The 144,179-nt window shown below is 46.1% G+C and overlaps 1 protein-coding gene across 1 annotated transcript; it reads right to left on the bottom strand.

The window, feature by feature from the left end:
* Window positions 1-480: 480 nt before the first annotated feature.
* On the bottom strand, window positions 481-86,614 carry Slco2a1 (solute carrier organic anion transporter family member 2A1). Its single transcript, XM_013159630.3, has 14 exons — window positions 86,371-86,614; window positions 38,707-38,844; window positions 36,893-37,055; window positions 19,667-19,894; window positions 17,976-18,074; window positions 15,392-15,528; window positions 13,709-13,787; window positions 13,071-13,235; window positions 11,887-12,076; window positions 10,898-11,063; window positions 8,530-8,693; window positions 5,528-5,592; window positions 3,069-3,192; window positions 481-2,260 (listed from the first exon to the last, which is right to left on the bottom strand). Exons 1-14 carry the CDS (start codon window positions 86,464-86,466, stop codon window positions 2,140-2,142), a joined length of 1,935 nt encoding a protein of 644 aa, XP_013015084.2. The 5' UTR covers window positions 86,467-86,614; the 3' UTR covers window positions 481-2,139.
* Window positions 86,615-144,179: the final 57,565 nt, after the last annotated feature.

Consider the following 144,179-nt stretch of genomic DNA (forward strand, 5'->3'; position numbering starts at 1 on the left):
GACTGGGCCTTAATGTACAAAATTTACACTGTAGCAACATCCTCTATGAGTATCTTACACTCAAGGATGTTCTTTTTTACTAGAAGAGAGATGAGAGTGACACCATTATATATTCCTTGCTGAGATTAGGGAAAAGATTTGCCAATGGGGTAGTAAGACGTCATTTGTGATTATGATATTAATTCAGCTTTGTGCCATGGACACAGTTCAAGTCTACTTCTGATATACACTTGGGGTAGTAATAAGGCCTCCCGAGAGCTTTATAATTGTCTTTAACAGTTACCTGAAGAATTTTACTGGAGGAATAAGTTCCTAGTGCATGCTCAGTACCAGGTAGACAAGTTGAGAGCCACATACCTTAAATCCCTTTGGTGACCTAAGCCCTCTGAGGACTGTGGCATGGGTACTTTCTCTGTCTAGAAGGTTCTGTCTATTCTTTGGTAGATATATATGACAGCATAAAGTCATGACCAAGTCATATCAGTAGCAAAATTATAATATATTAGTAGCAATATAATAGAATAAAATTTTGAGAGGGAAACCAAGCTTCCAGAACCTGAAGGTTGGCATTCAGTGTTCATGAGCTCAGTGGAATTCAGTGTCTTCAGGATTTGTTAAATTGAAGTAAGAAAGACCAGGGTTAGTTACAGGGAATTGTTTTCCATACAGGTCCATTGCAAATGCTGAGAATGGCCCCTGAGGTTGCACGGAGCACCTTCCCAGCTGAACTGTGAGGAAACCGGCTGGTGGCTTCGAGAGGAAGACTGGAGAGGGGCTTCCACAGATGTAGAGTCGCACAGCAGTTTGGCCACAGACATAACTTTTGGGCTTGTTCCCTCATGAGGTGGTTTCCATTGTGCTTGGGGAGGAGGGCTTTCAAGAAGGGTGGCACTCAAAGAGCACGCACTTCAGTGACCAAGTCCAGATGCCCCAGTGGACACAGTGAGCCAGGTGTCTGCTTCACAGAGGAGTCCATACATGGGGCCATACATGCTCAGGTCAGGGTCCTTTTTGCCAGGCTTTGGATGCTTGTGCTTGACAAGTATGTATTGTCACCACCCCTCACTGTCCATACTGGCCATCACACACAGTCTGGGAGGCCCTCATGTCAGTGGAGAGGTGAGATAAGATATGAGGGTAGCTCTCTGGAGAACCACATACTGGCATGGCTGAGCTCAAAGGGGGTCTCCAATAAGCAGAATAATTGCTGGTGAATAGTGTCCTTTGTTGGGATCTATCTCTGAATCTTTATCCCATAGCAGCAGTGTCTCCTAGCACTGGCTCACCAAGAGCATCCACCTCTTTGGAGGCAATGAAAAGACGCCAAGAAATTGTTGATTACCATAGTCTGCCTGAACCTAGGAAAGTCAGCCTTGTTGGCCTCTGTGCAGTGTGCTGCAGCTTGCATCCAGGTGGTCACAGCTGACATCTGTCTGCTTCATTGTGCGTTCTGCTGGCATCTCAGACCGCCTCTCTTCAGTCCTCTGCATGCAGGCTGAAGTCCATGTGAAGCCACCTTCTCTGGTCACAGGGAAATGTAGAGAGGGTTTTCCCGTGGCTCTGAGATGAAGGGGGGTCTCATTCCCACCATCAAGGTGAGTCACAGGGCTCTGGGACATTTCACAGCTCCTCCTGGGTCTTCACTATATGTGGCTTTCTCAACGTGACGTGTAGCCCCAGGAAAAGGAAGATAAATACATGCAGGTCTAAGGACAGAAAGGTTTTGGGTTCACAGGGTTAGCAGGGTTTTTCAGTTGTTGCTGTGGTGCCAGAGTCTGGGTAACAGAAAAGGAGCTGTACTTCTGACTCTGAAGCTTCCAAGTGGGTTCTAGGGGGCAGGAAAGGAGCATCTCAGGACCAAGCGGAGCCTGCCCCACCTGGATTCCACGCTGTGTGAGCTGAGACGCAACAAGAGCTATGACTGGCTTCTTCCTCCCGGAGCCCAGCTCTAGGTATTAGTGGCTCAGCCACTGTCTTCCTCCTCTTACTCTGTTCTCTGCAGGGTATGGGCAGATAGGAAAGCCTGGCTGCCTGGCAAGGAATGCACATCCATTTTTCTTTCTTATTTTAAAAATAAAAGGAAGCAACGTGTTAACATGAGTGGATACGGGCAGGTGTGGAGGAGGAGTAAGGAGAGGGTCAGATGAGGTCTATTGCCTTCTCCTGCACATTGTACTCTCTGTTCTTCTTCACTTTCCAGCTGATGAAGAAAAGCAGCAGTATGCCCAGTGCCTTGTAGGCCATCTGCAGGCCCAGGTACCTGTCGGTTAGATGAGACAGGAGTGGTGAGCGACAGGGTCTCTGTAGCCTTCTTCCCAGGTCCAGGCCACCAAGCAAGAGGATCATCCTTCCCACAGTGGCTCAGGGAATGTGTTTGTCACCACTGGAGTAAGAATCTGTCCCTACCCAGGCAGGGCTCGCTTTCCTCGCTCTTCTGACTTGGCAGAATCCTCACTACCAGTACAGTGCACAAGGAACAAACATGGGACTCCGTGTTCCTCAGCCCCCCACTGATGCAGCCTAAGTGTCAGAGGTGACGCAGCCACCCAGCCAGCCCTAAAGGCAGAGGGAGGAGGGAGGAGCGTCTTCTTGTTACCCTACTGCTTGCTCTGGCTCCGGGCCTGCTGCACCAGCCTCTCAAACCCACCTTCCTTGCAGTTTCCGGTTTGTGTGATGATGGAAGCAGGTAAGGTGGCAGGAGTGGTGGGGGGGGTAGAATTCCACAGGCTGTGGCTGACCGTGGCTACCCCTGCAGGAGCCATGGTGGGGCCCCTCTTTCTGAGTAGTAGGCGGCTGGGGGTCCCCCCACATCTACAGCTGGTGACCCTCAGACTGCAGCAGCTACTCCTTCCCCTTACACTGCTTCTTTCAGCGGCTGCTCCACTCCAGTGGCTGTGGCCAGTATGTGAGGAACCATCTAAGTACCTGGGTGATTCCCTGTGGGTCCTGAATGCCTGCCATGGTGTCCCTGCTCCTTCTATGGAGATGGTCCTCCGGTCCTCCCCTCTCAGCAGCCCCCATGGGCATATGGCCATTATCTGCTTGGGCTCTAGGGATGGGGTCCTTACCTGTCCCGGAGAGCATCATTGTCATAATAGAGACAAGCTCCTCGCCTCCCTGAGCACTTCGAGCTCCACCAGATGCAGGAGTAGTCGATAGCGAGGCCATAGAGGGCTGGAGATGGCAGCCAGGCTGTGGCAGCAGGGAAGAGAGTTCTGAGAGCCTCATTCCTAGGGGACTGCAGGCAGAGGCCCCCCACAGCACCCCTGCCCTGTTCCCACACAGGAGGATGGCTCTGCCCTTCCCTCGGAATCACGCTGGCTTAAGGAAGCAGAATAGCTGCCAGCGAAGCTTAAATTTCTCTTTTACCAGAAGGCTTAGGAGATAAAAGGGACCTGGGGCATCTTTCAGGGAAGGATGAGTCACAGGGTCACCTTGATGCCAACTCAGACACACAGCATTTCTCACACTGAAGCTGGCTCCAGCAGAGACATCACCCCCTGTCCTTCAGGGCTCTGAGATGTAGATTCTTTACCATAACCAGGAGAAGCTGAACTCAGCCACCAGGCTCAAGGCTGTACTCTAAACCCTGGCTTATGCAATTTCAAATCACTTGTTCATTCACCAGCTCACACTGACCTGCTGGGACACCTCACACCCTGGCTATCAGAGCCTCTGCCTTAGGGCCCACTGAATGTCCCAGCTGCTAAATGGTCTGAACTGGCCCAGCAGGCTCTGTGCCTTATGGGGTTTAACATTCTGGGAGCCTCTACTCTGTGTCACTAGCAGTCACGAGGGTGTTCTAGGGAGTCACTGGGCCGAGGTGGGGCTGGTCCAGGACTTCCCCTGACCATGGGCCTTCTCGTTCTGAAGCCATAGTTCTGAGAACAGCTTTCCCACACTGTTTAGGGCCCTGTAAGCTGCTGCTTCTGGAGGAATGAAAGATGCAGTCCATTGTACCCCTGGCTGGCAGCTTCTAGAAGTGGCCTCTCTACTTATTTCCATCTGCAAGTGAACAAGGAATAGGAGCTGACCTAAAGGACAGACCTCCATCTCTAAGTAGAAATAAACTCCGGGAAAAAATCCAGCCAGATCTCAGTGGCAATTGTAAATGTGCTGGCATTACAAAGAGGAAGTCCTCTCATGGACCTCTGTTTCTGCAGTGATGAATGGACTCTCTCCAAAGCCTGTGTTTCCTAACAACGACCCCACATTGAGCTATCTGGGCTCAATGAGAAAACAAAAGTTTCTGGAGCTTTGAGCAGTGGAAGAAAGTGGTCACTCTCAGGGCCACTGAAAGAAGCAGGTTTTGCAGCTGGTGGCTGGACTGGGAGAAATGCAAGGTCCTCTTCCCAGCTGAGGCTTCAGAGCAGATTATAAATGAGGGATGGGTGATGTTATAAATGAAAGCACAGAGCAGCTGTTAATGACACCAGAGCCTCTGGCAGGAGGATGGGGCAGAAACTTTTGCTTTCATCCTCTGTGTTTATAATACAGGCCAGAAGGGCAAGGTCCAAAGAGGCTCAAAGGGAGTCAACAGGAGAAGAGGAGCAAGTGGCCTGAAGCCAGGAAATCCCATGGAAAAAGTTCATTTCTCATCAGTCCATGGGGTCAGATTGGGCCCTGCAGAAGCTTCTATTCAGCCAGCCCCAGAAGGGGCAAGGCCAACTCGCTCTGGAAGGATGGAAGCCACTTCAGGGTGAGCTGTGGTCTGGCCTGCTGGGTATAGGATGCAGAGGTTTCAGTTTGGAAATGTGTGTTGCTAGCCACCCAAGTTCCTGTTGTTGGAATCTCCATATTTCCCATTGCAGTTCACACTTACTAGGTCCTTAATAAATACACTCTGTGGTGGATTCAGTCCCTTCTGTCATTGCAAAGGTCTCCACACTGGAGCCTTGTGTCAAATTTAGAGCATGGATGTGTCAGGAAGACACAGCTCTGTGAAAGCAGTCAGGGAAAGGGCCTGCAGTGTGTCCCCCACTCTTAGCCCATGTTCCAGCTCCCTTGGGCAGCTCTCCCTTCTAGAGGCCACTGCTGGTCACGTGTGCAAAGCTTGATTCTGCCAGTGGGCTCTGGACCGTTTGAGGACAGACAGGGTTTGCAAGCAGAGGACACTATACAGAAGAAACGTTTGCTAAACAGCGGTTGGAGGAGTGAATTTTGTAAAACGGGAAGGAGGCCAGGATTAGGCTCAGCTGCTGTTCTGTCTGGGGCAGGAATGCAAGGTTTGTTCCTACGGCGAATTCTTAAGAAAGATTTTAAAATACCTGCTTTAAAACTCTGTATTAGGTATTCTTGGCTGTGTCTACTTTCCATTTTTATTACATAATTTAGTTTGGAATTGATGCCATAGATGGAATCTTTCCTAACCTTAAGCAATCAGGGAAACGGTCCATGTAGGGTTTGGCATCTGCTGTTGATTATGCATAGTAGAGATGACATGGGGCTTCCCCAACCCTCTCCTGCTCCCCACATGCCTACCGCCTGGGCCACTTCTGGGGACAGGGGCTCTGGGCCACTCACTTACCCAGCAAGCGCATGATCAAGAACTGGACCCCAATGGCAAATGACTTTTCCTCCTGGTTGACAACACTGAAGAGGAAAACAGGAAATCAGCAGTGGAATGATTCAGGGTGCAGGAGGCAGGCAGCCTCAGCGCAGGTCAGAGCCTGCCCTCATGTGGTGCGGTGAGCCACTGGACTGACTGGACTCCCCTGGCCCAAACACTTCTGTTAGGTTAGTGGTTTCCAAAGTATGATTTGTGGATCAGCAGCATCACCTAAGCTCTTGTTAGGAATGCAGATTCTCAGGCCCTGCATCTATTGCATAGACGTGTCAAGAAGAAGCAGAAACTCTGGGGGTGAGGCTGAGCAATCCCAAGCCCTCCAGAAGATTCCAATGCAAAGCTAAGTTTGAGGATTTTCAGGGTTGTCCAGAGTTCATTGGGAAAGAAAGGACAGAAGAGGCAGAGAGCAGAAAGGAGGTTCATAGAGGAGTATTTTCGGTAGCAGGTCTGAACAACTCCTTCAGAGCAGCTTGTACCAGGGAACAGTAGTCCCGGTATAATCAGGGCCCTGGGCTGTCAGCTTCTGTGCATGACTACAAGGGTTCTTTGCTCTGGGCCAGCTCTGTGGCTGTGTAGCCTGCAGCTGCACAAGGCTCCACCCGCAGAAGGGCACCTGTTTGACTTCAGGCTTTACCCTAGCTGTCTTAAAGTTCTTACTCATTTTTGAGCCCACAACTTTACATTTTTTATTTGTATGAGGTCTTGAAAATTAGGTGGCTGGGGGCTGGGGATTTAACTAAGTGGCATAAGGGCCTGCCTTGCAAGCAGGCAGTTGTGAGTTCGATCCCCAGTACCGATAAAAAAGAAAAAGACAAAAAAAAAAAAAAAAAAAAAAAAAAAGAAAGAAAGAAAGAAAGAAAAAGAAAATTAGGTGGCTGTCGCTGCCTCAACCTTTTTCTCTCTCCAGCGAGAGGAGAGGTATGCTTGGCTGAGGAAGGAGTTTGCAGAGAGGGCTGACGGCCCTGCCATCCCAGCTGGTGAGCCGAGCAGTGGACAACCCCTTGCATGAGGTGAAGAGCCCTGAGCTGGACCACAGAAGCACCCACTGAGTGACTTGGCTCTGGACTTTGCTCTGAGCACACATGCTGCTGGGTGGGTGCTTGCTGGGAAAAAGCATTTGGGGCTCAGGGGACAGGGAGGACAGCAGTTCCCTAGAGCTCTGTACACAGTTTGTTTCACTCTCACTACCAAAGTTCTGCAAGCTTGTTGGAAGGGGGATTTCATGGCCCAACAAAGGGATAATCACTGGTGTGTGGGCAGGGGAGGGAAGGAGACCCCAGCTGGGACTCCTGTGGAAAGGGCCTGACACAATTTATGCTCTCTTTTTGCTTGCAAGGCCCCCCACCCCCCATGGCCCATCCATAATAGGTGTCCCCTTTGTCTTGGTCTTTAACCAGAGAAGATTCAGTCAGATTCTCAGTGAGCGAAACTGAGGCACCCCAGTCTGGCTTTTCATGGAGGTCTGGGCCCCTTCTGGTGTCTGCTGCATTTGACCCTGACTTGCTCTCAGGTTTCCAACCATTCTGTCTCTTTCCACATCTTCGGCTTTGCTGCTAGCAAAGAAATAATACTGGAGATGAAGTTATCTTGAAGTCTCATCTTCACAGTAAATAGCGTTCATTCTGTCATCTTTTCCAGAGCGATTTATCTGTAAGCCTTTTTGAAATCCTGGAGCCTTCTCTCTAGTTTTATCCCAGCCCCTGACAGACTTAGAAAGGAGAAATTTTCTTGAAAAGCCCACCCCATGGTTCAAATGGTGCCCTGTTCCTCCTGACTTTCCCTCCTACCATTCGATAGAGATTGTCCTCACTGGGAGCTGCATAGCAACTTCCCTATGAGATTTTTTTACCCTGTCTCCTCTCCTTTCATGGCCTCATACAGATTGCCTCAGGGTCAGAGGATCTGCTATAGTCCTTCTGACCCTGGGGTGCAAAAGGGAGCCTCCCCATGAGATCTTGACCCGTGGCTGCTTCTGCTTCTCCCTTGTCTCTCTGCCTTCTGGAGAAAACAGGTCCTGGGCACCTAGCTAGCTGTTAACTATTATGATGATTTGTTTAACAGTGGTATTTAACCAATATGTAGCACACCAATTTATAAAGCAATCAATCGCATCATCCTGACACTAATTCTTTGAGGTCAGTATTGTCTGCACTTCACAAGTGAGGATCCTGAGGCTCAGTGAGCCAGCATGTGGTGGAGCAGGGACTTTGCCCCTGGCACCAGGGTTCTGAGGCTTGTGTTCCTGCCTGCTCTGCAGGTGAGTGAGGATAAGAGGAAGTGTGGTGAGCAGCAGGAGGGTGATGTAGGTGAACCTGGGTGCAACGCTGTTTTCTCCTTTGCAGAGGAAAATAAAGGGAGGAACAGTCCCTGTAAAAGCCTCAGAAGCACCAGCTGTACTGGGATACCTCTCTGCTCCCCCTCCCACCCTGGCCAGCCTGTCCCTGCTGACCTGAGGACTTGATGTGGCTCCTAGCTTACTGGGATTGTCTGTTTTGGGGCCTTTCCTGTAGCTCTCACGCTGTCTCTGGAACTTGCTTTAGTTTCCTGTCTTGACTTTGTGACTCCAACTGAATTCTCTTCCTTCCTTTTGGTTCTTCCTGGATTTAAAACTAGGTGAATGTGCTAGCATTTCCACAGTGGGGAGCCAGACAGCCTGGCCTAAATATGTGGCTCAGCCTGGCACTAGCTCTAGCTTTCTGGGCTGATGTAGAAGAGAGGTGTTAACAGGCCTGTGTCACACTGGTACTGTGGGACTTAACCAGGATGCAGTGTGCTCAGAGCAGAGCTTGGCCTGATTGCCATAGTATTTGCCCATATTACCAAGAGAGCCTTACATAGTGCTGTTTACAGGACTCTAAGGGTCAGGGCAGGGAGGTGAGATGAGATGGGAACAGGAGGGTCTAAGGACGAAGGGAGATGTGGGGAAATGTGAGCCATGGCCGGGGCCCAGGAGCACCACTCACCGCAGAACCATCATGTAGAGGGGGTTGTGGGAGATGCAGGCTATCAGGGCTGCGAAGGAGATGAGGAAGATGGTCGGGAGCAGGAAGTGGGCACAGGGGATGGGGCACGATCCTGTCTTCGCTGAAGCAGATCTGCCGGGCACACAGCTGCAGTTCAAATATATCTTCAAGAGGAAAGGGGGGGGGAGGAGACATTTGTCTTGATTTACCTCCAAACACTTCTATACCAATATCTATACCACCTCTTGCCTGAGTCACTCTGGGTTAAACCTTTGCCCTACAGGTCCCCAGGAGGTGAGCCTGGATTTGGAATTAGAAAGAGAAAGTGAGCATTTGAAGGTACTCCGGGGTCCCACCTCCCTGAGTGTTTGTGCAGCAGAAATTGTCTTCACCAGAACCAGTGACCAGCATGGTCTGAGCTCCAGCAGCGTGGGTTGGGCTCCTAGATTTGCACCGACATCTGATGCCAAGATCCTACCACCGGGCTAGACCTCCTCAGCTTGCCACCAGTGGATGGGAGGGAGCTCTGCTGTGGCCTGGCCATTCCCCACGCCCAGTTGTGATGGCTGTGAGTGGTGTTGTTTGTGCTGCCTATGCACTGGTGGTTGGGGAAGGTGTAAATAGGGGCACCGACAGAGTCACCTGAGCTCTGGGGCTTTTACACTTTTGAAAGAGTTTCCTATTTGAAAGGAACTCCTGTCTAGAAAGGGCCTCCAGGAGTGTGCCAGTCTAGACAGCTCAGTAATGTTATACATGTCACTTTGATGGCCAGCCTTCCTTCCTGTGGTGTCTGATGGCCCAGCCTGTGACTATGTAAGTACCATAGTTCTCATGCCAGTATTGGAGCTAAGGAGCTGTGGCCCTTCCTCCTGACAGTCAGTAGGAACTCTGCACCCTCTTTGCCTAGGCTCCTAGGAAGCACAGAAGTATATTATGTACCACATTGCTGTTATCTTCCTCAGTCTAGGTTTTTAATGTATAGATTTTCCTCCCCTTATATCATGCTCATGGATTTTTAATCTTGGATCACTGGTGTTGTTATTGGAAACTTGTCAAGATTCTTTTTGGGAGAGGATGAATCAGAGGTGAGTAAATAAAGATAAGAAAACCACAGAAGCCACCACAGACTCCTCCAACTTTAAGGCCACAAAAGCGGCACATTGCCCAAGCTCCTCTTCCTGTCCCTGCCTGAGAGCGCCACACTCCTCTGCACACAGAGGTTTTGCCCTGCCCACACAGCAGGGTGGTAGGTAAGTGGGCTGGTCGGGCCATGCCCTCTGCAGGGCCACAGGTAACAGGTACGGGTTCTTGTCCTTAGGGAAACCTTTGGTAGCTCTTGCACTGCCGCTGCTCTTAGGAGAAAGGACACCTGACTGCTAGGCATGGCCCCAGCCTGTTCCTGGCCCAGCAGGGCCCACCTGCCTGTGTCTGTCCCCCTACAGGAAGCCCAGTGCAGCCCTGCTCACACTGCACCCATTGTCTGCGATGATTTGCCTGGGTTTGCTTCTGCTGCTTGTCAGCTCTCATGCCACCTCCTCAGGAAGGCTCCCAGGCACTCCCTATTCCCATGAAGTTTCTCCTTGGCGTGGGTTGCTCTCTAACATTACCCTTGGCAAGCTCTGTGAAAGCAGGGACCCTGTCTGAGAGATCTGCCACCACATGCTCTATGCCTATGGCTGTGCCCAGAGCTCAATATTTGTTGATTAACTAAACAAATGACAAATTGCTTTACTGCTGACTGATCCTAGGAGACCTGGAGTCCCAGTGTTGAGAGAAGGAGGGACAGGACCTCCCCAGGTGAGCACATGAATGTGGCTGCCCAGATGGAAGGCTGGCAGCCAGGAGAGCCATGGCCTTGTGCCCAGATGCCCCACATGAGGCTGACTTCTGGCTTCTAGTCTTATATCTGCACGACTTTAGGCCAGTTATAGGGCACACCTGGGAATAGAGGGTTGATGCAAATGACCTTCTGGTCCATGTCACAAAGGCCGTCTGCTCTCAGTTTACCTAGGCAAATCAGTGAGGTTTTGAGGAAGGCCAGAATGTAAGCCAAGCAGGGCCCGTCAGGACCTTTCAAAATGTGGCTCATAGGCCTGTGTGGTTGGGGAGCGAGTGCTGTGGCTTGTTTCTGCTGTGAGCATTGTCAGGTCTGGAGTACAAGCTTGTTGGACATGGACCAATCTTTAACTGACTTTGGGCTGGAGGCATCCGGACATGACCCTAAGGCAGGGGAGGTGTAGCGAGGGTGGATGGGGCCCAGAGGATGCCGATAATGAGTCTTGGAGCCAAGGAGCAGTCTGCGAGGACACACAGTGAGCTCTAAGACCGCCGGGGCTCCTCCTGATGCCAGGCCCCCAGCTGCCCTCACCAGTTGCTTGGAGCCAGTAGAGCTCATGTTGATGCCACTGCAGCCAGCGTGACAAGGAGAAAGGTACTCGACTCCATTGTCTCCGCAGACAGGGTGGAAGATGGAATCCGGGCAGGAGCAGTCCCTGCGGCAGGCAGGAGGCTGTGGACGTATAGAACTTGATGTGCTGCCAGCAAAACAGGAAACAAGGAATCAAACAAAGCGAGACCAAAGAAATAATTCTACACTCCAGCCCAGCATGAGTTCCTGGCCTGGCTAATAGGCCTGTGTGTCTCTGTTTGTCTTGGGCCAGTGCCACCTTGGGATCAGAATTATGTGTGTAGGAGCCAACAATGACTCTGCCACTGTTTGGGGTTATGGCGCCTTTCCATTTCTTCTGACATTTGCAGTTTAAACCCACTAATTACTCAGTTGGAAAGGCATGGTCAGCAAACCCTCTGCCATAGTAGGAATCAAAGTAACCAACCAAGCAAGGCTTTGCTGAGAGAAATGACAGATGTGACAGGAGAGTCGCAGGCAGTATTTGCCTTTCTTCTTCTTCCAGCTGGGCTCAGGCTGCAGGTAGGAGCTGGGGTGGGGGCTGTCATTGGCTGCTTGTCTTCTGGGCTCTGAGGACACTGTCCAGGTCAAGTTTCTTCTCATCTTTCTTCAACAGCTCAGTGAGATTCTGTAATTCTGCCTGGCTCAGAGCTGATGCTAAACATAGCATATTTCCTGGTTTCTGGGGCTCAGGTTCACCCTGAAACCAAGCTAATTGGATTTGGGCCCTTCTTAAGAAAACAAAACCTTAACTCTGATAAACTAGTGGTCTGCTAGGACGCTTTGATCACCTCATGATAGAGCACATTATTTAATATCTGATTTTCGACATTGCTGCATATGTGATCAGGTCAAAAGTAAACAGGGAAAAGAAGAATGGGAGGGTACAAAGGATGGCATATGGCAGCGAATCTAGGCTCTGTAGCAAGGGTACTCCTTATTCCTATTACCTGCGAGGGTAGACCTCAGCCACAACAGGAGTGGAGCAGCCCATGAAGAACAGAGGAACACAGAGGATCATAGAGATGGTGATGATGGTGGCAGCCACTCGGGGCATGGTTTGCAGAGGGAAAACAAAACGCTTCATAAGGATTCCTCCAAACAGCATCCCTAGGGCTGCAGCTGGGAGGTTTACAGCACCTAGAGATGGAGAGAAGAAGCTGGTGTGAGTGCACAGCCTGGTTGCACTAAATTGGAAAACCAAGAAAGAAGCATGAAGGAACACTAGAAATGTTAAATTATAATTGCTGGCATCAATCGAGCATTTACTGTTGCCAGGCACATCTCGAAAGTTATCCTTACTAGAGCATTTCCCTGCCTATACAAAGGCATAAATAGTCAGAGCTCTTGCCACCCAAGAAACATAGGTTGAATGTGGATTTATTAAGCACCTTTTACTCTCTGGCCCTCACTGTATCCTGATTGTGACCACATGGGCTTAGTAGGGCAAGGGACATGACTCCTGATCTGCTGGTCAGAGACTGAAAGCCAAAGGGGGAAGTCACAGCCAAGGACCACAAAAGAAGTCAGGGGAACAGGAAAGTCATCTTCAAATCTCATGTATTGACCACCTTGACAAATCCATAAGGTCAAATTCACCCAGTAATTCACTTGGACATCTGGTGAGACCATATCCTCAATTGTAAAAAAGTGCTGATGCTGGGCTCTGCCTCCATTTTGGTTCCACTGTCCTAGGTAGGGCTGAACACCAGAGGAACCTTGTGTCCATTTGGGTTGAGGGCCACTCTTATCAGAGCAAATGTGTTCAAGTTATTGAAGGAGAAGGGAAGAAACCCAGGGAGCTTTTGTTTTCTGCTCCTAGTTCCATTCCCCTCTCTCCTCTTTTGACCCCAATGATGTCAGCTGGGTCAGACATGCAGCTCCTTGGCTGGGAGGAAGGCAGCCTCCAGCCTCCACCCACTCTTGAGTGGAATAATAAGAGCCCCCAAAATCTGCCAAGAACATTCTAAATTGCCAACCAGGAAAAATATCCTTAAAATTCTTTCTCCTGAGCATGTCCTCTGTCTCCTGTCTGTGTCCTGTTCAGCCTTTGGGTGTCTCTGGGCAGACAGCAAAGTACCCAGGCCCTCCCTCAGGTGGCGCCACCCAGCTCCCGGTGCATTTCTGGACCTACCAATGAGAAAGTTGGCATAGGCTGCAGAGGTGCCATACTGCTTCTCTAGGAACTTGTTGAGGAATGTGGAGAGGCCGGCGATGACAGAGGAGAAGGTGCACTGGGCCAGGACCACCAGCATGAAGAGCGGGTTCAAAAGCAGCCTCAGGAAGATGCGGGGGAACCCTATGAGCAGACTATCATCAGTGGCCAGACCAGGGCCATCCTGGCTACTTCTAGACTGGACACTGCCCTGCCTCCTCCCTCTTTGGATGACTCTCTTCTATTCCTTGGGGCAGAACTAGAGGCACTAAGATGTGCAGTGGCCAGCCCTGGAGCACACAGCCACTGGGACTCCTGCTCAGTGTGCTCGTGGGCTATGGTGAGGAAGTACTTAGGAGAACCCTAGTGGCAGGCAGATAGAAATAGAACTAATACTGTTTCCCCCACGAGGAAGGGAGGAAGTGGGGGCCAGACCATGGGGTGGGAGTAAAGACTGCATGCCTGAATTTGGCTTTGCTGGTAGCTGTAAAGAAGTACCCTGCAGAACCCTCCTGAGTGCAAGTAACCTTGGAGTTGTGCCTACAATTATGGACCACCTTCAATGACTGCTCCTGTCAGCCATCCCCTCCCACCAGGCTACGGGGTCAGTCAATTACTTTTAATGAAATCCAACAGGGAACCTCTTGACCTGAGCTCCTCCATCTTTCTTGCTCCGTCCTCTGTGGCAGGAGAACCCTGAAGGCAGAAGAAGGAGTGTTAATAGCCCTTCCCTGGACCCATGACTCTCTGGTCTCAGGGCTCAGGGCTGGCAGGAGTGTACAGGAGTGCTTCCAGAGAATACACTCTTGAGCAAATACCACCTGTATTTCCGTGAGCCTGGAGCCTTGGCTGCAGACCAGAATGCATGTGGGCCAATGCTTTCTGCAGTACCTAAAGGCATATTATTTTATATCTAACTTTCACATGACTGATGCCAACCAAAGGTGTTTTCCTGGATCCCACTCCTGGTTTGTATGTCATGGTTACACTTCTCTCTGGTCCTCAGGTTCCAGGGACTTTTGGCTTGTGGGTCACTCAGATTTGCAATACAGTTTTTAGCTCTTTCTGTCTTCTCTCTGGGGTCCCTGATTTCTTCTGGACCCAGAGGTAAGACCTGCTCAAAACTCTGTTCTAGCCATTCCCTGTACATTTCCTCATGAACCTGCCTCCTTCTGACAGCAAGAGCCTCAGACCCAGGTTCCAGCTCTGTAGCACCACACAGATGCCAGGCCCTTGAGTTTTGCCACTATTAGGCTCAATGCCAGGAATAGGTGCTCCAAGCATTGAGTTCTTACTCCATGCTGAGCAGTGGGAACACTCCACGTGTGTTGTCTCGCATCCCACACTTTCTTCTAAGATAGCTACTCTAATGGCCTTAGTTTTCAAAGAAAAGGAAGCTCTGGAACAAAGCCCCTTGCCTAAGATCACTCAGCTGGTTTATAACTAACACAGGTGCATTCAAACCCAGGTTATGTGACACCACCCAAACCACCAGGACTGTCTGCCAATCTCTGAAATTCTCTCCTAACACAAGCCAAGTTCTTTTACCCCATCCCTCTGCCCACAGCTCGGCCTCATTTCATCCACCTCACTGCCCAACACTGAGCTCTATTATGGACTCAAACCTGGACAAATATGCTCTCCTTCTGCAATCTGGTCCCTGCTGGGTCCTTCACAGCAGCCCCGAGGAACATCTGGTCTTGCCCCTGTCCCAGCTCTCTGATGGCCATCCCTTGTCCTCAACTGTGTGCTTTGTCTCTCACCTGAACTTCTTCAGATCTTCCTCACCCCTAACCTCAACCCAGCTTCCTTGTTGCTACCAGGTGACCCAGTCGCTACAGTGCCCAGGACCTCTTGGGATACTCCCTGTGTAGAGTACATGCTGTAGATCGTTCAGAGGGTCAACCAGTCTTCTCTTCCCTGTTTTCCATTGTCATCCTGCCTGATTTCTTTCCCCAGATAGCACTAGAAGGTGCTTGGATTATCACCTTCCTCAAGATATTCTCCACTTCCCTTCCATCTACTCTCACACTGCAGTGCTCAGGGCCCCAATTCTTAGACCTACCTACTCAGCTTTTATGTACTGTTAAGTCTTTAGCCCAATTTAGTTCAACTCAGTGTTTCCCAAACTGTTTCCTGGAAGCCTCCCAGCCTCATGAGAAGTCCTCTAGCATGACCCAGAATTTGCTTCAGCATCACCCAGAATTTGCTTAATCTGCTGTTGCTTTTCAATTCTGTGTATTTTCTACACCTGCCTATCTCTCTTAAACAGGTAGACTCATGGGCTTTCAGAAACTTACATCTGTTCCTCTGGGCATCGTTTGAGGAAAGAAGAAAAAGGGGAAAGAGGTGAGAACCAAACAGGCTGAAGAAATGAGCAGGCCCAGCCACCAGGCTCCAATCCACCGAGGGTCACTTGGACTCAAGTTAACTTTAGCTGAAGAGAAACAAAAGAATACAAGTGTTCATTGAGTGAATGCATGGTCTCTGGAAAGAGAAGCTCTATTCAGAGAATGTTCTATTGACTTCTCCCTGCAATGAAGACATGCAAACCATGAGCTAGAACTTTGGTCAGGAAAACATTCCCTCTGCAGGCATTCTGATTTTCCCATAGAACTGAGGGAAAATGTACATAGAGTTGAGCATTAGCAAATCTCCAAACCCCACACACTTTACATCTGTTATCTCACTGGACTCACTAAGGAGGTCTCGAGGCAGGGGCTACATCTCTTTACCTCTAGCCAGTTAGGAAGTTAAGGTCAGAGTTTAAGTTCTTTAAGTTTAAGGCTAATAAGTGCCATTTCATCAGTCAATTTCAATTCTATATCTTCTGGGTGCCCAAACCTATACTTCTAACCATTGAACTCTACTACATCTCAGCTTTATTGATCATTCCTAAGAAAGAGTTCTAAGTAAGCAGTCACCAACAGTAGGGCTGCCTGACCATCCATGGAGAGCCCTTCTCCTGGCCACTGTCCCCATACATCTGGAAGTCTTCTGTTGCATGTGTCTGTGCAGACAAATTGTAGAGAACAGAAGATGGCAGAACAGTTCATAGCTACACTGTGACAGGGACCCCTGGCCACTAGAAGGTCAGCTACTGGTTTCTTTGGGCAACCAAAAATCAGGGATCAATTTAGGAACTGCCAACAAGAGGCCAAGGATGGCTGGTCCTGAAGCATAAAACTCTCGCTGGCTTGCTACTTCCACTTGAAGCACAGGCAATTGACACTGAGCTGTGACACCCCCTAGGACAGGACTCAACTTTGACAGCAGGTCAGGTTTAGTGTCTGCCTGTGTTCCAGGCACTGGTGGGGCTGCTCTTCCTGAGGGTCTGACTCTGTCCTGCCTCCCAGTGCATGCCCAGGCTAATGGCAACTTCAGACAGCATCCACACTCCCCATGCTTCCCACCCTCTTGGCTATGTTTAAGTGGCTTCAACCCTCCCATCACTTCCAGTAGAGATCCCACCCATCTGTCACGGCTCCACACATCACAGTTCCAGGAAGTCCTCCCTGACTGCCTACTGCAGGAGTGCTCTCTCCTGCTCTTAAACTTCCAAAGTGGCCAGGCATGGTGGCACATGCTTGTAATCCCAGCATTCTGAGAGGCTGAGGCAGAAAAATAATAAGTTTGAGCCTAGTGTGGACAATTTAATGACTTAGAGAGACTCTGTCTGAAAATAAAAAAATAAAGGTCTGGTATGGCCGGGGATAAGTTCAGCAGCATAAGCGCTTGCCTGGCAAGTGTGAGGTCGTGAGTTTGATCCCCGGCACACACACAAAAAAGTCTGTTGATGTAATTCAGCGCTAAGGTTCTAGGTTCAAGCCCCACCATAACAAACAACACAACACAAAACAAAACAACAAAGAACATTCAACCCATCCAACCACAGAAAAACTTCCAAAGCACTTTGCCATTCCCTCTGCCACAAGGTCAGCCTTTTTTGTCTTGTGGGAGGCTGGGGGAATACAAGACATGCCCACAGATGCAGGAAACCTTTGCCGATCTGGGTGTAATAGCACACACCTGTAATATCAGCTACATGGGCAACTGAGGCAGGAGGATTGCAAGTTCAAAGCCAGTTGAGACAACTTGTGTCTTTAAAAAAAAAAAAAAAGGACAAGGCCTTGAAATGTAGCTTAGCATTCTGGTTCTTAAAAGGTTAACTCCGACTTGTGCCTGGTTTATGGACTATAGTTTCTCATGCTAAGATTCTCAGTGATTTAGTCATTATCATTTTGGAAGAATATGAGCTCACATCTGTTAACCTCTTAGCATATCAAGCTTACTCTAATCTTTACAACTGCTGGATTTTTACTAGCATTTGCAGATGAGGAAACTGCACTTCATAAAAATCAAGTACTCAGACCGCTTAGCTAGTGAAAAGTGGAAATGATAAGGCACAATTCCAGGACCCACGCGGGGTAAAGGTACCATGTCACGCTCTTCTGGGTGAGTCACAGCCCGCAGTTATATCTTATGCAGTGTTTCTTTTTCTTTGAGAGTTCTTATTAATTCTTTTTAAACAATCAGCAGTACCTTAAAGAACCAGAGAGCTACTTTTAATGCTGCCATCAAAACAGACAACTGCAGAGACCATTCTCGAAGGCTGCCCTAGGTCTTAAGGTTCCTGCTGCAGACTTAAGGGTAAGAAGTATGTTTGCTCCAGCAGCTCATGCCCACCAGGACCCAGCATGAGCTCTGGTGAGGGGAGGCACAGACTGCCTGCTTCTTGCTGTCTGAAGGACTGCAGGAGGGAAGGAAGAAGGGAAGGAGGGAGGGAGGAAAGGAAGCAATGAGCTTCTGAAAGTGGAACTTCATTCTCTGCCCCAATTAGCTGGGAGGTGGGCGGGGATATTTCATGGAATTGCACACACTCACCTGTGTCAATCCTGCCATAGTCCACAAAGATCTGCAGCATGACAGAGCCCAGCAGGTACCCAAAAGCTGGTCCAAACACAGCAATCGCAAATAGGATGGCTGGAAATTGAAGCAAGGGAAAGGATGCTGAGGGGGATTGAGAAGACTGGGCAGCCTCATGCATCTGAGTTGGGGGGGATTCCTGGCATATCGCCTACCCATTCTCTGGTTCTAACAAGCCCATACCTATGGCTCTGACAAGCCCATTTCTTCTCCCACGGAGAATGTCATAATGACTCAAAATGCCAAGATTTATAGCATCAAGCCTTCTTTTCCTCTAGCCACCCACTGGATAGGAAGGAAACAGCCCCCATGGCATGCTGAAAATGCCAGGTCAGGGATGTGTTGATGAGTGACGTTTCCCGCTGGCACAGTGCTGGTAGCCTTGGCAGGAGTTTCTGGGGTCAGAGAGCCTGTGGCTATGCTCTTCCTGATGTGGAGCTTGGGCCTGAGGATGCTCCATGTGGCTGGTTCTAAAGGAAGAGTGGATTTGGGCATACAGGTGGCCATATGCTGTTTGCTGTGCATGTGCTTGTCTGAGGCTAACATGCCCTGAGGTAGACAACTGGGGTGAAATGTATGTACCCCAGCTCTGTCTACAGGACTGGACAGCACTAGGGGGTGGCTATCATATTCTCTGCAAAATAAGGCCTAACCCTAAAATAAGCCCTAGCATGCTTTTTTAGGATGCCTATGATATAGACTCCCCCCCCAAAATAAACCCTAGTAAAGAGCATCAGTTAGGTGGATACATTTAGTATATCCACTGCAATATATAATAAAGGCATTGAATTATAAAATAATATAAATAAATATGATAATATAAGTTATAATTAAGTACTTATAAAGTTGTACTTGTAACTTGTAAGTTACAATTAAGTACTGGTAAAGACCCAAGTGGGTGCCTTTGGACAAGAGGTAACACCTTTTCTGAGACTGCCACATGACCAATCTGAGTACAGACACATGCACAAATAACATGCACAGTTGATAAAGAACAGATGTGGTTGTATCTTATATGAATTTTCATAGCTCAGTACCCTGTGTTGAATCAACACACAGAACTGCTAGCAGGCTACTTGGACCAGAAGTGTGCATTTAAGGAGCTCTCTACTGCTGGACATGAGAGATTGGGTCAATATTTCTTATGGGAAATAGAGACTCAAGAAATTCAGACAAGAATTCAGGTTTTGGAGAGTTACGATGATGCTCCAGAAAAAGATGCCATGACTATATTTGAATAGATGCAGTTTTTTTGTACATGAAGAAATGTAGATTGTTATACATGGAAAAATAAGACATGCCATAAAAATCATCCCCACTGCATCTTTTGGAGTAAAAATTAGTATGAGACTCGCTCTTATTTTGAGGGAAATACGGTATTGGTTTAGCACCTACAGTGACCCCTGCTTGGGGTCTAGTGGGTACAGATCTTAGCTCATGTAAGCTCACAGAGGTCTTAGCTCCATCCACAGGCACCATGCAGCTGGGAGTAAGAGTCAGCGTTGGCACCAGGTCTGCCTGACCCCAGAGCTCTGTACTCATTTGCTGTTTTGTGGGCAGAGTTTCAGATGGACTATTAAGCCCCCAGGGCCTCAGCAAGTGCTGTGTCCTGGCCCCTCCCCACAGTCCACATCAAGCCTATGACTCACAGATGTACAGGGGCGAGTTGTTGGGCTCTGCAAAGTCGTCCACGTAGGAGATCCCAAATGGCTGAATGGGCACGGTACCGATGCCAGCCAGAAGCTGGGCGATCACCATCAGGCCCCACATGCTGCTGGTCTCCTTCTGCACGTCTTGCACAGTGTTTGGGCACTTACCAGGGGATAGGTTATGCCCACGCCTCTGGCAAAGTTCTGCCTGGACGCGGCTGAGGTTCCCTGCAACGAGAGTGCCTAGTGGTTACTACCAGCCCAGCCTCCTGGTTCTACTGGCTGACCTCCAATCCCCACTTTCCTTTTAGACTTCCAGGAAATGGTCCCTCAGCAACACTCTCCCTGCTTAGCTGGCAGGAAGGACTCAGAGACCAAGGTGAGAGGGAGCAGATTGTGGGTGGCCACAGGAGCAGCACTTCCCAAGTGGGAGAGGTATCATCTTCTCACGGTGTTCAGCCTTTCTCCTCCACAGGTACTCGTGGAGAGCTGATCATGAGGGATACATATCTCCATGGGAGGAAAGAACCACCCAAAAGATAAAATAAACAGGAAGTGAAAAAGCTGGTTTTATCCCTAGGTAGTTGTGTAATGTTGAGCAAATTTCTAATTCTCTCTGAGCCTCAGTTTCCCTTTAAACAGAGACTGTAAGGTAGTGGATACAGGGAGTCCATAGGAGCCACTGAGAGTTGCAAGACTGTTGTTTCAGAAAGGCCTGGCAGGTAAAACTGGATATTTTCCATAAGCCAGCAGGCCTGGTGGCTGTACCCGTCTCTGGAAGAAGGGCTGGCATGGCTCAGTAATGCTGTGAGGCACCCTTCTCAGGACAGCACTTTAGTCTGGAAGAACACAATGATAAAACATTGCTGAGAGACACAGGAGTGGTCTGATTACCCTCCACCCCACTCAGGAATCCTTCTAGTGACACTAACCCTGTCCCACACCCAGATATGGTATGGTGCTTGCAGACTCATGTAGATCCCCAGGGGGAGATCCTGGTGGCCAGGGCATGAAACACCAACAGATGTTGGAAGGGCTGGGCTGGAAACTGAGATCTTGGTTCTAGTCTTGGATATGTTACTCTCCTTGCCAGGGTGCTTGACTTTCAAAGACCATTGATTTTTAGCAAGGGACCACACAGCAGAGGATAGGAGGCCATGGTGGGCCAGGTAGGCAGGCTAGGCTCGCTACTCATCACTGCCTTCATGACAGCAAGTCCTGAGACTGAAACATGAGCAAGTACCATGGTCCCTGTGGCCTTCTTCAAGACCAAAATGTGCTGCAAGTTTGGACTGAGGGTGCAGTGGCTGCCTGGCCCAGGAAAGGGTCAGGTATGTACACAAACCTTTTTGACCCAGCAAACTATCACTCAAACAAACCAGCCTGCCCCCTCCTCTGTTTGCCCTCCTGGGCCAACTTTGACCAAGTGGATGCATTTCTAAGGAGTCAACATCTATGTAGAGGGCTGCTGCCAAGTTTTCAAATAGGTATTTCTTTCCAAAGATTCAAAACATTTTCAGGTACATTTTATATGAAGAAATGAGTGAAGTCAGAGTTCCCCGAAACCTGTCACTTGTAAGTGTGCTTGGCTAAGCCATCCTCCTTCACGTAACAGTGGCTCTCTGTGGAACATTGTTTCAGAAGCAGTAGGGTGGCAGAGTCAGGTCCATGTCATATTCAAGAATGGTTTAAAGTCACTTGAAGGCAAAGGATGGTACAAGAAATAAGTGCAAATAATCGGATCCTGCTCCTAGTGTGGCCACTGAAGGACCTGCATAGACCCAAGCAGTACCTTCTCAAAAACAGTGTAGGTGGTGCTCGCTTTTCAGAAGAACCCTCAGCACAAGGCCTGAAGGGATGTCAGGACCACATCACTCTGTCTTTGCTCACTGTTACTTATTACTCCGTAGTGACCAAAGGGCCCGTGCTTAGGTGGGAGATGTGGAGGGGCTAGAAAGCCATAGGCAATGTCTTCAGCCTACTGTGATCTGCAGATCATGGGAAGGGCAGCTGTGATACTGCTTGATCAAACCAAAACCACTCTGTGATACTACTTTACACCCAACAGTTTGGTTATTTTCAGAAAACAACAAATGTGAGCAGGTCATAGAGAAATTAAAAATAGAATGACCATGTGGCCTGGCAGTTCCACTTCTGGATATATACCTAAAAGAACTGGAAGCAGAGACCTCAACCAGTATTTGTACTTCCATGTTTACAACCTTATTTATAATAACCAAAAGGGAGAAACAACCCACTATTCATTGAGGGATGAATGAATAGACAAAATATGGCAGATACAATGGAACATTATTCAGCCTGAAAAGGAAGAGAGTTCTGACATGTGTCGTAATATGCATGAGCCTTGGGAGATTGTGCTAAGTGAAATAAGCCAGATGCAAAAAGACACACGCTACGTGACTCCATGGATAGATGGGATCAAATTCATAGAGTGAGGAATGGTGATTGTCTGGGTATGGTGATGAGAGAATGGGGTAGAGTTTGCACAGTTTGCAGAACAGTGAAAATATATTTAATGCCACTGAATGATACACTTAAAATGGCTAAATGGGAATTTTTATGTTATGTACATTCCACCACAGTTGAAAAAAATTGCTTGACAGATGCTGGGACAGGGTGCTAGAGAGTGAAGGGAATTGGTATAAGAGGAATTGGAGAGAGAGGCTGCCTCATCTGAGACCCCATAGGCTGAGACGGAAGATAAAGATGCAGTGGGGCTGCGGGGTAGGGGTGCTCAGGAACAGCAGCGGGGCCGCTCCGAGATGGGAAGCCACACTGCCAGGAGAAGAGAGAAGCGCTGGGAAGAGCACTGACCTGTATTCTAATAAAACCCCAGAAAAGGCAGATCTTGAGGTGGGCAGTGCAGTGAAGACCCTGGGAGATTAAGGCTGCACTTCAAGGCCCAAGTTGGGGAAAGTTACTGTCAGAGATGTAGGTGGTGGGAGAAGTGAGGTGGCCAGAGAAGCAGTTAATTTTGCGTAAACTCGAGTTCTTGGTCCCATGAAGTTGAGGTGTGAGGACTGCGTGGTGGGGCTGTGTAAAAGTGGGTATGTAAGATGCACAAGGCCAGGCTACTGCAGGAGGAGCTCCCCCGGAGAGACAGAGGGCCAGAGAACACGGGATTCTTTAAGGATGCTAGTTTTTGATTTGCTGATTCTTGTCATTTTGCTCAGTTCAGTTTTTAGAACCTTGTTGTTGACTTGGCTAGCAAGAGCATTTTTGTGGGCTATTTAATGGTCAGCAAAGATCATAAAAACGTTGACTGCCTCATTAAGTCTTCACATGGCACATTGCATAGTCCACCAGTGCCACGAAAATCCTCATGGAGTTTCACCTAACGCAGTATCCAGAAAGCAGAGTTCTCTGGGGATCACTTAACTGTTATTAACTTTTAAAATGTCAGATTAAACATCAGAAACTGCTTTTATTAAAAAATGTGTATTTTTACAAAATCATCAATTGGCCATAATTATATCCAAGTCTACTGAGCGCCTCTTGGCCAATTCTTTATTCCATGTGGATTCACTATCTCCTCATGACTCTCTTATCCTTCAGCTAAGCTGATTGGGATCTAAACTTGTCCCACATCAAGCTCTCACACTTGTAAAATGGAAGAGCCATTAAATGAGCAAAGCTTCTTCCCCTGTGGGCACCCACAGCAGCGGCTGGCAAGCCAGAGGCTAGATGCTTCAGGGCTGGAGTCTGAACCTGTTGCCTGATCTTATGTGGGAACATGTGTTTACATCAGAATCAGAGTTAGATGTGATGTGAGATCAGAAGAGCTCAAGCCTGGGATGGGCTGCATCGAGTGTTCTCTGCTGAGAACAGGGCCTTCTAGAAGTTGGATGTTGTGTACTTATAAAAAATAAGAGGACACATGTAGGTGAATGTGAGGGGCAGGAAAAAGGGAGCAAAGAGGTTTTGCAGAAAGACTGTACTATAGGCAGACTTTCCTTCAGGCAGTCTGTGTTAGTGTATGTTGGTCTGTTTCTCATCTTCCCCAAGGCAGACTTCTGGAAGACTCCAGTTCATCGGAACACATTCTTTCTCCCAAAGGACACCAGAGGCCTGGCTCTTCCAGTTTTCACAGGACTGTAAAATGCTAACTGAAAACAGGCAGGGCCCTCACCCCTCCTCCTGCTACCCCAGCCCCACCCCAGCAGCATGTGGGGTTGAGTCAACTTTTTGACTCATCTAAAATTTACATATGCAGAATTGTCCTCCTAATATCTGGATCTCTCAGCAGGTTGGAAATACAGGAGATTCTGTGTGGAAGGTCTCTCTCCCTACAGTGGGGCCCACAAAGATGAGGCAGGTCAGGGGAAGACAGGTCTGGCCACTCTGTTGCTCCAGGCTCCTGACCACCTCTCCTGTGGCCAGATTGAGAGTGTTGCAAGGTGGTCATGGGCATAGTAGGGTACCTCTGCGCAAAAGTCTGTAGCTGGGGTGGAGAGGACCGTAGAGGGATCAACGTAAGAAGGCTCTGGCAAATAGTGCTTCCTTGATTAGTCATTCTTTCTCTCTGTAGAGCAAAAAGAGAATTCTGCCAGGAAACAGGAGAGTAGCAGAGTCCTGTTTCAAATAATGGTCCTTGAGAGCCACCATTCCTCCTACCCAGGAAGAGGCATGATTGGTAACTGGGAGGTTGTGGGAGAGCAGAGTAAAATGAGGAGGAAGTTAGCAATTTTAAACCCCAGAAACAATTCCATATGACAATGGAAACTTGCAGGGGTGCTTCCGTGCTTCCAGAAGGACAGCCAAGAAGCCAAGCACTCAGGGTATCTGCACAGCTCTTGGAACTCCCAGTGCTCCATTCTGAAGGACCTATTTCCTCATCCTCCTAAATCCAGCTCTTCAATAATTCTTCCCAAAACTCTGGCAACACCCACTGGCAGGCTGTTTGGAAGTCACTCACCATGTGAGATCTAAAGTTGTTTGTAAACTGGGCTGTTGCAGATTAGAAGCAATTGAGTTCACAGTGGAGTTAATCACAGTCTTGTTAATCCACAGTGTCCGTGGGATATGTGTTCTATTCTAACGAAAGTAAGCCTCCATTTATAAAATGATTTCTGTAAGCAAACACATTTTGAATTTCGTCTTGGGAAACCAAGAAAACACAGTCTTCTGCTCCAGCAGAAAAAATAGGATCAGGATTGTCAGCCTGGAGGAAGACATTGCAGGGCTATAGCATAAACTTATTTTGAAACCAGACAGGACAAACCAAGTTTCAAATTTTGGTTCTACTGCTTGCTACTCGGTAGGACTCTCTGAACTTCAGCACCTTCAACTTCACAATAGATATAATACCTTTTAAAATATTCCTGTGATAATTAAAAATAATAAGTAAAGTAAAATAATAACTATGATTGACAACTAATTATTTCAACATATCTAGGAGAAAGAATGTTCCCAATATAAAGAAATGATAAATGTCTGAGATGATAGATACACCAGTTAAGCTGATTGAATACATGTGTTGAGATGTCATATTGAGGTAGCAGAGAAGAAATAGAGATAGATAAAAGACAAGAAAAATTTAATTTTAAAATTATTTTCTTAAAGAACCTGAATTTTGGGGCTGGGGATTTAGCTCAGCGGCCTAAGCGCCTGCCTTGCAAGCAGGCAGTCGTGAGTTCGATCCCTGGTACCGATAAAAAGGAAAAAGACCAAAAAAAAAAAAAAAAAAAAGAACCTGAATTTTTAACACACAAAGTTACTCAAGGTTATAATTCCTATTTTTCCCATTCAAGGAAACTTCAAAATTTCCTGAATCTTAAAAGATTCAATAAATCTTTAAGTTCAGCCCCTGCCTTTCACTTGTAAATTGAGCCTGTATGTTTTTTTCCTCCTTTCTATAGATTCATAAATCTTACAAACCTCCATCCTCAAGGAACCAGCATCATTAGCTGGGTACCTTATTGCTAAACTTCAAACACGGGTAAATGATTTGCATTCTAATCTACCCCACCTAATAACCTGACAGAAACCAGGAATGCACATCCTTGATCATTACGTTGAGGACAGTCCCCAGAACACACAGATGTCAAAACCTGGATTGTAATGTACTTCATTCTCTCTGAATCTGTACATCTTTAACTCTACCTAATAATTCTATCTATGCCTCTCACTGATGTATACTGAAATGTTTTCTATAATGTAAGTCAGCGAACCCTACTGCCTACTCGGAGGGGCCAAGTTGAGGTCTCCATTTCATTTCTTGGGGGAATCTGCCCAGGCCCTATCTGTTAACAAATTGTATTCCATAAGTATATACAGCTGTTATGTGTCAAATAAAAATAAAAATATATTTTATAAAAATAATGACCGAGGTTATATAGCCTGGCATATAGTAATCCTACAGCAATACTACTTTCCATCCAAAGAGATGAGTAGCTTTGAGAAACCCAACTGGGTGACTGAAATGACAGAATCCTGGGACAGGCAATGCTGCTCAGGCTTTTAAAACCTGGGGCCCAAGTCCAAAATGAGAAACCAGTAAGATCAGTGCAGGTCTCTATGAGTTGATTGATTACAATAAAGGAAACAGGATAAGTAGATATGCTTAGAGGGTGTCCACCTACACAGGGAAAGAGTGGGCTTAGCAGGTGAAAGGAGGGAACGGCTCTGCCTCCAGCCTAGGTGTCCAGGACCAGTTGTGTGGTTGAGAATGGCCCTCCCTACACTGACCTCTTTGAAATGAGAAGGGTCCCCAGCAATTGCCTACTACACGGAGGAGGCTGGGGGTTGGGTGAGCTGGGGATGGGAGAGCAGGCCTATTGTGCATGGTCCACCAAGGCCAGGTGACCTTGTCCTGCTGGGCAGGGTCTCCCTCCTGTCCCTCTTCATCCATCTTTGCCAGTGCACATGAACCCACACCCTGGGCAGCACCTATTTTGGCTCCCATCCACAGGGTTACTTTAGTCACAGGAAAGAAGATGGACATACTTGAGCAGTCAGAATAGCACTCAGGGTCATTTAATTTTAATATTCAAAGAGATGCGCACTTAACCAGCACCTCTTTTCCCCGCTGTGCACCAGGCAGAACTTATTGTTCACAGATTTATTCAGTAGGTTGAGGAGGAGGACTTGCAGAAAAAACAAAGTGGTGAGCTGAGCCAACAAGACTTCATCAACAGCCATTCATACCAAACCCCCTCATTTCCTTTGCCAGTGGGGCTTCCAAAGCAGCAGGAAGCTGTAGTATGGTGTTACTTGACTAGAGGAAGCATGTTGACAAAGCCTGTCATCCTGCTAGACACAGTGGGGACATCTGACAGGAGAATCCTCAGGGAGAGGGATGGCTCCAGAATGTGCCACTCTGTGCCCTGTTGTCAAGGAGCGAGAGGATAGCAACCACTTACAATTTATGAGCACCAGGATGTGTGCTGCTAAAAGGAGTGGCTGGTGGGGCATTTCAAAGTGTGGAAGCTCAAATTACACCAAAAGATATGCAAGAAAGGACTTCAGCCATGGAGAAGCAGTCTTATGGAAGTAAAATACAAAAGCTTTACTTTAACCTCAAAGAATTCAGCTGGTCAGCAAATGGAACAATGAGACTTGGCTTGACAGAGTTTGTGGGGAAAAGACCCTGGTGTTTGATGACACATCCACAACTTTAGCCTCAGATCAGGAGGGGAGATTCTTCTTTCTTCTTTCTAGACATCAGCCTGAGGATCTGACCTCCTGGAAGGGACTTATATCAGGAGAGTGAGACAAAGGACTGGGCCTAAGGAAGCAAAGCTTTTGGGCTGTGTTCCTTCAGTTGTGAACCAATGGGCTTGGTCTGGGTGATTCTGGGAGGCAGACCTAGGACCCACAGAGATACTGTTGGGAGACAGATTTCAGGAGAGCCAAGGAAAAGAGTCACATGGGAGAGAATAAGGGCTGCTCCCACGATCCATGATTATCCACATGAGGCAGTTTGGGGGGTCCCTTTCCCTTGGGATTTGGTTCTGGGTACCTGAAGGCTGCAGTGAACCTGGCAGAAATCTTGAGAACTATCTAGCCTAGAGGTTGGCAAACTACTGACTAAGGACTACCTTTAGTCCCCAGTCTGTTTGTGCCAATACATTATATGGAAGCCCAGTTGAACCCATTTGCTGCTTTATCATGGGGTGGGGAGCACTTTCACGCCACCGTAGCGTTGCTGAATAGTTTCACAGAGACCTTATGCTGAGCAAGCTTGAAATATTTACTACCTGATGCTTTAAGGAAAATGCTGGCTCCTAGTCTAATCTGGTGGTTTTCAAACACTTCAGACACCAAATCTTTCTGCAAACGAAGCTTCTGGAGACACAATATGCATGGAAAAAAAAAAAGCAGAGTTCTCCTCTGGGATATGTAGCTGTGGAGTTCTGCCCTGCTCTGGTTGGACTCTCCTCTCTGGGTTGGTTCTGTTGTGCTGAATTCTTTTCACTGTTTTCCTCCTGTGGATGTCTGTACCTCCTATCCTGAGTTGGGCAGTCCAAGTTCTGAATCCTGAAAGTTCTCTGGTTCCTGAGTGAAAGAAGCCAACCCTGGTGGCTTCCCACCTCACAGAGGCCTCGCTACTAGCTGTGCTTAGTGGTCTCCATGTCAAGTCCCTGGGTCACAGGCATATGTGCACCCAGCCAGCAGCCTCAACTACACCAGGTGCAGCAAGAGGAGCAGAAAGTTCCTTCCTGTCCCCTGTGAGTTCCTTAGGGAGTTCAAGGCCTCCTGCAGATAGAACCATTGTTTTCTTCAAACTTCACTGCTCAGCAGCGCAAGGGCTGGTTCCCAGGATGCCCAAAGTCACCAGGCTATTAAACAGCCTTCCCTTTTCACCCTGAATGCTAACTCTTAAAGACACCTTCTACCTAGCATAACATTCTCTCATGGCTGCCCCAGAGAAGCCAATCTTTCTGGACAGCAGGACATAACTTGCTTCCAAGACCTTTGACTGGAAGCAAGAATCAACCTTGATCAACCTTGTCTTGTTCCTGAGCAAGGAAAATGACTGACTGCGCCTGAGTGCCCAAAGGGAGGAAGCCACACTGGGTCTCTACCAGGCCTGTGTTGGAGATCGTGTTTTCTTTCAGGCCCGCCGAGCAGAGTGGTGACTTGCCCACAAAACAGATGTTATAAGAGCCCCATGGAGAGTTAGCTAAGCTTTAGGTCAAGTGCTCAGGCTTTCTCAGAGGCTACTGCCTCCCAGGACCTTGTGCCTCCCTGGCCCACCCTGTATTTTCTATCATTCCTCCACGTTCATTTTTCTTTTCCTACACTGTGCACATGAAAAAAATGTTCCACATCAAAATCTCATTAGGTTTTGTTCCGCTCCTCTGTTCAGGACTATTTTTCTTTCAGTTGAATTAATAACACCCATGCGTTTTATGATTTCCCCCTCCTGTTTGTTTTCTTTTCCTTTCAGGTTAAATAGATCCAACTGGCCAGGTTGTGCAAATCTGCTACCCTGACTGCCCACCTACTTGCTCCAGGCACACACGCACTTCTCCTCTCCCTCACAAGTGCCTCCTCAGTTTCCCCCACCTCCTCTTACCCCCTGACGTACAGCCCACTCCTTCGTGTATACCCTGCTTCTACTTCCTTACCTTCTCCCACCTCCTTCCTCCACACTCTCCTCCCACACACTTCCCCATGCCCACTCTGCCTCTTCTCCACAACCACTTCACACGTCCACTCTCCAGGTGTGGAAAGAGCCCATGCATACACACACCTGCCCATCTCAGACATGTCCACCATAGCCCTGCCTGGGGGTGCCCTGTGCTTTTTTCCGGGGCTTCCTGCCACATTCATGGCACACCACAGGACACGCTGGGCTCATGCTCATGGGCAATCCACTCAAGGGAATGGATTCAGCTCTGCAGGTCAGGAGCTGTGTATTCTTCACTGAGGAAGGGCAGTGTGGAGTCTCAGGACACCAAAAACTCCACACCCTGAGCTTTCCCATGGCTCTCTTTCCCGATAGCACCCTTGGGATGACTTAACACTGGGAAGGGGCTGGCAGCTTTGTGAATAAAGGACTAGCAAGTGATTCTTCCTTTTCTTTTCTTGACTGATCCAAAAATACAATCTCTCCCTTCCTGCATACCCTCCAGGAAGCTTCCTGCTTGCATTGTCTGTGAGGCCTGATTTCCCTCTGGACTTGGCCATAGGATCTTTCAGGTTACACCTAGTCCTCCCAGACCCTGGCTTCCAAAGACCCTTCTCTAATCTCCTTGGAGTATGGTTACATGTTGGCCAGTTTCCCATCTGTGAAAACCTCTCCATGCCTTCTAGAAATGGACTTAAAGGCTTTGGCTCGGTAGCTAATCTTTTCTTTAAAAGGTGCCAGGGCACATTTACAGACCCCACTGACATTTAGAATATCCAAACATCCATAAATGTCTGTGTGGCCTTTTTAAAATTAGCAATTAGTTGTTAAAGGTCTCTGTGATTCCCACAATGTTCAGTCCTTCTTCATTTCTCCCCCTCTAACACTCACAGTAACTCTTCATTTCCCATGTTCATTTCTGGAGCAGCTGTGTTCAAAGGCAGAGGAAATCAGCAGTCAACGTATGCTAATAGGGCCGGGGTCCATTCTTTATGAACAACAGATTTCAGATACCACAGCAAAGGCAGGCAAACAGAAATCTGCCAAACAGCTAATATAAGCCAGGCACTTCACCTGTATTATTTTATTTTTTCTCTTAGAACACAGTGAAGGTATTATGGGTCCCATTTTTATAGCTAAGGAGACAAAGGTTCAGATTGGTGAAGCAGCTTGCCTAAGAAACTTGGCAAGGGAATGGCTGAGAAGAGATGTGAATGCCAAAGTCCATGCTCTACCTACCATGCCAAGATCATCAGTCTGCACGGATGTTAGGGCCTGGGAAATGAGCAAGGAGTAGCCTACGCTTCCACCTAGAGAAACTCATGGCCTCATATGTGAGGGCTCCAGCAGAGACCATGCTGAGGAATGGGGCCTGTTCCCATTCCCAGGCCAAAGTAGAGCACCCAGGGTGAGGACCACGAAGAAGCCAATTTCAGACACCCATAGGTCATTTATTCCATGGTGAAGAGCTGTCAGACTTAGCTTTTCATAGGAAGTAGGGTGCCTCCTCATTCGAGGTTCTGAGGCATCCACAGAGATAGTGGCACTACTTTAGATTACTACATTATTTAGCCACTGGGCTGAAATTTGAGGACACGCATCCTCACAGCCTTCGCAGCCCTATGAGGAAGGGTCTGTGTTCCAGTGACAGAGAGGAATTGAGTTCCCAGTAGTGAGGAGGTGGCCCATGGCCAATTCATTAGGAAATCTCAAAAGCCCACTTCAGCTGGGTGTGGAGATGAAAGCCTGTAATCCCAGCTACTTGCCGAGGTGGGAGGATTGCAATTTACAGCCAACCTGGTCAACACAACAAAATACAGACTAACAACAGCAACAACCAAAATGAGCCGTCAAACAAACAAACAAACAAAAATAATCAAAGCCAAACTTCAGTCCAAGGAGCACCTGTCTCCAGAAGATGTTCCATAGTCACATCACCACTCAGGATATTGCAATTAATAAAATGTATTTGTCCCTGATGATTTTGCATAATTCAAAACAAGATCCCTCAGGATAAATGAGTCATTTGTGGAAAAATGGATGTACTTTGAGACCAGAATGTTAAGTAAATCAAAAATAGAAACTTAAATATTGCATCGTTTCTCTTATATGAAAAACCCAAGACACAAATAAATAGCAAAATAAAAGATATTCAGAAATAGGGAGATTTTTTTTGCAAATGGGAAGGGACTAATGGAGGAGGAGGAATGCAGGAAAGAGGATGAACAAAAATTATGATCCATGATCCATTATGGACATGTACCCCGAGGAATGTAATCACTGATCATTGTATACCACAAACATGTACTAATAAGAAAATACCCACGGGGTACATTGGAAGTAGAGTCATATGTGAGACTTTTCCCATGAAGCGAGACTTGAGGGGTATTTTTGTTTGTGCATATTCGCACACACTCCCACGTTGCACTGGCACCCAGCACACAGCCCCAGCTGCACCCCACGGATGTGGCTTCTGAGCCAAAGACCTCCTCATCCCACCTCCTGGCACCAGCGAGATGCCCCGAAGGTAGTCCGGCCCTGAGCATTTCCAGCTGTTGCTCTGATCCCAGCCAGAGTGAATGAGACTGCTATGCCCTATTGTTGCAATTAGAATGTGCACAAACTAAATGAGTGACCATGACCAAACAGCCCACTCTTCTGGTCGATAGATGCCGCTGAGGATCAGGAGGTAGGCTGGAGTCCTCTGTCAGACGACTTTAGCTAACAGCACTGAGGTTGAGACTGGACGGGGCAGAGTGTTGTCCTCCGATGTTGAGGGATTGTGGAGAGCTAAACTCAGTCTGACTGACCATTGCTAATAAGGAACAGAGTGAAGCCCATCTCTAACCACCCTCCCATGGCTGCTGTGTGCAAAGCAAATGCCACTGGGACACAGGCCCAGGCCATGGCGAGCCAACCCGCCAGACTGAACAGCCATGGTGTGTGGCGCCGGGCAAGGTGCCCTGCTCTGGGCCTGGCCTCAGTGCCCCAGGCTCCCTTGATGATTTCATTAGCTCAATCTCCATGTGTCAGGAAAGGTCACCTCCTGCCTGTCTTCCAGAACTGGTCTCAAACTCATGGTCAGGAACAAGAGGGAGAAGATATAGGGCAGGAACCTGGGGCTCAGGTCTGGCTTCATCCTCTGCTTATTTGAGGCAGACCTCAGCCATGAAACAGATCAAACAGATCCAAGACCACAGAGCACTTAGGGGAAATCACTAGTGCACTGGTGATTAACAGCAAGTTGGAAGAAAGGCTTCCAGGACCAGAACCTAGCAGACATTCTGCCACTGTGTATCACTGTCTGTCTGGATTCCATTTTCACTCTAGCCACCTCTCTCTCTCCAGTACAGGTCTCACAACCTATAAAGGAGCCCCCTCTGTCATTCCAAGTCATGTTTTGAACTTGTTCTATGTACTTTTTTTTTTTTTTTTTAAAACCTGGTATTCTAGAAAACTGGCATCAATTATTCCCTCAGCACATCCCTGGATAGTTCATTCATTGTTTGTTCTTTTAGGGGACTAAAGATGAGCCTTTGAAGAATGAGTCTTTCACAACTGTTCATCATAAAACCACCACCACTTCCTACATCCCTTAAAAACAAGTGCAAGGCTCTCCCAAGCCACCAAATTAACATAAAGTCAAATGCCAAAGTGGTGGGTGATGTTCCCAGGATGCCGAGTAAACACAAATGCAGAATTACTTTGCAGAGCTATTTCCCAACCCTGACCATGCACGATTTCTACAGAGGAGATTGTAGCACAAATGGCTTCATGGTCAAACATTGGAGAACATACCAAGAGATGATTCACTTAATAAGAGCAAACAGAAATGAGGATTAGCACTCCCCAAGTTTGAGCTAATAGAACCACTTGAAAGAGACTGAAAAATAAATATATTTAAAATAATAGAAAACATTAAAGAGAAACAGAAATCATAAGAAAACACCAAGGAATCAGGAAATTAGAGCAGAAAGATTTGAAATGCATGCATGAGACCTTCTTGAAACCAGCAAACTATATAAAACCATCAAAATGTACAACGTAAGGGATGGGTTTGATGTTTACTGACAAAGATGCACTTTAAGGAAATCACCAGGATGCAGTACAGATGAACAAGGCACTAACAGTTATGCAAGAGAGATTAAGAGACAAAGAGCTGGAAATGAAAATGACATGGATGTATAGACACACGTTTATGTACACATGCATGTGCAAAATGGGTTCCAAGAGAAAAGATGGAAAAAATAGGGCCATACCATCTCAAGAGCATTTCTGGCTGAAAATTTTTCAGAATTAAGGAGAAATCTTAATTTTTAAATCTAATCTTAAACACACGCACACAACACAAAGCAAAGCCCACAATTAGCTTTCAAACATATAAGTAAAATTAACTCATTCTCAGAAAACTTATGATAGACATGCAGAACAATCAGGAAAAAAAGAAAAATTTAAGTATAACTAGATAGAAAGAAAAATGGTACATTTAAAAAGACATGAAAATTAAACTAATCAGTAAGTCCAGGCACCAACTAGAAGGGCTGGAGGACGGAGGTGTGTTAACTTCAAAGCACTGAGAAGAAACAACTTTAAACTAACTTAATGTAGCTAATATATTTTGTGATTAAACTATAATTCAAGGTTATAGGCAAAACTGAGGCATTTTCCAAGAGTTTTCTCACCTGGAGGTAAAACTAAGACTCTACACTAAGTAACTAAGGGTCTACACTCAGTGACACTAAGGGTTATGGCAGGAAAAAAGACATGGAATCAGCAAGGTGGGTGAGATGCAAAAAGCAACCATGAATAAAGAAACCAGCAAGCTTGTGGATGCACGGAAACAAGCACTGACTTATCTAGAAGTAGCAAAATAATAAACTTTACAATGACCCCTGTGGTGATGTTTTTTAAAAGATGGGTAGGACTAGAATAGTGACCAATGAAAATGGAAGATGGGAGAGGGAAGTGTACACTGAAACTCTAGGATGCTTATTTTATTCTCTAGATATTATTCATCTTTGAAGTTTGTTAAATCATAGGTCAACACTGAATGGAAGTGTAATGGGAGGCATACTGTGTGTTCTGTGGCTAGCTACTCAGCGAAGTAACTGTCCTCAGATACACCCATACATTGAATGCAATCCCAATTGCAGTTGCAGAAGGGTTTTTCTTGTAAATACAGACAAGCTGATTTTAAACCTTAAGTGGACAGGAAAGTAAGTTAGAATAGATAAAGCAACTATGAAAAACAATAGAATTGGAAGAGTCATAGTACTTTTAAGATTTACTATAAAGCATCAGCAAGCAAGACCTTGTGATACTGGCAAAGGAACAACAGATCAGTGGATCAGAAAAGAAAGTCCAGAAACTGACCCACACGAACACACCTTTGGTCAATCTGTTTCTCAGCTGCAGAAGAAACCCCGGGCCTCACCAATGCTAGTCAATCCCTCTGCCACTAAGCTACATCCTTCACCCCAATTGATTATTTTATATAAAGGTAGGAACTAATTATATAGATAAAAGATAAATCTTTTTGATGAATGATGTTGAAATAATTTAACATCTATACAAAAAGGAAAAAACAACCTTGTAAAAACACTCAAAATAATCATATATTTAAATGTAAATGTAAAACTTTAACACCTTAAAACTAGACAGAGGGAAATCTTCCAGTTCTAGGGTTAGGCAAGGTGGTACTAAAGTCATGACTCATAAAGGTTTTTTAAAAATGATGAATTAGACGTTGTTAAAATTGAACATTTTTGCTCTGCAAATGGCATTGTCAGAAGAATACACTGGGTAAGTTAAAGACTGGGAAAATATTTTCAAATTTCATATCCAATAAAGAATTTGTATTCAGAATGCAGAAACAACTCAAATTCAACAATGAAAAGAAAAACAACTCAATTTAAAAAATGGGTAGAAGACTTGAACACACGATTTACACCAAAGGACATTTGGATGACAAATGAGCACATGAAGAAATGCTTCCCATTGAATCTTCTACTCCTACAAAAACTTGAACACAAATATTTATAGCAGCTCTACTAGTAATGGCTACGAAGTGGATACAACCCAAGTATCTCTCAATAGATGAGTTCACAAATGATCTGGGACATAAGCATGCAATGGAATCCTACTTGGACTTAAAAAGGGGTACCGTACTACCTGATACACACCACTTGGATGGATTGAAAAGGTTTATACCAATCTCAGAAGGCTGTATGCTGTGTGTCCCCATTTACGTGATAGTCTCAAAATCACAAAACTACAGTGGTAGAGGCAGAGCATGGTTACAGAGCTGGGGAAGAGTATGAATAGGAAGGAAGAGCAGGATTGAATTTTGGAGTTGACGGAAGTGTGCTCTGTACCGATTGTGGTGGTGATTACATAAATCTGTAAATGCATTAAAATGTATAGAACTATATAGTATCTAGCCAAATTTAATCATATGATACCTTTGTAGAAATATTTAAAATGCAATGTAACTAATAGTGTGTAACTTTCAAACCAGGAGAAAGAATAAAACCGACAGCAAAGAAATAGGATACTAGAGGGAGGAAGTCCAAATGAGCAACACGTTAAGGATACCACTACAGGCCAGGGGCAACCTCTGAGGGAGAAGTGAGGGGCTTGGAGGGAGGCAATGTCTTACTTCTTTCTAAGAAGATACATCTACTTCCAAATATCCATCAGTAGATGAATAGGTAAGCAACATGTGATATATGCATAAATAGTACATTGTTCATCCATAAAGGAATAAATCCTGATCAAGCTATGGTGTGTATAAATCTTGAGAACATAATGCTACATGAAGGAAGCCACACACATAAAAGGACAATATTATATGATTTCGGTTATGTACCAGGCACTTTTTAGATGCATTGGCAAAGTACCTCACATACACAATTTAAAGAAGACAAAGTTTATGTTGACTCTTGGTTTCTTGAGGATAAGAATGGTTGGCTGGCTCCAAGACAGAAATGATCTGGAGGAAGGGCATGACAGATGAAAGATGTTTGCCTCATAGTGGCTGAAGGCAGAGATGGCAGCAGAGTCAGAGCTCTCTGCTTAACCAACTGTTCCTGGGGAAAGGAACTAGACATCTTTGAAAGCCAACTCCTTATCCTACATCTTTCTTCTGCCCTTCCCTGGGTTTAAAGGGGAGCAAGTGAGTAGACTGTGTGTAGACATTGTAGTTGGATAAAGGATAAATATCCGACTGTCCTGAAGCCCTATGAAGTATCTAGAAATTTCACGCTCTCATCATGATCCAAGTTGGGATCCTTTTTCCTCCAAAGAGAGAGGACTCTTTGTGGGCACTGCCCATGAGTGTCCCCAGGTAGGTGGAATTTGGGTCACTGCTGCCAGAAAGTACAGGGAATCGCAGGAGGAGATGAGCCACCAGCTGCAGCCCAGGGATTGAATATAATAGCTCTATGTATTCCAGTATGTTCTGAGCTTCTGATGTGCTCTGAGGAGAAGCCAAACAAAGTCAACAAGTCTTTCTGTTTGGAGAGGGCAGTACTGCCCAGAGTGTGTGCACCATCCCATGAATGTCACTATCAAATTTGTGAGATGCCCACCATCCCCAGTCTCCCCTGAGGCCAAGGCTGGAGGCCACTCACCATTGCTGGCAGAGGTGTACTGGTAGGGCTCTGAGAGGAAGTGCGGCAGGGTGAGGACGAAGGCGCCTGCAGCCAGTAGGAGCCCCCCGATGCCGATGAGCCTTGGTCGGTGCACCCGGCTGCCAAAGTAGCTAACAAAGATGATGAGGATGGCATTGCTGATCTGCAGAGAGACAGAGTGAGCAGAGGGGTGGAGTGAGACCTGCAGAGGAGACCTGGACAGAACTGGCTGGTCTGCTCAGGAAGACCGAAGTGGGAAGATGCTGCCTGGTTGTTAGTGGCTCCCAGCAGTGCTCCCCTACCCTTGTACTAGAACCTCGTCATCAGCCATAATCCCCAGCCTCAGCTTTCCTTCTGTCATCAGAAACCTGCCCCACCTTCCAGCCCAGCCCAAGGGAAGTAAGTAGCTATCTGCAGACATAAAGGACTTATCTGTGGGCCCAGGAGGCTTTCTGACAGTGACCTCTTTTTCAGATTGACCGTTCTGTTCTCTGCTCAAACTCACTGCAGGTTCCATGTCCCCATGGCCTTACTGTCCTCTGCATTCTACTTACACTTTCAGGGCATGCACACACATGCACACACACACAGTCAAACACAGATACACATAAATCCTTAAACATTCATATATATACACAGACACACACAAATACAAAGGTAGGCAGGTACACACATGGTCACACATAAACCCTACGACACCCACAGATGTGGGGTTATGCACACATACAACTATGACACATACAAATACACAGACAAACGTAAATACTCAGACACACATATAGATATACATAGACACATATGTAGCCACAGATAAGCACACATAGGCACATAAGTAGCACACACATAGGCATACTGAAATACAAAGATACAGACAAACACATAACATGAGAGACACACAAATTTACGTTAAGGCAGAAAAACAAACATACAGGCAGAGACACAAAAATCCACGGGTAGGTATACGTACATATACCCAGAGACATATATTCACACACAAATATATACATAGACACATAGTTATACATAAAAACCCAGACACCCGTATTCACACACACACACACACACACACACACACACACACACACAACTGTTGGGTCAGTGAAATGAATTCTCTGATGTATTTGCCTCAAATAGTGTCCACAGGCATGATCTTGAAAAGGTTAGATTCTTGAAAATTTATCTGAGCTTGGGAAAGAGATTTAATGGTTGTTTTCATTTTGATTGAACCATAGCCTTGAGGAAGTATCATGCCTCTTATTTGCCTAATCAACTTTCTATCTTAAATAGACCCACAATATGTCCCAGCTGGTGACTCCTTGCCCCTGGAAAACATTCAATTATTGCTAGACTCATGGTTTTGTTCTAAGCATGGGACACTATGGATGAAAATCTAACTGTGGGAAGTCACGGCTTTGGCTATTATCTGGGCTGAGCTGGAAGAGTGGATACCTTCCATGCCAGCTCTGATTTTCATTAGTAGAGAGCCCTGGAGCACTGAGATGGGAAAGATTAGGAGGCCATGCCTGGACTCGGGAGGAGAGAGAACTCCTGGGAGGTGATATTTGGTTAGCAATGCATGGGATAGCACCGTGATGACACAAAAGTCAGAGATTTATTTCCTTGCTCTCTGTCGTGAATGAGGATATGTGCCATGTACTATCAAACCCAAAGGCTAATATTAAGAGTGCACTGTGTTTCTTGATGTAGACAGCAATCTGCCCTCCAGGTGCATGTCCGGCTTGTACCCGGTTCCCTTCTGTACTGTGGTCAGGATCCTACATAAATGGAGACAGTGGCCCAGGACAACCTCTTACCTCGTTCAAGCTGGAAATGAGGCCTGAGGAAGAACTGGAGAGCCCAAAGCGCTTCTCAATGGTGGTGAGGCTGCTCTTGAAGTAGGCGCTGTACAGGAGCTGGGAGAGTTGCAGGAGGCCATGGCAGAGCACAAATACCTGAGGAAACACAGAATGTGTCGTGAGGCTTTTGCACAGTGTGCCCTGGCCCCACCAAGCCTTCCATTCTGGGACTTCATCTTCTCATCTGTCACATAGGAACATTTACCTTATAAGGTAGTCAGAGGGTGAAATGCTATCACTGCTACACCACTGCTTACCCTGCTGGAGATGGGAATATTAGCCACTCCTACCTTTATTGCATCTCATCAGAGTTATTGTAAATAGCTCAGTAAAACTACGGGGAAAGACATTCCCAGGGCAAAGGCCCGACATCAGCCAAGCATCTACGGCATGTTCCAGATTGGACTGCTCTCTGGTAGCATCACAATGCCCTTTGGGCTTCTGGTCGCCTTCTTCCCGTGCTCTTAGCAGGTTGTAGGCTACTTCTCATTCAATTTGAACTACTTCCAGAAGCATGAACAAGTCCTAAGTCACATTGCTCCACTTCTTCTGACCTTCAAGACTCTATTCTTTCATCTCCAACAAGGCACTGTGATGTTGTCCCCAGACAACTTGGTTTGAGTAAGTTTCTCCATTCACACCCTCACCAAGCTTGTTACCACCTGTTATCAGGGATATCTGGCCTCTCACCAGGGGATCTGCGATTTGACTTATTCACCTCTGGAGGCGTGGTCCAGGCCTTGGGGAGGGGACTCACTATGTACCACCTTGCCCATGTGACCAGCTCTGTGAGTTCTGAGTCAATGTGAGTTCCATGATTGACAGCACAGACATGTGTCCAGCACAGACATATGTCCAGCAGAGGAGGGGCAGGACTTGATGGCATCTTTGGTGAGCACTAGGCTGAGCTCTGTACCCTCCCAGATTCTGAACTGTTGGAAAGCCCTGAACAGGTGCTGAGCCAGAAGCCCCACATTCTCAAGCAGTCCCTAGAAGGTGCCCTTCTGGGTCACTTTTCCTGCATGGAAAGGTGGGGTGGCATTACATTTCATAGTCTGCCAAAGTTCTTCCCTTAATTGAAAGTCTGCATCTCAGAAGAGCAGCTGGAGCTCTGCTTTCATTTCCATTTCCTTCTGAAGCTGAGCCTACCTCTCTGTACAGGTCCCTGCTGCAGGCTGTGCAGTTTCCCATCTGTGAAGGCACAGCCAGACATAGTGAGGCCAGCCTGGGACTTTTGACAAAGCCCATAATTCACTGCCTGACCATGCACACCTACTCACAGCCTCTAAATCTGAAAAGGTCATTGCTATCAGGAAACTAGGTGCCTCTCCAGACCTCTACCTCTGGCCCCTGCAGCCACCTTACCCCTCAGCAGTGGCAGGAGGAAGCCCACCTCTCTGGAGGCAGAGGTAGCATCACTATAATTCACCTCATACTTTACATTTGCCTTTATTTTATAAGAAAGGTGTTGTTGAAAATCACCTTGTCTCATTTTTTTCTCCACAAAAAGTAAAATTGAAGTCCAGAACAGGGGAATCCGAGTGCCTAGCATCTTAATAGGCGTTTCTGGAATTTAAGTATCAGTCATTTGAGATGCACAGAATCAGTTCTCCTCTCCTGGGTTCTTGGTTTCCCCAGTGGTGAGGTCTAAATCAGTGGATCTTAACTCAGTTTTGAGTCAAAATTGCCTGACTGGAGGACACAGAGGTATCTTTGAAATAGAGTCTAGGCCCAATCCAAGAGCCACTGAATCAAAACTGATGAGAGCAAATTCCTTTAGGAAAATTCCCCCAGCAGGGTCTGGTGGGCAAAGCAGGTTACAACCACTGAACTAGAGGACATGTTCTGGCCTTGAGCATCTATGCACAGGGGGTAATCCATGGAGCATTAGAAGGGAAAAGCAAACCAAATATAGCCTTCTTCTAATTTATAGGAGCTGTCATTATAGGCAGAAGGGAGGAAGAGAGCCTTGGAACAGGCTTTGGGGAAAGGAACATGTGATAGCGATGGGAAGCTGCAGGTTAAGGTGATGGGCAAGGTGCTGGTGAGGTGATGGTGAAGAAAATGATGATCCTGTGGTGCTGGGGAAGATGATGGCAGTGATGGTGAGGGTAGTGAAGGTGATGGTGAGGTGAAGGTAAAAGTGTTGGTGACGGTGATGGAGATCGTGAAGGCGATGGTGGTGATGATGACAGTGGTGATGGTGATGGTGATGGTGTTTGTCAATATCTTATTACTTTTCCTGGACACAGGACACTGAAAACACTCAAGCTCAGATTATTTTCTGAGTTAGGTCGGACTTGGGAAAGAGGCAATTTGATCTCAAACATCTTGGTGATTTTCTTTCTCTGACTGACCCTGAAAGGCTAATCCCTCCAAAACTCTTATTGATTTCTTCTCTGGCCGTGCTTATGAGTAATTCCATTTGCCCATAGGATAATGGTAGCCAAATCTCAGTTTCTCTTCCAGAGCATTTCCCAGAGCTCCATGCTCAGGACAGCCCCACCGTCTGCTGGCCATGTCCACCTGAGCATCGTCAGACCCCTGTGACTACTCACTTCTTAAATGGGGCTCACTATCTTCGCTCATAGACCCCCTTCTCTTCTTGTTTCATTCCTTATCACCTTCAATCATTCTAGATTCCCTCTCCACAACCCCATCATTACTGTACTGCCAGATCCTGTAACTTATTTCTGGTTTCTTTCATATTCAACCCCCATTTTCATCTCCAAGTTCATAGCTTGACTTGGCTCTTACCATTTCTCCCTTGGATTACTGCGACTATCTCTCATAGGTCCCTCGTCTGCCTGCTCCAAATAGTCCATCAAACCACCCCAGAGATTTTTCAAAGGGTTACATGAACAGATCATACCCAAATCAATGTCTCTTACCAGCTCCCAATTCCTAACGACAACATCCAACATTGTTGGTGTGACATCCTTGATGCTACAGAGCTACACCCTACCTGCCTGCCCCTTGACTCCATACCCTGGTGAGACAAGTCACCTCTAACAAAGATGGTCATACCAGTATCTCCCATCCACATGCCCTTCATGCTGTGTGATGGCCACACTCTCTCAGGAGGCAGCGTATATGTTCTCACCCTTAATTACTTGCTCTAATGAGAAGAATCAAGCAGAAATGCCATGGGATTTCTGAGTCTTGCTTCTCATCATGGGTAGAGAATCTGCCTGGCTCATTCTCCCTTAGAATCCTTGGAACACAAATGTCACATCACAAGACAATTGCACATGATGATGTGCAATTGACCAGTTCAGATAGAGTTTCAGCCCTCAGCCAGCAACATCTGTCAGATATGTTATTGAATGAGTCTTCAGATGATTCCTGTACCAGCATTTGATGCCAAGTAGAGCAAAAAGTATCTTTGCTCACAATCTAGACAGAATTGTCCTTCCTTTTGTTGCCTATATTATTGCTTTGCTGCTCGAAGCCCCTTTGCCTAGCATGAGGCTCAGCTGTGTGTCTAGTTCAGGGCTGCTTCTAAAAATCTCAGTCACTTGTTACTGACTTATGCACAGGGACATCTCAAAGGCCTGGCCCTGCTGGGGGCCCAAGTAACATTCGGCAGAGGAGTGAGGGTTGTCATAAGGAGGCCTGGCCAGGGCAGTAGGCATATGGGGAGGGAAAAGATCAGGGGCTCCTAAAGAAGTTGCACTGTCATTGATTCCAGATGGAGAAAGCCTGGGAGCCAAGAAAGGGATAAATTTATGCTGGAGACAAGGCCCAGAGAAAGTATCCATCAAGAGGAAGAACAGTGAGTTCAGTCTGAGATCACTTGAGTTTCTGATTAAGCACAGAAAAAGACGAATCTTTCTCCATCCACATTGGTAAGAAATTAACATGAATGATTAATCATTACTGTCTTTCTCAGTTGTCTCATGAAAGGAAGAGGGGAATTGTGGGAGAGAAAACTCTATCTCAAATCTTTTCCTGAAAGATTTGCCTTTACTATTTCTAGTAAGTACAGAAATTTCCCTTGAGCTCCTAGGTAGAAGACTCCAGCAAGACTGAACTGGCAGCTTTGCACACCTTTGGCCCTTTGCAGAGCCAAACTCACCACCAGTTGTTGACCACTGTGGCCACATGGGATGTAGGTACTTTATGGATGTCCTGGCAGAAATGCTGGTATAGATCTGTGCTTCCAAGTGCCACTGAATACAGCAGATACTGTGGCATCAGGGAGCAAAGGGCAGGAGGAAAATTTCAAGAAAAGAGAAAGCAGTAGATGGGTGGTTCAACAGAGCTTTCTGGCCAGGGCCCCTCAACATCATATCTGGCCATGCACATGGTTTTATGTGAGTGCAACTCAAATATCCATTCTATGTCCTGCAGGAGATGGAGCAAGGGACCTTGGACTCAATGCAAAAAAATAGAAACCCAACCCTGGAGGAGGACATAGGTTTAAGAGTACAAGGAATGCAGGGCAGGGTGGTGCACCCCTGTAATTCCAGCACTAGGAGCCTGAGGGAGGGGGACTGCTGTCAGTTTGAGGTCAGCCTCAGCCACATAACCTGGGCTATAGAGAGAGACCCTGTCTCAAAAAACAAAACAAAACAAAAATAAAAAAGGGTGCAAGGGGATGAATTGGTTTGGTAAAAGCAAGAAAAGTGCTAGGTGGGCTGCAATGCCCACACTCCATCGTAATGGTACTGGTGTTCTGGGTTATGATGGTTTATGTTTTGGAGTCAAAGAGGCCTAGGTTCAGATTCTGGTCCTGTAAAGAATGGCAGGACATTTAGCCACTAACTTGAGCACTCTGAGCAGCAGTTTTCCCAACAGTAAAAAGGAATTCCTAACATCTGCGTTGCAATGACTGTGCCAGAAAATGTAGTTACAGCACCTGGCACCCTGCCTGGCCCACATGGAAAGAGAGTTAGTAAATTAAATGACACTAACTCCCAAGGAATTGAAATTCTCTGTTAGCATTCCATTCTCCGAAGTATGAGACATCTAGTTTCCTATAGTGTTTCACAGAATTGCTTGAGAGGTTCTAAGGGAAAGGCATTTCATGGAGATGAAGTTTGAAAAATGTTGCATAACAGAGCTGCGAATTGTAGTATAAATATTTGCAATTCATCACCATGTCAAAGGCCCTGAGGAGTCATTCAGTAAAGACCTGCTTTGTTTGACCCAACTTTACCCATCCTACTTTTAACCATGTACCCTTACCACCACCACCACCACCACTATCTGACATTCCCAGCCCTTCTGCCTCAGCTTCTGGAGTAGCTGGGATTATAGACGTGTGCCACTGTACCCAGCCCCACACAACCAATTCTGTCTCCTTACTCTCTTTTGCTTGGGATTTATTGCTTGCCATGATGACATTATGCATTTGACCTACTGCCATCAGAATGTAGACTTCATGGAGGAAAGATGAAAAGTGCTTTTTAAGGCAACAAATCCCTAGTGTTTGAAATGATTCCTGGTTCATGATTAGGGGGAGGTCAATCCTCGCCATATGGGCAGGGTGTGTAAAAGTCCTCTGGCTGATAATCTGCAGCCATTCAAGCATCCAAAGAGACACCCTGAGACAGATTGGTCACTCTGATCTGTCCTCCATTGATCATAAACTTTCACTTCAATGCTCCTTCTTCTGTAAGCCACGTAGTTTACAAGGCACAGAACGGTATTTGTCAGTGTAGCTGTCTCACTTACTTGGCTCAACTCTAAATTGCTTTTGGATGTTTCCAAGCCCAAATTAAAAAGTTAAAGATTTGCAGTTATGTACACAAGGACTTTCTGGTGTGACAGAAATACTGTATATTTTAATGGGGTAGTATTTATACAGGTATAATTTCCAATTGTCAGAACTCACGAAGGTGCTAAAATCCGTACATTTTATTACGTGCAAGCTTACTCAATGAAGTCAGCTAAAGAAAAGTTTCTTTGAAAAAAAGATGTATAAACATGATGGCATTCAAAATAATGTTCTGAAGCTTTGAAAGAATTCTTTTTTGTTATGAGCATTGGCAATGTCATTGGAATGAGTTTGTTTATACAAAGAGCTTAGTTTAAAAGATTAAAACTCTGTGCAGATATATAGATTTGTGTCCATATGTGCTAATCTAAATGCTAGGTTTACTCGAGGTGCGTACGTGTGTTAAAACTAGCTCGTCAGTTGAGGCACACTTGTAAAAGGAAGCTGATGGATAAACTCCATGCAGGGGAAGGACATTTTTTCAGGGCGGGGTAGGCAGGAGGCTCTCAGATGTCCAAACATGAAAGCTATACTTATAGCCCCATTCTGTCTCCAATGCTAACAAACACAAAGAGAGAGGTCTGCCAGGAAGGAAGCTGAAAAACTGTGGAGTTGCCATGAAGATCTTCCTTCTAATGCAGAGCAAACTTTTACTACCATTGCCAAAGAGCTAGGAGAGGCTGCATAGATGACAAGATGCCATGTGAAGGGTCAGAGTAGGGTCCCAGGTGCATGCCAAACTCCAATGAGATCAAGTAACCATCAAGGTCTACCCAGAGGGCAAGGAAGGAAGCCCTTACAGTTCAAGGTGAATGGGAAAGAGTCAAAGTACAGCCTAGGCATGGTTTCTTGTTATCTACATGATCGAGACACTCTTTTCCAAATTAAACACCGGAATGATGCTCTAACCAGAGGCACACATGCTCATGTCATGGGTATGGGGACATTGGGTAGAAGTTGTGAAATACAACCTTCGCCTGCTCCCTGTAGGGTTATTACATGATTATTGACTGAATCTGTTGTCAATCAACCCTAATTTCACCCATACAAACCCCAAAGAAGGCAAAACTCTAGACAACTCACCTGCTTCCTTATGACCCCTAGTATGAGACTTCACTAAGGTAATTCAGGCACCCAAGAAAGACCTTCAGGAGCAGGGGACTGAGCTGAGACACACAGCTGCTGACCTCCCACTGGAAACAGGTGCTTCTGCCCCTAGATAGTAGCTGTCCACTTTACCAAGCAGGACTTACAGAGCAGTGTAAAGAATGACTCTTCTGAAGGATGAAGATAGGGAGGAAAGAAGGAAGGAAGCAAAGAAGAGGAATGAACAGCAAAGGGAAGCCTTTCTCTTATTCCTGCAAGGATACAGGCATTGCTCAGGACTATGCCAGGGCCCACTCTGCAGGCCCCTGAATGAGGGCTGCTGCTTGCTTTCACTCTTTATATCTCTGGAAGTCCACATCCAGCCTTGGAGACCATCTTGCTTTTCCTCTTTCTATGTTACAGCTCGTGTACCCCAGACAGGGACATCCTCCTTTCTCAGGGAGAAGGAAGGCCACAACCACCCTCACAACACAGCTGGGTCTGAGCAACACTTCTATCAGTTTTTCTGTGGGTTGTAGCCACACACCTTAAAAGAATATGGTTTGTTTTGTTTTTTCCCATAATTTCTTGAGTTGTCAGATTAGAGTATTTCCTATTATAGGAGTCAGCTTAGTGAGACTTGCCTCTCCATTTCTTCTGACTTCCCCCAACTTTAATTAACTAATTAATTAATTAAGGTTTTTGAGACAAGGTCTCACTACATAGATCAAGCTGGCCATAAATTTACACTGATCCTTCTGCCTCAGATTTCCAAGTGCTGGGATTTATAGGCATGCACTACCACACCAGGTTTGTCCCAACTTAAAATAGTTCTGTCAGTATTTATCATCATCATCATCATCATCAGACTGTAATAGGAATTTCAGGACTCCTTTTGCTAAAATCACTAATTTTACCTGGGCCTGGACCTACCTCCTTTGCTATCTTAAACTTTGGGTCAGATTCCTACCAATCATATAAGGAGCATTCTTCTAAAACAGGAAATACAAAGTTGAAAGAGCCTATATTTATTTAATCTCTCTTGTATCCTTTCACAGACTGGTGACACAAAGATAAGAATAACTAGGATATTGTTACCTTTCCAGGAACAGTGGGTCTTGTAAGCAGATTACCCCATAATGAGCAATCTTCTCAAAACAGAAAAGGAATTGCCCACTTAAGCAACAATGTTTTTCCAGATTTTCCTGGCACCAGCAGGATCTCACGGAACCAAACCTGAGATAATGATCAACTAGACCACAGTTCGGGCAAGACCGTTTGACCATGAATCCTGTTGCTCTCCATTTTTGTCCTTGCTTTATATAATCCTGAAGCTCTTGTTAGTACCCTGTTGTTCGCTCCGTTTATTCTTCCAATAACATAAGGGATGATAAAAAATATGGCGAATGTTTAAATTCCACTAAAAGATTTATTACACTTAGGGTTAGCATTAGGTTAAATATTCATTACACTAAAAACATCTTGACATTAAACCCAATACTAATACTCCCTCTTGCTTCAAACACACTTATCCTATCTATCTTGCCACTTTCGGAAGCAGTTCTGGAGGTCCTCTTTCTTGAGTGTCTTTACAAGTTATGATTAAAAATTCAGAAAGCATGGTTATCATAAAGAAAACCCAAAGATAACAAATTCTGACAAAGCTGTGACAGGAAAGGACTCTCCTACATTGTTGGTGGTAATGTAAACTAGTAAAACCATTACAGAAATCAGTAGGGATGTTGGAATTTAGGGTGCTGGGAAAGAAAGCAACCCACTCACCTTTCTGGTAAGCAGCCATGAGCCTACGGGCACTCGGGCTGATAAACATCCATCCCTCTACGCCATTAGCAAATGGGAGCCAGAGGTCTGAGCATCTCTTGGGAGGTTGACCATACGCACTATAGCAAATAGGGGGGATTTCCTTCTACCATCTCTTTGAAGGCAAATATTGTTATCACTGTTTTGCTTTGTTCTGATTAATTGTATTGCTCTATTCAATATACTGTTTTGATGGGTTTTATAATGTTCAGGTTTTGGTTTGATTTTGCTATACCTGAATGAAAGGACTATTGTGAAGACAATGAGATATACTATGGTACCTATTACTGCTATCCTGGTATCCTGCTCTGAAGTTCTGTACCAATTCCACTGCATTGTCTCAATTGGCTGTGTTCTGTCTTGTTCTATTCTATATTTACTACCTTTAAAACAATAATAAAAAAAAGAAATCAGTAGGAAAATTTCTCAAAGAACTAAAATTAGAAATTCCATGTAACCCAGTCATCCTCCTTTTAGGTGTCTTCCCAAAAGAGCTCAAGATATCACACCAAAGACATGCATACCCATATTTATAGTAGCATAGTTCATAATAGCTAAATCTTGGAAGCAGCCTGTATACCAGTCAACAGATGACTAGATAAAGAAAATGTGGTATCTATATTTACTGGAACACTACTCAGCTAAAAGAAGGACAAACTTGAGACATCTGTAGGAACATTTAGGCATCTGAAAAATTTAATGCTCAGTGAAATTGACTGGACATGCTGGCTTAAATATAGTATGGTATCTCTCATTTGAGAAAGGCAAAGTACAGAGATCAAAAGAGGATGAGTAAAAAGAGATAAGGGGAAGGATCTCTTGCAAATGGGAAGGGCCCCAAGACACCAAGAATGAGGAGGAGAATGAGGAGGAAGAGAAGGAAAAATAAACACCATAAAGATAGGCCATGTAGGGGACTCTAATAACCTCAATGAGTGTAAACATTATATGCCATAAACATGAGCTAAGGTGAATAATACCAATAAGAATAAAAATGAGTAAAGGAGAATTAGAGGAGGAGGAGGAGGGGAGGGAGAGGAGGGACAGGAAAGGGGATTTTTAAAAAGGAAGCCAGTTGTATTAGTGCATGCACTGACCCTCTAAGATGATTATAAAATGCATGACCTGTAAACATGCACTAATAAAAAAATTTCAGTGAATTCTGCTGCTGAATCCCATCCAATAAAAAAGGCTTACAACAAAACATTAGTGTGTCCTCGTCTACCTTAGTCACTGAATCTGGCACCACACAGTTTCTGCCTCTTTTCTAAGGAAATGACCACGGAAGATAAATGTTTTGAATGGACTCAGGGCATTGAGGCTAAAAGATACTCCTGAAAGAGGACTTTTAGACTGCTTCAGAAAGTGGCAGGCATGATGGTCTGAGTGTGTTCAAAGCACAGGCAGTAATCTTGAGGGGATTCCTAGTGATGTGTCATTTACTGTGATAATTTTTAAATTTAACACATGCAATATTTTTGAATCATATCTTATAAATTGCTTTCTTGCTTCCCTACCACTCATCTCACTCTGGTTGGACTCTCGAGATGGTTGGTGCCTGAATCTGGTCTGCTGGGAATCCCAGGGCTGGGCCTCTGGCCTAGGACTCCGGTAGCAACACCTCGTTTCTGTGACTCAGTCTCCTGAAGTGGCTTCCATGTCTCCAGCCAGAGAAATGTGCCCGGAGTGCATGGTCAGCTGTATACCCCTCCTCTCATGGTTCCATTCCCAGAACATTTTCAGTCCTGGCTGGCTACTCATCAATCGGTGAAACCTGGGAGAGGAGACACAGGCTTAAGGGAACAAAGAGGTGAATTCAGAAAGGTGACTCCTGGCTGACTCTCAGTGTCTCTAAGAGATTCAGGAACCTGGAGGAGGAGGAAGGGCTGAGCAGGCTCCTCTGAATCCCATGCAAGAATCCCTCAGAGAGTTGGAGGACAGAAAGCATCTCCATGTCCTTGAAAAAGATGGAAGAAGCAAAGCACAGACTCAGGTTTGTCCTGGAATAGAAGGTCACCCTCAGCAAATCAGTCTGCTCAACTTCTTTACCCTCTGCAGGGCGTGGCTCAGGATCCAAAGCAGGGCCCAACACCCCACAGGGAATTGTCTCTTTCAAGAAGTGATTCAGGAAATTAAATGTGTTCCCATGCAGGAAGAGTGCCTGCACAAGATAAAGCCCAGAGAGTCAAAATAGTCTAGGGTCCAAGTTGATAGTATGCACAGTGACAAAAAGAATAAAAAGATTAAAGAATATTTAGTATTATTAGTATTCATATGAACTGGCTAAGGTCTTTGATAAAACAGAGTCCTGTGCAACCCTGGAAGTATAAAAGTTAAAAAAAAAAAAGGCAAAGAAACACCTAGATTTCTATCACCACCTCTTTATTTCTCCAGGGAGAAGTAGCCAGTTGGAGAAATTGGATTTGGGACCTGGCAGGTGAGGAGGGCAGCAGGTGCTGAAGAGCCAGCCCCCCAACTCTCTCTCTGCCCAGTACTGCTTCACCCCTTCTCTTTCCAGTGTCTCCTGTCAGCCTCTACCATTCGCAGAGGGAATTTGCTGTCTGGCAGGGCTCCCCTGTGGGACTGAGGAAATACCAGGCTGTAAGAACAGCTTCCAGGGCTGGGGATGTGGCTCAGTGGTACAGCTCTTGCTTTGCATGCCCAAGGCCTGCAAATCCCTAGCACATCCAAAAAGAAAGAAAGAAAGAAAGAAAGAAAGAAAGAAAGAAAGAAAGAAAGAAAGAAAGAAAGAAAGAAAGAAAGAGAAATGTGATATAATTAGAGGCTGGGGATTTAGCTCTGTGGCATAAGTACCTGCCTTGCAAGCGCACAGTTGTGAGTTCAATCCCCGGCACCAAAAAAAAAAAAAAAAGAAAAGAAAAGAAAACAGCTTCCAGGAGGACAGTGTCTGGCCTCAGTGGAAGCCACTGAGGACCAGAGCAGACACAGGATGCCACATCCTTTGAAAGGACTTTCTCTGCCTTTCACATTGCTGGGGGACCCTGGCTAAGGAATCGCTCCGAGCCATGTCCCAACTAAACAGAGATTTTTTTTTTCAATTTTGCTTTTTAAGCTTAGTATACTCAACTTAGGCAAAAATCTCACTTGAGGGCCACCATAAATGACATAATTAGAATAGACACTAAAAATCTTGGTCTTTATACATTGTGTTTTTTGCTGTGAGTTTGTATTTCTCTATTTTGTCACATTATGAGCTAAAAAAATTTTTTAACAAGACGCGGTTCTGGGAGTCCTCAAAAGAATGAAGATCAGGGGCTGGGGTTTTAGCTCAGCGGCATAAGTGCCTGCCTGCCAAGCATACAGTTGTGAGTTCAATCCCTGATACCAAAAAAAAAAAAAAAAAAAAAAAAAGAAAAAAAAGAACAATGAAGATCAGGATAATTCAAAACCAAAACATGCATATTTCCTTTGCTACATCCTTGTTTGAAAGCTCAGGCATCAAAAGAAAACTAGACAAACTTCTAGTTCCTTATAGTATTAGAAATCTGAAAGTGCCTTTTATTGTGGTTGTTTTGTGTTGGGTGACTTTTTTCTGGTGGTTCCCCAAGTGAAGCTGAGTGGTGAAGCCAGACAGCGAGACGAGGGTGGTGAGGTTGGGACAGGGTGCCGTGGAAAAGCAAGGGGAGACACCAATGGCCTGAGTCTGGGTGTGCGCTCTGGGAGACACGGGTTAAAAAGAAGAAGAAGAAAGAAAGAAAGGAAAGAAGGAGAGAGTAAAGAAAAAGGAAGGACGGAAGGAAGGAAGGAAGGAAGGAAGAAAGAAAGAAAAGAAAAAAGGAAAAGAAAGGAAAGGAAACAAAGAAGGAAAGAGTTCTGGAAAGGAGGAAGCACAAGCACACTAGGTTAGTTAGAAGTGTGATGCTCAAGGAGTCTCAGAGGAATAAACACTTTGAGACAAAATTTTCATTGGCATTTATTTATGTACATAAATAATATGTCAAAGTTCTCAAAAATTTCAATTTTTTAAAGCCAGAAATATGGAGAATTCATGGAGAACACATGCCATCTTATCTTTTGGGGAAGTTATCGTGAGAGCAGTTTGTTAGGCTGCAATGAGAAACCAGTGGGGAGTTTGATTCCAGTCCATTTACGGCAGGAAAAAGACATCCAGGCCACACGAGCATGGAAACGTTGCCATTTTATATCCTTCCTATTCTTTGTCCTAACAACACGATGAGATGTCAGTGTTTTTTTTTCAAATCCTGGAAGAGTTTGAAGATGAAGCCCTTCCCTTCCTGCCTTCAAGGAAAGGGAAACCAGTTTCCCAGAGAAAGTGAAGGTTGGGGACAATCTTAGAAGAGCTTAGGACCTTCAGATATGACCCCAAGGAAGCTAGAGAAGGCAGAGGCCCCATAAGAAGAAGCTGGCAGATGATCACCAGGAGGCTCTAGGGCTGCATTTATTCTCTTTACATCACCTTGCAGGTTATTGTTTATTTTGTCTCCTTGTCAGGCTCAGTCACTCCGTATCTTCTACATCTGGCCGACTACCAGTAACTAATAAACAATCCATAAACATTTGCCGTTAATCCGCACGCCAGCCCTGAGAGTTAAAGGCGAGCCCTTGTGCTTATGGATAAAATAAGTGAGGCTGAAGACAACTTCTATAATTGTTTCCCACTGCAGTTGGTAAGTGGTAGCCTCAAACAGGTATCAAGTCACACTATCACTCTGTGCCACTATCCTGTCCAATTTTCTTTGGTATCAGGGGAAGGAGGTGCCCCTGAAATTTTCACCAAGGTTGTAAGTTTCTGTCACATCTATTTGACTATCCAACAATTACTGTACCCAAGTCCTCCAAGCTTCGCCATGTGCCATTTGTGGCAGTGCACATCTGTAATCTGGGCACTCAGAGGCAGAGGCAAGAGGACTGCCACAAGTTCAAGGTCAGCCTGGGCTATAGAGTGAGTTCAAGACCAGTACGAACTGCATAGCAATCCCCGTCTCAGAGGGGAGAAAGAAATGTTTGCCCTTCATGATGTAACTTGCCATCCTACTGTTCTCTGTCTGTCTGTCTGCCTCTCTCTGACTGCATATTCCATCTTCAGAATCCTTCTGGGAGCCTCTTCTATTTCCACACTGGATGCTGATGGTATCCAAGCTCCATCCTCAGTCCCTTTGCTGGTCCCCCCTCACACACTTGTCCTTGGTGTCCTGCTCGTCAGCTCACAGGGAATCTGCATGCTGAAGACTTTCCTCCTCGAACTGTCAGCCTGTCAAACTGCATTCCTCATGTTCCCACTCACGCTCCTACCACCCCCTCAAATGCATGCCCAGACCATCACTCTTCCCCGACTCATCTCCTCTCTATTCCAGTTCTTGTCCTGGTGCTGCAACTCCAAACCAAGTCTTGGACCTGCAGTGTTTGCCACCTTTTCTCCTGTTGGGTCACCAGAAGCTCTTATCTGGCCCGATGTCACCCCATCCCACCCATTTCCTGTGTCCCTTCTCTTCTCCTCCTATCCACCCTTTAAGTATCAGTTAGAGAAATCTCTTAGGATACCTTTTATTGCAATATGGTACTCACACGGAAAATGCATAAATTGTAAGAGTACAGCTTGAAAATTTTCTCAAACTGAGAACCTGAGGAACTGGTGCCCAGATCAAAAAACAGACCATTATCAGCATCCCAGAACTTCCCAGGGTTCCCTCAGGCACCACTTACCCTGCCTCCAGGCTAACACTGCTCCTAACTGCAAAAAATACAGATGGGTCTGTCCTTACGCTTTGTAGAGAAGAAATCATAGTGTTTTTCAGCATGATCTTCTGAAAACAGAGATTAGAGCTTGACATGACTGTGAGACACCATTCAATGGATTTCTACCATCTCAGATTAAACTCCAAACAAAATGTCCAGCCCATAGCACCTCCTTTCACCCTCCATTCACCTTCCATCTTCCCTGAGCCCTCCACAATGGCCACCTCTCAGGTCCCAGCCTCGGTGCTTAGCAATAAGCAGGAAAAATGTGCAGCTGAGGGGAAAATTCAGGTTGCAGCTACAACCACTACGTGCAAATGTTTTGGGCCTGGTAGCAACCCTGGCACGGCAGGCAGTACGCACCTATCACCAGCAAGGCAGAGGAGGGACGTGACCACAGAAGCAGAGCGCTCCCAAGGGAGAAGTAAGCTTCTCCATGAATAATGAGGAAGAGAAGGAAGAAAGGTCAGTGCAGGACCTGCTAATGACCCAGACACCCAAAGCCAAAAGTCAGTGAGTTTAAAGTTATCAAAAGGGCTGTAAATTGACTGTAGAAAAGGGTATTTTCCTTTCATTATATGCATTTATCTCTTCCCAAAACAGTCCTGGGGGGATGGGAATTAGCAAACATCTGTAGATTTTTTTCACTTTTTAAAGATTAATCACGACCAGCCCCATCTTTTAGCTCCCAATAAAATTGTCTCCATTTGGAGACCTGAAGGTTTGGACCCAGTTTTGACTCATGACTCTGCAGGGTTTGTTTTGGCAGATGAAAACTGGAGACTCAGACTGGAGGGGAGAGCATCAGGGTGCACACCAGGGCCCCCTGGTGAGGAGCCCAAGGAAGCTTCATCAGGAATGAATCACGACCCTGACAGGATGGGAAGGAGCCTCTCCCAGGGAAACCACGGTCCTGGGGCATCTGTGTCCTCCCACCGCTGGCCGAGTCTCCACTGCCACAATAGCTCTGGGAAGCCTTTATGATAAATCATAGCACATCCTGCCCACTCAGAGGCCCAGTGGAGGTCTGAAAACTAAGTTTCAAGACTCACAAGAAACCTGAAGCAGAGGCTGAAGAGCAGGCTGGCGACCAGGAGAGGAGAAGGCAGAAGAGGATGAACACAAGCCACAGGCACAGCTGTCCTTCCCCAGTGCCAGCCCTGGTCCCTGCTCATTGCACACATGCAATGCACTGGCCAGCCCACCCACTCCATATTCGCAGGCAGGGGCTTCCCTGCAGCAAGCTTTTGCTGGCAGAGAAAGGCATTCCCACACGGGGACATTCCCACATCCCAACCGGGTATCCCTTTCTCTGTCTGCTGGGGGACCAGGACTCATTCCTACAGGCGGTCTTCAGAGGTGCTTCACTAAACACTAGGGCTTAGTGCTGTGTTCAACCTTTAATGGCTGAAACGGCACCTCCTGGTAATGGTACACAGTTTGCCATTCCCTGGGTCTGCCAGCTTTGGTATTTTATCCAGGGCTGTGGAGAAAGGGAGAGGAAAAGCGCATTGTTGCTAATTCCGCCTGAAACCAGAAGGAGCATGTGAGATCATGGGACGAGGAAATATTTATTGGCTATCATTCTGGGCCAAGGACATTCCAAAGGAGACCAAGTGCCAGACCCCTCTGGGGACAGCTTGCTAGCAAGATGAGGTGCAAATGCGCAGTAGCAGCAGCTACTTGGGAGGCAACATGGCAGACACCAGAGAAGCGACACAAGTGCGACAGTCCAGCGAGGGTGAGTAGGGAGTCTGTGGAGGAAGGAGCTGGACCCGGGAGTTTGTGGATGAGCAGAATGTCAGAAAGAGGAGAGGAGAAGCAGAGTCATCCTCAGGCCTGGGAGACGAGATGAGGGGTAGGACAACACAGGGTGACCAGGAGTTAGAAAAAGTTCTGAGAAAGCTCTGGGTAGGGGAGCAGAGGAAACCAAGGCTTAAAAGAGGGTTGGCGGCCCAGAGGAGCCTCAGCAGTCTGTCTCCAGCTGGCTGTCCCTGGAGGCTTCTGAGCAGGGATGGCACGGGCAAGGCCTGTTAGAAAGGTTATAGAAGGTAGAGAGCAGATAGGAAAGAGCAGGGAGGTCATGGATCAGACAGAAAAGCCCTGTCTGAGGCCTTGCAGAGACCAGAGAGCTCCTCAAGAAATGAGCTCAGGCAAGACAGCAACCTTGGGGCTGAGGTGTGGGGTGGTGAGGGGCATCTGAAGACCAAGAGTGGGGAGATTGATGTCAGAGCAGCAAGGGGCTCAAAAAAAAAAAAAAAAAAATGGTGGGAGGGAGAGTGATGGGGCAGATAGAACCCACTGGGTGGTGGAGACAGCCAGGGAGGCACTAGGGTGTGGCAGCAGGGAGGTCAGCAGGGACACAGTCCCGGCAGTCTACTCCACAGAGAGAGCAGGTCACTGTGGGGCGCATTCAAGGAGGCAGGAACAGAGCAGGGTAGGCAGCGAGAGCCGAGAGCCCAGAGCCTAGGGAAAAGGGCCAGTGGGAGTCCTGCCAGGAGGAAGCAGCAGGACACTTCCTGCCCACAGAGAGCAACAAGACTAGTTCTCCCCGCAGGTGATGAGGTAAGCCGCATACCTGGGGGTAAGGTGTGCAGGGCACTGACTGGCAGTGGTATCAGGAATGGAGCCCTGGGTTTCAGTCAAGCCAGCAGGTGGGAAAGAGAGCCTGGAAAATTCCTTCAGGACTATATGGAATCCAAGGGCCAACCCCAAATTAAAATGGAAACCCTATAGCTACATCTGGGGTCTTAAATTCTTTTTTAGAGCTTTATACAAGGTGGGATCTTCCTGAGCACCTGCAGTACAGGAAAAGTCTGCATCTCTGTTATCTTTTGCTCCTTGTCCTATGGCCACAGCCTTGTTAAGACTCCATATATCTGGGGCTGGGGATTTAGCTCAGTGGCATAAGCACCTGCCTTGCAAGCACATGGTCGTGAGTTTGATCCCCAGTACTGATAAAAAAAAAAAAAGACTCCATACATCTGCAAGCTCTCATTAAATAAGATGGAGGGCTTACCTGGAGGGGAGCCCCAGAGATGCCTCCTGAAAGGACTTCACCTGCTAAATTGGCCAAAAAATCAGGACAAAGGCCCTGTCACTTGACAGATGCTCTTGGCACACCTGAATGCTGAGTTTTGAGAGATCAAGAATCTGGAGCCTTCAGGAGCCAATTGATTCCTAACAACATAAATGTGGTCCAAACGGAGTTTGGCCCTTGGATGGGCAGCAGGCTGACCATGTGGGGCTCACCCTGCCTGTTCTCTAGCAGTGGCAACAATATTGCTGAGGGTTACAACAAGAAAGCAAGTGGTCAGGTAATTTGTTTGGTCCTCCAATGGCCTGGGCAACTACTGGCCCCAAGAAGCCTCCATTTCTGCCCCCCTCTTGCTATCACTTGTTTCTGGACTTTTCCGGATGGGGGATGCTTCTTCTGTGGCTTCACCTCTCTCACTTTCCCAGGTGTCTCCCAACATGTTTCCTCCTCCCTCTCTACTCCACCTACCTCTCTCCTCAGGTCAGAAAGGAGGGGAAGAGAGATCCATCTGAAAGGTCTGGACACAAGAAGCGGAATAAACTGAATGAGACATGTGGTGGATTAACTAATGGTCACAGCTAATGGATTAACTAATTGTAACACAGCTGAACTGGCTCAGTGTGGTGCTAGGTGTAGAAATCCATGTGAGGCTTGTTGCCAACAGCATAAAAAGAACTGGAGGGGAAGATGGTAATGCTTTTGATTCTCCTGGAGAAGCTTGTCGTGCTGGTTCTCCTGATATGAACTCAGCTGTTTGTTGGGAGCCGCAGCCCCGAGCCCGGTCGCCTCACTTGGCGGACGTGAGGCCTGTAGTAAAGAGTGAAGCCTGAGGTAGATTACCCCTCCCATCGAATATGTTAGTTTCCTGCTTACCGCGTAAACAACCCGCTCAACAATATAGTCTGCCTGGCAACTGATGATGTTAGCCAATCAGCTTGCCTTGCTTACTTTAACATGATTGGACACTGTACCCGTATATATATACTGGTGCCACCCCTGGGAGGAAGTAGAAGCCAGGTAGAAGCCCGGAAGTAGAAGCCCAGAAGGAGCCGCAGAGAGCGGACCGATAGAGGCTTCGGGGCAGACTGAAGCACAAGAGGAGCCGCGGAGAGCGGACCAAAGGAGGCTTCAGCTGGGAGAACCCAGGGCAGGCTGTACGGAGAAGAAGAATAAAAAGAAAAGGTTGTCCACTCCCAGACTTTGTCGTGTGTCCTCCTGCCGGCCGGGAGCGGACATCGACATTTGGAGGCCCGCCCGGGGACTGATCACCCCCGCGACGTGGAAGTGGACAACGCTCCAGTACAGAGCTGCGAGACAGGTGAGTTGGGGATAAGCCTGGGCTCTGGGTGGCGCGCACCTACAGGGCTTTTAGACTCCCCTCAGGCTCACGCGTAAGTGGCGGATTCCTTGGGCCTCACGCGGTGAGTAACATATTAAAAAATGGGAAACATGCTAGGTAGCGGCACTAAGAGCGAGGGTGGTTGTGGAGAAAGCTCTCAAGAGCTTACAAAAGTATGCAGGGTATCTGAGCAGGCCCAGTCAGGGAGCTCCCGAGAGGGGTCCGTCAAGGGGAACAAGGATGCTAAGGAGGAGGACGGGGCTCTAGCCTCGGAGTCGTCTGACTCCAAGGACGAGGGAAAGTTGAATGGCAGGGAGGCCAAAGAGACCAGCTGTCAGGAGCCTAAGTCGCTCAATAAGGAGTCGCAGGGTTCTTTTCCAGCGTTGCCCCGCGAATTGCGCTCTGCTCAACCTGGTCTGCGGAGGAGTAGAGAGCTCCTGAGCGCTCCCCGGCGCGAGAGGGAGGCGAAGCCTTCCGCCCCACCTTGGGGGCCGTTTCCGGAGGCGATCCCTCGCCACGAGGCGGCCGCCTGGGAGCCCCCCCCCCTTTCGCCAGAACAGGAAGTGATGCACGGGCCCCCATTTTCCGCCCAATCACGGCCGCCGTCTTATGCTCCGCCGCCGGCGGGTCGGTATTTTCACAGGCGGCTTTGGCAGGGGGGACGCTTGTCTCATGAGGTACATCCACCTGGGATAGATAGTGGCCCCTACGGGATATTTCCTGTACAAGTAGCTATGGGCCAGGGACGCAATGTATGGGAGCCTTTTGAGATAAAGCAGATTAGAGAACTTAAAAATGCAGTTACAACCTTTGGGCCGACTGCGCCTTACACCATTGCCATGCTGGAGAATCTGTCTTCTGGGCCCCTCACCCCCGCGGACTGGATTCAGCTGGCAAAGGCCTGTCTGCCCTCGGGCAGTTACCTGGATTGGCGAGCCTGGTATGCAGAGTTCTCTGCCGAGCAGGCTGAGAAAAACGCCAATCGAGGAAACCGGGGGTGGAACAAGGAAATGCTTATGGGAGAAGGTCGGCACGCTGATGACCAGACCCAGTTCCCCGGCGCTGTCTATGAGCAAATCAATGCCATAGGACTCCGCGCCTGGAAGCAAGTAAGTGGTGCTGGAACAGCCTCCTTGTGTCTTTCAAAAATAATTCAGGGTACCACAGAGCCATTTGTTGACTTTGTGGCCCGAATGCAAGATGCTGCCGATAAGATATTTTCTGATCCGGGAGTGGCTCAACCGCTGGTAAGACAGCTGATTTTTGAGCAATGTACAAAGGAGTGCAAGGCAGCGATAGCTCCTCATAAGAACAAGGACCTCAATGCCTGGATTAGGATATGCAGAGAGATAGGGGGGCCGCTCTCCAACTCGGGAGTGGCTGCTCTCCTGGCCGCGGCTGTACAGCAGAGGGGACCTCGCGGGTTAGAAGGGGAATGTAAGGCTAAAGGGTGTTTTGCCTGCGGGGAGCCAGGACACATTAAACGTCATTGCCCAAACAATGCAGATGCTAGGCCTCGCCCTAGGAATGAAGAACCATATGTTTGTGGGCGATGCAAAAAGGGATCACACAAAGCTGAGGAGTATAGGTCGGTCTTTGATGCTCAGGGCAACCGTATTTGTGGACGAGATGCTAGAGAGCCAAAAAACGGCCAGAGGGGGCCCCCTTCACAGGCGGGCCCCCGCCCCAGAGACAGGACAGCTCAGGGTGGCAGCCTTCAACAAGGGCCACCCCTGGGTCAGCAGGTGTGGACCTCAGTGTCGCCTCCAGACTTATACAGAAGGTCACCATTAGGACGGATGGCGTTAGGACCCTAAATGACATGCAAAGGCTATTGGGAGACATTAATTGGATTAGGCCATATTTACATATACCAAATTCAGATCTCAAACCCCTGTTCGACCTTCTAAAGGGAGACCCAGATATAGCCTCCCACAGGAGGCTCACTCCTGAGGCAAGAGCTGCCTTACAGAGAGTGGAGGAAGCCTTAGGTGGGGCTACCTTACACAGAATTGAACCGGGGCGACCCTTTGATGTCTGTTTGCTACAGACTAGTCTACAGCCTACAGCGGTGATTTGGCAGAAAGGACCACTACTGTGGATACACCCTAAGGTCTCACCTGCAAAAGTCATAGAGCATTACCCGGAGGCAGTCGCTTCATTGGCCCTTGAAGCGCATGATAGAGCTGTCCAACATTTTGGCTCAGGACCACAAGCCATCCGAGTACCCTATACCGCCAGCCAGATCAAGACCCTGGCTGCCTGCATAGATACTTGGGCCATTCTGAGATGTGTTTTCCATGGGGATATAAACAATCAATACCCTAAAGACCCTATCTTGTCATTTGTCACTCAGCACCCTATAATTTTTCCAAAGGTTACTGCCTCTGAGCCATTAGTCCCAGCAACTACAATATACACAGATGGCTCTAAGACGGGGATAGGCGCCTATGTGATCCTAGGCAAGCCCCCGGTTACCATACAATTTGAACCAGATCAGCCTCAGGTGGTGGAACTGCAGATCGTTAAAATGATTCTTGAACGGTTCTCAGAGGCCATTAACATTGTCTCCGATTCTAGGTATGTGGTCAATGCTATGCAAGTGCTTGAGACTGCCGGTTTAATTAGATCCACTTCCACAGTGGCTGGACTGTTCCTGTCTATCCAGACATTGCTTCAGAACAGACACCATAAGGTCTTCACCACCCACATAAGAGCACATACATCCCTGCCAGGGCCTATGGCACAGGGGAATGCGGCTGCTGACACTGCCACTCGCCCGTTATGGATTTTTACCTTACTAACACCAATCGAGCGAGCCCGTGCCTTCCATGATAAATTTCATGTTAATGCCAGGACACTAGCAAACCATTTCCATGTTTCTAGAGCAGATGCACGAGATATCGTGCGACTATGTGACTCCTGTGCCACATACAAACCTGCCATACCGATGGGAGTAAACCCTCGAGGTTTGATCCCTGGTGATGTTTGGCAGATGGACATCACACATATACAGGAGTTTGGGACTCTTAAATATGTTCATGTTTCCACAGACACCTGTTCTCGCGTCATATTTGCAACAGCAGAAACAGGTGAAAAAGTGTCTAATGTGATCAATCATTGCCTGGCGGCTTGGGCCGCATGGGGCAAACCAAAGATATTAAAAACTGATAATGGACCAGCCTATATAGGCAAAGCTTTCAATGAGTTCTGCAAAATGATGGAGGTTCAATTAAAACATGGTATCCCATACAATCCCCAAGGTCAAGGAATCATTGAGAGGGCTCATAGAAGCCTCAAAGAAATTTTACAAAAACAAAAAGGGGGAGTAGGCCAAGGCCTGGCCCCAAAGGCACGATTATCCATGGCACTATTCACACACAATTTTTTAAATTTAAATAATGATAATCGCTCCCCAGCTGTGGAGCACTGCAACCCTTCCCCCAACCATAAAGGGTGGGTGAAGTGGAAAGATGTCCTGACAGGACAATGGATGGGCCCGGATCCGGTAATCAGCTGGAACCGAGGCGCGGTTTGTGTTTTCCCACAGGAACCGGGACGAGAACCACTGTGGATACCGGAGAGACTGACACGGGCAACAAAGCCCTCGACTGAAGATCAGACCTGCCCTACTGGAGATCCATCACAGACCAACCAACAAGATGAATAGAAATAGCGGTAGCCCGAAATGGACAAGAAGATCCTCAGGCATATGCATGGCTCGCTCGCCTAGCCTACGACCGAGTCTAGGGACGGTGAGCTTCCCACACTCCTCCTCTAAAAAATTATGATATAGCAGGGTAGATGAGTCAATGACGGGTAAGAGCGTGCCTCCCCAGCACGACTCGACCTAAGCCAGGCCCTACCCCATCCTGCACGTAAGCCACTGGACTGTTAGATGCTGCCCAGGTCTAAATTTCTCTCCGAGGGGATTTCTTTACGGAGAGGAAATGAGTGCAAGCTTGTGTGCATCCAGGTTCCGTCCAGTTTGTGCCTGGCCCTAGAAAAAGGACGAGGGCCTCAGGGCCTTGGCAGACCATGGGACGGCCGACCAGGGTCTAAGCCAAGGACCTACGGTGGGCCTACGCATAGGGCATAAGCCTCTGCACCCAGTCCAGGAAGGGCTACGATGCGCACATTCATAAAAAATAAAAAAGGGGGAGATGTTGGGAGCCGCAGCCCCGAGCCCGGTCGCCTCACTTGGCGGACGTGAGGCCTGTAGTAAAGAGTGAAGCCTGAGGTAGATTACCCCTCCCATCGAATATGTTAGTTTCCTGCTTACCGCGTAAACAACCCGCTCAACAATATAGTCTGCCTGGCAACTGATGATGTTAGCCAATCAGCTTGCCTTGCTTACTTTAACATGATTGGACACTGTACCCGTATATATATACTGGTGCCACCCCTGGGAGGAAGTAGAAGCCAGGTAGAAGCCCGGAAGTAGAAGCCCAGAAGGAGCCGCAGAGAGCGGACCGATAGAGGCTTCGGGGCAGACTGAAGCACAAGAGGAGCCGCGGAGAGCGGACCAAAGGAGGCTTCAGCTGGGAGAACCCAGGGCAGGCTGTACGGAGAAGAAGAATAAAAAGAAAAGGTTGTCCACTCCCAGACTTTGTCGTGTGTCCTCCTGCCGGCCGGGAGCGGACATCGACATTTGGAGGCCCGCCCGGGGACTGATCACCCCCGCGACGTGGAAGTGGACAACGCTCCAGTACAGAGCTGCGAGACAGGTGAGTTGGGGATAAGCCTGGGCTCTGGGTGGCGCGCACCTACAGGGCTTTTAGACTCCCCTCAGGCTCACGCGTAAGTGGCGGATTCCTTGGGCCTCACGCGGTGAGTAACATATTAAAAAATGGGAAACATGCTAGGTAGCGGCACTAAGAGCGAGGGTGGTTGTGGAGAAAGCTCTCAAGAGCTTACAAAAGTATGCAGGGTATCTGAGCAGGCCCAGTCAGGGAGCTCCCGAGAGGGGTCCGTCAAGGGGAACAAGGATGCTAAGGAGGAGGACGGGGCTCTAGCCTCGGAGTCGTCTGACTCCAAGGACGAGGGAAAGTTGAATGGCAGGGAGGCCAAAGAGACCAGCTGTCAGGAGCCTAAGTCGCTCAATAAGGAGTCGCAGGGTTCTTTTCCAGCGTTGCCCCGCGAATTGCGCTCTGCTCAACCTGGTCTGCGGAGGAGTAGAGAGCTCCTGAGCGCTCCCCGGCGCGAGAGGGAGGCGAAGCCTTCCGCCCCACCTTGGGGGCCGTTTCCGGAGGCGATCCCTCGCCACGAGGCGGCCGCCTGGGAGCCCCCCCCCCTTTCGCCAGAACAGGAAGTGATGCACGGGCCCCCATTTTCCGCCCAATCACGGCCGCCGTCTTATGCTCCGCCGCCGGCGGGTCGGTATTTTCACAGGCGGCTTTGGCAGGGGGGACGCTTGTCTCATGAGGTACATCCACCTGGGATAGATAGTGGCCCCTACGGGATATTTCCTGTACAAGTAGCTATGGGCCAGGGACGCAATGTATGGGAGCCTTTTGAGATAAAGCAGATTAGAGAACTTAAAAATGCAGTTACAACCTTTGGGCCGACTGCGCCTTACACCATTGCCATGCTGGAGAATCTGTCTTCTGGGCCCCTCACCCCCGCGGACTGGATTCAGCTGGCAAAGGCCTGTCTGCCCTCGGGCAGTTACCTGGATTGGCGAGCCTGGTATGCAGAGTTCTCTGCCGAGCAGGCTGAGAAAAACGCCAATCGAGGAAACCGGGGGTGGAACAAGGAAATGCTTATGGGAGAAGGTCGGCACGCTGATGACCAGACCCAGTTCCCCGGCGCTGTCTATGAGCAAATCAATGCCATAGGACTCCGCGCCTGGAAGCAAGTAAGTGGTGCTGGAACAGCCTCCTTGTGTCTTTCAAAAATAATTCAGGGTACCACAGAGCCATTTGTTGACTTTGTGGCCCGAATGCAAGATGCTGCCGATAAGATATTTTCTGATCCGGGAGTGGCTCAACCGCTGGTAAGACAGCTGATTTTTGAGCAATGTACAAAGGAGTGCAAGGCAGCGATAGCTCCTCATAAGAACAAGGACCTCAATGCCTGGATTAGGATATGCAGAGAGATAGGGGGGCCGCTCTCCAACTCGGGAGTGGCTGCTCTCCTGGCCGCGGCTGTACAGCAGAGGGGACCTCGCGGGTTAGAAGGGGAATGTAAGGCTAAAGGGTGTTTTGCCTGCGGGGAGCCAGGACACATTAAACGTCATTGCCCAAACAATGCAGATGCTAGGCCTCGCCCTAGGAATGAAGAACCATATGTTTGTGGGCGATGCAAAAAGGGATCACACAAAGCTGAGGAGTATAGGTCGGTCTTTGATGCTCAGGGCAACCGTATTTGTGGACGAGATGCTAGAGAGCCAAAAAACGGCCAGAGGGGGCCCCCTTCACAGGCGGGCCCCCGCCCCAGAGACAGGACAGCTCAGGGTGGCAGCCTTCAACAAGGGCCACCCCTGGGTCAGCAGGTGTGGACCTCAGTGTCGCCTCCAGACTTATACAGAAGGTCACCATTAGGACGGATGGCGTTAGGACCCTAAATGACATGCAAAGGCTATTGGGAGACATTAATTGGATTAGGCCATATTTACATATACCAAATTCAGATCTCAAACCCCTGTTCGACCTTCTAAAGGGAGACCCAGATATAGCCTCCCACAGGAGGCTCACTCCTGAGGCAAGAGCTGCCTTACAGAGAGTGGAGGAAGCCTTAGGTGGGGCTACCTTACACAGAATTGAACCGGGGCGACCCTTTGATGTCTGTTTGCTACAGACTAGTCTACAGCCTACAGCGGTGATTTGGCAGAAAGGACCACTACTGTGGATACACCCTAAGGTCTCACCTGCAAAAGTCATAGAGCATTACCCGGAGGCAGTCGCTTCATTGGCCCTTGAAGCGCATGATAGAGCTGTCCAACATTTTGGCTCAGGACCACAAGCCATCCGAGTACCCTATACCGCCAGCCAGATCAAGACCCTGGCTGCCTGCATAGATACTTGGGCCATTCTGAGATGTGTTTTCCATGGGGATATAAACAATCAATACCCTAAAGACCCTATCTTGTCATTTGTCACTCAGCACCCTATAATTTTTCCAAAGGTTACTGCCTCTGAGCCATTAGTCCCAGCAACTACAATATACACAGATGGCTCTAAGACGGGGATAGGCGCCTATGTGATCCTAGGCAAGCCCCCGGTTACCATACAATTTGAACCAGATCAGCCTCAGGTGGTGGAACTGCAGATCGTTAAAATGATTCTTGAACGGTTCTCAGAGGCCATTAACATTGTCTCCGATTCTAGGTATGTGGTCAATGCTATGCAAGTGCTTGAGACTGCCGGTTTAATTAGATCCACTTCCACAGTGGCTGGACTGTTCCTGTCTATCCAGACATTGCTTCAGAACAGACACCATAAGGTCTTCACCACCCACATAAGAGCACATACATCCCTGCCAGGGCCTATGGCACAGGGGAATGCGGCTGCTGACACTGCCACTCGCCCGTTATGGATTTTTACCTTACTAACACCAATCGAGCGAGCCCGTGCCTTCCATGATAAATTTCATGTTAATGCCAGGACACTAGCAAACCATTTCCATGTTTCTAGAGCAGATGCACGAGATATCGTGCGACTATGTGACTCCTGTGCCACATACAAACCTGCCATACCGATGGGAGTAAACCCTCGAGGTTTGATCCCTGGTGATGTTTGGCAGATGGACATCACACATATACAGGAGTTTGGGACTCTTAAATATGTTCATGTTTCCACAGACACCTGTTCTCGCGTCATATTTGCAACAGCAGAAACAGGTGAAAAAGTGTCTAATGTGATCAATCATTGCCTGGCGGCTTGGGCCGCATGGGGCAAACCAAAGATATTAAAAACTGATAATGGACCAGCCTATATAGGCAAAGCTTTCAATGAGTTCTGCAAAATGATGGAGGTTCAATTAAAACATGGTATCCCATACAATCCCCAAGGTCAAGGAATCATTGAGAGGGCTCATAGAAGCCTCAAAGAAATTTTACAAAAACAAAAAGGGGGAGTAGGCCAAGGCCTGGCCCCAAAGGCACGATTATCCATGGCACTATTCACACACAATTTTTTAAATTTAAATAATGATAATCGCTCCCCAGCTGTGGAGCACTGCAACCCTTCCCCCAACCATAAAGGGTGGGTGAAGTGGAAAGATGTCCTGACAGGACAATGGATGGGCCCGGATCCGGTAATCAGCTGGAACCGAGGCGCGGTTTGTGTTTTCCCACAGGAACCGGGACGAGAACCACTGTGGATACCGGAGAGACTGACACGGGCAACAAAGCCCTCGACTGAAGATCAGACCTGCCCTACTGGAGATCCATCACAGACCAACCAACAAGATGAATAGAAATAGCGGTAGCCCGAAATGGACAAGAAGATCCTCAGGCATATGCATGGCTCGCTCGCCTAGCCTACGACCGAGTCTAGGGACGGTGAGCTTCCCACACTCCTCCTCTAAAAAATTATGATATAGCAGGGTAGATGAGTCAATGACGGGTAAGAGCGTGCCTCCCCAGCACGACTCGACCTAAGCCAGGCCCTACCCCATCCTGCACGTAAGCCACTGGACTGTTAGATGCTGCCCAGGTCTAAATTTCTCTCCGAGGGGATTTCTTTACGGAGAGGAAATGAGTGCAAGCTTGTGTGCATCCAGGTTCCGTCCAGTTTGTGCCTGGCCCTAGAAAAAGGACGAGGGCCTCAGGGCCTTGGCAGACCATGGGACGGCCGACCAGGGTCTAAGCCAAGGACCTACGGTGGGCCTACGCATAGGGCATAAGCCTCTGCACCCAGTCCAGGAAGGGCTACGATGCGCACATTCATAAAAAATAAAAAAGGGGGAGATGTTGGGAGCCGCAGCCCCGAGCCCGGTCGCCTCACTTGGCGGACGTGAGGCCTGTAGTAAAGAGTGAAGCCTGAGGTAGATTACCCCTCCCATCGAATATGTTAGTTTCCTGCTTACCGCGTAAACAACCCGCTCAACAATATAGTCTGCCTGGCAACTGATGATGTTAGCCAATCAGCTTGCCTTGCTTACTTTAACATGATTGGACACTGTACCCGTATATATATACTGGTGCCACCCCTGGGAGGAAGTAGAAGCCAGGTAGAAGCCCGGAAGTAGAAGCCCAGAAGGAGCCGCAGAGAGCGGACCGATAGAGGCTTCGGGGCAGACTGAAGCACAAGAGGAGCCGCGGAGAGCGGACCAAAGGAGGCTTCAGCTGGGAGAACCCAGGGCAGGCTGTACGGAGAAGAAGAATAAAAAGAAAAGGTTGTCCACTCCCAGACTTTGTCGTGTGTCCTTCCGCCGGCCAGAAGCGACCGCGACAGCTGTTGTCATCACTGGAGGAGGTCTTTGCTGTTTCTGAGGATGGCTGTGGTATTTTTGGGGGGAACTCTAGTCCTTACTTTGAGCATCATTTCCTGGCTCCAGTGCAGATTCCACAGCCTTCTGGCACAGGTCCTTCATCCTGCTGGCACAGACTTTTTAGCTTCCACTACTGACCTTTAGGCCTTCCCAGTGCAGATCCTTGATACAGACTTGCAAGAGACACTGTTATGGGCTCTAGACCTCCAGGTGGACTCATGGAGGACATTGCCATGGGATCTAGGCCCTTAGCTGGATTCTTTGGGTCTCTAGTGTATGAACAGATCTCTTAGTATTATAGAATAATCCTAGCAATTACATGCCCTATATTAAATTTACTTCCTTTCAAGCCCTCACTATAAGAAGACACGAGAGAGCGAGGGACTGTAAGGCCACAGAAAATCACCCAAATCCTTCCTCAGGAAAAGCTTCCTCAGGCCCTAGACTAATGTGAGAGAGGAAAGGAAACTGCTCCTTAAAGAGGTCAAGGCAGGAGGCTATTAAAAGCATGCTTTCAGCTTTCCCACATTTAGGCGATTACCTCCAGAAAATGTCTTTCTGGTGCCCACACCCTGTGGGACTTCCTACCAGCCCCCTCCACCATGACTCCAAACAGCAACAAAGGAGGGGACCACACTGCTCCCCACTGTTGCAGGCTGTGGTTATCCAGGGTATCAAGGTCTTCCCTGAGCCATGCAATGTCCAGCCTAAGCCTAGGAAGTAAGGTGAAGGGAGGGTACAAGGGCAAAGCAAGCCAGCTTCTCAAATGCTCTGCGTATCTTCAGATTTAAAACTTGAAACTACAAGTAGGCGCTCCAACACTCCTGACCCAGGCTCGCAGAACTTTGGCCCTTTTCAAACTATCTGGGGGCAAAAAGAGGTTGTTCTGGAACTCAGCCTAGCCCTGCCAACCTATGTGCCCTGAGCACCCTGGAGATTCTCTGAATTCCAGTTGTGCCACTCCTTCTTGCCCAGAAAGGGCACCTCCTTCAGAGCCTTCTTGCTCTGCTGTCTCCTGGCTCAGGGAGGCCTGGGGCCTATGGTTTGCAGTTCTTGTATTTTGTCTGGGCCACAGCAGGAAGCTCTACATAGCCTTCACTGACCAGGCTAGGAGGCGCCCCCAAAGTTCCCTCTGTTGTTTATGGCTTCTACATTAGAAGGTCATGTTCCCTGGAAATCATTTGAGTTGAATACCAATTACTTCCTGCCAATCACTTTAGTAAGTACCTTGCCTACAAGCACAGTACATACAGCTACCTCAGTGATCTCTGCATAGTAATCGGTGCCCTAAGAGGTGCCTGCTGTAGAAAAGATGTCCTTCAGCTCTTGGGTTAGTCATATTTGCCCAGAGGGTTTTCTGAGTCCTTCTCAAGACTTTCATTCAGTCAGCCTGGGACTGGGTTGAAGAATTTCCCTTCTTGAGAAGTTCTCATGTAAGCCTGGTAACACTGGTTTAGGGACAAGACTTTGAGAAACACTGCTTTAGGGTCAAGCAGGTCTTTCAGTGCTCTAGCCTAAATCCTTCCTTCCTTCCTGAAAAATCTTTTCTGGAGAAAAAGTTCAGACTCATACAAATTGATTCTGTGAAGAGTAGCTGATTCTGTGAAACTTTTCTGTGGGGTGAAATCGAGCCAACCTCTTGATTGCTCTATACTTCCATTGGCTGTCTGTCCATCCAGGCATGGCTAGTCCTCACAGGTGAAGGGCCCCCTACTTTGTTCTGTAGTGGGGACTGCCCCATAGCTGGTCCACTTTGCCTCACTCAGAGCTCTTAAAGGCAAGTGCAGGGGAATGTGGTTTCATCATCTACACCTGGTTGATTTTGGCTGGGATTTCTACCTTCAAGTTTCAAAACTCTAAAATGAAATCATCAATAAGCATCTCTAGATGGAGAAAGATTAGCTAAGCAAATACTTGACGCCTACAAAGCCACAGCTCTAGGTGCTGCAGACATGAGCTCATCACCTCTCCAACACCACTGGCCCATTCATGCCTGCAACCAGGAATCTGGGACTTCAGCAGTGGGCCACAGGAAGCATGCCAGCAAGCAACATAAGGCAGGGGCACCTGGACATGGTGACGTGCATACCCAGTCTGAGGGGCTGTGGCAAGGTTAATGTAGAAGTGGAAAGGAGTGAACAGAATGTCCCAGACAGGACCACCTTGTAGAAACTCACCCCAAACATGCCGTCTTCCCATCAGCAATTTCAAGTTTGCTCTCTACAGTCCAGTGGTGCTCACCACTCCTGGAGCCCTCTGCTCACTGCTGCCACAGTCTGTCCAGAATGTTATTGCCCTGTGGATTCTGTGACATTGCTTTTATTGTGTCAATTTGTCTGGACTGCAGTCTCCACTTACTCAACCAAACATGAATCTAGCTGTTTTGGTGAAGGGAGTCTGCAGCAATACAACTAAGATGCAGAATCCCTTGACTTTGAATGGGAGGTTATCCTAGATAATCTGAGTAGGCTTGATTCAGTCACTTGGAACCCCTTAAGATCTGAAGACTGAGAGGGAGGGAGAAAGGGAGATGCAGAGAGAGAAGAAAGGAAAAAGTCCCTCTGTGGACAGCAGCTGGGACCATGTCTATAGCTTGCTTTTTCCTTTACTGACTGCCTGCCCTACAAATTTTGAAATTTGCCAGCCCCCAGGCTTGCGTAAGCCAAATCTATGGAATAAATCTCTCAGTACATATATTTATGTGTATGTTTGTGTGTATATCTTCCACTGGCTTTCGTTTGAATACACCCAGTGTTGGGTAAAAGAATGGGCTCCCAAATGTCCTTAGAACCTTACCTGGCAACAGAGAAATTTGCTGGTGAAACTAGGATTTAAACTGCAAAACTGCCCAGGATCAGCTAAGTCAGGGGTCCTGGCCTCATCCTTTAAGGAGTGGGTTACAAAGCAGGAAGGGAGAAGCAGGTAGTGAAGCTTCATCGCCATTTATAGCTGCTTCCATTGTTCAGATCACCACCTGCATGTCACCCTCTGACCTGATGCTGACATCTCGGCATCTCTTAGGAGGATGAACCCTACCATGAGTGCCCATGCAAGGGGTACAGGTTGTGCACACCTTACAAGAATTTAATCCCAAACCATCCCATCCTTGCCCCCACCATTCATGGAAAAATTGTTTTCCACAAAATTGGTCCCTGATGCCAAGAAGTTTGGGGACCATTGACTCAGGTGAGAACAATGTAATAACATGGGTCCTTATCAGAGGGAAGCAAAAATCATTGCTTAAAAAGGTGGGAAGATGTTAAACTGCCATCTTTGAGGAAGGAGGATGGGGCCACTAGTTAGGGAAAAAGCAAGGCAACAAATTCTCCACTAAAGCCTGCAGAAAGAGGATGGGCTTCCTGACCCTCTGCAAGGTCAAGGACTTCTGACCTCCAGAACTATAGAATTCCTGCTGTTCTAGGACAATACATTTGGGATCATTTGTTAGAGCTATAATAAAAAATTAACACAAACCTTGGCTCATAATGATCTCTTCCCTTCACCTCCCTGCCCTTGTTCAGGCCACCTCTTTTATCCTGCAGCAGGATAAGTAAAATTCAGGGGACATCATGGACGTGGATTGGGCACTTGCATGGGTCCAACAGATCAAACCACCACAGAGCGCAATCTCACTGCCTGGGCATGGTTTCCGCATCTTGATAACTAAGCTGTAACCAACTGTCTGGTTGATTGACTAAACTATAGACAATTAAGTTGTTTTCTGTGTCTCACTTCCATGTTTCTTTAAATGCTAACTGATCACATTGTTGGCTAAAGTTCTTAGAACCTGCTCTGGTTTTGGGAGCTGCCTGACTTACCAATCATTTTTATTTTGCTCTTCTTCATTCAGATAAACTCTACTTGGCATAACTGGCCTAAGGAATTTTTCTCTTTTAATGGGGGTCATGCCTGCCCTTTTGTATCTCCCTGTCTGCTCTTTTCCTCTCCAGAAGTCCTGATTGTCTTGTCTCTTCAGCCCTGATCCCAGGACAGCCTTGGTTTGGGAGAAAGTCCTCTGTTGAGTCACATTGTTCAAGGAGAAGCCACCAGGTAAGAGTATCCTGCTTTCCTGAGGCGCGCATGAACCCGCAGAGCCGATGACAGTCCTGCCTGAAATTCTTGCAAACTGGCACTGAAAGTGGAAGTGGAAGGCCTCCGCTTGCTGACCATGAATCAACCCTGAAGAAGACAGCAGTTTACATCAGAAGATAATGACAGTCACATTCAGAGACAAGTACAGAGAGTAGACAGAGCCCAGCCGGCACTCTGTCCACCTGCCCAACCGCTTCACACATTCTCTTGTTAGGTTTCTTTTGATTACCAGAGGTTCCTTGGGTGTTCTCCTGTTAGTCCCTGGCCTGGTGTCTCACCATCTAGCACCCTTTTCACTTTAAACACTCTGATCTATTATTCAGTAGATAAGTCATCTTTCTTTAGCAATACTCTTCTATTTTCCTCTGTCCCCTGACTAACTTTCTATGTCACATTGTTTTAGATGTCTCCGTCTCTTTCAAAGACCGTGTAACTAGATTTTTTGTGTCTATTTGACAAATCCAATTTAAGATTCACTAGCTTCGAAGTGGTGAGCGTAGTTCATTTGCATGTGCTGAAATTTCTTATAAAGCTAGATTTATAGCTACTCATTTTATTGTGCTTCTGTTTGCCACTAAAGACTGTTTTTTTCTTTCTTTGTGTGGGTCTCAGCTTTCAGCATTCTGTTGTTCTACGGATCCTTTTTACTATAGTTGTTTCTTTAGTCTTTTACTCACTTCTGCTGTGGAAGATATGCCTTGAGTGTCTTTTAAAAATTGTAGTAAAAGGCACATAAAATAAAATTTACCACCATTTAAAAATGCACAATTCTGTGGCATAAACACCTTCACGTGTTGGGCTATCATCCCCCAGTTCATCTCTAAAAAGCTTCATCTTGTAAGATGGAAACTCTGTAGCTATTGAACAGTAACTCCCATCATCTCTGGTTTCCACAGCCTCTGTCTTCATGAGTTTGACTTTAAAATATCTCCTAGAAGTGGAATCATACAGTATTTATCTTTCTGCAGCTGACTTATTTCACTGAGCATAATGTCTTCCAGATACTTTTATTTTATGTTATTTTATTTTATTTTATTGCAGTCCTGGGAATTGAACCCACGGCCTTTACACCAAGCTCACCTTCAGTGCTTTTCCCTTAGAGATGGGAACCTCACCAAGTCACTGAGTTGCTCAGGATGGGCTTGATATGCTTTTCTTGTCTCAGACTCTTAGAGCACTGGGATCACAAATGTGTACCACTTTCCTCTTTCTAGCTAAACATGCATCGATCTTACAGCATGTGTTAGCTTTAAGGCAAAATCCATTGTAAGTATAGTAGTTTGTTTTTGTTACTTCATCCATTGGTGGACAACTGTGTTGCTTCTACTCTATACATGAACGTGTAAGGATCTTTTTAGAGCTTGGTTTTGATTCTTTTGTATATATACCCAGAGGTAGAAATGCTGGGTCATGTGGTCATCCTGATTTTTTTTTTGTGGGACTTCCATACAGGTTTCCATAGAGGTACACTATTTCATACTTCTCTACCCACAGTGCAATTTCTTCACATCATTGAAAACATTCATTCTTGATTTTTTGGTCTTATTTTTTATAGTAGACATCCTAATAGGTAGGAAGGGAGATCTCATCATGGTTTTGCTTTTGCATGTCACTAATGATTAATTATGCTGATTATCTTGTGTGCATGCTGGATACTTGTTTATTGTTTAATAAGTACACAGATCCTTTGCCAATTTTCCAATTGGGTTTTTGTTGTTGAATCGTAGGGGCTCTTTACATATTAGCCCCTACAGATATATGACTTGCAAATATTATCTGCCGTTCTATGGATTTCTTTTTTCATTCTGCCAATTGTGTCATTTATTGCACAAAAGTGTTTAATTTTTCTATAATATGCCTATTTTGTCTCTTGGGGTCTGTGATTTTAGTATCCTATCCAAGAAATCTCTGTCAAATTTAATGTTTTGAAACTTTACCTCCTGTTTTCTTCTACAAGTGTTACAGTTTTAGGTCTTGTGTTAAGGTCTTAGATTAATCTTTAGTTGGTATTTTTTTCCAGTTTTGAGGATTTATCCCAGGAAATTATCCTTTACTCTATCCCTAGCTCTTTTCTTTTCTTTTTTAACATTTTAAAATTGCTAAGGATGGCCTTGAACTTTTAATCCTTCTGCCTCAGTCTCCCGAGTAGCTGGGATGACTGGCATGTCCTGGCAAGTAAATTTTTATACATGACAAAAGGTGTATCTACCATACAGAGAGCGTAATTCTCTCTCTGTCTCTATATGGAAGAATTTGCTCACCCAGAGTCCGAGAGAGACAAAGCTCTCTGCTATTCCTGAGGTGGGAGGCATTTCCCCGAGGACACAGCTTTATTAATGGGTCTTGGTTTTAACTTCCCATATTATCTTTCATACCGGGTATGAAGGTTAATCTTGATCATCAACTTGAAGCACACTCATGGGTGTGCCTGGGTGGGTCCTGCAGGCATGCTTTGGGGACTATATCTGGTTCCTTCCTCTCTGGCTTTTCCTTTGGCTTGCTTCCTGGCTGCTGTGAGTTGAGGAGCTTTGCTCTGCCATGCCCTCTGCCATGATATTTCTGTCTGGGAGCCAGCTGACCATAGATCTCTGAAATCACAGCCAAATTAAACAGTTCTTCCTTTAAATTGCCTGTGTCAAGTATTTTTTCCAGCAACAGAAAGCTGATGATCATTACACAGGGTGACTACCAAAACCCAATCCTCATTCGGAGTATCCTGGGGTTTCTTTACTGATCTAACTGCGCCGTACAGTGTCCCCTTATGCCTGCTGCGGTATCAGCTGGTGCTGTCATTCTACTATTGCTTTAATTTTTTCACGTAAGAACTTCTTTCTCTTAAGATTTTGCTTGCTTTCTTGGAAACTCAGCTATGTATTTAAATGCAAAGCATTTTTAGTGCTGTTCTATTTTATGCAGCAGCTTTAGGAATTTTTAGTAGGATGGATCCCTATAAGGTAGACCTGTCACACTCATGGAAACCATAACTCACTATAGCTCTTTGTAGTTCATCTTCTCCCATCCAGTCACAGTAGCCTTTGGAAGCTAAGGATCTTTTCTGATTCATAGTTGTGTTCTCCATTCAGAAGTTCTACATAAGAACCATGGAGGTGACTTGTTAAAATTGCAAGTCTAAGGGCTGAAAATCTGGTTCGATGCTAAGTGCCTGCTTGGCAAGTGTGAGGTCATGAGTTTGATTCCTGGTACAAAAGAAAAATAAATTGCAACCCTATGATCCAGATGTATTAAGCAGAACCCAGACCTCTCTCTACTGTGTTCTCCCTAATAAGACTTAATTCCTTCTCTGCGTTTATTACATGTTCATAACTTTACATTTATTTGGGTACCTATCCACTATCTATCTCACTTTTGAGGATAGAGGCCACTTTATCGGATCTCTGATGGTTGATAGTAGATGATCAATAACAATAAGTGAATGCTTAAGTAAGTCTCAAGCAGACATCCCAACACCTTTTTAGGCTTTAGGGGTCAGAAATTACTGCTGTTTAGAATATCAGCAAAATGCTGATATTGCACATGGTGGGTGGTCTATCCAAGGCTCACCAAATAACTTGGAGAAAGTACACCCAGGGATGGTCTCCACATCCTCCCAGGTGTAAAGCCCCAGGAACAGAACCAGACTCTCATTCAGACTTCAGCAAATCCTGTTTCAGCAACTATCCTCACCACCTCACCTTAGGGCCCACTCTTCCTATAGGGCAAGGAGCCGATCTGATAGACTACTTTCTCTAAGAAGTTAGGCCAATCCTTAGGGCTAGATTCCTAAGCTCTGAGCCAGCCCCTGGGAGTGGGCACCAGAGGAGCAGAGAGGGTTTCCTGGACAGAAGTGCCTCTCAGTCTTCCCAGAAAAGAAAATGTTCCACATTCCTGCCTCTCTTCAAGACTTCAAGTATTGTTGTCTGACTTTGCCTCCATCCCCTGGGAGCTGTGAGGCTCAAACACAATAATGGATGTGAATGTGCGGTGAGAACAATGACAGCGCTGCAGGACATGCTGCTTCCAGACCATCCCATCCTCCTGGCTGCTGTCCCACCGGGTCTTTGCTCCCTTCTCAGAGACCTGGAGAACAGCGATTTGGGCCTACATTGCACTGCCTACAGTGCATATCCCAGGCAAAAGAGGCTGGTGTCACCACAGACGTTAGTGCTTTTTAATTGACAATTTTTTCTAAGTCTAAATACAGACCATATTTATTGTTGAAAAATGGAGAATACAGAAATCCACAAAGTGAAAAACAGAGTGGCATACAGGCTTCCCACATGGGTCAGACTACTGCTGCATAGGTGTGACCCATTCCAGTTTTCGTCTTTGTGTGACTTTAAAAATTTTGAATCACCTCTACATACGATCATCCATCCTACTTCCTTTTACTTAACATGAAGGAATGGACTCTTCCCCAAAGTTTGGGCTATTCTCAGTAGAACTTTAAAACTATTTTATAGGTGAACATCTCTATGGCTTATTGACTTTCCAATCAGTTATTATACAGATAAGTCCTTTCCTCATCATAAGTTTCCAAGCAGATTAGTGGCAGGATAAAATGTCATAAAGATGATTAAGTTTCCATCTTCACTGAAAAGTCAAGTGTTTCTAAGCCACATGGTTTTTTCCCCGTCCACACCAGGTCTAAACGCTCATGTACTATGACAGCTGGGGTGTGGATCTGGGCTCATAACTCTGGGTAAGAGAATGTGCAGCAAGAGAGGAAACTGAGGAATGAAGACTTCCATTGCCAAAGCTGGCTTGGGAAACACACCGTAAAGAGAAGTGGGTGACTTTGCTGTGTCCAAGCAGAAGCGATGATTTAGCAAAATTTGGGCTTGTGTGAGGGAAAATTGAGACCGCATCTCCCAGGGAGCCTCCACTGCAGCTCTAACCTTGGAATGTGAGGGGGTTCTCAAAGACCACCTCTCAACTACTTGGGCTATAAAATGTAGACAGTACGTACCTTGCAGCAGGTGAGGAGGGTTCAGCTAGATTGCGTTTCTAAAGGACCTGCCCGTGCTCACACTATCTCTTGATTAATATCTTCACATATAGTAGGAACTCGCAAGCAGAAAGCCTTAAATGAATGGCACTGATACCCATACACCACCTGTGTTTTATCATATGTATGGTCCTAATAGAATATTTCCATCTATGTGAGGATATCTCAGAAAAAAATTGCTTCTAGGAATATGTTGATACTGATACTAGGAATTCTAAATATTTGTGATTTAAAGGCAAAAGAAAGAGTCATCATTAATATCCATCCCCAGCCCTTGTAAATTTTATGTTTTCACATTAAACTTTCACATGGGTTCAGTGGGCCCATCAATTCCCTGGACACTGAGAACTGAAGAAAGCGGCTCCAGCAAGGGAGGGAAGATTTCAGCTGGATGAGAAGACTGCTTCCTGAGAGGAGAGGCAATCTGAAAACCTTGTGGCTCACTCTCCAAGTCCATACCCACAGACAAGACTGGTCCTTCTCTCGCTTGGCCCTGCTAATTTGGGAAAGGTGAAGTATGTGGGCAGTTGTACAGGACCACAAGACACATTCACAGAAGCACACCTTGGGAGGGGTCCCTCCTGAGTCCTAGGACAATTATGATAGTCAATGAAGGGTCCCAGTCAACTCTTTCTGAATATTCTCCAGAGAGCTACTGTATAGCTAGAGACTGGAGGATGGGCTCAATGACCTGTCCAGGTCTCTTCTGGCCTTGAAATAGATACTCCACAAAAGTTCTCAAAGTTGGGAAGAAGTGAGAGCTGGAGTATGAGAATAGAAGGGGGCAAAGGTGAACAGGAAGAGGGTGAGAGATGAGGTGTGAGCAGGTCTTACAGCTCACAAGGGTGTCACAGATTTTTAGGGTCTGCTGGAGTGAAGGTTCTCATCATGGGAAGCTCTCCCTGTTGGTTCCTGGTCCATGTTCTGCCAAGAACACTGCAGCTCCTACATGAGTAAGAACCAAGCATAACAAGGTTTGAAAAAACACATCGTTCCATTTTCTGGGTCTTCCTTGTGACCTCTGGGAGCTTGATAATGATAAGATTTTGATGCAATAGAGAGACAGGGAAGAAAGAAGCCTTTATTTCGGGCATGGAAGAGCTGGCGAAGAGACGTAAGCACGCTCTGAGGGAACAAAGGGAAGAACGGGATCTTATCAGGTTACAGCTACAAGGGATTTGGGGCTGGATAAGGGTGTTGTGGGTTGTGTGTGTGTTGGATTGGAGGCCTTTTGGTGCGTGCAGAACCAAGGACAGGAGATTTACAGCTGGGCTGCGAGAGAAGAAGGAAGTCAGGTAAGTTGTTGTTTCTGGCTATTGCCATGATGGCTTGGCAAATTTTACAAGGGCAGGAAGAACCCATCAGATAAATAAGGAGGACATCAGAGGATGCTTACATCTTTCGGAAGACAAATTTTCTAGCCACAATCAATTCTGAAATTCAGTAATCCAGAAACCAGGAAGCACCTCTTTACCTTGTTTTCATCATTTGTATAGATTCTATACAATAAGAAGTTTCAAAATGCCCCAAAAGCCATGATCAAGAGAAGGACTTCTACATATGCAAACAAGAGGAATAGCTGGGCCTTACCACTCTGCAAGAGGCCAGCTCTGGCCTGCTGGTTCCCTGCACTGTGCTCTGTGGAAGTCTCCCATTCCTTCCTCCCATTGTGCTTGGATTTGGTTCTATTCCTGGACACATCTCTCCATCAGAGGATGCAAGTTTGTTCTTATAAAATATCACAGCAAAGGAGGCAATAAGGTGATGAACTCATTCTAATTTTCCCAGAGCACTTTAGTTTTAAAGTTGAAAGTCCTGTAACCTTGGAACCTTTTTAATCCTTGGAAAACAGAGACAACTATTCAGCCCAGGAGGCAGGAAACATAAGCAATTATGTTTTGAAAGCTTGGGCACCAGGCACAAACAGCAACATCTAGTGAAAGAGTAGCTGTGGTCACACAATGTGAGCTCACTGGGTGAGTGCAGCCTGGGTTTCCATATCTCCAGGCAGCAACCATCTGCCTCCCCTGGACTCCACTGAGAAGCAGGGGTCAAGCCAGCGACTTACAGTCTAAGAAAATGACTGGGGTAAGCCTACCCTGGGACCAGTTTAACTCATCCTGGAAGATAAAGAGGAAGCTCCATTCTCCCCACAAATGCCCCTTCCTTCAGGTCCTCAGAGGCCCCCTTGTACTCTAGCTGACTCCTCTCCTGGGGTGTCCCACAGTACTTAGCCCAAGAGTCTCCTGACATCCACACCCCACACACCTGTCCCACTGAGATTCTAGGTACCCTTCCCTCTGTGCCTGACCAGCTGACTGGGTGAACTAACCAGAAAAACTAGTTCTCACTTGGGACCTGCTTCTCTTGTCTCCTAAATTTGCTATGCTCCACTGGGAATCCATGTTTGGGAGACATGAGTTAGACAGGGAACAACTTCCTGGAGCATCCAGGTTACCTCAGGGTTTGTGAGGAAAGGCAACCTATTTTGGAAATAAGATTGTGGAAAAATATAAAATATTTGGTTTTCAGACAAAATATAGACATAAATCAGAGAGATGCAATACTTGAGGCAGCCAGGTAACATCTCCAAATATCTCCCCTGTCCCCTTGTCCGACTCCAATGTGGGAACCTTTCCTGCTGGCATTCTGGGCCTCATGGCAGGGCACTGACAAACACTGGCTCAGTGTAGCCCTTCTGAAAACACTTGCAAACCTGTGGCCCAAGACGGCCCCCACCCTTGAGCAAATTTAATCCATCCCAAACAGTGAGACACACACCCAGGAAATCAAGGTCCTCTAACTGAGTGAACTGGGGATTGATCAAAGACAACAGGGCAGCATCTCCCAGGGCTGAGGGGCAAGGAAGTCTTCAGAACATTAATGGGTACTGTTGATGCTTGGGTCAACCACAAGAAACTTGGCATCAGAACTAGGTTGTGCCAGATGCACACTGAATCTCTAAGGAGGGGGTAGTTTTTTTTCACATTTCCAAAGGTGCAGTTTGGTGGTGACCAGACTGAGTGTCCCAAAGGTTACTAGTCCCAAAGTTGCTGCTCCTGGCTGTGCTTCAGGTTGCACCCCAGCCTCCCTCTTTGTCCTCTTAGAGTCTTTCCATCTAGCAGGGTAAAGAGATAGAAAGACAGGCTTGGGAAGAGACTGTTTTCTGGACAGTACCATCCCATCCTTTAGCACCGTGATGTAGATCCTGACTTCTGCCTTGGTTTCACTTCCCACACCCGAGCATATTTAATGCGTCCCAAACAGTGAGACACACCCAGGGAATCAAGATCCTCTAAAGTTAGTGAGCTGGGGATTGATCAAAGACGACTCAGCTGCTTCTACGAGGTTTCATAACAGGTCTCCCGGCAAAGCTGAGACCCAACTGGCTCTGCTCCGAGTCTCATTTCAATCAGCAACTCAACAGCAGGAGATGAGAATCTAAGAAGCAGAAAGGAACACCGAGATTACTGAGCTCTGGCACAGATGGTCATGGACGAGAGAACCCAGGACTGAGAAGCAGTCTGAGGTCATGGCAAGAGGGGAGATGGGGAGGGAGACAACTTCACCAGGAATTCATGCTTTGCCAGTTACGAGAATGAGCCTCAGTTTCCTCCTATGAAACAGAGATGCTGATGTCTCTTTTGCTGGACAGTTGCAAAGATCAGAAAAAAATTTAGAATCCTAGATGTAAAAAGATCAAAGTTCAAAGAAAAAGGCATAGCAGACAGCCAAGACCAGGAAAAAAGTTGGAGCACATACATATATAAGATTCCTTCCCTTTACCTAAAGTGAGCTTTAAACCAGTCCTTGAATCTCAAAAAGCAAAGGAGAAGGGCAAATGAGTGAGTTGTAAAATTTCCTATTTGTGAGACAAACATGCAGCACTGCAGGATAAGACCAAGCTTCTTGAATTCAGCACTCATTCCACAGTCACCATGGTACCAGCAGAGAGCTTTACACACAGGTCAGTAAAAGAAGAATGGGAAACCAACAGCAGACCTCGCACGAGCACAGCTAGCTGACTTTTGACAAAAGTACAAAAGGCGACTCAATGCAGGAAGGTTCATCTTTTCAGCAAAGGGTGTGGGAATAATTGGACAATGACGGGCAAAGAAAGAACTTTGGCCTCAAACTCACACCAATACAAAAGTTGACTCCAAATAGAGCATAGATTTAAATGTAGAATCAAAACATTTTTTTCATGACCTGAGCAAAATAAATGATAGACAATAGGAAGCAGGAAGATAGACGTTTCTCAAATTGGAAAGAAATCAAAAGAAGGAGGTAGGGAGGGAGAGGGAGAGAGAGAAGGGAGGGAAAAGGAATGGAAAAAGGAATGAAGATATCCTATGTATATGTGCCAACTCCACACAAGGAATGTAAACATTATGTAGTGCAAACATGTATTAATAAAAGAAAAGAAGAAGACTGTTAGAAGGTTGTAGGGAAAAGCATTCAGGGACTAAGGTTTGGTGAAGAGTTCTTAGGATACCACAAACAGGATCTGGGAAATTAAAAGACTGGTAAAATGGAATCCATTAATTAAAATTTTTCTCTGTAAAATTCTTTCAGAGGTTAAAAATAAGCCCAGAATCTGAAGAAAATATTTGCAAATCATGTATCCAACAAAAACACTTATATCTAACATATGTAAAGAAATTTCAAAACTCAAAGGTAAAAAAACATCCTACTAGGGCTAGGGATTTAGCTCAGCGGCACAGCACCTGCCTGGCAAGTGTGAGGTCATGAGTTCGATTCCTGGTACCAATAAATAAATAAATAATTAAAATCCGATTATAAAAGGGACAAAATCTATGGAAATTTCAAGGAAGAAGAGATACACATGGCTAATAAACAAATGAGAAGATGTTCCATATCACAAACCTTTAGAGAAATGTAAGACAGGAGTATGAGAAAGCATTATGACATATCTGCTAGAAGAACTCCAAAAAAAGCAGCAAAAAGACCGAATGCTGACAAGCTTGCTGAGCTTCCCATCTCACACAGTACTGGAGCAAATGTCAAGTAGCATGGCTGAGCTCGAAAACAGTTTGGCAGTTTCCTAACAAACAAACGAACAAAACAAAAACAACATAAACACAAACAACATATCATACAGCCCAGCCAACACATACACACACAACAAAATCTTGCTCATAACTGTAAAAAGCAGACTTATTTTTAATAGTTCCAAACTAGAAACAACCCAAGCATCCTTCCAGAAGTGAACATTTCAACAAACAATGGCTTATCCACACCACAGAGTACGACTCTGTAATGTGCAAGAGCAAACTCCTGATACAGGCAGCAACTTGGGTAGACCTCAAGGACATTGGGTTGAACAAGAAAGCCAGTGTCAAGGGGATCCCATACTGCATATTGTTGAAGTGACAAAATGACAGAGATGGAACCAGTGGTTTCCAGAGGATAGGGATGGTAGTATAGATCCAGTGAGCACGGGGGAAATCTTGGCAGGGGTGAGCGCTTCTGTATCTTCAGGTGGTGGAGTGGTATAAATAAGTCTATGCCATGATTAAGTGGCACAGAAATGTACACACACTTGATAGCAATGTCAATTTCCTGCTTTCGATTATGCAGTACAATTACTGCAGTTAAGCAATGTGGAACCATATGGGAGAAACTGGGTGAAGTATACACAGGGCCTCTAAATAATGTGTTTCTTTTTTTCAGTTTTTAAATATGATCTATTAGCACACGTGGGTAGTACGTGGTGTTTGCATTCCTTGTGGGAAGTTGGTAACATGTATGTAACACACCTTATTTCCTTTCTTCATCCCTTTCTCTCCCCTCCCACCCTTCCACCCATTCCTTGGTCTCCTTCCTTTTTTGCACATGTTTGCAGTACATAAGGTTTACATTTCTTCTAAATAATTTTTTTTGTTATGAATCTATAACCGTTTCAAAGTAAAACTTTTTTAATGAAAAAATAAGTCAAGCCTCGTCTAGCTGACTTTCTCCCAGGATCCGTCATGAGGGAGCTGCCCAGTGTGATCACGACTAGCCTCGGTGTGGATGCTGGGGACACAGACAAGGATGAACTCACCCGGCTCTTTCTCCAGGCCATTCCTCAGCAGAAGCTGAGGGTGGAGTGGCCAATTGCACACCAGTGACCTTCGCAACCTAAGAACAAAGGTCAAACAGAGAACCCAGACCTGCACAGGGTTCATTACAGACTCCACTCAGCCCATTTCCATCTTTCCTTGCTCTCAGGCTGTGGGATGTAACCGAAGCCCTGTGCCACTCCGTGCCTCTATAGACCAGAAGAGGTATTCAGATGAGGGCTGGGAGGCAGGGCGGGTATAAACCTTGAGATAGCATAAAGCCAAGCACAAAGGAAGAATGGATGAGGAGGAGCTGGGGCCAGGAGACCCAGTATTTTCCTGTGCGTGCTCCATGACTCCTGGACAGCGGAGCAAAAGAAGTAAGCGAGCTCCCATCCTAATACCCCATTCTGGAGTTTCCTGTAGAAAAAAAGTAGCACTGTCACCAACAAAGGAGAACGACGAGGAAGAGATGAGATGAGCTATCTACATTGTGAAACTTGTTCTTCCCTTTGTCCTGCGTCAGTATTACTAGGACAGAAAGTAACAGCTAAGAGAGTATTATCCAGGAGGAGAAAGGCCGAGCAACATGAGACAATGCCTCACCCTCCCCACAAATTCTCATCATTTTTCCTATCCCCTCCCAGCAAGCAGGGCAAGGCAGGACTCTCAGGAGGCAGAAGCCTGAGAAGCAAAGCATGGAGTCTCAAATGCTAGAGAAATACCGTCCCTGGGGGGAAGTGGGCACATCTTAACTCATAGAGTCAGGAAAGGAATTCTTTGGCCCAGGATTCTAGTGAGCATTAATCAAGCGGTTGATATACAGTATTTTATTCTGGAAATCAAGAAGTTAAGCCCAAAATGCCTCCCCATGATTGGGGATCAAAAGCCTCAGAAGTTATAGACGTAGGCCAGGACAAAACATACCCTCCATTTTTTGGTCTTCCCAGGTCAGAGGTCAGAGGTCACCAGGGCTACTCAGGCCAAACTGTATGGTTTGCTTTTTCTTTCTTTCCCCTGTTTCTGGCCCACTCTCCATCCCCACTGGTGAAAATACATATACGATTTCACTACACTGGAGCTTTACGTGTATAATTTCCTGAAACTCCTGCTGCTATAAGATAACCTCAGTTTGGTCCAAAAGAAAGTTTCATTTTAGGGAAAAACAGACCTCATCAAGGCTGCCAGGATAAGTTAGCTGCAGAGGCTCCCTCCTACCAGTATCCCCATAAGCTGAATGCGCCTGTTTTCAATTTAGAGTTCTGGGTGCTGAGCTACTCCCTTTGACAGTGATTGTGTGAGCAGCTCCTGTACTTCCTAAAATTTCTGCAAGCATAGGCCATGGAAATTGCCTCTCCAAAAAATTCACCCTGAGAAGTTGAAAGTGTAGCTCACAAATAGAGAGCTTGCCTTGCCTGTATGAAGTCCTGGGTTCAATCCTGCCATTATTAAAAAAAATCACCCCAAGAATATACAGACTCTTTAGATAAGAGTTCTAGGGAGTGAAAGGTCATAAGGCTATTAGCAATTGGAAGCATCCAAACTGCAGCTGCTGCAACTCAGATAGGTGTCCTCAGGGCCTGGAGGTAGTCCTGCCCATTAGAAACAAGCACATCCATGGTATCGCCACCTGCTAAACCAGAGGTGAGCAGCATGGTGCTGATGTGAGGGCCTGGTCACACAGACAGGCACACAGATCATGCCTGATCCCTTTATATGTCACCCTTGCTAGGCTGTAGGTAAACATATAGGGACCAGCCTTACAAAGCTTTGTGCCCCCTTGTCATTAATAAAGACACTAATATCCACCTGACAGAGCTGCAAAGAGAACAAAATATGTACACTGTATTTCCATAACTTCTGGTACATTCAGATAACTCATTATTATTACTATTATTATTATTATTGGCATTATCAGTATTATTAGCCATAGTTTTTCTTAACTAATAACTATGCATCATATAATTAGTGAAATAATAGTTCCTAAAGGATATTGGAATATACAGTCCTATTCGTGGAAGCAAGAAGTGGCCTTGAATTGGTACCAAATGTGAGCAGCTCAAGTGCATTTAGCAAGCTCTTTGCTTACACTGCATCCCACATAATCATTACTGAGGTGTACAAGTAGGAATTGTTCACATTCCTCACTTTTTCAGATCAAGACCTGAGGCTTAGGAAAGGTGAATGATGTCTCCTTGTGTTACCCAGTGAGCAAGTATCTGGGATGGAACAGAGGTCTTTATCTCCTTCCCCTAAACCATATGGAATGTCCACAAAGTCAACTGGTTAATCTGTCCCAGAAATAAGGAACCTAGAAAAATGGCAAATCCACAGGCTGGGTGTCTCCTGTTCCAAGCCACGTCGTCACAAGACACATGCGGCCCATACCTGGCTCGGAAGGTGCAGAACCACCCGGCCTCTCACTGGGAGCAGGAACTCTCCCAGACAGTCATTACTGCACCCAGGAGGGAAAGTCTTGACTGAGTTTAGTTAACAGGAATCCAGATTCTAGATTTGTCTGAAGATAGCCAAACATGCCCAGCTTTTAGGATCATAAGTGAAGCAAGCTGAGGTCTTCAACTGTTGACTCTTCTTGGAACTGTTGTGGATCAACAGAGGTAATGATTAAGAGAACCTGGTTTTAGAGTGTCCACAAAAGCTCTTTAACTGATATGAGTGTTGAACTTTCTGAGGAGGCCAACTGGCCAGGGCCCAGGCCTCAGGCACAAACCATTGGCATGTAGGAAGTTATCTTATTTTTATAGCTCTTCAAAGAAACTGCTGCCATAAACTCATCTATCGCAGGGGCTCACGAGGCAGGTCTAAATGGCTCATTCTTGGTCCCTCCTTATCCTCAGTGTTAGGAATCTGCTCTGGGACAACTGCTCCTCCTGCCATTCTTGGAGAAATGGGCAGGAGATCCTGCCCCCCACCCTGTCATTCCTTTCAGACCACCCAACCTCTGCCCCCACCCTTTCCTTTCACTTCCTAGTTTTAAAATGTCAAAATTGCCACAATGCTTGGCTGAAACATCTCCAAACTGGTGATGTTCCACCCTTCTAACTGGAACCAAAATGACATGCACTGCTCCATCATCCAGGCCTGGCCAAAGGTGAGGAGATCTGAGTATTATTTCAAATGATCTCAGAGTTTCTATCTTATTTGTATTCCACTGTGAAAAATCAATCCAGCCTCTCTTTATCGCGGTGTAAGGAAAGAGCAGAAGCAGGAATGGGTAGCCCCAGTTCCTCTGATAGCAATGGACATTTAAGCCTAGATGGGATCCACTCAGACCTCAGGTCTCTTGCAAGGAGACACAGGCAAGCAGCCCACGGAGACCCCTTCCTCCCCAGGATGCTTTAGGCTCCCAAGCTGCACTCCTGAAGGATTTACTCAGTTTCACCTGATTGTAACAATTGGGAATCAGGGAATCGAGGTCTGCACCCTAACCAACAGCCTGACCCCAAGGCACCCTAATACACGGGAGCTGTAGGCTCTCATTTCTTCTTAGGAGGTGCCTGGTTGAAGACCTCTGGAGCACTGATTATGGATTCAACCATTCCAGGTAGGTCCTCCAGGACAAGTGAGAGAGGAAAAGCCTTTCAACCTCAGGGGAAGAAGCTCTTTTTCTTTTTAATAGCTGTCCACACCTGTTTTTCTCCTTACTGGCTCCCCTTAACTTGCCAGGCCAGAGGCACCTGCTTGGACAATTCTGAGTGAACCATGTGGGTCGCTGACTCCTTGGAGCCACCTGCAGACCAGGAGAGCTGGTCAGTGAAGGCCTGCCTGGGACACCTTTGAGGAGGAAGTCTGTTTTGCTGGGGATTCTCGATTTTACCAGGTAGCAGATCTAGAACAACATCAATGCCTCATGAAGGACAGACTTCATTTCTACCACCCCCTCCTGCAGGAAGCACAAGGCACCATCCCGCGGTGCCCGCAGCCAGTTCTCACCAGCAGCCCATTTAGACACTTCCAAGCCCATCCCACGAACGGAGTAACAGTCCGCAGCAGACAGACCAAGGATTCCTCCAACCAAAGACCAGGATAGTTCCTCAGCTGCCGCCTCACCTCTGCTCGGCACAGGGACTTTTGTGGTCCTGTTCCTTACCCCATGAGAGCGCGGAAGCACACACGCAAGTGCACACACAACCCGCTTGCCCCATCGGGCCCCGGGGATCGACCCGGACCCCGGCGCCCAAGGCGCAGGAGGAAGCCGAGCTCACCCAGTGCCTCCTGGGCTTCCGCCACGCGGACGCCTCGGGTGCGCTCTGCCTCGATGGCACCGCGCACTCTGCTCACCTTAATGTTGCCGAAGACCGCGCGGGAACAGCGGCCGGCTCGGCCCGCAGAGGCGCTGCTGCTCTGGCGCGCGCTGAGCTTGGGCAGGAGCCCCATGGTGGCGGGCGGCGGGCGGCGGGCGGCGCTGCGCGGGGCGACGTCCCCTCGCTCCCCGGTGGTGGCTGCAGGCCCGAGGCGCCCGGGTCGGCGCGGCCGGGAGGTGGCTTCTAGGAGGCACGCGATGCGGAGACTGAGCGAGACCGTGCGCGCCCACAAGTTTTTATAAGTGGCCGCCGCCGATGATGAAACGCGTTCTCCCTCCTCCCTCGCTTCCTCGGTGTCGGGACGCTGCGAGCCCCCGCCCCCTCCGCTCCCCGACAGGTGTCCCGGGGCGCCTGCGGAGTCCGCGCCGCCGGAGCCGGCACACACTGCGCGCTCCCGGGCGCGACCTCGGTTCGGGACCGGCCCAGGAAGAGGTCCCGCCTGCTGGGAGGGGTGGGGTGGGGTGGGGTGGAGTGAGGGAGGCGGACCCCAGGAGGGGAGATGGTGGCTGGAAGGGGCAGTGGGCTGCAGGCGAAGGTGAGCGCGGGGAGACTCGCGGGCGGGTGACCAGACGGGACCCGGGACCGGAGGGCTGGGAAGGGCTGGACGAGCGCCGAGGGACGCTGCGGACAGCGGGAGCCAGCGGGTGGCAGGGATTCAGGGTTCTCCAGCGGAGGTGAGCCCCGGCACCCCGCCCGACGCACTCGGAGAGATTTACACAGCCGGTCTCTGCTTGTTTGCACTCGCCGCGGCAAACCTGGGCCCTCAGTTCCGGTGATGGCTCCGAGACTCTCTGAGGCTCTGTTTGTGCTGAAGACTGATTTATATTTAAACTGCTCTTTGCGCTGGAGAGGGGGCGGGTAACAAGGTGGAGAGGTGGGGGCCGCCCCGGGCTGGGCCCAACTCTCTGGACCTGGGCCAAGGTAAACTGCATGGGCTGTCAAGTGTCAGCGAGGCTGAGACTGGCCTGGAGTACGGTGGGGGACAGTAGGGTGGGGCACTGGACAAATGGGATGCACCTCTTTCCCAAGCTGACCTCTTTCCCAAGCTGGAAAGAACAGTGAATTTGTTTTTCCCTAAGATATTTTTTTCCCCAACCAGGACTGCAAGCTCTGAGAAGAGAAAGAAGGTGCAGTTTTCCCAGAGAAGGCAAGAGGTGCTCTGCCAAAAGCAGCTGCTGTGAGGGATCCAGTGAGGAGGCGTCCTTCCAGCTTCCTAACTCCAGTCATCCCCTGCACAGCGGATCCCTCCAAGGCCACCGGAGCCAGCAGAGAAAAAGACGCCCCACAATATCCAGGAAGTTTCAATTTAGACAAAGACCACGGGATGATAAACCACGTAGGCTTCTTATTTCTAGCCAGGGCTTGATGCCTTTCTTGGCCTGACCTGGCCTACTTATGTCCAGGGGCTTCTCCTGTCCACCTGCAACCATGGGCTTGGGTCCAGCAGCATTCAGAAGCTGTGGGATAAGGAGCTGCCGCTGGTCATTTCACTCTTCTGCAGAGAGAGATGAGTACCGAAGGGCTTTGTAGAACTCTCGACCCAGAGCAAGTATCAACTTCAGCTCACTGTCCCATCCACTTGAAAGACAAGTACAGCCACCACCACAGAGTACTTGACATGTCTGGTCACTGACTGCAGCACCCTGATGGCCTGCGTCAGCTCCACTGCGCACCCACAAGCATCATCCCATGTAACTCCAACATTCATCCTAAGTGATTGGTGCTGTTACAGTCTGTGCTTTACCAGCAAGAATGCTACAGAGGCCAATTAAAAATTGGCTGAAAGCCATATAGCAAGTACGTGGTGCTACTGGGCCCTGAACTCATTCTGAGCCTGAGTCCAGAGCCCAGACTCATAGCATCTGAAAAGCGATCTAGTCTAGCAGCCACGTTGCACATGTGGCGCCAAGGTCACAGGCACATTAGGGCACTACCGCTGCAAGTTCTTCCACAACCCTTGATCTTAGAGTGGCCCTCTAAGAAAAATCCCAAGGATGCCTGCTCTGTTAACGTTGCCTTCTGTCTGCCATCGGGGCCAGTGTCATTGCCAAAGGAAGGTCTATTCAGAAATGCTACCAAGTTTAGTTTAGCTAAACTCAATGAAGGTTCAACCAAAGTAATTCACAATGAGAGGTCTGTTAGTAGACAGTGCTTGGGTCATGACCAAGGCCCCTTCAGGATTCCTTAGTATCTGGCTTTCATACCCATGGTTGGCACTCTGTCACCAAATGTCTAATCCACCTCCAAGAAGACTAGAAACAGGAAGGGGCTGTTCTTGCATAAAAACATAAAATTATTCCTGCATACACAGATGCTTTTCCTTAAATCTTATTTGCCACCGTTAGGTCACATAGCTGCCCTCTGCAAATCTCACAAAGAAATATAGGGGTTCACAAGCTAGATCCTGGGAGTCATCACCAACCCCTCCCACCCTGACACATAAATGGACTCTCTTTTAGGTATATTCAGATTCAACAGGCTTGAACAAAATCGAGTTTCTATTAGGAAGGGCGAGAAAGGATATGGTATCTTCAACTTTCAGTGTCTACATTTAAAGAAATCTATTTCCTTAAAAGAGCACCCCCATAATTTGTCTCCTAAACTGTCCATCCTTTGATTTTAGCAAATATTTCCTAACACTGGAAAAAGAAAAAACCAAGCAAAACTGGTCTCAGGGTGGGGAGGTAAGAAAACACCCAAGGAGTCTGGAGAGCTAGTGTGCTCAGTCCCCACCGGAGCACAAAAGAAGGGCCCCAGCTCAACTGGAGCAGCAGGGAGACTGCTTGGGAGAGGTGACGGCCAGTGAAGCTCAAGAAAGATGCTGGAACATGGAGCAGTGTGCTCAGAAAGGAGGCCCCAGAACTTCTGAACAGCGGCTGACATGGGCTGATTTGCTGTCCCCGGGGCCTCTCTGACAGCCAGGTAAGAGAGGTGTGGGGAAGCCTGTGGAAGGAGGACCAGCAGCTGTGAGTGGGTTGGTGCTGGCAAGGAGAGAAAAGCTCAAGAAACAGAGAATGGAGAAAGCATCCACATGGAAGTGAAGGAGATGTTGGTGACAACTCCTAGGATCTGACCTGTGCCACAAGCGTGCCTTCTCCTGACAGAGGGTACCCAGAAGGATCTGTGGCAGGTGGGGGTCCCCAAGGACTTGTTTTGAGTTGAGATAGCCTGGAGCACAGGCAGGTAAGATGTGCAGGAGCCAGATGACCATACAGGTCCAAAACCAGCTAGATCCTGGGCTTGGGGATTCCACATGCAGGTGATGGCTAAACCTTGAGAGGGAACTGAGTCTGCCATCAAGAATGTCTTGAGAGTAGTTCAGGATGGGCCCCAGCAACATCAAGAGTGGCCCAAGGGTTGGAACCAGAGAGGAGAGAGTAAACCAGGGGAGGGGAGTGTTCCTAGCACACAGAGGTAGTGTTTCTAAGAGAAGGGACAGATGCCTATCCAGGTTGCAGAGAAGGGAAGATAAGACCTGAGGGGGACTGCTGGGATGGCAAAGACTGGCACTGAGGACCTTAACAAAACCAATCAGTGGTGTAGAAACTGGGAAGATTCTGTAACCTGAGGAGTAACTGGAAGAGAAAAGTGCAAGCACACAGTATATTCCTACCTTTATCATCACAGATCACACTAAGATAACACGGACGGTGGCCAAGGGCACAGACCTGGCAGTCTGACAAAATGCTGCCTTCCCTTCATGCCACCTGTGTCCCATTAGACAGCTGGCTTCTCCTTTGCCACCCTGAGTGTTCCTTTGAGGTGAAGGTACTTGTGCAGTTGTTATAAAGTGTGTACAAAATCATTGACACACACAAGGTGCCTGGGACCTGCAGAGGGCCAGAGCCAGAGAGGGTCAGGGCCAGCGACTTTTGCGGCAGTGGTTGGTGGCGTTGCTGTTTGCAAACTTGGTGCTTTTTCCTCTAGCTCAGCTGTGTACTCCTTGATGATGTTTCTGTTCTTTGTTTCCCCATGTCGGTCTTGATGCTTTTAAAATGTTTTTTTTTTTTCAATAGAATTAAGTGGAAATGAATTTCAAAAAGATCCCTGTGCTTGAGGCAGACTCCCATAGCTCTCTGTCAAAGCCCATTCCCAGAGTCCCCGGGATGGCCCAGGATCTCAGCCTCATCTGCTGTCACTGATGTCTTGGCCATGAACAGTCAGTTTATAAGCTACCCTGCCCACTCCCACAGCAGCTGGTGAAGGTCACTTGGACAATTTGGATACCCAGATGTTAGCATACGTTAACTCTATCACCTGGCCTCTTGAGGGCCAGCCAACAACAGACGTGGAGGCCAGAGAGTTCCCTGATGATGGCCTGTCCTCTAGGGCCACTAGGGCCAAGAGCTCCATCTCTTTGTGACTGCCATCAATAGGGCAGTTTACTTTCCTTGTCAGCCACCTTGGACACTTCTGTGTTTTTATTTGACATGGCACTATTATTTTGACATGGTACTTACTAATAATCTTTGCTGGGTACTGGTATATTAATTCATTCAATCTACAAAACAACCCAACAAGGGCAGTTATTTCAATTAGTGTCATTTTACATTTGGAGAAACTGAGGCACAGATATAATAACTGGGTCCCATAACTGGTGAGTGGCAGAGTCTAGATTCAAACTCAGACAGCTGTGGTAGAAAATCTAAACTCTGAGGACCCTTGCTGAAAAGGGACCCAGCCACAGCTTGCAGGGCAGACCGAGTCCAGTGCCCACCTGCAGGATGACCCTTCATGGGTGAGAAGCCCATCTAAGTATGTCTCCTACTCTGGTGCCCTCAGGTCTTCCTGAGGGATGCAATCTGTGCTGCTGGTACCCTCCCTGGCTTGGTGAAGTCTTCCAGGGAGCCCCAGAGGCCAGGGGCACTGCAGGCTCCACAGGTCTCTTTCAAGAACTCCCATCCTGCTCTTCTCTCTGGGCTTTCTATCTGTCCAGCGTGGGTTTCTGGCGGTACCTCTTACATGCCTTCTGTCCCCCACCCCACTGCAGTCTCAGTTTCACCCTCTAGCTCCCCACCTGCGAAACTGCAGCGTGGCAGGGGAGGAGCAGCACAGCATCAGGGTGTTGTCCTACCTGGAGCCTCAACTGCTGTACATTTACCCCTGGATGCTCAAGGGCACAGCCCATGTGCTGGTGTTTCCATGGCCTCATCTGATGACTTTCTCAAGGCCTGGTTGTGCTGATCTAGCTTCTGGTCTTACTCAGTAGAGATCACTCACAGATTTGGCAGGAAAAGGAGGACTCCCCTAGACCTCGCCCTGAACCCCTCCCATGTCCACTCCCTCTGCAGCCTCCTCCCGGGAAGTTAGAGCCCCAGCCCAGCCCAAGTGCAGCCCCATCTATGCTGCACCACTGGGGTTCACGTCATAGTGGGTGCAAGTCAGCAACCCCTGGGGAGTAGTTTCTGTCGCTATCTGAATCTTGCTGTGACCACTCATCAGACTTTGACTGAGCATCTCTAAAGGCCTGGGGGTGCTGGCCATCCTGAGGTTGCTGAGCCAATAGGAAACCACAACCTCTCTGCTATGACACTTGTATTTAAACTGCTTGATAGTCTATATGATACTCTTTCAAAAGTAATTTACTGTGTTTTATTTCTACTGGGAAAGTTAAATGAATGTATATTGAATTTACCTATCATTCCACATCATGATTTAAATTTTGCTGAATTATCTACTTTTTCTAATTCTTTTCTATAAGCATAATTTTAGTTAAGACTTCAGGGTACCTTCAGTACCCTGCATTTTACAATCTGCATTATTCTATTCTCTTCAGCATCTGTTTAATAGTTCTGTGGGCACCTAGGCGATATTAAAACTCTCTGCTGGCGTTGAATGTCAGGAATATCTGTAGCCTTCATCTTTGACAAAGTGATTTGATGGACAATTTTTTTGTAAAAAGCCTTTTGCAGTAGGACTAATTGCCATTAGTGTAATTAGTAAGTTCAGTGGGTTTGAACACTTCTAGATATTTCTCTCTATGCTCTTCGAAGTAATGTCTCTTGCTGTGCTTTCGTTGTATAGGTTCCTCCTTTCTCATGGTGACACCTTCTTGGCCTCTATAGCAGAAGGAGTGGTGTGATTATACCAGCTAACCTCCCTTTTACTTCCTGGCACTCCTCAGAGTCTTTCTTGTCCCCAGCAGTCAGGAAACGGCTCTAGAGCTCAGAGAGACTCACCATCTATTTCACTCCCAGGCACATTGCGGCTAATCAATGGTGTAATGGGCTATGGTTACCTTGATCCAGACTCCACCTCCTATCCCAGTTCCAGAGAAGGAAGTTAGTCAGACACCTAACCTAGCACTGTCAACTTACTAGTGACCTCAGGCAAGTCCTTTACCTCTTCATGTAGCCATGGGGAGGAGTGAACTGGTCTCACAGCTCTCGGTAGTGATCATCATTACTGGTGGTGGTGCTTTCTCCTGAATTCAGCAATGTTCCCCTGTTGGTCCCCTGTCCCCCTAGAGCTAGTCCCCATTTTTCTCCTTGGGAGGTCTTGCCTTGTCCACATCTAGATGGGTGCTAAAGCTGGTAGACTGTTTCCAGGCCCCAACTATCTCCTCTTCTCCCTGAAACTTCTCCTTTAAGAGTCCCAATACTAGTCCCTGAATGCTGGGCTTCTTCTCCAGGAGCCCAGACATCAGGCACTGTCTTGGGGACAGCATGTACACAGGCACACATGTGCCTCCTCTGGCAGGCTTGCTGAAGGCTCTCTTGGCACCTGCTGGCCACAGGTGTTTTCCCTGCCCTCTCCCTTGTCTATAGGGGTAGACCTCTGGGAGCCCTCGTGAGGAGGAGCTCTGAGCATCTCTGTGCGGTTTCCGTGCTTCCCTCAACATCTGATTTATTTGTATGTTCATTCCAGGGCAGATGTCTGCTGCCTGTGTCTTATCCCCTGTGCCTGATTCTAGTTCTGGGCTCCTGCTCTCCTCTGACCAGAATTCCTCAGTCTTGCCACTCAGAGTCTCTTGTCTTGTGCCCCTTTTGTGGCTCAGATCTGTGGCCTCCTCTTTTTCTACAAAGGCCTCAGGCACCCTGTTCCCCACCATACTGTCTGTTCAGCAATCTAGCTGTGGTACCTGAGGGTGCGGAGCTCTGTTTCTTGCTCACACAGGGAAAGGGAGTTTGTGCACACATTGCCTTTTGTGCACACGCCCTCTTGCACTGTTTGGACTGACCTCATATCAGGTGGCGTGTGAGCCTTCAGGGCAGGGACCAAGTGCAAACAAAAGAGCAGATAGCATGATGCCACTGTGGGAGATCTGTGGGAAGAATTTGCCGCTTCTTGTGTCTCAACTTAAAGATCTAGTGGGAGACACATGAACTACGTATCCTTTTTCCCAGCTATTAAAGTGAGGGCCCAGGATACTGAGAAAAGACAGAGTGACTCCCGGCTGTGGGGTTCACCTACCTCCTCTTCTGCTGTTCTGTCCCTTCTCTATATCTGCCGTGGCCCAACCTAACTCTCCCAGGCAGCACTGGCCTGCTTTTTCAACTGTAAATGTTGGGCCTATAAATGCTCTGCCAACTGGGTCTGGGTCCATAACACTGTAACACACCCTGGGCCTAAGCTATACACACTGTACTGAGTCACCTGCGAGGTCGCTGGAAGCCTCCTCCCAAGTCATGGTCACAGAGAGGGAGCGCCGGGGGCGTGGTCCTGTCGCAGGGATTCAGGAAAAGAATGACATTGGCTGGAAAGAGAGGAGGCTGGGAAGACTGACAACAGAATCCTGACAGCACCACACTGGGCTATGAAGAATAAGCCCACGGGGAGCCCCAGCCTCTCCAGCTCTGAGAACCACAGTTGTAAAATGATGGTCAGTATGGTGGGTGTCTGCCATTTGCCCCTCTTCAAATTTTCTCTTGTGGTCAAAGCAGCATCAGTCTCCTCAATGCAGTATACTCCTTTCCTCTTTTGGGGTAGGAAACCTAGGAGGGGCAGGAGGATATTGGCCCATGCCTGGCTGCTCAGCCGTTTGCTGGAGTAATGGGGAAATATGCTGTGACCTGGGGCTGCCAGCAGTGGAGCACCTCTCTCAGTGTCAGGGTCTGGGGAGTCTCAGGAGACTCTGTCCCAAGATGGGGCCCCTGGACGAGTGATTGTGTGGGACCAAGGTCACTGAGACTTTTGGCCACATCCTTTAGGCTCTTGGTCCTACTGGGCCACTGCATCTGGACTTTGCAATTCTACAAGCCAATAAATTCCCTTTATGATTTAATTTTTGTTGAGCTGGATTTCCTGTTTCTGGCTTCTGAAAAGTTCTGATGATTCCAATAAACCAGGATTTGGACAACCACAGACAGTTTATATAGAGGCCTCCCTAGCCAGCATCTCATTTAATATGACAGTCAGTGTTGTTATCTTAATTTCAAAGAGAAATTAAGGTTAGAGATTAAAGGTTTGTTTGTCCCTGTGACAGGTTAGTGTGACTCAGCATCCCAGCCTTCTGAATGCATAACTTGTTCTATAAGGTCTCCTGTATCAAGCAGCCACTAACCCTCTCTGGATGAGCCTCTGGAAGCTGTGGTAGGTGAAAAAGCAGAGCAGGATTACCTGACCTTGTAGGAGATGGCTGAGTTGCATGGGGCTCCAAAACTTGCAGAGAAATACCTCTGAGATGTAGACAGCCACTAAAAAATGTGCTTATAAAGAATTTGTCACAAGCAAAATATCTATGTCATGTCTCAAATAAAACAGATTTATATATTATACTGTATATAATAATTGTAACTATAGTTTTCAAAAAGCAGTTGCATGGGGCAAAAAATTAGAAGAAAATGATTTCTGGGAAAATGGCAGAGTGGTAAACAAACAGCCGAGAAACAGTCTCTCTGAGATTTGGTATCCGGACGCTGGAATATAGCCATGTGAGGAAAAGAAGAAGGAGGAAAGTGGGTCCCCAGGACCCAGTGAGGATCTGAAGTGAGAATTAGAGCCATAGAGGGGAGTGAAGATAGAGACCTCAGTGCAGAAGAAGGAGATGACAATTGGCACTTTCTCTCTGAGTCCTGACTCACTGCATGGGAGGCACAGCTCAAACCTGCAGTCTCATGGCAACTACTGGTGACCTCAGAGTCCTCCCTGAAGACATGCTCCAGTGAAATGGAGGGGCGAAGTTGTAGAGTGTAGTGGCTCGTGAGTTATTAAGGTTCAGATGTGCCCCAGGAGAGGATGATTGATGGGTCATCATCTTGGAGAGGGGCCAACTGAGCTCAGAACTCAGATGAGCTGCAGGCTCCATCTAGCAGCTCCCAGGATCAGGATGAGGCTGCCAAGTTCAAACTCCAAGTTCAATAGGAAGTTAAGGGGCCAAGTTCAAGTGAGCAAGAGGCACTTGGAACATTGTAGGGTGAACAAATCAAATTCTAGCCTCACAGTTAGAAACCAACCTGAACTTCTGTGGAGCTGCACCTGGAAGACTTCTCTGAGAAGTAGTCATTGCCTAAGGGTTGTCAGTACTAGCAGTAAAGATACCTGGCTTAAGAAATTTACAAACACCTACCCAGGAATTGAAGTAAGAGAGAGAGAGACAGAGAGAGAGAGAGAGAGAGAGAGAGAGAGAGAGAGAGAGAGAGAGAGATGAATGACATGGAAACAAGATGGAATCCCAGATTCCCAGCTTGCCAGAAGGCAAATGCAGAGGGCAATGAGGTAGGACAAGTTGAAAGCCACTCACCTGGGCTTTCTGAAGTGGTAACAGCAGAAATAACAAAGAGTCTCCAGAAAAAGTCAAATCAGAAATATTTTCTCACATAACTACAGAGATGGTGACAATAATAAAGGAAATGGTTAGTGACTGGAGGAGAGACAGATAAAAAATATAGAGGAGCTTAGGAAAATTATAGAAACCATGCTAGGAGAGAAATAGAATCCATGAAATAAAGCAGATATCGAGGGGATTAAAATTTCCATTGCCCATAGTATGAATCAATGAGAGAACAGAATATCATACACAGAAAACTGAATTGTGGTTTGTGATCACAAAAACAAATATTTCTTCAAAATAACAAGGGACTACAAAAAAGTCAATCCAATAGCTGCTAAAAGATACAAAGAAGAATAACATAAGCTTGATCAGACTCAGTGAAAAAGCAGGAGATAGTGCAAATGACAAAAAAACAAAAAACAAAACAACAACAAAAAAAACCTCTGTTCATGGAAGTAATGGCAAAAGACTTCCCAAGCATGGGAAAATAATTTGGCATACAGATAAGTGAGGCATATAAAACTCCAATTAGACATGTTTAAAGAATACTACACCAAGGCATGTAATAGTCAAGATTCCAGAAATTCAGTATAAGAACAGGATATTAAAAGCTGTTAGAGAAGAGAAACAAATCATCTATAAAAGAAAGAATCATAGCAGACTTCTCAATACAAACCTTTGAAGAAAGCAGAGCTTGGGGTGAAACATTTCAAGCCCTAGAAGAAAACAACCTCCAACCCAGATTGAGGCAGCCTGCAAAACTATCTTTTGAACTTGATGTAAAAATAAGATACTTCCATCACACACACACACACACACACACACACACACACACACACACACACACCAGTTAAAGAAATTAATGACCACCAAACTGGCACTCCAAAATGTTCTGAAGGACATTTAGAAATAAATAACAAGGACTACAACTCCATTAACCCCATCAGAATGAATCCACCAGGCACAGGCAAGTAATTAAACAGAAGAGGGAAAAAAAGGGAACTAGCAATAGGAAAATAACATGACAAGGATAAGGCAGTACATATCAGTTATAACCATCAATTTAAATAGTCTCAATTCACCAATCAAAAGAAAGAAACTGGGAGAAAGAATCAAGAAGCAAGATTCAACAATATGCTGCATAAAAGGAACACATTTAATTCAAAAAGAAATTCATAGACTAAAAGTCAAAGAATAGAAAACAATACTCCATGTGACAGGAACTTGGAAAAAAGTAGTGGCAGCTGTTCTATTTGAAGAAAAAATAGATTTCAAGCCAAGACTGATTAAGAGAGACAAAGAAGGTCACTACATCCTTGTGTAGGGAACAGTCCAAGAGGAAGAGATAACAATCATAAACATATATACATCCAATACCAGTGCACCAGCAATATAAAACAAATATTAGCAGACATGAAAAATCAAATAAGCACTAGTACAATTATAATAGGTGACTTCAAAACCCACTGCCACTAATTGATGAACTAGATAAAAAAAAAATCAACAAAGAAATATCAGAACTGAGCCAAACTTTTGAATAAATGCACTCAGTAGATGTCTATAGAGTGTTTCACCCATAACATTAGAATATACATTTTTCTCATCTGCATACAAGACATTCTCCAAAGCAGATCACATACTAGCTCATAGGACATTCTTAAGTAAATGTGAAGGAACTGTAATTATCCTAGGCCTATTATCAGACCATAGTGCAATGAAACTGGAAATCAATGGCAAAAAATCCCCACAAAAACTACATAAATTTATGGAAATTAAGTAACACTTTGCTGAACAGCCAATGATTCAAGAAAAAATTAAAGAGGAAATTAGACAGTTTCTATAGTTAAACAATAATGCTAATACAGCATACCAGAGCTTATGGTATGCAGTGAAAGCAGTCCTATGTGGGACATTTATAGCTGTGAATTCCCATATTGGAAAAACAGGGAACTCAAATAAACAACCTAATGTTGAACTTCAAGCTTCTAGAAAAAGAAGAACGAGTCAAACCCAAAGTTTTTACAAGGGAGGAAATTATAAAAGCCAGAGCAGAAACTAATCAATTAATCGAACTGTTTGTTCATTGAAAGATTAAATAAAATTGGCAAACTCTTATCCAATCTTATCCAAAAGAAGGAAAGAAAAGACTCAAATCCATGCTGTTAGTCATAAAAAGGATAAAATCACAACAGATCGTGAAGATATCCAGATCATCAATATCTACTTCAAGAATTTATATTCTAATAAGAATCTGTATTATAAAACAGAAGAAATAGACATATCCCTAGATACATGTGAATTACCAAAACTGAACCGGGAAGATACAAAAATTCTAAATAAGCCAATATCAGTCAATGAAATAGAAGATATAGTTTAAAAAATCTATCCACAAAGAAAAGCCCAGTCCCTGATGGATTCACTGTTGAATTCTACAAGAAATTTAGAGAAAATCTAGTGCTTCTACTTCTTAAACTCTAATTGAAAGGGAAGCAGTACTCTCAAATTCAATCCTTGAGGCAAGCATTACCCTGATAGCAAAACCAGAGAAGAATGATACCAAAAAAAGAGAAATACAGAGCAGTTTCTCTAATGAACATCGAGGCAAAAATCCTCAGTATGATACTGGCAAACAGAATGCAGTAAATCATCATGATGATTATACACCATGACCATTCATTCCAGGGATGCAGGGATGGTCCAGCATATGCAAATCAATAACTATAATACACCATATTAACAGAGCCAAGGATAAAAACCATATGATTGTCTCAATAGATGCAGAAAAATCATTTGGAAAAGTCCAGAACCCATTCATGATAAAAAAAAAAACTGCAGAAAATTGGAATAGATGGTCTATATCTCAATCTGATAAAAGCCATTTATGACAAAGCAACAATAGTAAATCAACAAAAACTGAAAGCTTTCATTCTAAAATGAGGAAAAAGACTAGGACATCCACTGTCGCTATTATTCAATATAGTGCTGGAAACATTAGCCAGAGTGATTAGACAAGAGAAAGAAATAAAAAGAATAAGGATAGGAAAGGAAGAAGTTCAATTAACATTATTTGTGAATGACATGATACTCTATAGAAGTTCTTTTCCCATCCTTGTTGCAGTCTGGGAAGTTTAAATGTGTAATTCCATGGAAATGTTTGGAATTCCAACGAGTTAATTCCAATCTACCACTTGCAGTGCAACCCATAGCGAGAATAAAGACACTAATACAGATCTGTAATTATGGCGGCAGTGGGGGAGGGCCAGGGGTCCTGAGCGTGGCCAGGATGAAGGTTTAGCAGAACAGAGGCCTCAAATCAGGGCTTAACCCAGATTTTATTAATTAGTCAAAAAGGAGATGGCTTGAGGATGAGTAATTGTACCAATAGCAGGCGATACATGAGTACTATGAGCTGTGCTGTGTAGGAGACCTGAAAGTCCCTCTGTGATATGCAGAGAGAGGGATATGCAGACAGACCAATCTGCATAACACAACTGAAGTAGCATTTAATGTTTAGGCAGCAGTGCTTCATCTCTGATGTGCAAACTTTTTCTGCCCTGAGAAGTCATTTGTGTCCTGGGAAGCCTTTTATCTTGAAGCTCAAACCCAGTTGACAGCCCTGGAGTGGTGGCCCTGACATCCACCTGGCTCAACCATGTTTAGAGAGACGTTGTGGCAGGGAAGACTGTCACCTAGCTTCAAAGATTATGTGCCAGTACCTCAGCTAGCCCTATTTACATGGCTTAGAGCCAACTGAAGGGAAAAGGAAATGGCCCAGCCAGCTCTGTACATATTAGTACATGGAGAAAGGGCCAGGGTTAGCCAATGTGGGGTAATTGCTCTTTATTTAAGGAGAATAGTCCAGGTGGTCCTCCACAATACTCTACATAGGAGCTCCTAAAAACTCTACCAAAAGACTTCTAGGTACATTTTTTTTGTACCAGGGATCAAACTCATGACATTGCGCTTGTCAGACAGGTACTTATGCCACTGAGCTAAATCTCCAGCTCTAAGACTTCTAGATTTAATAACCAGATTCAGTAGTATAACTGGATATAAAATCATCACTCAGAAATCAGTAGCATTCTTATATACAAGTAACAAACTCAATGAGAGTGGAAATTAGGGGAACAACGTGTTTCATAGTAGCATTCCCCTCAAAACGAAATACCTAGGAATCAATCTAACAAAGGAAATAAAAGACCCTTACACTGAAAACTACAGTACTCTGAAAAGGGAGATCAAAGAGGATATCAGATAGTCTTTGTTGTTGGGTAGAAATATAGTAAAAATGGTTATACTTCCAAAATTGTTACACAGATTTAATGCAATCCCAATCAGAATGTCAATAGCATGTCTCACAGAATTAGAGAAAATAGTCCTAAAAATTCATTTGGATATAAAAGAGACCTAGAATAGCAAAGGCAATTCTGGGAAACAAAGGCAAGGCAGGGGAAATCACAAACCTTGACTTGAAATTGTACTACAAAGCTACCGTGGTAAAAATAGCTTGTTCACAAAACAGAAAAAATAAAAACAAACAAAGAAACAAACAAAAAACAGAAGCAAGGATCAGTGGAACAGATTAGAAGATACAAAAACAATTCCAAACACACTGTCACCTTATTTTTGACAAGGGTCAAATACTTTCTCTGGAAGAAAGATATTCTTTTTAATAAATGGTACTGGAAAAACCAGCTTTCCACATGCTGAAGATTAAAACTAGACCCATATTTTTCTCCATGCACTGAATTAAAACTGAAATGGATTGAAGGCCTACATAAAACAGACACACTAAATCTACTGGAAAATAGAATAGGTAGAACTCTTGAAGATATTGATGTAAGCAAAGACTTCATAAACAAAATCCTGATCACACAGGAAAAATCACAAAGAATCAGCAACTGAAATCTCATCTTATTAAAAAGCTCTTGAACAGCAAAAGAAACCACTCAGTGAAACAGAAGCCCACAATATGGGAAAAAAATTTTGCCAGCTGTTCCTAGACAAAGAACTAATATCTAAAATAAAGAACTAAAAAAAAAAAATCAAACCCCCAAATTTAAAGACCCAATCCAAAAGTGGGCATCTGAAATGAATACACACTTTCTAGACAAAGAACTAAGAATGAAAATAAATATAAACTTATTATATAAAATATAATAAATATAAATTGATCATGTAAATAAATATATGAAAAAATGTTTAATATTACCAGTCATTCAAGAGATAAAAATTAAAACAACACTGAGATTTCATCTCACCCCAGAAAAAATGGGTACCATCGAGAAATCAACTAAAAACCAAAGCTGGAAGGGCTGTGGGGAAAAAGGAACCCTTATCCACTTTTGGTGGGAGTGTAGACTGGTGCAAGCACTGTGGAAATCAGTATGGAGATTCCTCAAAAAATGAAAACTAGAAGTTCCTCTTGACATAGTTATTTTCCTTCTTGGTATCATGCCCCACAATACATGCAAATCCATGTTTATAGCAGCACAGTTTGTAATAGCATTTGGAAATAATCCAAATGTCATCAACTGATGAATGCATAAAGTTTTTTTATATAATTGAGTACTACTCTATCACGAAGAAGGATAAACTTGAGACATTTCTAGCTAAATGGATACATCTTGAGACCATACTCTCAAGTGAAATATGTTGGACACACATGCTTATATTGTTTCTCTAGTGTGAGAACCTGAATAAGTAAAGATCAAAATGTATGATATTGGGAAATAGGGAAAAACAAAAGTTCAAAGGGGGAATGTAACAAAAGGGAGGGGGAGGAAGAAAGGAACAAGGAAAAGGGTATAGAAGGAAAAATGGAAACAAAGCTTTTGGAAATAAGGAGGGGAAGAGGGATTACAGGGAGGGGAAGGAAAGGGGAAAAAAGAACCAAGATATATCATAGACAGTTACAAATTCCCTGTGAAGAATGTTATCGTTATGTGTACTTAAAATGTACCAATAACATAAAAAAGGGAAAGAATTAGAAGAAAATACAGCAAAATGTTAATGGAGATTACCTTTCCCTGTTAAGGATGTTTTTATAATTTTATTTTTCTAGGTATACTGTTTATGAAAAATATTATTTTATATTGAATTAAAATTAATAAGCTTTATAAAAAATTAGAGAAAGGAGAAACCACCTGATCACATAGTAGTTTTCCCATAAATACCAATTGCAGAATGGAAGCCAGTCATTTGGAATCCTGTGTCCAGCTGGGTGTCCAGAAAGACACGCCTGCCCTTGCCCTGCCTGGACACCTGCCTGGGTGGAGAGGCGGAAGTCACTTCTGTCTGCTGCTGCTTTTGTGTTCTATGGGAGGACACATGAGCAATCTCCAGTGCTCATGTCCCAGTCACTGCCTCTGCCAAAACTCACACTTCTCTGCCTTCTGAGAGAGGTCAGCCCCTGAGAACACTCATTAGCCAGAAGCACTGTGGCTCCCCGGTGTTCTCCTGGTGTCCCTGCCTGGGGAACACAGCCCATCTTTACCGGATCCTGACTAAGCAGGATCTTAGGACTCTTCTGCATAGGGCCTGCTCACAAGAGTTACGGGGGAAGGTTAGCCACGGGCCCTTGGTCACAGGGGCCTAGTGAGGAGCTGAGCTGGAACTTGAGTTGCAATCCATACAATTCCAAAATCCACTGGCTGCACTGTGATATTGCCTCTAACCCAGGACATTCCTGGGTGACTTGTTTATTTGTCCCTTTTACAAATATTTACTGAGCACCTGCTATGTGCATAAACGATGCTTGTTTGCACAGCAGACACAGAGGAAATCTGATACACCAGCACACCCTAGCAACTCATAACATGGCTCAGTGGCCTCACAGGGGGGCATGTACCTCCTGGTTAGGTAGAGATTCCAGCTCTATTTGTAACTCTTTTCTGATTTACGATTTTTAATTTCTGTAAGCTTTACAATGTAGATATACCATATTGCAATAGTATACTCAAAGCACAGAAATAGTACACAGAAAACACATGGTAAACCTCTGACCCTTTCCACATCTCACTTACATCCCATGACTACCTGCTGCTAGTGGTTTGTGGCATCTTTCCCTAACCCACATTCTCACGGCTCTTCAAACCTGATACCCAGGGCCTTCTCCACCTCCCGCCTGGACAGCTTGCAGCTATGTGCATCCCTCTTGCTTCCCGCATCACCACACCCTCCTGCTCATGCATCTTGGAGTCTTCCTTGGCAACACCCCCACCCTCCCTCACAGTCAAGCAGCTGCAATACAGCTGTTCTGCTGACACACAGTTTCACTTTCTGTGGTTTCGGTTCTGCAGTCCACCTGCATCATCCAAGCTTGATGATTAGTGGGATTAGTAGCAGCCCAATGTTCCCGTGGAGTGGCTGTGTTATGAACCACCCTCCACCTCTTCACATGGGCAATGTGTCATTTTGCGTTCTATAAGGAGGGTGAGCACAGCACAGCACGATATTCTGAAAGTATAAGAGAGAGACCACAACCTATCTTTTATCATAGTGTATAATTAGAGCGGTTCCATTTTATTATTAATTACTTTTGGTTTTTTCTCTGCCTAATTGATAAATTAAGCTTTAGCATAGACATGTATGTATACAAATAAACGTAGTATATGTAGGGCTCAGTGCTGTCTGTAGTTTCAGGCATCCATGTGGGGTCTGAGAAGGTAACAGCAACAGTAGTGACAGTGCTTCCATGATGTCTTGGGGTAACATACCTCATGTTCTGGGACTGAGCTCACATAGCAAGATGTGGGTCTTACTGTGATGTGCCTTGAGAGGCCCAGAGAAGGCTGCTCCCTATGTGCCCCCTTCCTCTTTAAAACTTGTTCTATAGAGGTCCCTGCTTCTAGAAGTTATCAAGTCTTCCTTTTTCCTGCTCCTTGTAAACTTCCTCAGACTCTGCCATGGAATGTACGCCTTGGCCATTCTCTTTGTCTATAGAAAGGCCACTGTGGTCGGGGGATGAGTATTGAAGTTTTCATGAGGGAAGAGGACAAACAGTTGTCAGAAGTCCGCCCTTTGTTCCAGCTGCAATTGGCTTCTCCCCACTTTGGCATACCCAAGACCTAAATGTAGTAAATGTAGCTTTTGTGCCAAAGGTAATTCCTCATCAATGCGTGAGATTCATCTCCCTTAGTTGGCCTAACTTTGATCTCACTGTACAAATAGCCATATGTCCCTTCATTGACCTATTTACCTTTCAGGATTCTCCTAAGGAGTTGTGGGTCATAGGGAAGGTTAGCCCATCAGGTCTCTGTGAAACCACTGACTTCTGCTGCATGCAGTGGGATTTCAGTGAAAGCTGGGGAAGATGGGGACCAGTCAGGGATAGTAGGGCCTAGAGGATTCCCAAGCCTGCAGCTGCTAGCCAAACCCAGGGACCTGGGTGTTCTGATAACTCATGTCAGTAAGTGTTACTTATGTGGCTGGGCACAAACAGCTATGGAGCAGGCAACAGGAAGTGGTTGCCCTACTGTGTGTGTGTGTAACAGAGGCATGCAGAGTGTCATAGGCACACATTACTGGGCCCTGCCTGGGGTTTGTGGTTCAGAAAGCCTAGGGTGGCACCCCAAATTCTGCATCCCTAGGGAACCCCTACGCATTACTGTTGCAGCTGGCTCAGCAACCGCACTTAGAGAACCACTGTTTTAGAGGAAAATACCTCATTTTAAAACTTTCAAGGAGTACAATAGGCTTAGCCACAAGAGGAGTACTCCTGCCCAAGCTGTAAGGGTGTCCTGGGCCTCTACACAGCCTTGGCTGGCAACAGGGAGTCCCTCCCTGCTCGTCAACTTCCTGCTGTGTCTAAAATCATTGATTGCTTATTTTCTAACTTAGTTTCTGTCCATGTTGCCAAAGCTGAAGAGCAGAAAATGCGAATTGACCATATGCCAGGCATAAGAAGTGGCAGTGACAGCCACCAGAGGAGCATCCCACCTCCACGTCTTCCCCAGTGCCAGATGCCCCTTTTGGAATCATCGCATTTCCTCTGGGCTCAGTTCCTGTGTGTATTAAGAGATTCAGAGCTGTGTTCCCACAAAGACCTCAAAATGCTACAAATGGCACACAGAGTGTGTTTTTAGTGTCCTCTAGAACCTCTGAGCTCCACTGTAGCACCCACATGCTGGGCCTAGAGTCAGGGGTGACCCTTGGAGACAAAACATGAAACAAACTCATTTGTTGATGCAGGAGCCCCAGGGCAGCCTCAAAACTGAGGCCAGCATTGCTCCCCAGGGGCATCACCTCACAGCTATCTAGCTCCTCGCTCTCTCTGCCTGCCATCTGCTCAAGGAACTCAGAGCATGACTTTTCCTTTGAGCCCCTTGCCAAATGTCTGCCCTGTTTCCCACAGTCGGCAAGGCCTGATCATATCTCCACGGGAAGAAACAGTTGCTTCCCAGAGGGCTGAAGTCACAAAGGCTCAGGGATATGTGAAGCTGTAGTTAAGTTTCTTTGGATGGAACCTGGAAGAATATATTTTCTTTGGTAAATATTATAATATAATGGGACTCATTTCCTTCTCAACATCCAGATCTGATTTGACCATTCAAAACAGTCACATTTCACTAAAGCCTGTGGCGCAGGGCCTGCAGCACTGCCTGGCCCCCTGAAAGGTAGTCAATAAATATTTGCTGGGTAAATGAATGAATGTGTTCGTTCCAGACAATCTGATATGATACTGGCTACTCTCATCTAAACTGAATTTTTCCTGTTTCTTTTAAACCTTCCCTTTTTTAACAGTCTCATACTGGGCACAAAACAAACTCTCTCTTATACTGCAGCTGGCTGCCAGGAACAATGGAATGGTCACTTGGCAATATCCAAAGTACAGTTCCCCATCATGGGTCTCCGGAGTCCACTTGAGTCAAATCAGCTCTCTCTTCTACTGTTTCCATTCCCACCTTTTGGTGACCCCTTTCCCAATAGGCTGCAAGTATCCGGGGCGCAGCACCCTCCTTCTGGATGTCTAGATCTTCAGGACTCCGCAACGGGAGGCCTGTATTCTGACCACTATGAAGGTATCCCTCCCCTTGTGGTTTCCTCAGTCTGGTGCCCCTATCCTAGCTCCTAAGGCTCAGGAGAATTGGGGGGCTGAAAAACAACATAGAAAGATCAGGCATGAGGGGGCCAGGAGTTAATAAAAGGCAGACAAAAGATATTTTTAAAAGATTGATTTGGACATAAATGTGTGAAAATATCTGTCTTTTCCAGAGTCAAGAGTTGGGAAAATCCACTCACAGCTATGGTCCTTTTTATTCCTGGTTCAGCTCACTCATTGGGCTCTTTGAGGCAGACACACAAGTACAGTCCTAGGGCCTTTCCTTAAGGAAGTCACTGTCCTGCTAGGAAGATAGAGCTATCCTACTTAAAACAGCTAATTGATAAGAAAAAGCAGGACAGGTTCAACAGGTAGTCACTCTACAGAAACTATGATAAGAAAAATAATTATTGTTGAGTTTAATGTCACATTTTTCTAGATTGCATTGAAATAAAATCATTCTCATCTATAGAGACACTGAAGTTTGTTCATGTGCCTAAAGCCATGTCAAGCTCTTCTATGGGATGTGTACTTTCCTTTAGTGGATGTTGCCACAGGCCCCTGGCCATGGAAGAATGCCTGTGTGCTTGTCTACCAAGTAGAGCTTGCAACACAGGGTGTGGATGTGGTTCATTCTAGATAGTGATTGGGCTATGCTCTTCATGTTAGCAAAGTGGCCAGAGTCACAGCTCCAGGGCTCAGATACCAAAGGAACTTCTTGGAATAGAGCCCCTGAGGACAGAGTGGGCAGGAAGTCTGCTCACTGAATCTCTCAAAACAGGGCCTGCTCCCTGCCCTCTTATCAGGACCCTTTGCCTGCCCAAGCAGATAGTATAACAACTCCTGTGCCCCACACGAACTTTCAATGCTTGTTTCTAGCTCACCCATGACCTCGTGTCTACAGAAATCATGATGAGGTTTCTGAGCCAACCTGCCAGCGACATCTGTGAAGGGAAATGTGGCTGTTGAGCCACTCAAAGCTGGGGACCAGGCAGGTCACAGTGACACCCTGGGCCAGGCTCTGGCCTCCAACCCCAGCTACTGACTATCCCCCAAACATTGAATAAAACAGAGGGAGCTACAGCTGTGGCACTGCGAAGCCATATTCACTCCAATGCATTGTGCAAGCATGAATAAACAGATGTGTCTAAAATTTGATGTTTTATAGGATAAGTGAATAAGATTAATCTCAGTACTCAAATACTGAACATTTTACCGTAAGTATTGATTTGGTTTATCTATACTTCACAAGTGTAATCAATAAACTTTGAGGTATTATTGAAGAGTAGGAATAAACAAGTCTTTCCATTATTTAATTGGCAGATGTTCATTTACTGGAATAATGTCATACAAAAGCCCAGGTCCGGCTGTACATGGGAACCACTTACAGAGATGTTTACAGGGTCATCCTTGCTCACGGACAAGGTATGTGTCGTGAGCTTGAGCTGTCTTTATTGGGCTTGCCTTTTTCTTTTCTCAAAATATATTCATGGGCAAAGAAAAGAAAGAAAAACAAAAGAGATGGTGAAGTGCTATCTCAAAACACTATGCAGTTGGTATCTGCTGTTCAAGGCATTGAGGTGACCTCTGGAAGCCTGCGCACCTGTGGGATTGGCCATTGTCACTTTCTGGAGCCCAAGAGAGGAGCATTTCTGCCAAGAAAAGTCTGCATTTGCCTTCAAGTGTAGATCATTGACAAACTCGGTTGTTGCTATGGTTACAGTGCATTGCAGAGGCTCTGACACTTGATGGCATGCACCAATGGGCGTAGGCGCCAGGTGAGGGCTGCCAGATAAAACACTGGGTGCCAGTTCAATTTGAATTTCAGATAAACAACACATTTTTGGTATAAATACAGTACAGTAGTTTAAGCATCTCCTGCACAGGACTTACTTATGATAAAAAGTATTCACTGTTGATCGGAGATTTAAATTGAACTTGACATCCTGTGTTTTAGCTTTACTTACCAAATCTGGCCACTCTACACTAAATGGCTGAAGGCTGTGTTAAGCCATCTCCAAGGTTACAGTGAGAATCATCCAGCCTTGTTGTGCCTCCTTGAACAGTCAAGTTGGTGAGGAGTTAGTCACTGGGCCGATGACAGCAAAGACTCTTGAGAGATCTCCCAGAGAATGGGTCCGTTTCCATTCACCGCACAGTGAGAAGTCATGATGCTGGCTTTCCATCTCCGACCATGAAGTGTTTTGGTGGGATAAAAGTAAACCACAGCCAAATTTAATGTGAAGATTGAGGTGACAAACTTGGAGTCCAGATGCTGCGAATCAAATACCTGATTATTTCTTTGGTTGAAGTTGCACATGTCAAAGGCATCATGGGAGACTGACTTCAAAGTGAAATCATTCTTGCTACGTGCTTAAATTTTCCTCTGAGTCGGGATCAGAGTGTCATTTTATCTGAAATGTGAGACCTACCCATTTCAGTTGGAGAGCATCAAGGTCACTACGACACATCTTGTTAGTATAGGCTGCGACGCAGAGGGTGACCCTGTGCTGGGGAAGCAGGGAGAGGGAGGCTTAGGCAGAATTGAGTGGTTTAGAGGAGTAATGAGAGAATGCAACTGGCTGGAGACGGGGGCCCGAAGGATGCACAGACCTAGGAAAGGTGTGTGTGTGCGTGTGTGTGCGTGTGTGTGGTATTGCTGTTGTCATTGTCAGAAGCACTGTGGAGAATGTGGGGCCCATTATGGCTGCCCCAAAAGACCTCAGCCCTAGGAGGGCAGGGTATGTTCAGACTCAGGGGGGCCAGATGTGGGGAAACGAGCATTGGCAGCTCAGAGCGAAGACTCAGCTTGCTGCTTGTGGCCTGTCACAAAGGATGAGCCCATGAAGAAGTGGGTGCAGTGTGTCTTGTAAGGAGGGGCCTAAGAAGAGTGGTGGCAGGGGATAGTGAAGGCAGTGTGATGTGGCTAGGGAAGGCCAGAGCTCAACTCTGGATGAACAGATGTACTGGGAGTTACATCATCTGGTATTGATACAAGGGATTGGAGTTTAGTATTTACCTTTATCTGAAGTTGGGCAACCAGCCAGATGCCTCCCTATATGAGACTTGACAGCTCTTGGGCCATCAATTTCTGTGTTACTTTGGAGAACTGTCCCTCCACCTAGAAGCTGTCCTCAGCATGAAGGAGGAGGCTGAGAGAGCTGTAGTTTGGTGTCCTTGAGGAAGTTATGGCCTAATCACAGCAACTGATATGAATCCAAAGCCAGTTCCTGAGCCTGGGCCATCTCTATCAGGACTGAACTGTGGCCTGAAGCCCAAACACTATCACAATATAACCACTTCTCCTTCTTCAGGGTTTAACTGGGGGAGCTTGAAAGTGAAAATGATTGGGAAGCAAAGTGAAACCAGCCTCTCCTTCTTCCCTAGGGGAAGGGATAAAGAGCCTGCAGCCAGTGCATTGGTACAGGCAAAGGTCATTTTATGCCCCTTGAAATGAAAGCCTAGAGGAACCTTTGGAACTTCCTCATTCTTGGTCTTTGACAGCGACAGCTGAATGCCACTGGTTCTTGAACAGAGCAGGCCCCATAACAGCTGTCATTGCCAGGCCTGCCAAGCAGATGACCCAAATAGCCTTCCACTCCCATGCTTGCATTGTAGCTAGCTGAGCTGCTGAAGGAAGAAGAGTTGCCTCACACACCAGCCATGCACAGAGACCTCATGTATGCATGGTCACACATGCTGCGCACATGACCCATCCTTAGATACACAAGCATGCTCGAGACACAGTCACCCATAGCTTTTCCAAACTATACAAATTTTCCTCAGGTACAAAGTTGCTCACACACACACACACACACACACACACACACACACACACTTGGAGACTCAAGCTCACACATGCACATGCGCATACACACAAAGTCTTTTTCCCTCCAACTTCTGTTACATATATATCCATCGCCCCACACATGCAGACACAGGCCCCTTGTGGTTGTCTGTCACCCATTCCTGTCTTCATACATGCCCATTTCACCTGCATGCAGGTCCCCCGCTGACACCAAGCCTCAGCATGCTGCTGTTTCTCCTCTGGACAGGACCAGGACATCAGCTTCTTCCCTCTCAGCCTGCCTCACCAATCCCCTCCCTTGGCCAACAGGGCAGTGTCTCATAACTGCATTTCAGTCTGTTTGACTGGCCAAAGGGCACATGAGACCCAGGTTCTTTAAGAGCCAAGCCAGTGTTCCCTAGCAGCCTTTCCTGATTGTGTTTAACATAGAGTGGTTCCCTGGGCTCTCCAGAGTCCTTTTCATCTGTGTGCTAGAGAGACTCTTCTAAGCTTCAAGAAACAGTACGTTTAAGTCAAAGGAAGAGTGGACAGACAGAGAGCAGGATGCCAGCTGTGCCCTGCAGTTAGCACTTGGAATTGAGGATTCTCCCTGACTGGTTTCACAGTGAGGGTCCTGAGTGCTGCTGAATGCTTTCAAACATGGCACCGGAGGCTCTGCATACTCCATCCTGGTGCACACACAGCCCTGTGGCACAGGCTGCCATTGTCCTGCCCGCTGAGAGGAGGATGTTAATGCTTAGAGAAGTTTGTAACTTGCCCAAAGGCCCACAGCCAGTGAGCGTAGCATCAAGATGCAAATCCAAACTGTATGAGCCCATCAGGACATCCAGGAGAACCACTTTGTCCAAGTGACCCCCATCTGTTCACCCCCAAAGCCAGCGTCTATGACTTCTACCCCTGTGGATCTGCTGCTCGCACAACTGCTGCCCATGACTTCCTGTATTCAGCATCTCTGTTCCCTCTCTATTCCTCTGCTTCTTGTTTCCTGTGTCCCTGATTCTAAAGCCTCCGAGAACCATCTAACTGGAACCGTGCAAGTGAAGAAAGCAGGACTCTTGCCCTGCTGAGCCCAGGGAACTGGACCTCTCCTGTCTGTCTCACGAATCGGGACCTCGCTATGACCAGGGCAGCAGAGAGAGGTCAGTAGAGGAGATTACAGACTGTCCATGGTGGCTTTAAATGCCATTATTGGAAATCTTTACTGAACATAATTCTCATTTTCCTGACTCTGTAAGATTCATCTAGTAAGCATAATTGAACTTTTTAGAAATTAGTCAGTATTTTATGATTCCCAGGATCTCATTCTGAATTCCAACAGGCTCAGGCTGCACAAGTAGGAGGCAAGGAGAACTATTGTGTGGTGAAAACCAGGAAACTCCCTAAACATCTTTTAAAAATACATTCCTGCTTGCTTATTTGCCCTCGTTTCTATGTGGAAGTGATATTGAGAAAGAAAAGTCCCTGGCAGTGGGTTCCTGTGAACACAAGCATCGGAGTATACACTGCAGCTGCAGGCAGGTCCTGGGCCGCAGGGCGCCATGGGCACGGAGGCGCCTCCAGTATCTTCTCCTCGGGAAACCTAGGCCAGCGCTTCCCTTCTGAGGAGCCACCTCCACTCTAGAGCAATTAGAAGATGAAATCCTCAGATGGCTCCAGCCCTGGAACCCACAAGCACAGGCACTAATGTATTCTTGGAACTGTCAAGAGAAGCCCGCTTTGGTCTGCTCCTTTGTACAAATACATTCGATGGCACAGGCCTTAACGTCTGGCAGTTGCTCTGCTTCTATCAGAAAACATCTGTCCTTAGGGGGATCAGGAGATGCACACAGGGCGGGGCCAAGGTCCAAAGTGCTTCACTGAAAGTGCTTGACCAGGATAACTCTTCTTACTACAGCTAAAGTCTGAATTCTGAACACTGTTCGGCAGCAATCAGGATTCCCTGTAGATTTGAATCACCCCAGGCCATCATCAGTACCTAGCGAGCCAAAGGCTTCACAGGACAACAGTTTCCTAGGGACCAGCCCACAGGGTCTCTGCTGTTTGTCTCCTTACATGCAGGAGGCAGTTGGGAGCAAGGCTGTGGGGCTGGAATTCAGACTTCTTTCCCTGTGGCTCCCTAGGGTGTGTCGACAGACATGCAGGAAAAGGGAAAGCAGTGGGGTGTTGGCTGGGGACAACCTAATGTGACCTGGGTCCTGGCAGCTCCTGTTTTCCTAAATCAGGAGGCAATCAAACAAGGAAATGCCTCAGACCACATGCTGCATGCAGGGTGACACAACCTTGTGATACTAGAACAAAACTCTAGTTAGCCAGGCAGGCGTAATTTTTAAGTATGTGGGTGGCCTTGTTTTGCCAAGGAAAACCCCTTCTTAGTATATATTTTCCCCTTTACTTTATGGAAAAGATAAGATCCTTTCTGCGAAGGTTACACATTTTTTCTGTCCCACGGTCTGACTTGGAAATTTTTCCAGAAGAACAAATCACAATATTAGCTATGCAGTATTGATATCGGTCTTGTCCACTTGAGTGTTAGCTTGTATTGTTGACCACAGTGATTGAGACATCATTACCAAAAGGGGTGATGGGGTCAGGTCGTTCTGGGAATGCAAGTGGACATCAAAGCTTATCATCATCACCAATCAAGACCCAGCACCAGACAAGGGGTGCAGAGATGAGCTGCCCCAGCACTGCATTGCTGAGGACAGAACTGAAGTCTGTTCTAGGAGCCCTGGGCTCTTACATGGGTCCCCTGAGAGTCCACAGCCCAGAGGCTAACACTAAGCAATCACTCAATCCGAACAGCCTGGTGGGCCAGTGTAGGACTCTGAGGGGACTGAGGTCCAGGGCCTGGGCATCCACTTAGCCCTTTCTAGGGAATAAGACTTCTGACATAGAGAAAAGTTGGGTCCAGGGTACATTTTCTGTCTCTGTCTCTGTCTGTCTCTCTGTCTCTCTCTCCCACGTGCTACTGGGGGGTCATAATCCAGGACTTTCACACTGAACCATATCACCAGCCCCTCTTTTATTTTTTATTTTGAGACAAGTTCTCATTAGGCCACTAAGTTGCCCAGGCTAGGCTTAAACTTTTAATCTTCCTGCCTCACCTTCCCAAAATGCTGGGATTACAGGTGTGTACATACTCTCCCTCTAGATCAGTGTGGCCAGCACACTTCCAGACCTCCTCTCCTTGCTCAGCATGGTGTGCTCTTGAGGGTCTTTGCTCAGGGCCAACCCCTCATGCCATCAGGATTCCTCTCAAGCCCCCAGGTCTTTCAGCATGAGACCCCCAGCTGGGGTCAGCGAGGCCAGGGTGGACCCCTGAAACTGGATGTCTGGGGTCAGGGGTGGTATGGGAGAGGGCAACAAGGTTCTCTGCTGCTGGCACTTGCTGCGTCCCACCCAGACCTCTGTGTTGTCCCTGGGGCTGCTCTAATGGAGATTGCATGGCTTCAACCACAGAAATGTATTGGCTCACAGTGCTGGAGGCCTGGAGTTCAAGACTCAGGTGTTGGAAGGTTTAGTTTTGTCTGAGGCCCTTTCTCTCTTTCTCTCTGTGTCTTTTTATCATCTTCTCTCTGCATGTGTCTGTGTCCAAAACTGTTTTTCTAAGAACATGAGTCATGTGGATTAGGTCCCGTGCTCTTGGCTCATTTTAATTCCTTGAAGCTCCTATCTCCACAGTCTTATTCTAAAGTATTCTGGAAGTTAGAGCTTCAACATATGAATTGGAGCAGCAAGCATGTTACCCAGAACAGGTGTGCTGCCAGGGGAAGGTCCCGCCACCTCATGCAAAGAAGCGAGCAGGTTAAACTGAGACCCAGGCTCCTCGATCCTCCTGCAGAGTGCTTTCAGCTCTTTGGATTTTGGACCCAAACATTTTCCTCCAAAGAGGAAGGAAAATATGCCATCTGGGAGCTTCATGCCCAAATCCAGGCCACCAGCACTTACCCTACTGGACTTGAAGGAGCTTCACTCCATAACACTTATTAGCTACAGTCACTTCTTGCAGTTGGTTCCTATCTGACTGGTGTGGCACTTCATCTGTATTGCACCTCATGACAGCACCACAACTTGTCTCATGTAGATGAGGAAATCGAGGCTTGAGGAGGTGAGATAAGGCAGGAAGTGCCGAGGGGTCCACTGACCTCAAATGAAGTGATGTAGAAGCTCTTATTCTCTGTATGGCTATAACCTTTGGTTGTGTGGTTGTGTGCTCAACAGTGTTTATTTAAGGACCTGCTCTGTATTGGGATCTGTGGAATGTGCTATTCCAGCTGCTAGGGAGACTTCAGTTTACAAAACACACCCAGGTCCCTGACCTTAGGGAGCTTATATTCTACCAGGAGAAGACAAAGAAATAGAGGTACAGGGTAGGGGTGATCAGGAGTGCTAGGTGGGGGAGTGGGTTGTGATATGCAATAGGGCAGCCAGGAAGTCCTTGTGGAGAAGGTGACATTCAAGCAACAGTTAAAGAGTCCAGTAACCTGCATTCTTGCATCCATTCTGTGCATTTCTATCCTAATGTACTAGAATACCTCCATGGTTCTTAGTTTCCCCATCTGTCATATGTAAGTGTTGGCCAAAATCTCTGTGCTTCTTGGCAACTCTCTAAGGTGTTTCTGAGCCTGAAGGAAAGTCTGAGGTATATGGGGCCATGGATTTTTCTCGTCTTGATTTTACTGTGTGATTTGCTCTTATTCCCTAGCACCTTTCCCTCAATAAATTCCTTAACGTGGTCCATGCTACTTTTATGGGAAGGACTGAAAAGGTGAACTAGGGTCAGAAAAGTCCTGGGATAAGCCTGAGTCACACAGATTTACCAATCTCCTTATCCATCACTGCTTTTTGGGGAGTTGCAGGGAGGAAATCATTGTGAGTGTTGACAGTTCCAACTGGTAGGTCCTTTAGAGACCCCAGTTTTACAGATGGGAAAGTTGAGGCTAAAAGAACTGAAATGACTTTTCTAGAGTCTTCTAGAGGTCACTGGGAACATCTGATTTAAACAATAATAAACAGCTTTATTGAGGCATACTTGGCATACATTAAACAGCACAGCTTGTTAAATTTAGGCACACCATTAACACCACCTCCACCATCAAAGTACTGAGATTTCCATCATCTCCCAAATTTCCTCAAGGCTTTGGTTATCCTTCCTCAGCCCACACCCCAGGCACCATGGGTCTGCTTCCTATCATAGTGAATCAGGGTCTGCACACATTTTAAAATAGAGTTTACATGATTGGTTGGCAGATTAGGTGTGAGTTACGAGAAAGAGTGGAGTCCAGATGGCACCAAGATCTTGGCCTAAGTAACAGGAAAGCTAACATGGACTTCCTTGGAGATAAAGGTGGAGTGAGCTGGGGAAGAGTGTTTAGAGCCAGTGTTGGAGATATGGATGAGCTGTCAGCAGCTGCCCATGTGGGAAGAGAATTGGTGACAGCTGGGCCTGAGACATGTGTCCAGAGAGCCTGGGCTGGACACACAGATGTGGAGCTGAAGGCCAAGGCCCTAGCCATGTCTCCAGAGCTGGTGAAGGCAAAGTTTTGAGCTTGGACTTCCCCATCCTTAGAAACGGCCTAGAAAGTGCATCCTTGCTCACGACTCTGCTCCCTGGGAAGGGAGCCCCTCAAGGACAGAGCAGGATCGTTTTACCTGCACCTTCTTGGTGCCTGCAGGAGTCCTGGTAAGACTTTGCTGTGCGTTTGAACAACATGGCTGAGAAAGGGAAAGGAAAACACTCCTCTCTGCAAAGATAGCAGGATCCTCTTTCTGATTTCTTCCCAAAAGCGACTTTACCAGAAACCATGAGCCATGTAATCTTTACTGTCATGAGGAATGCAATTCTTTGCCTCACCCTCACCTCTAGCCTGAGGTTCTGCAGAGAAAGAAAAAGAAAAATGATGTTCAGTTCAACAACTCCCTTCAAGAATGTCCTCTCAGTTGGCTTTTTGAAGATCAGGTCAGTCAGGTCTCACCCCACTTTACAGGTGGGAAAATCAGGCTTTGGGAGAAGGCAGGAAGGGGCTGGAATTCCAAAACTGCCTCCTATAAGGAGGCAGCTCAGTTGAAGGGAAGGGCACTTGGTGATCTCTGCTGGACACCACCCCTCCACAGGTCTTAACTCTCCCTTGCCAACCTATTATAAGACATTTGGGTCCATGTGTGCCAGCTGTTCCTCTGAGCCTTCTGCCCATCCTGGCCAGCACTCTCAGTGTGACAACAGGGTCCTCTGTCCTTCCCTGAACTGCACAAGGTCCATAAGGGCCTCAGGGAAGTACCCTCTAGATATCAAATCTCTGGAGAACATTCCATTGTCCACTTGCCAGATATACACACCTGCACCTCCCACAGCACCTCCCACGGCACCTCCCATGGCACCTGGCTTGCACACTAACAGTGGGCGCTATGTTGGCACTCTTGCAGCTGGAGAGAGGTTGTCCTCAGTAATCAACTATATCCAGAGGAGTGCTGCAGGGGGGAAGTCCAGGATACAGGACAGACAGACTAGCCCCTTGGGGTCCACATAGACACTGGGGAAGTGGTGGGAGAGTGTTCCAGCCAGAGTATAGAGTAGAGCAGAGGCGTGAGAAATAGAGAAGCCTTTGCAGCCTGAGGGGAGACCAGGCAGGGCCATTCAGGGAGACCTGAAAGTGAGGCAGGACCAGACTCTGTGAGGCCAGGCAGGCCCTTGCCCAACTGTCCAGAGGCTGCCCAGGATTGGTAGCAAGCAGCAGATTGGGAGCCAGCAACAGCCTAGGCTGTTGGGAGAATGGGCTTAGGTTTTTGTTTTCACTGAGCAGAGGCCAAGCCTATCAGAGAAGGGTCACTAGTCTCCCACCCTGCCCAGTACCATCTCCCAGGGCAGTCTGGGGATAGGAGGAGGCCCAGGCCTTCCATATGCTGTATTTGACCAAGGCAGAAAGGCTGAGTCCTGGAACATGATGACCTCCGCCTCCTGCAAGCTCAGGAGCTGAGGCTCATTCTTTCTATACCCAAGTCCTGCTGAAAGCCAAGGGTGGGCAAGGTTCACAGCAGGGCAGGGCCAGGCAAAAGTGCCTTTCATTTCGGATGGTTCCCAGAAGGGCTGGGCCTCTCCCTCAGAGCCTTCTCCACCCCTCCAACATCCTTCCCTGATGAAGACAGGAAGGCCCCTGCTGCCAGGGTCAGCCACGAACAAGTACACTGCAGGGAAGGGCTGGCTCGCTGCTTTCCCAGCAGGGCCCTGCCGAGAGCCTTGACGCCAGCCACCCTGAAGAACTTTTCAGGAAACCTCACAGTTGGCTTTAGAGACTGATCCAGTTAGTCATGTAGGAGCAGAACACATGTGGCCTGTGTTCAGAGGGGAGTCAATTGCAGCTGGAGGAAAAGCTGCAGGCAAGCCTGGCATGAAGGGAGCACCCCGGCCCCAGTCTGCACTCACCCTCTCCAAGCCCCTATGACCTCATCTGCAACATGGAAGCCACAGCTGCTCTGCCAAGGCCAAAAGAGTTTTGAAAGCAAGAGGTTATGGTGCTTTGTGCATGTTAGTGCAGATCCTGGCTGGTCCCCTGTGTGCTGGGGACAGACACTGAGGATACTGAGGTGAGCTCCTGCTGTGAAGCAGAGAAATTAGTAAATTGAGGTTCTCCCCACTGTGGAATAGAGGGATCCATGGTTCAAAGAGTCAGGCAAGGTCTCATGGAGACTACTCAACCTAGGACCCTTGATTTAGCAGTACAGCGTCCAGGCTGGGGATTTAGCTCAGCGGCATAAGCACCTGCCTTGCAAGCAGGCAGTCGTGAGTTCGATCCCTGGTACCAATAAAAACGAAAAAGACAAAAAAAAAAAAAAAAAAAAAAAAAAAAGTACAGCACCCTGGCTTTCCTTTCTATGGTTAGTTGTGAGCTCTGAGCTCCCCTGACACACCGAGATTTAGGCTGTGCTCAGACTGGAGTCCTGTGTGAATCTTCCTCAGAAGCAGGGGAAATACACATTTGTATTCTGGGAATTTCGGCACTGCCCAGGGTGGACAGTGTATAAAGATCTAGGTTTGAAGCCCCTGGAAGTCAGTGCATGGGAGTTAGGTTTAGGCAGGGAATTTAGATTAATTCCCAGGAAGCCATTCGCAGGAATCTCCCATCATCCTAGGCACTCAGTCTTGGAACCAAATCATGACTCAGTCCATGGAACTGTCCCTGTGGTCCAGGAGTTGGTCAGGGCCAGGCTTCACTCTTAGAACCCACCAGTCAGTGCACAGAGCAGGATCTGTAAGTCTGTTGGAAAAATGAAGAGAAAAACTGATGGTGTATGCTTGAATCTCCTCCTCGTTGGCGTCTTGCACTAGCACAGTGTTAGAAACAGCAAATATTCCAGAGATGCCCACCAGCTGATAATCTGATCTGCACATAAACCCTTCCCTGCAACCAGTGTGAACTGTTGGGCATTTCCCAAATGTGCATCTTGTTTTCCAGCTTTCCAGACTTTTTCCTTTCTGTCGGGGAGTCTTTCCCAGGTCCTCTTCACCAGCAACATTCTGAGCATCCTTCAGGGACTTTCCCCTCTGGGGTAACTTCTCTGACCACCTTGAACCCAAGACATCTGAGGACATTCCTCAGTTTCATCCAAGACTGCCTAGATCTTAACACTCACAACACCCCAGCTCTGTCCCTTTCCCTAGCTCTCATCCTACTCCCAGAACCCAGCACAGTGTACACATGGGCAGATGACTGTCAGCTGGGTACAGAGACGTGTTCGTGCGGGTGCCATGGCCAACACAACCTGAAGAGCACACCCCCACACATATGTCCACCTTCTTCTTGGAAGAAGTCAGTTTGCTGCTCGAGTTGCAAGGCTCTGGACAAGTCACATTCCCCTTCAGAAAGAAAGTGGTGAATTTAGAAGAGCACAAAGCTGCTGAGTCACTGGGCAAGTGAGCTAGGAAAAGTCACCTGGCTAAACCTCCCTGTTCCCATCTGTAAAATAAGATTTGGACTAGATTATCTCCAAGGGCTCTCTTGGCACAAAATTCTAACATGTGGAAACTGGTATGACAAGAACAGGATTCTCCAAACTAACGCAAGGAGAAAAAGGCACACAGTGTCCTTAAGGACACAAACATCAGCCATGTCTGCGCTCCAGGTTCTTGTCCTGTGAGTCTTGGGCCAGCCTCCACTACAATCTAGGCACTCAGTCTTGGGACCGAATCATGACTCAGTCCCTGGAACTGTCCCTGTGGTCCAGGAGTTGGACAAGTGATCTAGAAAAAGTCACCTGGTTAAACCTCCCAGAGAAAACGCAAGCAGACAGTGTGGGAGTCCCAAGTCTATTATAAATCCTCATGGCTGCAAGGGTGGTAAGCGACTGATCCACCTCATTTCAGACAGATTTCCTGAGGAGCAAGCCTGCAATCTGCTCCCAGTTTCAGTGGGAGAACAAATTGATTACAGCAAAGAACTTTTCTTCCAAGAACATTAAAGCCAGCTGTGGTTTGTGCAGCCTGGGGACCCCCTCCTTCTCTCCCAGCTACTGCTCTCCCGAGGGTCTGCCAGTCCATACTCCCATCTTTGGAAGCTCACAGAGATGCTCTCCTCTGGCCCCATACCCCACCACCACCTTCTCAGTTCCAACCAGCAGCACTTCCGGCTGGGATTCTCCACCTTGGACTCAACTCCTGGGAATTTCTGGAAGCGTCAAATAGTGCAAACAGACTGTTTTCATTATGATTATTCTGGATTTAACCTCTTGGCCCTGTGTCACCAAGATTACGGTCTCTTGCTTAGTACCGCAGGGGACCAGAAGCTTTTCTTTCCTTGGGCTCACTCCTTGAATTAATCTTAATGTCCTTACTGTAATTCTGGGCCCTCTCTCAAGAGGCTCCCGGGCCTCATGTGGACTCTCTGCTCCTCAAGGCTACATCAGTGAGCTCAGAGCAGCAGACAAGACTCAGACACCCCAGCCTGTGACAGACACAGCCCCAACCTATGACATGATCACATCCTCCCCATGAAACTAGCACTGCTGGCTCCAAGCTGCCTCCCAAAGGACTTCACGGGATCTGCCCACATTTGGTTTGAATGTTTTTTTTTTTTTGTTTTGTTTTGTTTTTAAGAGTAGAATATATTTATTGAGAGAAAGAAAGCTTCTGTCTGAAGAGAGACAGAGGAGTTCCAAGCGGGTTACCCGGTTTGAATGTTTTTAACATGAAGATTTTTCTATTCTTCAAAATTATAAAACAACACACCCACTCGGATGTATTACATACAAATTGTAGTATATTGAAAACTACCAACACATGTATTTTGGGCCGCTGTTTTTGTACAGACTTTTCTCTGGAATAAAGCTTCTGTTTAATTAAAGGTGGTCCTGGGAGTGTCCCAATAGCTGATTTAAAAACAAATAAAACATTCTTGGACAACCCACTTGGGACCCCTTCTGTCTCTCTCTCTCAGATAGAAGCTCTCTTTCTCTCAATAAATATTTCTGCTCTTAAAAAAAAATTCTTGCCAGATACAAGAGTTTCTCCTTGGATTTCTTGATACTTTAGCATCAAAATAAATGACACTGATTTTCAAGCAGGGTGACTTAGCCCCTCAAATGACATTTGACAATATTGAGACACATTTTGGTTTTCAGAACTGAGGAAGCTGTTATTACTGGCACCTAATGCGACACACAGGAGACATAGCAAGCATCATTCAAGGCACAGGAGAGTGCCCCATGGCATAGAAGTATCTGCCCTCTGATGATGATCATGGCCAGGTTGACAAACCCTGACACACAAGAAGGCATCAGATGCACAGGTTAACCTGAGACCAACCGATTTCAATCATCCTGGACTTCAAATGATCACGTTGACCACAACTGCATTATTCTCATCAATAGGCTTAGTGAATAAATGCTATAACTAGGTAAGCCTCTAATAATTATAGCCTAATATAAGACACCACTTAGATGGTATTCCAAGTAATATTTATTAACAAAACAAACAACATTTACCTGGCAGGAGCCACACTGCTCACAAAGGTGGTTTTCCAGAGGCTTCTCCACAGTCCTCTGGATATGCAGATCTTGGTGATTTCCCCAAATGTGGGAAACTCAACTGCATAATTAATGGAAAGTACATTCACATCTTCTGGTTATTCTAGTATTTGTGTGTGTGTGTGTTTGTGTGTGTGTGTGTGTGTGTGTGTGTGTGTGTGTGTGTGAAACAGAGAGACAGACAGAGACAGAGACAGAGATGGAGAGACAGAGAGACAGGATTTCACAGAGTAGTTCAGGCTGGCCTTGAGTTCACTATGTAGCCCAAGTTGGCCTCAAACTCACAGTGATTTTCTGCCTCAGCCTCCTGGTGTTAGAGGCATGCACTATAACACCTGGCTATTTTGGTATTTCAAGATGCATTAAAAACAGAGAGAATATTATGCTTTTAATCAAATGACCCCCTCCCCCAAAAACCTTGTTTTCATAGGCAAGGTTTTTACAAGGTGATTAAATCATGGTCCCAGTGATGGGAAGTGATAGACACAGTGGTCTAGAAAACATAGATCATGTGCTAAGCCCACATGCTGTTAGGAGGTGGGCCTATCAGAAGAGGTGGTTCACTGGGGGAGGTGACAGGGAAGGGTGAATCTCCCTCCTTAGTTACGGCCTTCCCTCTCTGCTTCCTGACCACCATGACATGAGCAGCTTTCCCTTACCCAGAATTCCACAGTGCCATTTCTGCCTTGGAGTCAGTTAGCCGTGGAATACACCATGAGTCAAAATAAGCCTCCCTTCCTCTAAATTAGGGCTGCCAGGTGCTTGTCTCAGGGATTAGGAAAGTGACTTAAGACACAAACCAAAACACCCGTGTAGCTAAGGAAATCAGTGGCAGGGTTACTACTCAAGACACCCTGACAGTTCTGGTCTGTAATTATCAGCAGCAGGCGATAATTAGGCTGAACCCTTAGGCTGAAACTTCTGGGTGGAGTAGGGAAGGGGTTTCCTATACATCTAGAGGTGGGCTCCCCAAGAGCAGTGATCGAGTCTACTTTGTACCACAGAGTAGGTACTTACTGAATATTCTTGGAATGAATGTGACACTGACTTATTCCCAATGTTTTCTAGGGCCTAGAGGTTCCACCCAAGCCCTGCAAAGGGCAGGAAGGTGGGGGAGCTGGCCTAGGAGCATGCTTGTCTCTGCTGCCCTCTGTCCTGGCCAAGTGGGCATGTTACATCTGAGCACAGACAATGGGCTCCATTGAAAGACTTTCTACATCATGGACATACTTGCCTTCTCCAAGTCCAAGATCTTTCTGGACACTCCTGGGAAGGGACCTCAGGTATCTTTAAAGGCTTCTTCCCACATCCTATACACTGTGCTGTTCACCCCACTTGGGAAGAACCTCACTCTGATGGGCTTTGGAATGGTGCTCAGAGCCACATGCATATACAGCACTTCAAACTAAGAAGGACTTGCCCAGCATGCACAAGGCCCTGGGTTCAATACCTGGCACCAAAACAAATCCTGTCCAGGGTGCAGGGCAGGGCAGGCTCAAAAAAGAGCATCTCCCCCTTCCCCAGCTCACAGGCTCTCCCACTTCCTTATGTGCAGCTTCTCTTTGGAGCCTTGAGGAAGGAAGAGGGGATGTCCCAGCCATGACATCAGTGGGAAGGGGTGCTGCTTATATTTCAGCAGGCTCCATTGTTTCAGAGGACACCGTGCTTTCTCATCCTGGAAATGGATGCCTTCCATCGCAATGGCAGAGCTAGGTCTGGATCCCTCGAGCCCTGCAGTTGAGGCCACGCTGTTTATAACTAAAGCATTCACTTAACAAATCAACCACCTCTCAGAGTCTACAAGCTGCCTTCCTGTTATCTAAGTAGAACAACCAACCTTCCGTGCCACCGACAGGGACAGGAGCAGGGACAGGCTGTGTCATGCTGCTGAATGCAAAGAGCAGCCAGAGCCCCTGTACCTCTTAGGAGACCCTGAAGAGCAGGCACCACATGGTGCCCTGGAAGACAGTGACTTTTTGGATTTTTTTCAGGTTTACATCTCCACCACCAGCAGGGTGTGGGCATAAGGAAGAAACCAAAGTCCACTCTGGAGAAGGCTTGTTTTGTGGCAGCCAGACAAACAGATGGGGAGGAATAGTTGGAGGATTTGACCCTGAGATCTCAGGATGTGTCCCTTCTGGGTAGAACTGTTCCCTCCCTAGGTGGTTCCCACTACAGCCTCCCTGTCCTCACTTGCAGGTGCCCAAGGCGAAAACCTGGGGTTACCCTCATCCCTCTCTCACTCTTATCCATCAGCACTTCTCCCTTATTTTTCCTTCTAGAATCAGATCACCAATCACCACGCCCAAGCCCACCCTGAGCAGGGCTCATCTTCCTGACCCAGATCATTAGCACAACCTTTCCCTGGGGGCTGCTTCTGCCTCCTCATGCTACCCTCATTCCCACACAGCTAGAAGGCAATGGTTTTAACAAGAAAGCCCATGTTATCACTCTCCTAGAATGTTGCAGATACCAGAGGAAGCTCCCCAGTTCACACAGTAAAATTCGAAGTCCTTTCTGTGGCTTGAACTGTCTGTCCACCTCTACCCTACTTCAGCAGCCCAATCTAGAACTCCATTTCTATCCCCTGACTTCTCCATCTCCAGCAATATAAGCTCCTTGTTGCCCCAACACACACATCCTGGCCGCCTCAGCACTTTCAGCCACTGTCTGTGCCAGGGCTCCCACACTCTGCTCCATGACATTGCATGACACGTTCCCCCACTTCCTCCATCTTACTCAGAGGCCTTCCGAGACCCTTCCTGACCCCTGCACACCCTGGTCCCCAGCCCTATTTGCTTCATTGAAGTGCTGATCTGTTATTCATGTGTTTATTGCTTACTTGTTTATTGACTATCTCCCTCTCCAGAATACAAGCATCTTGAGGGCTGGACTTTTGGTAATCCACGGCTACATCTCCAGTGCCGTGAAGTCTGTGGAAGGAGCTCAAGTGTAGCTGATGAAGAAAACCATCCCCTGAAAAGGCAGACAGGAACCATACTTATGCCTTCCATGATGACAAAAGGCTTGACAGCTATCTTAGGTACTTTCTGGCCACTGAGATACTGTGGAATACCACCTGGATGACTCTCCTTGAATTCAGAGTAATTATCTCCATTTTGGCTAAACCTGGCCCTATCTCCATGTACTGATGATATGTACAGGGCTGGCTGGGCCGTTTCCTTTCCTTCTCAGTTGGCTCTAAACAATGTAAATAGGGCTAGCTGAGGCACTGCTGCATAATCTTTGAAGCTGGGCAATAGTCACTGTATCTTCACCTCATGACTCCCATCAAACCATGGCTGAACCCAACGGGATGCAGAGTCACCACTACAGCACTGGTAACTGGGTTTAAGCCTCGAGATAGAGATAGAGACTATGATTTCCCAGAAAAGAAAAGTTTGCACATGAGAGCTGAAGCCACCTAAACATTACATGCTACCTCAGTTGTGTTATGTAGATGGGTCTTTCTGCATATTGCAGAGGTGCTTTCAGAGCCTCCAACATAGCTTAGGTCACAGTACTCTTGCATTCACTCATCTTCAAGCTATTCTTTTTTGCCTGAACTAATAAGATCTAGGGTAGGCCTTGGGTTGAGGTCTTTGTTCCATTGAACATTAATCTAGACCAGATTCAAGACTCCTTGGCTCCCCACGATTATAAATATGCCTTAGTGTCTTTATTCTCACCTTCAGTTGCATTAGAAGTAATAGTTTGGAATTAATCTGGTATAATTCCAATAACTTTTCCATGGATCACAAATATAAACTCCCTGGACTGAGATAAGGATTGGAAAGGGATCTCTATAAGGTACGATATGTAACACCTACAAATTAAGGGAGGACAGATTTATTATGGCTCATGGTTTATTGAGGTTTCAGCCCACAGTCAGCTAGCTCCAAGGCAGGGTGGCATGGTAGAGGGACATAGAAGAGGAGAAGGACCTCAAGGCATGGTAGGAGGATGCAGAGAGAAATGGAGAAGGAAGAGAGACAGACTCTTCTAGGTCACACCCTCAATGACCCACCTCCTAGCACCAGGCTCCGTGGCTCAAATCACATTTAGTTACAAACTTATCAGTAGAGTAATCCATTGATAAACATGATCCAATCAACTCCCAGAAGTTTCGCCTATGAGCCCGTGAGGCTTTGGGAGGACATTCAGATATAAACCATAACTTCAGGGTATTCCTGGAGAAGGACAAGAACCAACAAGAAACAATAAAACCCTTACCTGAGCAAGGAAAAGTGGAAAGCCATTGCCTAGACTAACTACAGTATAGCTTCTGCTGTGAAGATATTCCTGGAGCACTGACAATGTGTCAGGCCCAGTGCTAGCACATGAAAACAGTCCTCCTTCTCCATCCATCACACCCTGCACGTGACAGCAATGTCGGTGTCACACACTCATGAAGATGTCCTCTGAGGAGATGCCCAGTGGCCCTGGCTATGTCTCTGAAATGGAGTCTCCCAACACAACACAGGAGGTGCTGCCAGAGACCCACAGGGAACTCAAGCTGCTCCCTCCCTTGCTCTGCAGCCAGGACTACTAGGACTGCCTCCAGCTGTAGATAAATCCCTCCCAGCGAACCCTCGCTCCTCTTAGCAAAAGCACCCAGCTGCCTTGTCCTACCCACACTGGGTAGAGATTCTCAGCTGTGCTTTTAGCAAGAGAAAGAACATCGAGACACAGTGCGAGTAGACTGATCCTGTCCGTGATGTCAAATCACTGTAGAGCTGGCTGAGTGCTAGCTGTGAAAGGATGCAAAGATGCATGGGGTGGAGGATAGGATGGGTGGGAAGGGAGTAAGACAGATTGGAGCTTACTGGGTTTAAGATATGCACTTTGAAATTTGTACCAGCTTTATGCATTGCTTAATCAAAAGAAACAGTTTAAATTTTTAATTGTTTTTTTTTTTTTTTTTTAGTTCCAGGCACTAAAGAGCCAGGCTCTATTTCATGAGCAAGGCCCTAATTGTAGTAACCCATTGTCCTTCTCTACAAGGTGCCCACCCAGTGTCAAGGTCCCTGGCATGTCATGGCACCTGCCAGCTGCACACAGAGCACATAGCTTGGATGGTCCATGGCAGCCTGTGGACTAGAGGGCAGATCCTGGAGTGCCAGGCACATCGGAGCCACTCTGGGAGCTGAGGTGAGTGGGCTGAAGTCCAGACATTGCTCAACCTCCCATTGCACAGTGTCTTGGAGAATAAGGTCTCAGGAGAAAACCCATTCATCAGAAGTAGGCCTAGTGCCAACCTGTGCTGTATCAGAGGAATCACAGGAAGGCTGGGAGCAGACATTCCACTCTCACCTGGCATCACCCAGCCTGGGCAGCCCACAGTGGTATTCTTAGGTGTCAGGGGAGATGCCAGGTCACCAGAGTGGTCAAACGTTCCCCGCAGGGTTAATGAAACACAATGTATTTGAAATTACAGGAGAAAAAATGCAAATAGTGAGCTGTCAGATCAAAGGGAGCACAGAGTGAGTAACTGGCCACAGGAGACTATACTCATTTCCCATTGACAGAGTGCCCTGCAAGGGGAAGGAATCCTGGGCTTTGAAGGACTTTGAAGGATTGTTATGCTATTTCCGACATGAAGTTACAATTTCAGAGGCAATTAATGGGATTTGGGATGCATGACTCAGGTCATAAATCCACAGAGGCTAAAACCTCAGCGGCCCTAACAGCCACGCCTGAGGCTGTTTCTTGGCTTCTAGCAGGAAGCGAAGCCCTGGAGGCTGAGGATGCTCCTGGGGCCGGCCCAGCAGCCCTGTGGTACTGTAGGCAGGGAGGGGCCTCCCAGGAAAGCCCCTAGTTTCTGCTTCACTGGCTTATTTCTTGGCCATATTGGGTGCCCTACAGCCCAGGGAAGGACATTTTTCTTTCATGAAAATAGTGAAATAATTGGAGCTGAGAGGCAGCATTGGTGACACAAATCTGAAATGCAAATTCCCGCTCTGAGTCCTGGCACTCAGGTTGCCAAGCACCAGCGTTCCTACTCTTGGTCACTTTTAAACAATGACTAACCCTAGTGAATAAGGGTGATGAAATAGACTCTGGGGGGCTGCTTTTCATTACACTGAGATCCGCATTTCAGAGCAGCTAATAAGCTGCCTCACCACTGTGATCGTAAAACACCAGCCCTAACAACCTGGGACAGGGTAGTGGTTTTTGGTGGAAGTTGATACCAAAGGACCATGACCTTTTCTAGGACTGTTTCTGGCCACCACTTAGGAGAAAGAAGTCAGACACCGGTACTTACCCTGGTGGCTCAACCTCTCAATGATGGACTCATTTTAACCTCAAGGCGTTTCTGCTCCCTTCAGTGACAAGAGCTGTGCTTGTTTTGTTCTGCCACATGACCTTCTGAGAACGATGGGGTAGAGCTGTGTCCTGTCTCTGGCAGGGGTACCAGGGGCCCCTCTATCTAGGTTTGTCTCCCCATTGGGGTAAAAAACCATTCTAGTTTACTCAGGACTTAGGGGTTTCCAGGCCATGGACTTTCAAAGTCAAGTCTAGAAATCTTTGGGGCAAACCAAAGCGAGCAGTTCAGCATACTCTGTCTTTCCATTCTGTGATAGCTGCCTGGGTCCTTGAGGCCCACAGAAGGGCAGTATGAACTTGGCAAGAATAAGTCATTTAACCCTAATTTTCCCATGGAGAACTGTTCATGCTTCTCAGCAAAACTCTCCCCATGAACTCGAGTGACCAGGGTCATCCAGTCACAGGTGAAAAGGCAGGAATGTCAACACAGGTCTACCTGACACCGAAATCTCACACTTCACCAAGGAACAGTACAAATACAACCAATCATTTCAAAATCTCTTACACTGCTATTAAAAAAATTTTGCTTAGGAACAAAAAGAACAGGGTCTGGAGATTTAGCTCAGCGGCATAAGTGCCTGCCCAGAAGGCACCAGTTCATAAGTTTGATCCCTGGTTTAAAAAAAAAGTGGAACAAAAGAACGTAATTTTTTTTGTAAATTACCTCTTAAACTAATAATTAAAACACAAAAATTGTACATGTTTATGGATACCACCTGACGTTTCAGTGCATGAGTGAACTACAATTTTGTTTTTGGTGTGTGTGTGGGGGGGGGAGGGCTCTGGAAATCAAACCCAGGGTCTCAAGCACTGTACCTATAGCTACAAAATGTTTAAATCAGAGTAAACACATCTATCATCCCAAATATTTAGCCTTCTTTGAGTGCGTGCAGGAGGGGGGTGTACTGAGGTTGGGACCCAGAACCTTCATACTGGGCTATATTCCAAGCCCTTTTTATTTTTGAGCCAGGGTCTTCCTAAGTCACTAAGTTGCCCAGGTTGGGCTCAAACATACACCCCACACTCTTCTGTACTCCCCAACCTCAGCCTCCCAGAGAGCTAGGATTATAGGTATGCACCATACAACTGGCTTTATCAATTCTTAATGGTGAAAATATCCATCCTACCTTTTTGAAAAGTATGTTCTCTAAGATCATCATGCCATGCATATAGCACACCAAACTTCCTCCAGTCTCACTGAAGCATACTTAATGCCACTGAGCGACCTCTTCCCATCCACCCCTCCCTCTACCCTCCCCATCCTCTGGTTACCACCGTTCTACTCTCTGCTCCTATGAGATTAATTTTTTCAGATTCTACATATGAGTGAGATTGTGGATACTTATTCTTTCTGTGGCTGGTTTATTTTATGTTATGTTACAATCTACAGGTCCACATGTGGCAAACAACAGAATTTCATATTTTTTATGGCTACGCACTATCCTCTAGTATAGATGCACCCCATGTCCTGTGTCTATTGATTGGCTGATGGTTACTTAACTTGTTCCATTGCTTGGCTATTGTTGACAGGGGCTGTAATGAACATGAAACTGCCGATGTTCTTCAAAATACTGATTCTATTTTCTTTAGGTGTACATACCTGAATTATATGGTATGTCTATTTTTTAATTTTTTGAGGACTCTCCACACTGTTTTCCATATGGCTGTATGAATTCCATTCCTGCCAACAGCATGCAAGGGTTTTGTCTTCTGCACAGCCTCACCAGTATGTGCTATGTTTTGTCTCTTCTCGAAGAGATCTGTTATTCTCTCAAAATTAAGTGCAATGATATTTTTATAAGTGTAAGTGGCTCCAAATACATAATTTCTAAAATATTGTAAATATTAAGTAAAACTGTCATCACCCTTTAAAATGCATACCACGATGAGAGTAAAAAAGAGCACAAAATCTACAGGACAAATCTAGTGACAGCTGGCAAAATTACATAGCAATTGTCCCTTTATCCAGAAATTCTTATCTATTTAAAAGCTGTACTATTGAATAATACAAAATAGTGTAAGCAGAAATAACAGATTTCTAATAACAGCAGAAATATAGCAAACCATTCTGAGCAATAGGAGAATGGCTTAATAAATCAATATGTCCAGACTATGGAGTGGCATCAGCTATAAAGAAGGCATAAGGAAAAAAAAAAGAAGGAATAAGAAATAAGAAAGTGTAAGGAAGATCTATGTATAGATTCTTGATATAATGTACAGGACATATATTTTTAAATGAGAAAAGCAAGGTGTAGAATCATGTGTATGCTACCTTTTATGTAATGCAGACTGAAGGATATAGTCATATTTGTCCGTATTTTTAAATGAAAGTAATAATAGTTTAAGAGTACATAGAAATGGGAAGTGAGTGTAAGGGAATTTGGAGAAAATGGAAGCTGAAATTCTTTGGAAATCTCTTGTTTTATAGTTTTAACAGTGTAAGCATACAGATGTTTTATGGAATAACCAAATAAAGTTAAGAGCAGCGGGCATGCTAGGAAGAGAACAAGTCAGCATCTCCCAAGATCCAGCCATGCTAGAACTTGGGGGGCTGAGCAAGAAAGCAACCAGCCCCCCTTCCTGGTAAGTGGCAGTGGCCCGACCCAGCAGTGGGGGCTCCAGAGGGAGAACCAGTCAGTGTCTCCCATGAGCCTACCAGCCAAGCAACTAAATGTTTGTGCTGTTGGGTTGATTATGCTGACCTGGGGCAGAGGCCTGAGCATCTCTTTGGAGCATGACAGTATAGCAAATATGGGTGATTTCCTGCTATCTTCTCTTTGAAGGCCAATATTGTTTTCACTGTTTGCTTTGCTCTGATTGTTTTGCTCTATTCAATATTCTGTTTTGATAAGTTCTATAATGTTCTGTTTTTGGTTTGATTTTGCTATACCTGATTGAAAGAACAACTATTGTGAAGGTAACAAGATATACTATGGTACCTATTACTGTTATCCTGCCCTGAAGTTCTGTACCAGTTTCACTGCATTGTCTCGATTGGCTTTGTTCTCTTACTTTGTTGTATTTTACTACCTTCAAAATAAATAAAAATTAAATAAAGTTAAGTAAAAAAAAATCTCTAAAAATCAAACACAAAACAAACAAATGAACCTAACTGGGTATCAATCTAGTGGTTTAATCATACAGAGAATTATTAAATTGACTTTAAAATGTAATAACTGATTATTCCAAATAAGATGCATGTTAGATACACTGCAAAAAAATCTTAAATTGATTACTTCAGTAATCATAATGTGGTAGTGATATTAATAACATTATTTTAAAGTGATTACATATCATAATAAAATAATATTTATGAAAATAAAAATTTGCAGCCTAAGGAAAAAATATACAAGTGCAAATTCAAAAAATTAAGTCAAACCTTATAATTGAAATATTAATCTAAATATTAATATTGACTCAATACATTGTTATATTTCAAAATATGTTTTTCCTCACTCTGTCCTCTGAAAGGACCTAGCATTAGTACTAACCCAATAGCACTCCCTGCCCCCAGATTGTGATCTCTAACCCCCACCTCCCAGTCAAGGGTGACTTCGAGAGAGGTCTGAAGATCTGAAGTGAGAAATGTACAGGCATGTCTCCAACATCTTGTCAAACTAGAAGACAAGGACACTAGACAGCTGTGACCCTCAACCAATGGACCGGGAACTAGTTTCATAGTGCACAATTTTTCCAAAGACCAGGAGTGGGGTGAGGTGGTTTCAAGATGATCTGAGCACATTAAACTTTTGTGCATTTTATTTCCATTATTATTCCATCAGATTCTCACAAGGAACGCACAACCCAGATCCCTCACATGCCCAGTTCGCAGTAGGGTTCATGCTTCTGTGAGAATCTACTGCCCTGCTGGATGGACAGGAGGGAGGATTTTGGTGGTAATTCCAGTTATGGGGGGACTGTTAAGGGGTGGGGCCCCTTGCCATACTGGGGTCATGACAAATGACCACCAGAGCCAAATCAAAGATGTTCACTAGCCACAGAGGAAACCACTTGAGAATCAAAAAGTCTAATGACTGCAGTGGAATAAAATACAAGAAATATAACAAAAATGGCCACAGGCTCTGACCACTGCTGCGTGTTCCCTGCCCAGGTTACTTTGAGGGGATGAGCAATCTCATACTACAGGTCGAAGGTGAGTTTCCCATGTGCCAAGCTCAGTGTTTCTATGTGCTCTTCACCCCCACTGAGAGCATACCATTTCCCCAGGTCAGGCCATGTGATCTGTGGCTTGGGAGCCACAGGAATGGATGTGAACTGGAGGGTCCTGCTACTCACTATGCCTTCATCCCTGACTTGGGACTTACAAGTCTTCTGCTATAGCCTTGAAACTGGCAGGTGAATGTGGTAGCTTTTAGTAAGCCCACAAAATAAGATGATTTGTCATCTCTGGAAGTTATTGAGAAACCAGTCCATCATTTTGAAAATTGGTGACAGTGAAATATTTATCTATAATTCCTGCATGAATTGTTTCAGGATAGCCAAGCAGCTAGAGCAAAGTATTCTACAAAATTATTTTAGCTAATATAATCTGAAAGGGCTACCCAGACTGAAAATCATTGTTTTGCATACACTACTGCAATCCTGGATGGACAATGTTCATTCATGGCTATCTATAAAAACTACTACTGATACTGGTATACTGCTACCACTACTGCTACTGATCAGTTGTTGCAAAACTACAAGGAATGCCTCACAAAAACAGACGTGTGCTCCTATGTGATAAAATAAATAAAATATATCATCTATGAATGTGTTCTTATATAAAATTGATCACAAATTGGATTAAACCTCCACTTCTAAGTATCATTGACAGGAAAAACATTTGGAAGAGAGAAACATGTGAAAGGTACCAAGAAGGGGCCATCAACAATGTTCACAATATGGAAAGTTTTGCAGAATGCACAGCTTGGTTGCTTCCACAAATAAATAGCCTGGGGGGAAAGTGGTAGTCTTAAGGAGACTTGAGAGACATGTCCACCAAATGAAATCCATGTGTGAACTTTGCTTAGATGCCAGTTGCAACAAACCATCTGTAAAAAGTCAATAGGACAGCTGGGAAATTTAAACATGTTGGGATATTTGATCACATTGAGGAATTTAAATACGGTGGGATATTTGATGACAGTAAGGAATGATAGTTTTAGGTGACATGTGGTTTTGTTTTTGAAGAAAGAACCCTCACTTCTTAGAGATACAGAAGTATTCACAGATGAAATGATAGTCTGGAATTTGCTTTACAATAATCCAGTGGCCAGGGGCAAGAGAAGGAATGGGAATTGGAGATGAAATAGGATCAGTCATATGTTAATAATTATTAAAGCCGCTCATGGGCACACTGGAGATTTGTTTTATTCTTTACTCTCATGTTTGAACTTTTCCATAGTGAAAAGATATTTTTAAGCAAAATGGTACCATTTTTGGGCTTCTTGAGTAAGGTACCTGATGAAATCCAAATATAAGTGACTATGTACGTGAGAGAATTAAATAATACGTACATTGAGAAGGAATTAATCCTACTGAAGCAAAGCTGACTCTCTAAGCGTCGCAGGCATTCCATGTCTCACACCCATACCTAAATAGATGGCCTGCTTTTAATTTACTTTCTGGAAAATTATTAGCATCAACGGTAAAAACACTGTTACTGTCAATCATAAGAAAGACATCAGACTTTTGCATGTTAAAAAGTTAAGACATATAAAGATTGGAACCTGCTGGATGGATGTAAGCAGTTAGAGTTCCGCTCAGAAAGCCAGGCATGGTGGCACACGACTGTCATCAGGAGGCTGAAGCAAAATTGCCGCAAGCTTGAGATCAGCCTTTGCTACATAGCGTATTCAAGAGCAGCCTGAACTGCATAGGGAGATCTGGTCTCAAAAAACAAAATGAAAGGAAGCTTGGAAGAGTTCCTCTCAGACGCTGCAGTGAGTTCCTTGGGCCCCTCCAGAGTCCCCCGGTTTCCTTCACTGCTTTTTAGCCCTCACTGCGATCCTGGGTCCACCTTCCTTAGGCTAACCCTCCCTCTTCTCACTCCTTTTGCCTGGTGTTCTCTCCAGCTCGCTCCTCTGGCCTGCAATCATGGGCAAGCAGCAGAGTGTTGGAAGGGGGCATAATCCTGGCCCTGCTGTAAATCTGCCTACAAGAAGCAGCTTGAGTCATCCCAGACCACCAGACGGCTGTGATCCCTGACCTCTCCTCTCTGTGAGTCCTCCCTTCCATCCTCACTTTTCCTCCCAGGGGTCTGAAGGAGGCCTATTTTTTGCCACACCTGTCTGGCAGGGTCAAGCTGCTCCAACCTGCTAGTCTCCTGAGGAAGCTGGCCAGCCTGAAACCCACCTCTTAGACCCTTCAGGAAGGACAGCAAGGAGGTCCTCACAGAATAGGAGCAGGGCAGAGTGGAAGGTCTGAATAGGAGAGCTTGTGGTAGGAACAAAAGCCTGGACTTACATGCTCCCAAAATGTCAGAGTTGTCCAGCACTTGAAAGGAGAAAAGATGAATTCAAAACATAGCAAGTGGCACCCAGCACTCATTCAGGTACCTCATTAGTGGACCAGAGCAGAGACAGGGAATTCAGGAAGCCTGAGCTGATGAGGAAAACGGACAGCCCAGGATGTGAGTCAACCAGCTACTGATTTATTCATTCATTTAAAGAATAGGCCTGGGGTCTAGGTACAGTGATACACATCTGTAGTTCCAGGTGCCTCTGGGAGGCAGAGACAGTGGTGTAGTTTGCACTTAAGAGTTTTAAAACTCAAGAGTTTTAAGGGGTAACTTAGTAAGACCCCTGTTTTAAAAATAAGGAAAAAGAAAACCAGACCCTTCAGATCCTGGCTGAGCAACTGGGATCTCTCATGCCCGACACATAGCCTTACAGCTAGACAGAGGTTCCTTATTTAGAAGATGTCACCATTTGATATTTGAAAGACCCTCTCCCCTATCTTGAGCATAGGCCTAAGAAATTCCCATCAGAATTCCAGGTTAGGGCTGGCCCTAAGGGGTACATGGCTTGCAGGAAGCTACTTATCAGTGCTTGAGGGTTTGCAGCAAGGCTTATATAAACTTTCTCACTCCAGCTCCTGTCCAGAGAAAGTTGTCTGGCAACACAGTGAGATCAGGTTAGGGAAAAGAAAGGAAGCACTTCCCCAGATTCATCGCCTGTAACCAGCAGCTAGGGCAGCCAGCCTCTGCAGAGAGGAGGAGCCCTCCAACAGGAAGTCTACTCCAGATGAGAGACACAGTGAGTACAAAGGTTGGCAGCATACTGCCCCAAGAGGTTCTCAGGGCCCTGATCCCTGCCTCTCAGATGAATTCCCCACTGAATCCAAGCAAGGAGGATAAGAGACAGAGAAGAATCAGGACACCCAAGAAGAAGAGCCTCTGTGAGTTTAGCCACCACCAACCGTGAGCTTCCAGTACATTTCTGACCTCCCCCCATTTCTAGTGTCTGGGGCAGAATGCAGCATAGCCCAGGAGTCAATTAAGAACAGGCCAGGCCAAAAGCTTAAGCGTTTCTGTCAAGCTACCACTCCACAGAGTCATCTCCCTTCCTCCACACTGGATCCTGTGTACACTCAGGCCACTCAGTTGCCATCACCTATGGCGGTGTCACATGTGTCTCCCAATGTGTTCCTGAATTCTTATGCCTTTAAAGTCTGCCCCAGAGGCACAAACCAGAGTGGATTCAATAGAGAAGAAAGGAATGGGTGACGCTCATGGCCTTGGGAGCCTTCCAGGAAGTCACTGCTCACTTGACCTTTGGCTCTAAAATTGCAAGATTAGATGGCATCTGGCAGACATCAAAGTGCCAGAAATCTGAAAGCCAGATTTCCAAGGGGGAAAAAAGCCCAAAGTACTGAAGTTTCTTATCCTGGAGGGAGAGGCTGTCTGGAGGCTGTAGCAAGCTTTCTCAAGATGAACCCTGCTTCCACCCAGACACATGAAGATGTCCCTTGGTGTCCACATGGCCCAGCCAGTAGGAGTAGACATGGGGAGTCCATGAGAAGAGACCTGGAAGGCTCAGGACCCTGTGCCTGCCCTTGGTATTCTAGTGGGGTGTCTCCTGTGGGTCAGTAAGCTTACATGTGATGGTGAGAGTAGCAGGATTTGCACCATTCAAGTCAGAGATGCTCAATCTGGGTAGCAAATGCAAATCATATGGGGCAAGGGAGATTTTTAAAAATACTAATGTTTCTGTCCCCTCCAGATCAATGAACCAGAATCTCTGGCATGGGGCCTATGTGCTTGTTATGGTTTGTGTCAGGATGGTCCCCAAAGCCTCATGTGGTCATGGAGTTTTTTCAGAGGTGGCTGAATCTATAGTACGTGATTGATTCATAATGCAATGCTGGTTTTAAGGGTGCTGGAATTAAGGGTGGGTGATTACTAAATTAGTCTACTGATTGAATTGGCACCTAATCCCAGTAGACTGGATGTAATGTCCGGGACAGAAAGACATTCAGTCTGCACCACTGTGAGTAATCCTCAGAGCTTTGGTTCCTACTAGGCATACACGAGGACCACAGGATCCCCCACAGTTCTGTTTGTGGCATATTTGCCCCACCCCTATGCATTTATGGTTGAAGAAGAATTCTGCCTGGGAGAGGGCAGGTTCAAGGAAGTTATAGAATCCTCCGTCACAACCCAGACTTTCACAGCACGAGGAGTTCAGAAGCTGTGAAGGTGTAGTTCTGTGGGAAAAGCTCCACTTTCCTTGACTCCACAGACCTAGCTCTGTGGTCCAGGATAAAACTGAACACTCAGAGTTTCAGTTTTTTTCCTTCAGTTTGAAGGCAGCAACACCAGTCTCATCAGACAGTGCTGAAGAGGTGGCATTCCCTACAGAACAAGCGGCATTGGATATACTGTGGATGTTCAGTTCCCAACAGCTCTACTCTCACCCTTCTTTCCACTGTACTAGGGAAGGGAGAATAACAGTCCTGGGCCAGGTTTCCAGCCAAGGATCTGACTCACACAGGATGGTCAGGTGACATCAGTGTAAGTGTGGTAAGCAGTGGGTGAAAATGTCCAGTTTATCAGAAATGTTGGAAAGGAAATTCTATTTCCACACCTCTACACCTAAATAACCCTATTGCAATGTATTTGCTTCAGAAATGGTGTTAAGACCTTTCCTGGAAGCCTTTCGCATCTGCCACAATCCCAAGGTCAGATGAGAGCCTTCCTTGAAGTGCCTGCTGCCACTGTGTCTGCTCCACTGGCCATTTGCACACTGCCTCCCAACTAGATGGCAAGCACTGTGAGAGAAGGTCTGTGTCCTGTCCATCACTGTATGCCACACACCTATCATAAGGAGCTTCCCAGTGGAGATTCTGGGGCCCCAGATGTGGGTTGAAGATATTCCAGCACCAGGCTGGAGTCAGAATCCCAGATGACTTAGGCAGACACACAGCACCCCTCCAGGGCAAGCAGGCTGCAGCTGGACAGGAAATCAGCCAACTTGGGTGCTGGACAGACAGGCCTCCTGGGGGTCTCCGGAATCCCCATGTCACTGACCTGGCCTGTGAGATGGGCTGTGTTCTTGGCATCCCTTTGAAACTGGCCTCTGTAGTGGCAAGAGCCTGTCTTCTCAGGATGGGATTAGAGTCTGAGCGAAGCAAGAATACAGTCCCTGAAGTGCAGGGCAACCCCACAACAGGGGAGGACAGCTGCCCCATCTGTTCCCAACAACTGGTCCATAGCTTCTAGCTCAGCTCAGCATTCCCTGGAGTCTACTCCCTGCAGAGGGCAGTGTCATTGAGGGCCCTCTGCAGGCCCATTGTAAGGTCTTAGACAACTCTCAGTGAAATGGGAACCATGGGGAGCTTTGAACTGGAAAGTGATATGTTCTAACAGGTTTTTAAAGACTTTTCTGGCTGTTATGGTGACAGTAGGCTAAAGGGGGCAGGCTGAAAATATGAGACCACTTAGGCCACTTGATATTCACAGCTAATTTGCACTTGGCCTGGCTTAATCTTCACCCCCAAAAACTATGAAGTAGGCATGCTGTAGCAATCTATTTTTACAAATCACAAATCTGACTCAAACAAGTCAGATAACTACCCAAGTACAAAGAGCCAAGAACTGTTAGACTCAACATTTAGACGCAGGTATTGTGGCTTGAGTTCGTGCATTTGAGTTCATTGTATATAATGTACACAGATTACCTGGATGTATTTCAAAAGAAGAAAGAATATGATCTAATAATAACATGATGTGGGGAATCAAGAATTATACCAAGAATTATCCTAAGGTATACTTCTTACTACTTCTGTTCACCAAAATATTGATGGTACTATCCTGGAAGATAAAGAAAGGGAAAAAGATGGCAGCAAACATTAAAAAGGAAGAAGTAAAACTATTTTTATTAGCAAATGGCACATTCACATATACTGAAAATCCAAAGGAGTCTATCAAAAAGAGTTACTAGCAATAGGAGAATTCAGAAAAGTCCTAGAATACCCAATCATTATTGTATTAGTTTTAAAACATTAAGTTAAAAAGAGGACATAACAAAACAGAACAAAACGATTTAAGCAACATAGTGTTTCACCACAAGACAACCCAACGTAACAGTAGCTACCATAGTGTCTCTTTTCTTGAAATATTTTAGTATACCTTCATACACTATAGTATCAAACATAAAAAAATCGTATAAAACCATTCAAGAGAATGGAAGTATTACAGGGTATTCAAAACCAACTAACAGAAAACCAACAATGGTTACTATCCAATCAATATTTTAAAGATTATTATGATTTTCTATACCAGTAATGAATGGAAAATTTTTAAAAATCTAGTAAGTAACATCAAGATATATGAAGTACTTAACGCTATTTTGAACAAAGTATTAAAAGTATAAAAGGTTATTAATAGACACTAAAGAAAATGTAAAGAAATGAAGAGACTCAGAACGTTCATGGATTAGAACACTTACACCATTAAGATGTCCATTTTTCCTCAATTGCACCTATACAATCCCAATCAAAATTCTAAGGCTTTTCCTTAACATTTTTATGTGCAAATGCTAAGAATCTATAATCACCAATCATATTTTAAAAGAAAAAAGCATTTAGAGAATTTATAGTGTATTTTCTTTGCAGATATACTGAAGACGTACAGTAATCAAGAGGGTGTGATTTAGGTATAAGATAAAAGAAATGGATTAGAGAGCCCACAAAAAAGCTTTAGTATTGCAAACAAAATAAACTGAAAAGCAAAATAACACAGGTAGTCCAGAAATGAAATCAAACATATACAGTCAATTGATAGTCAACAAAGATGCCAAGATAAACTCAGTGGGTAAAGAGACATCATCTTTTCTTCCATTAATGCAGGAATAACTGAGTAGCCACAGAGAAAAATGAAAAAGAATCTCATCTCTTACCTCACAACTTACACTAAAACAAACTTGAAATGGAGCATAGATACAAATGTAAGAAGTAAAACTACAGAATTTCTGGAAAAAAGTAAATCTTTGTGAACTCATGGCAGACAAAGATTTGTTAGACAGGATACAAAAATACTAATCATTAAAGAAAAAGCAGTACCTTAAATTTTTATGAAAACTAAAAACTTTTCTTCAAAAGTCACTAAAAATAGTTTAAAAACTAGCCATAAATCAGGGGGAAATAGTCAAAATATCAATCTATTATAAATATAAAAGGACTTATGTCCAAAATGCATATGAATTCTAGCAACCCAATGATAACTTGATAACCCAATTTTTAAATGAGACAAAGATTTAGATATTTTACCAAAGAAAATGTACAAGTGGCCAACCAACACAAGAAAAAGATATGGAACCCCATTAGTAATCTTGAAAATATACAATTAAATCATTATGCATCCAAAGGAATCATTACAATTTAAAATTATGGAAGGTTAGTAAGAAGGTAGGGCAGCTGGGACTCTCATGCATTGCACACCTATTATGGCAGTGTAAAACCATAAACCAGCCTAGAATTTTCTTATGAAGTTAAACACAGCCTGTCAATGCCAGCCCGAAGTTTCAAGAGAAGAGGAAATGTGTATCTACCAGGAGACTCACACACACATGTTCATGAATTCTATTTGTAATAATTCCCAAACTAGAAACAATCCAGATACCCTTCAGTAAAAAATGCCTGCCATGGAATATTACTCAGCAGTTAAAATAAATCAATCACCAGTTCTCTGCAATGTTATGTTGAACACAAGAAGCCAGACACAAAAGAATATATACCCTCATTTATATGGAATCCTGTAGAAGATTAATCCATATTGTCAGGAAGCATACCCACAAGAGGCTGGGGCTAGGGTGGAGACGGCTGGGCAGCAGAGGGGCTGGAGGAACTTTCTGGGGATGATCAAACATTCTACCTGTTAATTTGGGTTTTCCAGGTGTACACAGTTGTAAAATGTCGACATAATTATATACTTAAAAATTTTAGATGAGATAAAATATGCATAGTACATATTGTAGTGTAGGAAATACTCCAGGACTTGATTTTAAGAATGCAGAGGGACTGAGAGGAGGCCTGGAGATAGTTCTGCATGGCTGGGGCAGAGCCCAGTGCTCGGCATACAGTGAATTGTTTTAATACATGGAAGAAGGCAGAGCATAAGGGGGAAAGGAGGAGCAGGAGACAGACACAGGGAGAAAGACCCCCACAAAGACACATGCGGCCCCCCTCTGCCCCTTCCTGGCTCACTACCCTTCTCAGAGTTTCTCCCTGAAAGACAAATGGGAGGCCCGCATGGCTTGGGTCTGACCCTTGTGTACTTGGAAGGGACCTGGGGAACACGTGTGTGCCTGCTTCTGCCTGCCTGTCCTGTTCTTCCCGACATTCTCTGGTCCGGGAAGGCCAGGACCAGCCCCGGGGTAAGAGTGTGATCAATCTGTGGCTGTTCTGGGGACACAGATGGAGAACAGCTGCTCAGACCATCTGACAGGCCGAGGGGGCAAGGTCTATGAACTCTTGATGTAATTTCTGCTGGTGCTCATTTTTAGGCATATTGAGACTCTTCAGATGGGACAAGGAACTTCCCCAGTGGGTTTATTGTTTATTCCAATATGTCAGGCCTTACTGGAAGACACGACAGCGCAGGGATCTGGGCCCCATACTGCACCGAATGACAAGCATCTCCCTTCAGCCGGCTTTCACTGCCATCTCTGAGCCTGAGCTCAACACAATGAAGTCCATTTCCTGCGAGGTGTTGGCATGGTCCCCAGCCTCTCACCAGCTTCTCTTCCGGCCAAACCAGCCTGGGGGTGCTGGCTGCACACATTCACCCAACAGTCAAGAGCTACTTCCCCTCTCACCAAGGAGGAATCCGCAGCTCAGAGGATAACTGGCAAGGGAGACCTGGAGTTCAAAGCTCGTAAAGAAAGCTTCCCTCCAATCTCTGAGGTCCCCGGGGTGGAAGGGAACCCTTGTTTACAGTAAGTGGTCACAGTCTGGAGAGACTAGCAGTGTCACCTTTGAGTTACTTCCTCCTTGTCCTTGAGAGTCTGAGGCTCAGCACCTTGGGAGCCACTCCAGATCAACCCAACTTTTCTGGGCTTATCTTCTAAAATACACCAACTCCTCAAAATGCTGTCCCCAGGCACCGCATCTCCAAAGACAGTGAGACCTTCCAGACCACTGCCTGACCCACCAGGAATTCTTTCCCCATGAAACAACCAGGAGGCCAGTCTGGGAGTCACTCTAGTGTGGGTTTGAACTCCAGCTGATGTGTTTATCCATCGTGTGTCTGTACCACGTTAATTCACCTGTCTTCCCTACCTATAGTATTGGGATAATGATAGTATCTAAGAAGATAGTTACCAAATCTGTCAGCCCCTGGAATAGCTTTTGGAACACGGCGTGGGCTCTGTGAGTCAACATTCGCACAGTCATTACAGCCACTGCCCTGAGGTTAGCTGCTGTGCGTCAGATCTAGACCTTCATTATTCTTCACTTGTGCTCTATCTCTTCCCGAAAGGACACCCGCCTCGCTTTGTACGTGCCTGACTGTTAACTGGCCTTTGTGGCACAGAGTCCTGATAAATCTCCTTTAGGGAAGAAATGAACTGAATGAAGCCGCCAAGGGCCAGTCAGTGTATGAGGGGCCAGGACCAGGGTCTGAAACTCTGGGAGGATCTGCAGACTTGGGGATACAAGCCCTAGCTCAGCTACCGCCACCTACACACTCATCACCCTCCTGCCTCCTGCCCAGTCACCTACAATCCTGCCCGCCTGCCTCTCCATGTACCTACCCGCCACCTGCACACACCCATCCACCTTCCAATACCCGCCCACACCGCGCGGCAGAGCTATCTGTCCCCAAAGCACCGAAATCCCATCTGTGTGTGGTTCCCTTTGCCTTCTTCTATTTTCTTTTCCTCCTTCTTTTGGACCAGTTTAGAATTTTGCACCCTCTTCTATTTTGCTAGCTATGAGCAATGCTTTAGAATGTATACCACAATACAGGGTTTGCCACAGTCTACTTTCAAGTGATGTTATGCTATTTCACGTACAGTATGAGATTTTACAATAATATATTTTACATCTTCTACCTGCAGGCCTCTGTGTATTATTGTCATACTTTTATTTCCCTCCAGGTTATAACTCCTAAATACATTGTATTTGTTTTTGCTTTGAAAAAGCCTAATAATTAAGCCCAAACAGTCTTTACATTTGCTCACTTGGTCCCGTCTGGTGCCCTTCATTCCCAGCTCTCTGGCTGGGGTTATTTTTATTCTGTGGGGAAGACTTCTTTCAGTCTTTCTTGTAGTGCAGGTCAGCACTCAATGAATGCTTTTTGGATATCTGTACCTTAAAAAGTCTATATCTTGCTACTTTTGAAAGATACTTTTTCCTAGGCAAAGACTCTGGGGGTGAAAATCCTCGTCTCTCAGGACTTTAAAGATGCTGGCAGTCTATTTCAGGCTGATGCTGATTTCAAAAACACCCCCACAGTCTTTACCCCTCTTGCTATTCTTCACAAGTTTTCTTTATCTCTTGTCTTAAACAGCTGTATTATGTGGTGCTTGGTGCAGTTCTCTCCGTGTTTCTTGTACACGGAGGTTCCCGTGCATTAGGGTCATTGTATGCCGAGAATATCTGGATGTGACAGCTGTGGTCTCAGGAGGATATACACACTTAGTAGTTCTCTTTTTTTCTTTGATATTTTGTAGGGTTCTCTTTTTATTTAAAGAGAAAAAAGAAAGGAAATAAAAAACAAAGCAGTAAAAGGGTACAAGTAATATAGAATTTCAAGAAAAAAATATACAGTAAGAAATCACTAGTTAATAGGTTACATACTGTCATCTTAGAAACAGTTGGCCAAATTATAAAATTAAAGCATATAAAGTGGACATTCATACACGTTTTTGGTCCCTTCCATATCGCTTTTTTAGGGACTTTGGTTACTGGAGTCTTGAAATTGTCCTACAAGTCATTGATTCTCTCTTTTATTGTTAGCTTTTAGTGTTTTTCTTCAGTATGTTTTATTTTGAATAATTTTTAATTCTCTGTCTTTTAGTTCACTAATATCTCTGCAATATTTAATCTGCAAATTATAACACCCAGTGTCTTTTTATGTCACACGATAATTTCATGTCTATACGACCGGTATGAGGTTTTCTTTTTTAAGACTCTGTCTAATCTGTTCCATGCTTCCTCTGTCTTCCTTAAAGCATAGACTATAGTTCTCCTAACTGTGTGAAAGTCCCAGCCCACTCATTCTATCATGTAAGTGCTGGGTCAGATTTTATTGATTGCTTTTTCTCTTCATATAGATTGCATCTTTTTTACTGTTTTTTCCTTTTTAAAAAGAATTTTATTAGCACATGTTTGCAGTATGTGATGATGCCATTTATTGTGGGAAGTTGTACTTATTTACAATACATCTAAGTTCTGTTTTCATCTCCCCCTCCTCCAGTATGTATATGCTTGCAATTTGGTATTTGTGACCAGAATTGCAGAATGAATTCTATGGCCAGAATCATAGAAAAAATTCAATTCATGATCCAAGGTAACACTATTCATATTTTATTTTCTTCTTGAATTTATTTACATTTTGAATTTCTTATACAAGAGAAACCAGGTGACCCGTAAGTTTCTGTCTCTGATTTATTTCACTTAACTTTATGGACTTAGGTGCATCCATTTCCCTACAAATGACTCAAGTTTATCCTTGTTTACGGCAGAGTAGTATTCTATACTATATAAATCCACACTTTCTTTTCTTAAAGAGAAAAAAATAAAAATAACAATAAAACAGAGTTTTAAAACAAGTTAGTAGGAAAGTTAGGATAATTAATACATTGCATATTGTTATCCTTGTAGTTACTCAGAGTACAAGACACAGGAATCATATCTTGTCCAAACAATATGAACACAAACGTTCCTTTTCAGTGAATTAAGAGAAACTAGTTGAATAACTATCTCAAATATCTTGCATATATTTTTTCTTTTGCCCTTTCTTCCTTTCTCCTCTCACAGTTTATTTTTTTTTGAACAGTTTCTTCCTAATACACTACATCTGTTGTATATTTTGAATCTTATTTACTTGTTCAGTTTCTGACTCTAGTGAGGCAATATGATGTTTACACATATGGGTCTGATTTGTTTTACTTAAGAGTATGGTCTCAAGTTACATCCATTTACCTATAAAAGTCTCCAGTTTATCCTTATGGCGGAGTAGTACTCCATGGTATATAAAAAAGCCACATCTCTTTTACCCATTCCTCAGTTTATGGGGATTTGGGTTGTTTCCAAGATTTATCTATTACAAACTGTGTTGCTATCAATATGGGTGCATATGTGTCACTGTGATATGAAGTTTTGAATTCTCCTGGGAAAATACCCAAAAGAGGAATAGCTGGGTCTAATGAGACTTCT

This window comes from Cavia porcellus, unplaced genomic scaffold (assembly GCF_034190915.1).
Source record: "Cavia porcellus strain 051 isolate PalLab524CR breed Dunkin Hartley unplaced genomic scaffold, mCavPor4.1 scaffold_5, whole genome shotgun sequence".
Taxonomy (NCBI): Eukaryota; Metazoa; Chordata; class Mammalia; order Rodentia; family Caviidae; genus Cavia; species Cavia porcellus.

Excerpts from the sequence above, each read along its gene's own strand:
- Slco2a1 (XM_013159630.3), bottom strand. The coding sequence starts at position 86,466 with ATGGGGCTCCTGCCCAAGCTCAGCGCGCGCCAGAGCAGCAGCGCCTCT. Across the intron at positions 18,075-19,666 it reads CAACTCGCCCCTGTACATCT|CCATCCTATTTGCGATTGCT; the intron begins GTGAGTCATAGG and ends TTCAATTTCCAG. Across the intron at positions 3,193-5,527 it reads CTTGATCATGCGCTTGCTGG|CCTGGCTGCCATCTCCAGCC; the intron begins GTAAGTGAGTGG and ends CTGCTGCCACAG.